At 41.4% G+C, this 121896-nt stretch overlaps 2 protein-coding genes across 2 annotated transcripts; both read right to left on the reverse strand.

Annotated features, from left to right (window-relative positions):
- Positions 1 to 39459: 39459 nt before the first annotated feature.
- Positions 39460 to 52681, reverse strand: ALDH8A1 (aldehyde dehydrogenase 8 family member A1). The gene is made up of 7 exons (XM_009911392.2): positions 52478 to 52681; positions 48026 to 48173; positions 47446 to 47601; positions 44315 to 44464; positions 43413 to 43669; positions 41590 to 41751; positions 39460 to 39930 (listed from the first exon to the last, which is right to left on the reverse strand). Exons 1-7 carry the CDS (start codon positions 52613 to 52615, stop codon positions 39478 to 39480), a joined length of 1464 nt encoding a protein of 487 aa, XP_009909694.1. The 5' UTR covers positions 52616 to 52681; the 3' UTR covers positions 39460 to 39477.
- A 2306-nt stretch (positions 52682 to 54987) lies between these two features.
- Positions 54988 to 119440, reverse strand: HBS1L (HBS1 like translational GTPase). The gene is made up of 19 exons (XM_054162614.1): positions 119278 to 119440; positions 115952 to 116017; positions 114463 to 114600; positions 112802 to 112996; positions 111985 to 112159; positions 88687 to 88797; positions 78793 to 79049; positions 78166 to 78331; positions 75459 to 75576; positions 71542 to 71688; positions 70815 to 70889; positions 69946 to 70063; positions 69693 to 69761; positions 64482 to 64586; positions 62452 to 62542; positions 58844 to 58952; positions 58204 to 58304; positions 56879 to 57023; positions 54988 to 55679 (listed from the first exon to the last, which is right to left on the reverse strand). Exons 1-19 carry the CDS (start codon positions 119318 to 119320, stop codon positions 55668 to 55670), a joined length of 2241 nt encoding a protein of 746 aa, XP_054018589.1. The 5' UTR covers positions 119321 to 119440; the 3' UTR covers positions 54988 to 55667.
- Positions 119441 to 121896: the final 2456 nt, after the last annotated feature.

Here is a 121896-nt window from a genome sequence, read left to right on the forward strand (position 1 = left end):
CTCTCCACCATCTGGCAAAAAGATGAGCACACATGGGGTGGGAATGTTAATCCATGATATTAGCTTCCCTCACCTCCTCCAACTGATATGACCTCAGAGTACAGAGTATGATTTATGCAGAAAGACTGAAAGAATTATATGTGTTTGTGTTGACCAAACAGCTTCTAAAATAGGAGATAGCTGTAAACATAAGTAATTTGGAAGGTATAAAAGTCGAGTAAGGAAGTTAACTGGTTAGGTTAATGCAAAGGAGTGGAAATTGCCCCATATAGTGGTTAAGTACCATTGATTTGTATACTCCACTAATACAGAGACTAAAATTGCAAACAGCTTAGTTTTCCCTTATTGTGACCATTAAGGCCTGTCTTGCTAGACTAAGAGAATGTTTTCTGAGTTTTAGTGTCAGGCTCACAAAGGCATAAATAAAGGGCAAGTGTATGGCAGAGAGTGAGGGAGGGATTCCACTTCTGAACCAATATGCAGTTACTAACGGCCCAAGCTGCTGCTCATCTTTTCCACTGAAGGCAAAGTGGACAGCACTCACAGAATCATAGAACTGTTTTGGTTGGAAGAGACCTTCAAGATAATCGAGTTCAGCCTTCAACCTAAGATCACTATGGCCATTAAACCATGTCCCAGAGTGCCATGTCCACACATTTTTTAAACACCTCCAGGCACAGTGACTCCACCACCTCCCATGGCAACCTATTCCAATGCCTGACTACTCCTTCAGTAAAGAATTTTTTCCTAATATCCAATCTAAACTTCCCTTGGCATAATTTCAGTCCTTTTCTTCTTGTTCTATCACCAGATACTAGAGAGAATAGACTCACTGCCACCAGCATTCATGATGCATACTTACAGCTCAGTCAGCACAAACCTCAAAGGGTTTTGCATTGATGTGGCAGTTTAGGCTGGATCACTGCTGCTCCTGCCACATCCGTTGCACCTCCTGTGTCCCAAGTGTCCAGCCCAGTAGGTGGACACAGGAAATAGCATGTTTCATACCCATACTGTCCTGTACCTTATAAATCCATCTGCAAAGTCATTCTCTTCCTCTTTCTTCCCTCTCTGTTCCCGTGGGAGATGCTCCCTGTTGGGTAACAGTGGGGGAGCATCTCAAGGCCTCTTAAGCCTGGATAAGCCTAATGCCAGGAGGTGAAGGGAGAGGGGGCAGTGCCAGACCTGGCCAGCCTGAGACCAGCCTAGCAGGGGTAGGGGGAAGAAAGAGCCCTGGGGTGTCTTGGGTATACCCACAGGTGGGGAGAAGGGAAGTGTTGGGAGGCTTTCGGTGTGCTATAGGGGACTCTGTATACTTTGGCACTCTTTTGTCACTGTGCTTTGTAGTTTCTATGAAACACATTCTGCTTTTCCATATAAACTTCCCATCACTTCTTCAATCCATTTGTGTGAGTGCCATTCTTTTGCCCCTCTCAAGGACAAGAGAGGATCTGCCTGGCCTCAAACCAGGACAATTGCCATGGAAGCAAACAGCAAGTTTGCAAGCAAGTCTTCACAAGCAAGCAGCAAGTGCTTCTGTCTATCCCACCACCTTCTAATTTCCTGTTGTATTTCAACAAATCACAGGATGGCTGAGGTTGGATGGGTCCTCTGGAGGTATCTTGTCCAAACCCCTTGCTCAAACCAGGGTGATCTAGAATCAGTTGCCTAAGGCAGATGGCTTTTGAATAAATATATTTATTTTGCCTAAGACCATTTATCAGTAGTTCAGTCTAAAATAAAGTAAAGCCAGCCTATATCCTAGGAGGAATAACAGTGAGACTTCTAGACATAGTGGTTATTTAAGTCACAGAAGTCTCTGGAGAATTCAGATGGGTTGTACTCCACACATAGTAACCAAACAAACATGAATATATTGCCATTATTGACTGTCATCTAAGTTAGATTCCCTTTATATTCAGTGTAGAAAGATACAGTTGATGAAAAGAAGGCCAACCCCTCTGAAAGTCACTCGAGATCTTAGGTAATCTTGATGGATTGGTCTGGACCCTTTCTACTCCAGGATGTTACAGTGTAAATAGACAAAGCAACTGTAGGTAAAAAAGCAGGACAATGGCTCAGAGAAGAGGTGAGCTTCAAGTACCTTACTTGTACATGAACCCTAACTTGTATATAAACTTGTACACCATACCAGGTGCCTGGATCACCCAGCCTGAAGTCTTAGAGCTTCACGTTTCTTCCTTCAAAGCTGTTAAAAAATGCTGCTTACCACTAAAATGTGACTATAAATAAGCATTGAAGGCACAGACACATCATCTAAATTAATATTAATGTTTATGAATGTTTACAAAGATCTGGAACAGGTTGCCCAGGGAGGTCCCTGGTGGTGTTCAAGGCCAGGTCGGATGAGTCCTTGAGCAAACTGCTCTAGTGAGGATGTCCCTGCTCATGGCAGGGGAGGTGGAAGTAGATGCTCTTTGAGGCCTTTTTCAACCTAAACCATTCTATGAATCTATGAATCTGAAGGGTGGATGTCAAGAAGAAGGTGCTAGTCTCTTTTCATTGGTGCCACGAGGACACAGAAAGTTCCATCTCAACATGAGGAAAAACTTTACAGTGAGTGTAACAGAGCACTGGAACAGGCTGCCCAGAGAGGTTGTGGAATCTCCTTCCCTAGGGACTTTCAAGACCATCTGGACATGTTCCTGTGTGGCCTGCTTGATCCTGCTTTGGCAGGGAGATTGGACTCAGTGACCTCCAGAGGTGCCTTCCAACCCCTACCATTCCATGATGTGTATGAATAGCTCTGTGAACACATACTGATACAGCTTTTAGAAAGGCTGACCTGAAAAATCACATTTTCCTGCTATTTGGGTGGGCTTTTCTAGTGCATCTGAAAAGTCTTGCATTGAATCTTACACTACAAGAGGCCACAGGTTTCAATTACTTTTCTGTGTGACACCCACTGCTTTGCTTATAAAAGACTGACTGATCAGAGAGGCGTGCCTCCTGAGTGTTAGAAGTACATTAGCTGTAAGCTCTGTGTGTGGACATAGACAACGGCTATTAAAGAGTACCCTAGCATGACAGAAGCAACAGGCAACTCACAATTGATTAACTGCTTACTTTAATCTCCACTGATTGTTTAATTGACCCATTCTAAGCATAGCCTAAACACTAAACATGGCAAGGGTTTGAATGCGGAGGAGACTATACTGAACATCTAGACACATGATTTGGGGTTTTTTTCCTTCAATGGGGATGACTTTTTCAAACCAGTCTAAGTTAGATGTGTAATTATTACTTAAATTAGGAGCCAGTTACTTGGTGTCTTTTAGAAACACCATTCTTCTGAAAATTAGAATAGAATAGAATAGAATAGAATAGAATAGAATAGAATAGAATAGACCAGACCAGACCAGACCAGACCAGACCAGACCAGACCAGACCAGGTTGGAAGAGACCTTCAAGATCATCGCATCCAACCCATCAACCAATCCAACCCACCTAAACAACTAAACCATGGCACCAAACACCCCATCAAGTCTCCTCCTGAACACCTCCAATGATGGTGACTCCACCACCTCCCTGGGCAGCCCATTCCAATGGGCAATCACTCTCTCTGTATAGAACTTCTTCCTCACATCCAGTTTAAACCTCCCTGGCACAGCCTGAGACTATGTCCTCTTGTTCTGGTGCTGGCTGCCTGGGAGAAGAGACCAACCCCCTCCTGGCTACAACCTCCTTTCAGGTAGCTGTAGAGAGCAATAAGGTCAGCCCTGAGTCTCCTCATCTCCAGTCTAAGCAACCCCAGCTCCCTCAGCCTCTCCTCATAGGGCTTGTGTTCCAAACCCCTCACCAACTTCGTTGCCCTTCTCAGACAGGGAAAAAAGATATGGATTGTGAAAACTGTAGAGTAGCTGTCATAAAGATTAATGCTAACAGGAAGTCACCACTTCAAGCTATGCTGATTCATACACCTGTAAAATATTTAGCTGGCTTTAGTGACAAGACCTTTTCTGCTTCCAGACAGTAAATTTTAAGCAGAAATTCATGCTTCATGGGTAAAATGGATAGAATGTTGGAAATTACAGGACAAAATTAAGCATTTGCTTATGGATGCTCATACTATGGATGTTCAATTCACATTCCTGTTACTTATGCACAAACCCTTCTTGTCTTTTCTCTAAATGATGGTATATTCTTTCTCAGTATATGCAGATGCTCTATAATGTATACCTGTCATAGCTAAGCCCCTAATCCTTCAGTTTCCTGATAGTCTCACATAAGAGATGTCGAGATCTGAGTTTCACAAACCATGGTGTGTGTGCTACGAAGAGAATGGAAAACTCCTTCAGTTGAATGTGTGGGGCAGGGGGCAGCAGCAGGTCTTGACGACTGCTGCATGGAGGTTTCCATAGGAGCTGCTCGTTAAATCCCTCACAGCTCCAAGAAGGCAATCAGAAGTTGAAACAATTAACACACAACACAACCATGCCTGTAATTCTAATGCAAACAGCGGGAACTTGGCAGAACAAAGTACAGGGCATTGGATTAGGATGGAGAAAAGGCTCTATTGTGTTTACCCCTGAGGTGAAAGCAGAAGAGCAATTAAGAAGGAAGAAGGTTAGTATTGGAGTCCTCATTTTGGCATATAGAAAAGAAAGGGGAGGAACTAGCAGCCAGGGAATTAATTGGTAGTTAAGGGTGTGAGGAAAGAAGCAAGAAGTTTAAGGTTGAAAGGGGAGATGGGCTGGAGTGATGAAGAAAGCAAGTATGGACCTGCAACCTGCCCTGAAAGACAGCAACTGCTGATGCCTGAAGTAGTGGTTCCCAAACAACCAAGCCTGGAAACCCCATTTCCATCAAGCTGATCCTGGGTCAAACAGAGTAGAATGTGAGTGTCAGAACAAAGAGATTCTGGCAGACAACTTCCTGCCCACTCTCATCTCCCTTTTCCTTTATAGGAAGAGAAATCCAGAGAAAGGCTCAGCTTTGGAAATGTGATTCCACTCCCAACCCATGTCAGTACCAACAAACTAAAGCACACCCAATGGCTCAGCAGGAGCCAGAGCAGCTCTGAGAGCAGGGTATCTATTCTGTGCTTCCTCTCAGGTGTATTGCTTACTGATATGATGCTTTTACATTGAGACAGGACTTCTGAGAAACTACTGTGAGATAGCTTCCAGACCTACAGATGCAAACCTATCATTAAAAGTAAAAAAGGACATTTAAAAACAGATCTTTATGCTGGAAATGATGCTAAGGTACAGCAGCCATCAAAAATATATATACTTTTTTCCACTGGCGATAAATAGACAATAAGGATTTAGTATCAGCACTGAAGAAAATCTGGCCCACTCTCCCACTAATACTTAGATGCATTTTGGCCTAGCTGAGCAGGCAGATCTTAGCCCCAGCTTCAACAGAAATCATTCACAGAATCACAGAATGATAGGGTCTGGAAGGAACCTCTAGAGGTCATCTAGTTAAACTCCCTCACCAAAGCAGGTTCACCTAGAGCAGGCTGCACAAGACAGCATCCAGACAGGCTTTGAATGACTCCAGAGATGGAGACTACAACACCTCTCTGGGCAGCAAGTTCCAGTGTTCCACCACCCTCAAAGAAAAGAAGTTCCTCCTGCGTTTAGATGGAACTTTCTATAGAATAGAATAGAATTAACCAGGTTGGAAGAGACCTTCGAGATCATCATGTCCAACCTATCATCCGACACCACCCAATCAACTAAACCATACAACCAAGCATCCTGTCAAGCCTCGCCCTGAACACCCCCAGCGACGGCGACCCCACCACCTCCTCAGGCAGCCCATTCCAGTGGGCACTCTCTCTGTGTAAAACTTCCTCCTAACCTCCAGCCTAAACCTCCCCTGACACAGCCTGAGACTGTGTCCTCTTGTTCTGGTACTGCTTGCCTGGGAGAAGAGAACAACCTCCGCCCCACTACAACCCCCCTTCAGGTAGTTGTAGAGAGCAATAAGGTCACCCCTGAGTCTCCTCTTCTCCAGACTAAGCAACCCCAGCTCCCTCAATCTCTCCTCATAGGGCTTGTGCTCCAAGTTCAGGTTTGTGCCCATTATGTCTTGTCCTGTCACTGGGCACCACCGAAAAAGACCGGCCCTGTCCTTCTGACACTCACCCTTCAAGTATTTATAAGCATTGATAAGGTGTCCCTTCAGTCTTCTCCTCTCCAGGCTAAAAGCCTCAAGTACCTCAGTGTTCTATTCCCCTAATAATCCTTCTGACCCTGTGGTATAAACTTATGCTTAAACTCATCCATAATCATTTGAAGGATCAGAGGCTGTCCCCACATACATAGCCTTTTGCAGTACTACAGTTCATAACACTAACAGACAATCACATCGAAGACTCTACGGCAGTGTGTCAAATACACTCAGCTCGTAATTCCTACATCTCAGGATATATAATCACCACATAATATTGCTGAAGACTTGCTTTACTGACCCCAGATTGTCCCGATCATCTGCTTTGGTTGGTTGGCTGGTTGGTTTGTGTTTGGGGATGGTTTTTTTTTGGGGGGGGGGTGTCAAGATACAATGAAGGGATTTTGATTCTCTTTATATTCACATCAATCATTCTTGCTTTGCTGAATTCTATGTGTAGAATAGAATAGAATAGAATGGAATGGAATGGAATGGAATGGAATGGAATAGAATAGAATAGAATAGAATAGAATAGAATAGAATAGAATAGAATAGAATAGAATAGAATAGAATAGAATAGAATAGAATGGAATGGAATGGAATGGAATGGAATGGAATGGAATGGAATTGAATTGAATTGACCAGGTTGGAAGAGACCTCCAAGATCACCGAGTCCAACCTATCACCCAACACTATCCGATCAACTAAACCATGGCACCTATTATTTATGATACACTTAATGTTTGAAAATACTTAAGAAATACAATCACTGAGGACAGAAATTATCAGCTCCAGAGGCAAGAAAACTGTGTTCATTCCATTATCTGGCTTCACCAACAGAAATTTTATTGACAAACTCTATTCTATTACACTGCCATATAAGCAATTTTACCACCTCATCATGCAGAGCTGATTTCTCCTCACCTGAGCCTCTATTATTCTGTCATCTCATTTATGTAATTTCCTCCTTATAGATGTTTTTATATTAAATTTTCCCAGGCAGAGAAGAGACATTATGTTTATTTGATATCAATTTTAAAGCCTTATATGTAGAATAAAAATAAGTGTAGAAAAGCTAGGGGGGTGTTTTACATCTTCATGAACTCCAGTTAAATATATTCTGCACTAGAGATTCCTTCTAAATGATAACTACACCCATTCATTTCAGAAGCAATCCCAATGCCAAAGGTAAGGATCAAGCAAGTTAAGCTGCAGGCTCAAGAGAGCTTTTTATTTAAGTGTTGTTGTTGCTGATAATAGTGGTAAAAAAACACCAACACATTTCAAAAAGGCCCTGCAGATTATCAGGTGAACTGTATTCCATACATCTGATGCAACAGTAGCATCTCCTACTCACAAGTACAAATTTCTTCCTCTAGCACACCTATGACACTCATCACATTTGTCCTATCAAGGTACAGATCCCAGGATCTATTTCCAGTCAGAAACCTCTCAAAGAAGGAGAGTGGAAAGCAAACTTGGATGAAGTGCAACTTGCATTTGGCAAGCATGCATCAAGCTAGACTAACCTGATCATTTTTCTCTGAGCATCTAAAAAACCTGTCATAATTAAGGGATGAAATAAGTAGCACAAAGTCTAGTTGGAGGACATTCACTACAGGTGCACCCCAGGGTCTGATGCTGGGGCTGACCTGGGTGGTGGAACTGAACACACTCCTAGTAAGTTAGCTAGACAGCAAACTAGGAAGAGTGGCTGATGTGCCAGCAGGTTGTGCTGTCATTGAGAGGGACCTCAAGAGGCTGCAGAAATGGGCCAACAGAGAAAAGCAAAGCCCTGCATCAGGGGAGGAAAAACTCCAGGCACCTGCACAGACTGGGAATTGGTTGGCTGGAGAGCGGCTTAGAAGAAAAAAAAAAGGGTGAGGGGGCACCCCCAGGGGTGATGGTATGTTGATCACGAGCTGCCAACAGGCCCTTGCAGCAAGCATGTCTTAGGAAGTGTTGCCAGCAGGTGAAGAGAGGTGATCCAACCCCTCTGCTCAACTCTGATAAGTTCTGGGTGCAGCACTGGACTCCCTAGTGCAAGAGAGACTTGAGCATACTAGAATGAGTTCAGTCGAGGGCTTCAATGATCACTAAAGGACCGGAGCATTGTTCGTATGAGGAGAGGATGGGAGAGTTTGGAACTGTTCAGCCTAGAGAAGAGAAGGCTCAGGAGGGTATCGGTATGGATGTACACTTGATAGGGAAAGTAAAGAAAGAGCCAAGATCCTTTCAGTGCTACACACTGACAAGACAAGAGGCAATGTCACTGAGGACCACTAAATGAAGACTGGTCAGATCTTCCTGATACCCACCTATTAAGTAAATATAAACATTTATGAGATCCCATCTCAGTCTTCTCTTTCCCAGATTAAAAAGGTCCAATTTTCCCAGTTTTTCCTTATAAGAGTTCTAGTCCCCTAATCACAGAATCACAGAAACATTCACATTGGAAAAGACCCTCAGGATCACCAAGCCCAACCAATAACCCTACTCTACAAAGTTCACCCCTAAACCATATCCCCAAGGACCACATCCAAATGACCTTTAAACACATCCAGGGTTGGTAACTCAACTACCTCCCTGGGCAGCACATTCCAATGCCTGACCACTCTTTCTGTAAAAAAACCCTCTCCTAATGTCCAGTCTAAACCTACCCAGACATAGCTTGAGGCCATTCCCTCTTGTTCTATCACTAATTAGGCATGAGAAGAGACCAGCACCAGCCTCTCTACAAAGTCCTTTCAGGTAGTTGTAGAGAGCAATGAGGTCTCCCCTCAGCCTCCTCTCTTTCCAAACTAAATAGCCCCAGTTCCCACAGTCACTCCTTAAAAGATTTATTCTCCAGGCCCTTCCCCAGCTTCCTTGCCCTCTTCTGTACTTGCCCCAGCATCATCTTTGCATGATGCTCTTGAAGACTGGAGAAACAGAAATTATGTAAGTAATAGAACAAACACATATAAACAAATAAAATAAGCAATAACAGTGGAGAAGCAACATTTGGAAACAAATGAACAAAAGACCTAGATGTTTTATCTGATCTCAGCGTAACCATAAAACCTGTGCCCAAACCAGGCAGTCATGAGCAGCATAAACAACTTTATCTCCCCCCCCAAAAGGGAGAATCATAGAATCAACAAGGTTGGAAAAGACCTCAAAGATCATCAAGTCCAACCTGTCACCACAGACCTCATGACTACTAGACCATGGCACCAAGTGCTACATCCAATCCCCTCTTGAACACCTTCAGGGACAGCAACTCCACCACCTCCTCGGGCAGCCCATTCCATTGATCAACAACTCTCTCAGTGAAGAATTTTCTCCTCACCTCCAGCCTAAACTTCCCCTGGCACAGCTGAAGACTGTGTCCTCTTGTTCTGGTGCTGGTTGCCTGGAAGAAGAGACCAACCCCCTCCTGGCTACAGCCTCCCTTCAAGGCCCCTCCCCAGCCTCGCTGCCCTTCTCTGGACACATTCAAGAGTCTCAATGTCCCTTCTTAAATTGCGGGGCCCAGAACTGGACACAGTACTCAAAGTGTGGCCTAACCAGTGCTGAGTACAGGGGCACAATGACTTCCCTGCTCCTGCTGGCCACACTATTCTTGATGCAGGCCAGGATGCCATTGGCCTTCTTGGCCACCTGCGCACACTGCTGGCTCATGTTCAGCCATATTGTGACTGCACAAGACACTACATGCTGTATACAACTCCAGCACCCTACATTCAACCAAATCCACTCTGCATCAAAAGAGTTTTCAGGGGAAAAGGGAGAAATAAATTATTCAGGTGAATGGAAAAACCTTCTTCACAAAAGCAGACAAGGAGAACTTCATTTAACCTAGAAAAATATAGGCTAGGAAAAAAAAAAATTAAACTAAGGAATTCTCTTGCCAAGGAACACAGGGCTTTGAATAAATTGAACCTGGAAAACAGAAGGTATCTAACCAGCAAATCAGTATGGTCCTGGAAAATTCAAGTAACACTCAAGGAATTAGGGAGAAGAAATTTAGCTAAGCTTAAGATGAAGGCTGAACAATCTGTGAAAATAATTACAACATGGCAGTCTGGGTCAGCTCTCTACTTCACATGCTGCTCTGGACTACAGAACAGGGGCCACTTCTGAGATGCTCTGAATTCCACTGGGAGCAAGACTAAGTACATAAAGAATAAAAGTCACAAAGTTCTAGCATGTTTGCTCATACGCTGGGACCAGCCAGCTACACCGAGTCCTATACTGGGAGAGGCCATGCTAGTTAAGAGGAAGTAGTGAAGTAATTGCTATCTTAAGGCAACTTTTTAACTATATATAGCTGTAAATGTGGAAAGGGAGTGATCTGGGAAGCAATTAGACTAAGGTGACCACCTTGAACTGAAAACACTAACACTGATCTCCTTACCAGCTGTTCTCTTTTTTCCTTCTCTTTTTCCGCCACTAACAATGACATGAGTTAATTTAATTAAGCTCAGGCACAGGCTGTGTGTGATGGTGAGACTTGCTGAATAAAATCAAGAGATAGTTCTTCATTTGTAGATCCATTTGAAAAATACATAATTATTTACTTTAGCCAGTTGTATTCAGAAGGACTAAAGAAGTACAGCCTCAGTGATTTGAATGGCTTTGCCACTGCTCCACGCCCTTCCAAAATCAGCTTCCACATATTCTCAGGTTCTGCATCTGAAGGGAATGCAAGCATTTGAAATAATGATCATTATCCATCCTTTAATTAAAGAGTAATTCTAATCACTGCACAATGCTAAAGAACAAGAGAGCGTGTATGACTCAGAGAAGTTCGTCTATGAATTTAGAGATTCAAAGGAGAAGGGGGTTTGTGCTAACAGGTTAGAAAAAACAGTATGTAGAACATCCTGAGGGCAAATGATCTAACAGTTGTGTCATGACATGTATTTTAGAAAGGAAAAAGATTAACTGCCATGGTGAGCTAAGTGATCATTTAGACAATCTTGCAGACAAAAGAACAAGTTTCCTGCTGAGATTTCAATGACTTGAGGATACAACAGTCTCCACATAGACACCAGAAGCATTTGACCCCAACAACCCACTCTTGCTGTGTTCACCAAGTTCTAGCCATACTGCCCTTCTGGTTCAGTGCTCAAATGAACCCCTGACAGTACCATTTTACCACCTGCCAGATAGGTTTGCAGAGTGGTTGTAGCAAATTTCAGCTGGATTCTCTGAGGGGGAGACTCATCCAAAATCTCTCCTCCACCTATGCACCAAAGTCACCCCAGTCCATAACAGCAACACTAAGTGGCTAAGACAGTGGCTTCTCCTACAGAAAATCTCAAACCATGTGTGAGGTAAGGACATCAGAAGACCAGATTAAATCTAGTCCAGAGTAAAATACCCAAGCAGTAAGAGTTTCTGTATACTAGATGGTGATCCATCTGCCCCAGTCTATTGATTTGCTCCTTTTGCACAGAATGACTTGCTTATGTAAACATGGCAACAGAGACAAAAATATTCTTTGTCCAGGTGGCATGTTAATAGCTCCATTAGGTCTGTGATTCCCATTGGCTTCCCAGTGGTGAACAGAAACATACTGGCACCTCAGTGAAGTGACAATCAGGGTCTTTTCTTCTGAGAAGATGCATACCTGACCAACATTCAATCATTGACTGGACATCAGTTTCCCTAGCAGACACTAGTACTAACAGAGAATACAATGACAAGGCTGCTTCTTACTCCAGCAATTGAAATGGTTGTTCAGAAGACTTAATTTGCATTTTATGATTCTATTGCATGATAGACATGCAGAAAATATAATACCTTGTGTCACTGATCAGCAGAGAAGAAAGATTCCAGCCACCAAGACTGATGTGGGAATGGAAAGATCCCATAACAAGACTTACAGGCACTAGAGCTTAGGTTTAGAGGTCCCCAAGCCAATTTCCACAGGCTGATGTTCAGAAATGTACATTGCATTTTGGCCTTAGGAATAGCCTTCGATGTCCCTATTACAAAACCCTAATGCATGTCTCCATTTCATCTGTCTAACACTACTAGAATTTTATGGCTAAATATGCCTGGGTTTTCTCCCTCAACAACAGACTGGAATTACTCTCACAATATTGCAAAGTCAGGTCATTTCCAATTCTTGTTTCATCATGTCTGTTTTAGTTGCAGCACTGAATCACGTTAACTTCAGACCACATAATTGCTTATCCAAATAGAAGTTAGGCAGCCCAGCCTCACAAGCCATGTAATGTGGGATCCAAATGGGGTTGCCTAATGCCAGTAAGTACCCCTGCATCAAAGTACAAGGACATTCCTCTTTGCTGCTGCTTATCTGTGTGTCTCTCCCCTCAGAGAGTTTTCCCTGAACCCCAATGTGCCTGCATTTGTTATGCCTGTAACTTCCCTTCCTCTCTTGCACAGTACATGACAGTCCTCTCTTTCACCCAAGCACTTTTCTCAGACTGCCTTAGCTCAAGTTCCCTTGGCCATGTGTACAGAACACAACTTGAAACAGACTCTGCAACAGTATAGGAAGAACCATAACATTCCTGCAGTAATGACATTGCCTGTGCAACAACTGGTGTCTGAACATGTAGTATTAATAGAATCTATGACAGACCCCATGTTTAGTGGCTAACAAAAAAACCTTTCCATGATACCTCTTGGCTGCAGCACCATCCATGGGAGCTCCAGATGAGGACAACATAGGGCATTATAGGAGCAAATTGCTGCAACTTCCTTCTGATAGCTGCTGTGTGCTAGGCTGCACCAGCGTTTGACCCATTTCACAGAATCACAGAATCACAGAATCACCAAGGTTGGAAGAGACCTCAAAGATCATCAAGTCCAACCTGTCACCACAGACCTCATGACTAAACCATGGCTCCAAGTGCCATGTCCAATCCCCTCTTGAACACCTCCAGGGATAATTACTCCACCACCTCCCTGGGCAGCCCATTCCAATGGCTAACAACTCTCTCAGTGAAGAACTTTCTCCTCACCTCCAGCCTGAACTTCCCCTGGCACAGCTTGAGACTGTGTCCTCTTGTTCTGGTGCTGGTTGCCTGGAAGAAGAGACCAACACCCTCCTGGCTACAACCACCCTTCAGGTAGTGGTAGACAGCAACAAGGTCTCCCCTGAGCCTCCTCTTCTCCAGGCTAAGCAACCCCAGCTCCCTCAGCCTCTCCTCATAGGGCTTGTGCTCAAGGCCTCATTGCCCTTCTCTGGACACGTTCAAGTGTCTCAACATCCTCCTTAAACTGAGGGGCCCAGAACTGGACACAGTACTCAAGGTGTGGCCTAACCAGTTCTGAGTACAGGGGCACAATGACTTCCCTGCTCCTGCTGGCCACACTATTTGTGATGCAGGCCAGGATGCCATTGACCTTCCTGGCCACTTGGTCACACTACGGGCTCATGTTCAGTTGCCATGAAGTAGTAGTTGCCATGAAGAGACTGAAGCATACAGAAGTATCACATCCCTTAGCTGCAATAAGATCTTACAAAAATAAATACCTATTTGTGAATTTGAAGGTCAAATACAATAAAATACTTATGCAAATCCACATTCAGTGACTACTGGCAAACATGAATTATTTGACAAAGCTTATCTATCACCCTTCATTATCAGTTGGCTGCAGCACTAGCCTAACCAATCACCTCAGACAGAAAAGAGGAAATCTCTCACCTTTCCTTTTAAGACTTTTACTTTTAAAGCTCAAATCCATTTCATCTTAATGGACTTGCAACACAAAAATGGATAAAAGCAGGATTAAGCCAGGCATCATATTTTTGCGTGGAGTGCAATTTCTCACCAATTTTGGAAATAGGTTGGTTTGCTTCCCAGCAATGAGATTTCTGCCTTCTGTAATTGTGCTGCAGCTACAGCAGCTACTAATGAGAGCAGCACAATGATAAGACTGATTCTCTGAGACTGCAAAGAACAACTCCAACACCCACTGCTTTCAAGTCTTATTGATATTTGGCAGGGTTTCTTGAAGAAAGAAACACCAATCAGAACTGATCAAAACCTTCTCCTGTGGGCTTCAGACCAACACAAACATTTTATGATTTCTAATGCTTTTCTTCGTCAGTTTGTTCTGTTCTTCTGCCAGACTGTGAGGGTTTGGATCCCAGCTAGGTACAGAAATGTTAAACTATTGCCATCAATTCTGTAGTCACATGACAGCCCACCTTTGTGAGCTTGGTGACTGAAAGTCATTTTGCTCAAGCCTCTGATGAAGGATCTTTGCACCACATAACAGTAATAATTTATTGAAACTCCAGCTTGGTAAGCAATGTTGTCTATGTCTATGTGACAGTGGCTGGCACTTGATTAGCCAATTACATGCATATAGCTAAGCACATTCACATATTACTATTTCCATTTGTTTCAAGAACAGGTGGGGAACAACATTCCCAAACATCACCTCCATTTTGGGGAGTGTGGTCTTTAACTACACATCCAATCCCACATTTTTCCACTGAGCCTTTAGAGTCTGTTGCGCTGGTGAGATCAGGGAGAGAGAAACAGGCTAAAAGAACAAAGTACAAAAGGAGGTGGATTGGGAACTGGTGGAAGGAAACAATTCAGAGAGTTGTGGTCAATGGGACAGGGTCTAGCTGCAGGCTTGTATCTAGTGGAGTCCCTCAGGAGTCAGTACTGGGACCAGGGCTGTTCAATATATTTATCCACAACCTGAATGAGGGCACACAAAGCACTGTCAGCAAGTTTGCTGGTGACACTAAACTGGGTGGAGTGGCTGACACACTGGAAGGTTGTGTTGCCATTCAGCAGGACTTGGACAGGCTGGAGAGTTGGGCAGGAAGAAATGGAATGAAATTCAACAAAGGCAAGGATAGAGTCTTGCACCTGGAAAAGAACAATCCCATGTACCAGTATAGGTTGGGGACTGAGCTGTTGAAGAGCAGTGAAGGGGAAAAGGACCTGGGGGTCCTAGGAGATGGAAGGTTGACCATAAGCCAGCAAAGTACTCTTGTGGCCAAGAAGGCCAATGCTATTCTGGGGTGGATTAGAAGGGGAATAGTTAGTAGGTTGAGAGAGGTTCTTCTCCCCTTCTCCCCCTCTACTCTGCCCTGGTGAGGCCACATCTGGAATATTGTGTGCAGTTCTGGGTCCCTCAGTTCAAGAAGGACAGGGAACTGCTTGAAATAGTCCAGTACAGAGCCACAAAAATTATGAAGGGAGTGGAACATCTTCCTTATGAGGAGAGACTGAGGGAGCTGGGGCTCTTTAGCTTGGAGAAGAGGAGACTAAGGGGTGATCTCACTAATGTTTATGAATATATGAAGGGTGAGTGATAAGAGAATGGAGTCAAGCTTCTCTTGGTGAAGCCAAATGATAGGACAAGGGGCAATGGGTGGAGGTTGAGGCATAGGAAGTTCCATGGAAACAGGAGGAAAATTTTTCTTTTCCTTGTGAGGGTGATGGAACACTGGAACAGGCTGCCCAGGGAGATTGTGGAGTCTTCCTCTCTGGAGATATTCAAAACCCACCTGAATGTGGTCCTGTGTGATCTGGTATAGGTGATCCTGCTCTGGCAGGGGCATTGGACTAGATGATCTTTTGAGGTCCCTTCCAGCCCCTAACATTCTGTGATTCTGTGAAAAATGAAATCATATGAACAGTACTATTCTAACCAGATGGTCTGATGGGCAAATTATTCAGGGCTGAAGAGGGAAACTGTGTAAAAACACATTTTATTAACACAGATCCAGCTTTTACTCTTTTTCTTTCTTTTTCCCTGGTAAAGGTTGAAAGCAGACAGCTGAAAATAAAGAGGTAGGCTGTGTTTTTCATCCATCCTAGGAGAGGTGTGGCTTGTCCTGCGGTGATGTAGTGCCATCTAGTGATTCCTTCCATCATAGACTCCTAGAACCATCCTGGCTGGCAAAGACCTTTAAGATCATCTAGTCCAACCATTGTCTTAAATCTACCAAGTTTGGAGTTAAACCATGCTCCTTAACATCATATCTCTGCGTCTTTTAAACCCTTCCAGCAATGGGCATTCAAACACCTCCCTGGGGAGCCTGATCCACTGTTTGATAACCCTTTCACTGAAAAAGTTTCTTCTAATAACCAATCTAAACTTCCCCTGGTGCAACTTGAGGCCATTTCATAGAATTATAGAATTGTTAGGGTTGGAAAGGACCTCAAGGATCATCTAGTTCTAACCCCTCTGCCATGGGCAGAGACACCTCACACTAGATCATGTTGCTCAGAGCCACAGGGAGGAATGGAGAGTACAGCTTGCAGTGTGCCTTAACGCCTGCCTGCAAAGTAGATGTCTGCAGCTGTTATCTAGCCAAGTGGGTTTCTTTTGTAAGATGCTTATGAGATGTGATTTTACAGCATCAACACTGAAAAATAACTCCTATTCTTTCTCTTTTGATGTAAGTGGGAGTCTTGAAGCAGGTAAGTTTTTTGCAGGGTACATCTCGTGTTTTCTCTCAAATCATCCATAAATTCTATGATAGTCCATCTACTCCAATTTGTTGTCTCCCTCATAGAATCATAGAATTCTTAGGGTTGGAAAAGAACTCAAGAATGATTGAGTTCCAACACCCCTGCCATGGGCAGGGAAACCTCACACTAGATCAGGTTGCTCAGAGCCACACCCAGCCTGGCCTTACAAACCTCCAGGGATGAGGCTTCTAGCACCTCCCTGGGCAACCTGTTCCAGTGTCTCACCACCCTCATGGTGAAGAACCTTTTCCTGACATCCAATCTGAATCTACCCATTTCTTGTTTTGCTCCATTTCCCCTAGTCCTGTCACTACCTGACACCCTAAAAAGTGCCTCACCATCTTTCTTGTAGGCACCCTTCAAATATTGGAAGGCCACAATAAAGTGTCCTCAGAGCCAGCTCTTCTCCAGACTGAATAGCCCCAACTTTGTCCTCACAGGAGAGATACTCCAGCCCTCCGATCATCCTTATGGCCCTTCTCTGGACACACTCCAGCACTTCCATATTTCATCTTGTCCTATCACTTAACTAGTAAGGAGAAGAGACTGACACCCACCTCTCCAAACAAAATCCACTGTTACATCTCTAGGTTCAAAAAAAAAGAAAAGCCACTGAATTATACCTCAGGGTAGGAGAGGCAATCTGTCAGGCAGCCTGTTCCCATGGGTGTGAACAGGCTTCCCACACACAAGCAAATGCTGTCGGGGAGGATCAGGCTGAAAGCCACCACCACCTTTGCTACCATCTGCAGGGATGGGGACATGGGGGACCCTGGGTGCCACCTTGGTGCCTGGTGCCAGGCAGGCTGGTGGGCTATGAGACTCCTGTGGCCTCCCCAGTTTCAGGCAAGCCAGCACATAATGGTGCCTCAGTTTTGAGGGTCCCCAAGAGCCACGTGAAAGGCAGCTCAGCCTCGGCAGGGATAGCGGAGGTTCTCACCCCCCGCACTTTGCTTCCCAGGGTTTCATTAGCTGCTGCTGCACTAAATGACAGCTCCCAGAGGCAGCAACGAGTCAGCGCTGCCTGATTCTTACAAGCTGTTGCCAGAACAAGGCTGAAGAAAAGCTGCAGCTGGGTATTAGAAGCAGCATGACCACCCCAAAGCCCGCAAGAAGACACTTCTTCCTCCTGTCCCATTTCCTACCCTCCTGAGGCTGTCACAGGGGGTTGAAAACACAAAGGTTTTGATTGAGTGGTGTCCAAACTCTGATTTCTAGGCTCCAGGTCTCTTGGTGTTCACGTTCTCCTGTTTCATTCTGACAGGTGTGCTTGCCTTTTATTCCTTGTTTATTTGGGAGGTTTTTAAAAATCAATATGAGCAATGACTGCAGCACTCCACAGTCCTGGAGAAAAATATCAAATACTGCCAGCTATTCTGATTTTTACCACGAGCTTTGCAACACTGAAGCAATTCTCTCAACTAAATACAACTAAATATAGCTAAATCCAAAGATTTATTTCACAGCTGTGAAAAAAACTACCAAAATGGGAAGGAATATTTTTTTAACAGATGTAAACCCAAAATTTCTCAACACAGAAGACTTCATGAGCATAAAGAGATCTCTGGGTGCTGGAAATTGCTTAAAATATGGTTTATCCTGATCCTGGCCTGTGTAAGGAATAGTGTGGCCAGCAGGAGCAGGGAAGTCATTCTGCCCCTGTGCTCAGCCGTACCTTGAGTGTTGGGTTTTGCTGACCTTGGTTGTGCTTTGCTGTGGCTAAGTACCAACAAACTATTCTCTGCTCCTTCTCTTGTCCCTTGTGTACGGGGGTTAAGGAGAAGGGGGCAGGGAGTGGGGAAGCTATTATAGCCCCCTGGTTTGTGCTGTTTATAAATTGCAAATGCCTGCAAGTACTGTAAATATTGTATATTTTGTACCTATTAATTTCATTTCATTTTAGATTGTTGGTTTGCTTGTAAATACAGCTTCATTTGCTTCCAACAGAGCTGGTCTGGCAAATTTTATGTTGGGGGGAATTTTCAACGCACCACACCATGTCATTACCCTGGCACCTCAGCAGTGTAGCAAGGGGGGGAAAAATATTATTGAGGAGGAGAAGATTAAACTGATCTGAGCCCTCTGCACTATGTTTGAAACCCATTGATGGAAGGTTTGGAGATCAGTACATTCTTCACATGACTCCACTTAATAAACCAATTTCTCTGAATGCTGTAGCTGACAGCTTCACACAACCTTCTTTTCTGAACTGGTTAACTTTGTACATGGTAAGTACTAATTAAAAATGGAATGGAGACAAAGGGCCTAGCTAAATCTGTTCATTTCTGTGCTCCACTTTCGCCTGCCTGTAAGACAGAGATTGTATTTTTCTCACCTTCTGCTGGATGATTAATTCATTGAGATTTGTAAGGTACTTTGTATGTTCCTAAGTTATTAAATTAGATCGTAGCAGATATTCCAAACACCACTTTAGAAATTAATTCTCATGCAGCCAGTATGACTGCTTGGTGAGATCAGCTAACAAGTCTGCCAGCAGCCTCCGTGGAACAAGATCAACTCACACTTTCTCTCCAGGATGCCCAATTCAACCAGCACCCTCTAACGGGTGCCTTTACTTTCCTATCCATCCTAACTCAGGGAAAATCCCTTACTCACTGCCTGCCCTAACAAAGGGGCTGCCTGTTTGTACATCTCTAGGCACTTTTCATTGCATACAGGTGCATTTAAATGTCCTTTCTACTCAGTGTGAACGGCCAGGTAGTCAGTACATTGGTTTTAAGGCTATTTATTTCTTGACAAAGAGGAGCCTAATATCATCAGCAATCAGTTGTCTTTGGGTGTAAAGGAGATGCACAGTCTGCTTAGCTGCAGAGTGCCACAGAGCATCGCGTGTAGTAGGATTATATTTAACACTCCATCTGTGGACACTCTTATTCTAGGAGTTACAAGAGCATTTTCCTGTTCAATCCACTTCTGAAGATAAATGTTGAATGTGAGTAAACTAAGCAGGAAGAAGACACTCATACCCCAGGAGCTAATAAAGGAAAGTTTATCAGGCTCAGCAGGAAGACAAAGCCAAGACAAATCAAGACGCACCTGGATCTCTGGATTTCAAAACCCCTGGTTCAAGGCATGATCACCCTAAAACATTACACCACATACAAACAGCCTGTGTACTAGCAACAGGTATTTGGAAGTATGAGGCAAGAGCCACTACACCAAGGGTATCTAGGACATTCAACTGGCAGTGTCTTTGACTCAGGACAGCTTGGCTTATTGTAGGTGATGCTACTCACCTGAGCATAGCTGAGAGGGTACAAAGCAAGGAAAACTTACACTGAGCACTACAGTAATGCTTTTGCTTGAGCAGTGAAAGAAATTCACTGGTTTTTCTATTATTTGACAATTGTGTCCTACATTTCTGTTCTGGCAGTGTTCCTTACTTTCCACTGTTTCTAAATATAACATAATTCTGAAAAAAAAACAAACCCAAACTACCAACCCAACAAAAAACCCAACTTCAAGTTATTAACTTTGAATGCCAGATTATGGATTCCATTGTTTATTGCCACAGCAGGTAGTGAAGAGGCATCTCTGCTCAGCTAAATTTAAGATTTTTTGTCTTCAGGCATAATATCTCTGAGAGATGCTCAACTAATAAGATATTTAAGCACATACTTAAAGCATGCAATTTGTCCCCTGAGATCAGTCAAATTTGGTTTAAAAATAAATCTGTGGATAACTCACTAGATAGGCTTTTTTTTTTACCCCATATAATAGAGTTGTTATGGCAACAATCAGTAGCATAACACTTGTGGTGAAAGGCAGTGGGTTTTCAATTATTAAATGAAGATTCAAATCTTCAGAATTAGTTCACTTTACCAGCAGCTAATGTCCCTCCTGTTGGTTCAGCAGACCACAATGAGTCTTTATTAGCTGTAAGAAGCAGCACCAAGACAACGATTATACAGCATGCTCTAAAAGACCACTCGGTATTGCAGAATAAACAAGGCATTGACTCCCTGTACAATAACCTAAAGAACAGATATTCAATCTACAAAGAAACTGTCTTTGCCTTGACAAGGAAATCTTTTCATTCACCTGTCATGGAGGCACCCAAAAAGCAGAGCAGTGTCTGTCCAAAATGCAGATATATTTCAACCAAAATCACCCAGTACTCCAACAGGCCAAAGTAAATCATAAGTGTGGAAAGCAGGCAGGAAAATGATATTACATAAGGAATGCCTAAGCTTTGTGAACACTCTTTTTAGAAAGGCAACCCAAAATGTACACACACTCTTATTACCCAAAAAGGGTGAGGGCTTACTCAAGTGTATATATGGACACAATGATCTCAAAGGTCTCTTCTAACCTGGTCTATTCTATTCTATTCTATTCTATTCTATTCTATTCTATTCTATTCTATTCTATTCTGTCTATATATATGTGTATCCAGAAGAAGTATTCTCTTACCAAAGGGGGAGTGAAGAACCACTCAGTCTTCCCAGTCCAAGGGGAGAGTGCTGGACTGCAGACCCACTGCTCCACAGAGGATGAACTCAAATCAAGTCTCCAGCAAGGCTGAGACTGAACTGTGATCATTCCAATTAACTGAGAGCAAGCCCAGTGCAGGTGCATCTGCCACACCACCTTCTTGAAAATTAACACCTAATAGACTCTGGTATACAAATTCTAACCACGATCAAAGCAGGTATAAGAAGGGACAGCCAATCCATGACCATGTCTATGGTTGTACTGTGTGTGCATAATATGCATTTGATTTCTATCAGAACCTTATAGAGCAAAGAACAAATAAAGTATCAACTTGTCCACTGAAAGTAGAGCAATATTCCCAGCTACACAGAAGGAAAAAATAGACATGGGGGAAAGAATAAATTAAAAATACAAATGAAGAGAGAATAGGAAGGGAGAAGTTAACTGTGTGGCCTGAAGGTCATAGGAAAGCTCGTACAATTTTCTGAAACAAATTTCTGTGCTGTAAAACCTCTGACCTTCTAAATTGTCTCCTTTTAGGAGATATTCTCAAGGCTGATACTGGAATACCTTTGGGGGATTTTAGGAGGAAAATTCAGGTCCTCAGTAATGTCCCTTTGACTCAGATGAAGCACAGCTGAGCTTCTGCAGCTTCCAGTGCTCCCCCCTGCCCTTTCAGTGATGATGTCTGCTAGAAAAAAGTCAGATGTCTTTCCTTGATGTCACTCCAGGATAATCAAGGACCCAGTCTTTTGCTGTCAGCTGCCAAAGCTGTGCAGGGTTGATATACAATCTGAATACGGGCCGCCACAAGAGAAAACATACACAGAAATTGTGAGGTCCCAAGGGCATCTTGGGATTCAGCTTGCTCTGACACTCTGCTTCAAAAGCAAAGCACAGAAATATCTCTGAAATTAAATTCGAATATAAACACATCTCTAATAGCAAAAGGCATGCACTCATCCTCCAAGAGTATAGTTAAAAAACAACAACAAAAAAAGGTACTTTCCTGAAGGGATCTGTTACTACTCTGACAGTTTTCATGCAAAAGAATGGTCACTTGTTAATCAAAGAAAATAAATAAATACAAATACTGAACAGTATTCTTAAGTGCTACCTCACACACTGGATCCAAAAAGCTACTTCAACTCTGCTGAACTATGCCGGCTCTGAAATGGGAACACATGGTTGGAAAATTCTTTTGTCTTTGCTATATTTGGACTTGTCAAAAACAGGTTCTCATAAAATCAATCATATTACCTCGATTTTTCCTGTTTTCAGCTGACAAAATGCTTATTGCTTCTCCTCATGTACTTCTTCCATGCTGCTATGCTTCTTCATGCCAGTAACTAAGCTTGCCTTACTTCAGCCAAGCTGTGTTTTGTAAAGCCTGATGTCTACAGTTCATCATAATACAGTCAGGTCTTACACAATGGAAAATGTCATACACCCTTCTATTAAAAAGGCACTGGTCTAAGTCTCAGCCAGTGGAAGCTGAAGAATAAAAAGAACATAACAGAATTATAATCTGCCACTAGAGTTGTCTGAACATTTTGACAGGCACAGGTTCACATCAATTTCAGGTAAATTTCCAAAGGTTTGATGTATATCAGTATATCATATCTGGATCTGGTCTGATACCAATCCAAAACCTTAGGGACCAAAGTCTCTCACAGGAGCAATGTTTCTGCCAGCTTTTCAGTGTATTATCCTTTTGCTGTTCAGTATTTCAAACTTGCAGAGGCAAAGGTAAAGCAGACAGGAATAACATCATGGTTAAAAAGCCAAGCAAACAGGATGCTTGGTTCCATGGTTCAGTTGATTAGGTGGTGTTGGATGATAGGTTGGACACGATGATCTTGAAGGTCTCTTCCAACCTGGTTTATTCTAGTCTAGTCTAGTCTAGTCTATTCTAGTCTAAAAAGATTTTGAATGTCAGAACCAAAAATCTGTCTTGAGGAGATGGTGAGCTTCAGGTAACTACTTATTTCAAATTCTTATTTATGTTTCTAAAACGTTTTTTAAGTCTTTCACTGTCTTTAATGCTGGACACAGATCCTTGTGAAAAAGATCGGTAGGCTTTTAAGTGGAAATCAGTATCTTCACTTTGTCCAGAGGAACACTAGAGAATTGTTACCTATCAAATCATCTTTTGCAGATGTCAGGAAAACATTTGGCACAAACTCTAGATCTCTTGCCCAAAACTAGGGAGCAGACACACACCTTCCACAATTTTGAATGCTTATATAGGACCCAGTATGATAAGCTGATGTGTGTTTTGTTTTGACAATCGACTTTCAAAGAAGTGCTCTTGAACATGTCCAGAGGAAGGCAATGAGGCTGGTGAGAGGCCTCGAGCACAAGCCCTGTGAGGAGAGGCTGAGGGACCTGGGGTTGTTTAGCCTGGAGCTGTTTAGCTGTTTAGCCTGAAGAAGAGGAAGTTCAGGGGAGACCTTATCGCTGTCTACCACCTGAAGGGTGGTTGTAGCCAGGAGGAGGTTGGTCTCTTCTCCCAGGCAACCAGCACCAGAACAAGAGGACACAGTCTCAAGATGCACCAGCAGAGGTTTAGGCTCGAGGTGAGGAGAAAGTTCTTCACAGAGAGAGTTGTTAACCATTGGAATGTGCTGCCCAGGGAGGTGGTGGACTCACTGTCCCTGGAGGTGTTCAAGAGGGGACTGGATGTGGCACTTGGTGTCATGGTCTAGTAGTCACGAGGTCTTGGGTGACAGGTTGGACTTGATGATCTTTGAGGTCTTTTCCAGCCTTGTTGATTCTATGATTCTAAGTAGCAGAATTCTTTTGTCCATTCTCTTTGCAATTTATATAAACAATTTTGTAAATTGATAACTAATTGATAAATTGTAATTGATAACTAATCATTCTATACTATTCTATACTATATGTAATTGATAACTAATCATTCTATACTTCTAAAATTTAAATTACTACAAAATTAAAGTATAACCTCATGTGAGACTGAAAAAATACCTTATCAAAAGCAGGGAAAGAAATGGGAGAACTTTCCTAATATAAATGATTAGTTAGATAAGTTGTTTTATAGCTATCAACAGGTTTGGTTCACGTTGAGGTTCCGCACTACTAAAACACCCCCATAAACTTAGTCCTCCATGTCCTGTACTGCTACAAAGGCTTATAACTGAGAGAATATATGACAGAATCATAGAATCATTTAGTTTGGAAAATATTTTTAAGATCACCAAGCAAGCCCAACTGTTAACCTAGCACCACCAAATTTACCACTAAACCATGTCCCTAAACACTACATCAATAGATCTAAATTCCTTCAGTGATGGTGACCCAACCACTTCCCTGGGCAGCATGTTCCAATACTTGACAACCATTTCAGTGAAGAAATTTTCCCTAATGTCCAATTTAAATTTGCCCTGCTGTAACCTGATGCCCTTTCCTCTTGTCCTATTACTTACTACTTGGGAGAAGAGACTGACAGCCATCTTACTAGAACCTCCTTTCAAGTAGTTGTAGAGGTCTGTAGGTTTCCCCTCCTTTTCTCCAGACTAAACAGCTCCAGCTTTGCTGTGCTTCTTTGGATGTGCTCCACCACCTCAATGTCTTTCACGTAGTGAAGGGTCCAAAACTGAACACAGCATGCTTGTGCTCTCTGTCTCTCTGTGCTACACATGCTTGCTCTAGCACAAATCATGAACACACACGCACACACATGCACACACATGTACCACTGCAAATTATTTTGTTGGTGAAATTCTCCATGGTGCCTGAGAGAAGAGGTATAAAATGTTCTTAATTTTACAGACTAAGACAAAGTGTTCCTCAAATAAACTGCAGCCAGGCAGAAAGGAAATTTCATTGCTTGGTTCAGAAGTTCGTGAGTACTGAGAGAAGACTTCAGTGGGCAGAGGGAGTTCCTCAACCTCCTCCCATCCCATCCGAATCAATCACCACTACAGCTCTACACACTCTTCAGAGCTGGTTTATATTTAGAATTTAATAAAGAATAAAAAATAGCAAATCATACACCCACTCTGCCTTGGGGAAACAAATGTGCTAGTCAACGGAAGATATAAATAATCCCACAATGACACAACAAAACGCCTCATCCGGTGGCTGCAGTGCAAACTGCTGTCCACGGGCCAGCAGAGCTGCTGGATGTGCTCCATTAATCTCTTTTCCAAAGTGATGAATTCTTTTTTTGGGAACGAGCCTAGTTCACTTCAGAGCCATTTCCCCCCACCCCCCATCAGCTGAGATCAGTCACCACTAACTCATCACTTTTGATCCATTTTTTTTTTTCACCTGTTCTTCACTTGTAACTGAGACTTTCCAGCAACAACACTGCAGCAAGCGTGCAGGAAACACCTCCAAACTCCCTATTCATAGTCTGGGCAGGGCAGAGGAAGGAGAGAGCAGGCAATCAGATACAGAGTGATATGAAAAGTGTGACCTTCCTTTCCCTTGGTAATGACACTGTTTTCTCCTCTCAGCTTTAACCTTTCAAAAACATTCAAGAAGCCATGTGAAAACCCACAGTGTCATGCAATCTAGGCATAGTAACTGTCACAATTTACCTTTAGGGAATATATAAAAAATAAAGCTTTATCAAGGATTTCCATTTCCCCAGCTGCTAGTGAAGTTGTTCACAAGACAGAAGTAGTGATGATTCTAGACATACATGAAAGGATTGAGAAGCCTGGAACATTTTGATGCCAAGTGCGTAGAGGACAGCAGGTTTAAGAGGTGACTAAGCAGGGGCTTGGGAAATTGCAGGGTGAGAAATAGCACTTAGAGTCTTGCCTTTTCTATCTAAACCCTTTGGTAAATCTGGCACCTCATAAGTGCTTGCAGATGCAAGTGACTGTGCGAGGGCATTAAAACAGACTACAGAGTACTTTTGTCCTTGAAGAATCCCTTTTGAACTACCCCAAGGAAGCAGGTCAAACTGGTAGCCAATGTAAAGCAATGAAGATCTGCCCAAATGTGTCAGCAGCAGATCAAACTTCTGTCACCCTAAATGTGACTGAAGGTGTACAAGTACAGAACAGCAAAAAAAATATGTTGGGTTTGTAGGGAGGCAACTGGGATATTCACTGTTTTCCATCTGGCTTACAAGAAAAGAGTGCTCCTACAGCAAGCTCGTGATCTTACAGAACGCCTCAGTGGGGTAGAAAAAAGCTGAGGAGTTTATCTACATGCTGAGTTGCACTCTGAGTACCAATAGAAGGAAAAGCAGCATGAAATGAGGTCTAGGCTACTGTGTAGAATTGCCAGAAAATGGGATTTAAGGAAGAATACATGGGTGTATATACACCTTTCAGTGGTTACCCACTCTAGCAAGCAAAAGATGTTCTGCCACTTCAGGGGTTAAAGCAGCTTAATTATCAGAAGGAGGACTACAAAGCTAGTGCAACCCTACTGTGCAGGACCAGTGTATGTGTGTGTAGGGGAGCAGGGGGTGAGTGTGTGCATTTCCCAGGTGCCTTGGAGTCAGAGGTAGACTGCAGGGCCCCTCTTGTTTCACTGGACTGTTGGTTCAGTCTCAAATCAAGTGCTACAGCTCAAGAGCTGGTGCTTCCTGATATCTTTTTGATGAGCAGAACATAGTGAATGAGTGAGATCCTGCCCTTGGCAATGCCTGTGCACAGACGATGAGTTTCTCCTTTTCAGTCTTAGCAGGGCTGAGCAGAGGCCCCTACTACTGAAGTTACTGTCTTATCTGCTTCCATTTGTGGAGGAGCAAAATTAGATCACTTGGGCTGTTATTGCTACCAGTATTCCTTCCTAACTTCCCTAGAGTTTCCTCAGAATGAGGGGTGGTGGAAGAAACAAGGCTAAAGAGCCACAAGCCAAACATTTCACAGCAGAAAGAAAGCACCATCCCCAAAATAGCATTGAGCCATCATTTTAAACTGCACAAAGAAAAGGTAACACCCTGTTGGAAACTGCAAGTTCAAGGTAATGAGAGTCTTTGTTGAGGAAAGAGCGTGTGACCCTGCCCATATTTCTTCTCCAGAATAGCTAGGGATGTGTCACAAATAGTTGCTACCAGATGGAGCCACTCCTCATTCCCGCACAGCACAGTCTTCCTTGGCACTGAGGGACAAAGAGGGGGCTGCTGCTGTGGCCACTGCAGTGGCCACTGCGTACGAGCAGCTCACCACTCGTTTATCACTGGGAAGCTGCGGTGGGGAGCCAGAGGTGCCAAAAAGCAGAAATAGCAGCACTCCTTTTATCACCCAAGGCAGTGTGTTTCATTCCGCACAATGCGGTGCCAAAAGGTCCATGGGTAGGGTGGGGAGATTCCCCTCACCTTTTCACAGGACTCATCACTTAGTCTTGACATTTACAAGAAGCACGGGGAAAGGTTTCTGATTTCCATGTGTGGCAACATGACCCTCACCTCTCAGTTCAGGATATGGTCTTCATAAAGATTAGACTGCACGGGACACATCCTGAGGAAAGGGTGCAGTACTGCTCTGCATGACCACTCTCTATGAACTGCATTAACCTTCTGGGGGGCTTTTGGAGGGAAAGGGGGAAAATGAGACAGCCACTGATCGGATATATATGGTCACCTTTAAACAATACCTTGGTCACACAGTCTCATGACTGTCTTTACCTTTGTCCCCATTCCAATCCAGAGGAGAACTGTAGCTCTAAATGGAAAGTGAAGAGCTGGAGCTGCAGATTTAAACTGTGCTTTGCCAAACCTCCTGTTGTAACAACCTGAAGTAAAGTGATGAGAACATGATGAGAACTTGCTGAGTCCTCCCAGTTCTGCAGGGCTGGTATCATCTCCACAGCCATGCTTCCCTATCCAGAATAAGGCTGGTCCTGGTTGTAGAGAGACATCCATTTATGTTGGAAGTTAAAAATGCTGCATTCAAGGTCCTCCCTAGAGCCACAGACCATTTTCCTCACTCATAGTTTTCCATCAATCAAGTATAGACCAGTCTCCCCACACAGAGAAGTAGAGTAGCTCCCATTTGTGCTGTTTCAGATGTGAAGTGTTTGAAGATCTGCAAGCTGAAAGATTAGACCTGCAGCTATCCAAAGCGTGGTAAATTTTTCAGGGCCACACAAAAAGCACACACACAAAAAACCCACCACCAGATTCCACATGAGGTTTGTGAAACCCCGGGCAACTTCCAGTTATATAAGACAGCACAGCCCTGATTTGACATGCCTAATGCTCCTGCTGCTCTGACTGTGCAGGGTTTAGAACCAGGTTGGAAAAGACCTCAGAGATCATCAAGTCCAACCTATTACCTAATACCTAACACCTCATGACAACTAAACCATGGCTTCAACTGCCACATCCAATCTTTGTTTTGAACGCCTCCAGGGACAGTGACTCCACCATCTCCCTGGGCAGCACATTCCACTGGCCAATTACTCTTTCAGGGAAGAACTTTCTCCTCACCTCGAGCCTATGCATGAGGCCATGCATGAGCACTGCTTTTCTTAAATTTAACTCAGAGAACATCTAAGTAGTCTGCACATGGAAAGAGAAACAATGCTGTGAATTAATCACAAAAATTATCTCACTTGGCTTCAAGGAGTAAAGATCTTTCAAGAGCTATCAAATCTGACAGTGTCCCAATGTCAGTTCCCTACAGTGCAAGGCTACCTCCTTGAACCAAAATATGTTAAGCTCTACACTACTTCATGGCAGTGAAATCCAAATGAAAATTTAAAATTGCCCAAAATATTGCCACAGGTTTGTGATTTTGCTCTCCTGAGCATGGATGAGAGATCAGAAGTCACTTTATGTACATAGTTTGAGTGCTCTCAAAGGTAAAGGCAACACCTGTAAAACCTGGTTTTCTTTTTCCTTTCTGAGCTGCACCTCAGGCTAGTTCTCACTTATATTCTGCCTGCTTCACATCCATGAATTCTCCTCTGGTTATAAGTCCCATCTGGTTTCTTCATGCTTTAAAGGCATATAAATCAATTTACAAGAGTCGCCTACAATGAAATAAGAGCCACACAGACACAGTTGCCTGAATTAAAGTAGTCTGACCTCCCCTCTCTTATTCTTACTTTTCTAAACTTAATTTTCACTTTTCCAAACTTAATTTGGGTCACAACAGCCCCATGCAGTGCTACAGGCCTGGGGTCAGAGTGGCTGGAGAGTGGCCAAATAGAAAGGGACTTGGGGGTACTGATTGACAGCCAGCTGAACATGAGCCAGCAGTGTGCCCAGGTGGCCAAGAAGGCCAGTGGCATCCTGGCCTGCATCAGGAATAGTGTGGCCAGCAGGAACAGGGAAGTCATTGTGCCCCTGTACTCAGCACTGGTTAGGCCACACCTTGAATACTGTTCTGGGCACCTCAGTTTAAGAAGGACATTGAGACTCTTGAACGTGTCCAGAGAAGGGCAACAAGGCTGGGGAGAGCCCTCAACCACAAGCCCTACAAGGAGGGAGCTGAGGGAGCTGGGGTTGTTTAGCCTGGAGAAGAGGAGGCTCAGAGGAGACCTTATTGCTGTCTACAACTACCTGAAGGGGGGTTGTAGCCAGGTAGGGGTTAGTCTCTTCTCCCAGGCAACCAGCACCAGAACAAGAGGACACAGTCTCAAGCTGCACCAGGAGAGGTTTAGGCTGGATGTTAGGAAGAAGTTCTTCACAGAAAGAGTGATTGGCCATTGGAATGGGCTGCCCAGGGAGGTAGTGGAGTCACCATCCCTGGAGGTGTTCAAGAAGGGACTGGTCATGGCACTTGGTACCATGGTTTAGTAGTCATGAGGGTGGCATGTTGGTGTCATGGGTGACAGGTTGGACTTGACGACCTTGGAGGTCCTTTCCAACCTTACTGATTCTATGATTCTATGATTTTCACTTTTCCTACTCCAAATTGTCCCTACCAGATACCCAGCAGCTAAAGTACACAGTAGTCAACACCTTTTCCCCTGAGTTCCAGCAATGAGCATTTTCTAGGATGCCTGGAGACCACATAAACCCCATTACAACCAAAGAAAAGAATAAGCAAGAAAATTTCAGACAGGAATCTTCTGCCTTCAAAGTGGCTTTATTTTCTGGCAAGGTTACTCAAGCCCTCCAGGATAGGACTGCACAAGGGAATAAACACCCTCAACTCCCTTTGAAGAAAATAGCTTGCAGGTATTAGAGTGTATTCCACCCATAAATTGCCTCAGCAGCAAAATGAAAAACGCTTCACACTTCCAGCTTTACGATGTGTGAAGAGGCTTAATTAGCTAAAGTTCATGGACTGCTTTGAAGATGGAGAGATCTCTGAAGGAAGTGCTAAGAACATAAAACCAGAATCCATCTTTTCTGTTATAAAAAAAAAAAACCACCACAAAACACCACCCCACCAAAAAAACAACCAACAGCATAAAAAGCAGATTTGTGTTGCACAGAAAATGTATGCCAGAAAAATTATCCAGTGATAGGATTATTCATCAAAGTTTTCCTTGGGGCCTCAGGGATTGTTTAGAAACTAGCATTTCCAACCTGTGCCTCAGTCAGATATGTGCTTTCACTACCTATTTTTTGACAGGTGACTCAAATAGGACATCAGGGTAAACATTGCTAGAACACTATGACATTTTCTTCAGCATTCAGAGCTTACAGCTTTGGTGTTTAAAATGCAGGAGATTTTTTGACAGCTTCCTCAAAAAGTGATTTATTTTTTTTCCTCTGCATGTTTATCCAAGTACATAGCAGCCCAGCTGAAAAAACGGCTTCTGAGGCATAGTATGGCCACTAAATAATTCATATTACTCACTGAGAGTAATGAGATACGGTATCTAGGAGCAAAACAAAAAGTGAATCTAAGTGCATGGAAACTCATTTCCAAATATTAATTAGGAAGCAAAGAAAGATTAAGCATATTTATAACTCAGACAGAAATGCACCTCTCACTGAATTTCATCCTTGAACAGAACATCAGTATCTTCATGTCTAAACTCCATAAACTGCACTAACTTAGCCAAACTCCTGGGAGAATGACTGGAGGAATGATTTCTCTCCCTCAGTGGTGAAAAGCCACATCTCTCAGACAAAGAAATGCAAGATGCTTTGGTAAACAACGGTTTACTTCCACTGGGGAAGAAGGCAATTGGTCAGACCCTGGGAGGAAAAGAAAAGCAAATCGTAGGCAGGAAGGCAGCAAAGCCAGGACCAAACCATGAGCTGATGATCAGAAGTAGACATTGGTTTGTATCAGCTGAAAGGAACATGGTTTTTCCTGGATTCTTGTTCTCAAAAAGTCTCCAAGGAGACTTTGTTGTGGCCTTCCAGTATTTTAAGGGGGACTACAAGAAAGCTGGTGAGGGACTTTAAGATGTCAGGTAGTGATAGGACGAGGGGGAATGGAGCAAAACTAGAAGTGGGTAGATTCAGATTGGATGTTAGGGAGTTCTTCACCATAAGGGTAGTGAGATACCGGAACAGGTTGCCCAGGGAGGTGGTAGATGCCCCATCCCTGGAGGTTTTTAAGGCCAGGCTGGATGGAGCTCTGAGCAACGTGATCTAGTGTGAGGTGTCCCTGCCCATGGAAGGGGTTGGAACTAGATGATCCTTGAGGTTCTTTCCAACCCTGACAATTTTATGATTCTAAAATAAGGGAATTTTAGTTTTTTGGATGAGTCTGTGATGTTAAGCACTACAAATACACAGCAACTGCACTATGAAAAGCTCAGGAATCTGAAAATTTGCTTATCTTGTAGGCTGCTCATTGAAAGAAACTAATCAGGATGGTAAGGTCTCAGACCAGAGTGAGATTTTCCTTGGCAGCACATAGACCGATAGCTCAGCTTGCCCTTCTTACTGGAGCACCACACTGTGAAAACCACAAATCTGAATAGCTATGAACATACATTTATATACATATTTAATTTTTAAAGACAAAGCCAAGCTTTCAAAACATACCACCAACAGAAGAAGCAGCCTGAAGATCTTCACAGGGGTCAGCTGACGTAGGATGCTGGTTTTCATCCCTGTCCCGCACGACTCAAAGCCACAAAGTCCAGAGACACATTTAGTGATCAAAAAAGTTCTCCACCCTGTGCATTTGAAGAGAAAAAAATGACAGTTGTGGGGAAAAAATAGATAGATAGATAGAATAGATAGATAGATAGATAGATAGATAGATATAGAGAGATAGAGATAGAAATCGATAGAGCGAGAGATAGAGCTATATATAATATATATATATAGAGAGAGAGAGAGAGAGAGATTGAGATAGAGATAATTATGGGCTACAAAATTATCATTTCCACTCTCACAAATCTTAGTGCAGGTCTGGAAGCAAAACTGGACAGGAAGGAGGCAATTCCTTAATCAAACTTCTAAGACTAATGTTTTCATAGCTACTCAATGTCCTCCACATAGAAAACTGTCTCCAGTGTCTCCCTGGAAAAGGATGACAACGATCTAGCCATTAACCAAAATTGCTATTTTCAGCTAACAAGTACTCCTGTGAAAACATGGGGATTTTAGCACAAAAATCCCAAACAGAATCCCAGACTGACATTCTGCTGTTTTCACCAACAAACATTTTGGCCTTCTTCCCAATGACAGTGACAAAAACTTGCATTTTCAGCAGGTAAACTCAGTTATTTCACTCAAGCCAAGTAAGTATAAACAAATCAGTTAAAAAAAAGAAAAGAAAAATAAGGCAAGATTAGGGAATGCTCCTTTTATTTCCATTTAAATGGATAATTAATTTTAAAAAACAATAGTCAAACTTGAAAATGCTGTTTTGCAGCTGCAGGAAATGTGGGTTTTGCCTGACTTCTGCGTTGGGTCAGCCAAACTTGAAGAGAAACAAGAAATCTGTCTGTAACCAAGGGTTACACTCTCAACCAAAGGAGGAGGAAATTCAATTGCTAAAATGGTAGTATCATCTTTTCATTATTATTTCAGGAGCTCAGCATTAACTAGACAACTTTAGCACCCTATGAATGAGTGTATGCTCTTACTTTTCAACAATAAATATCTATAATTGCTCCCATTTCTCTGAAACCAGGAGACAGCTCTCATTAACATTACTCTGAAAGAAGCCTTTTGCTTTTGGGGGGACTAACACTGGCCCATGATGATCTTTTCTGAGCACTCCAGAACACCTCTCATACAGAGGGAAATGTTCTTATTTCATCTTGCACATAACTGCAAAGGGCCCACATGCCTATAGTGAAGTTACACCAGTAACTGTTCCTCAGACTCAGCCATGGTTTAGTATTTGCCTCTCACCTACACATGCCCCAGCTGGCTCTTTGGACCAGGCATCCCTGCCCTCACCTGAGCCAAGCTGCAAGATCCAGCCCATGTTTCCAAAACCCAAAGGACTGAGTGGTTGCCACCAGGTGAGAAACCTTGGACTGATCTGCCTGACAGGTGGTGCTCTAAACCACAGACCATAGCCCATTCAGGACAACTGTGCTCCACTCTGTGGAAGCACTTGCATTTTCCAGGAAATTACAGAGTACACCAGGTGCCAGTGAGAAACACCATAAGCCAGTCTGTCATGGTTAACTCATCACCCAACAAAGAGGACATCTCTCAGATGTGCTTCTTTTAGAAGACAAAACTTGCTCTTCAACAGCCCAGTAGCTTGCATCTGCCCCTCTGGACTCATCACTGACCCTGGTAATCGTTTCCCTGCATCTGAACACACACACACACAAACACACACACATCAGCTGTCTTAGCAAAACAGGTGTTTCTGAAGCCAAGGGATGTCACAACTCATGGTCCAAGGTCTGAGACTCATACTAGAAGAACTGTTTTTGAAATTGGGAATATTTTTCCCCCTCCACATCCTTTAAAAGAGATCAGAAATAGATGTACAACACGACAGTAATACTACCTACAAAGGAAAAGATGATTTGCAGTCTCAGCGTCCTTTTGCTTATCCTCTCCAGGATGCTGCTGCCTGTCCAGTTATTTACAATGATGTAACTCAGCATATGCTGAATTCTACTCTGTCAGACTGGTTTGGCTGAGCTGCTGTTCTCATACAGATTGCACTTTTCCTCATGATCTCTAAATCCTTTTCAACTGCTCCTTTCCAGGAGGCAGCACTATACACAGCTTGTGGGTGCATAAGTAGCTTTCAGCTGCATTAAAACACCTCCAGTTACAATTCTGCAAGACTTCTCTCTTTTTCTCATCATAGACCACCCTTCACCTAGAGCACAAGTGTTACCAACAGGGGTTTTATATGTTCTAAAAAAACAAAGCTAGTGCATCGAGGCCCCCATGAGTACAAGCATCACCCTCAAGGTGCAAAAAACAAATGCTCAGAAAGGAGGGGAACAAAATTCAATGAAGAATACATCCCAGTCACCAGGATTTCCCTCAACTGTTCTAGGTTTCCTCTGTTCATTACATTTAGCTTTCTACAGCATACTTACCTACTAAAGGGGAGAGTGGGACCCAAGTTTTCCTTCAACCTAGGAAAACTTCATTCAGTTTTCATTTTTCACTCTCACACCACACAGAAAATCCACAGGCTTAATAAGAAGCTTGAATTCAAGTACTTGGACATCCCTTCTAGAGCTTATACAGCTGTTGAGCAAATATCCTTCCAGACTGAGGAAAAACTTACACCACAGCCCTGAGGACAAGCCTGTCCTGGAAATCCTTAGCTTCTTCAGGATCCCACTGCCCTTTTTTTCATCTTCTGTTGTTGCTGATGTTGTTGGAGGAGGAGAAAGGTCTTAGGCATAAGAAATCTGACTCTACCTGTGCAGCTGAATCTTAAGGTGTAATTTTCTGAAGCTTGGAAATTCAAGGTTATAAGTCTGTCTAGCCTACATGATACTTCTGCACATTTAGGCATGAAACCTTCTTTGACCCAAAAAAGTTTATTTTCATCCTGTTGAGTTTTACAAACACTTCTTGTTTTGCCCAAGATACAAACACTGTGGAGACAGAGACATAGCTTAATTCAAATAGAAATATCAGAACTGATGTACCTCCTCCTCCTCTCAGAAGTTATATGCAGAGTCTCCCCAAGCAAAGCTACTTTCAGACATTATACAATAACTAGATACAGATAAAAACATGTGAAGAAATTATCTGAAATAGAATCAGAATAACTTAATGCTAATTGAAGATGTAAAGTATGGCAAATATATTACTGTAGCCTACCCATGTAAAGTAATCATCTCACACCAGTGAGATAATCTTCTGATGTTAAACAGAATTGCAGTTGCTCCATCTGTAAGAATTAACAGATGGAGCAACTCTTCGGGCTTTACGTAACAGTAATTAAACAAATCCTCACAATAGCCACATGATTTCATGCACAAGCCAGGATAAAATAAAAGGCTTTGCTGCCACGTTGGAAAATTCCAGGTCATCTAGTGCAGAGCTCCATGAGAGCTGTCAGCCTGAAGCCTTGGATCAGTCTGCCTCATCCTCCAGGATATCCTCTTCAGTGCGCACTGGGACCGAGAGTAGAAAGTCCAAAAACAAAGCAGCTGTAACAGGCACCTTCATCATCTGCTGGAAAAAAGAGTTCTTGGACTAATTTGTCTGTAAGATGGAAGACAACTACCCACACACCTCACTATAATAAAAGTCAGTCCAAATAAAGACAATATGGGGAGATTCATAGCATTTGGTACATAGGAGGATTCAGTGTCATCACAGGCAGCCCCAGTATAAGCATAGAATCATAGAATTGTTAGGGTTGGAAGAGATCTCAAGGATCATCCAGTTTCAACCCTCCTGCCATGGGCAGGGACATCTCACACCAGATCAGGTTGCTCAAAGCCGCAGCCAGCCTGGCCTTAAAAACTTCCAAGGATGGGGCTTCTGCCACCTCCATGAGCAACCTGTTCCAGTCTCTCCACACTCATGGTGAAGATCTTCTTCCTAACATCCAATCTCCCATTCTCCTAGTCCTAACATTACCTGACACCCTAAAAGGTACCTCACCAGCTTTCTTGTAGGCCCCCTTAAAAAAAATGGAATGCCACAATTAGGTTTCCTTGGAGCCTTTTCCTTTCCAGACTGAACAGCCCCAAGTCCTTCAGTCTGTCTTCATAGGAGAGGTGTTCCAGCCCTCTGATCATCCTCGTGGCTCTTCTCTGGACATGCTCCATCATATCCAGATCCTTCCTGTAATAGGGGCTCCAGAACTGGACACAGTACTCCAGGTGGGGTCCTGCCAGAGCGGAGTAGAGGGGGAGAATCACCTCCCTCGACCTGCTGGCCATCTCTTGATGCAGCCCAGGATGTGATTGGCTTTCTGGGCTGCAAGTGCACACTGCTGGCTCATGTTGAGCTTCTCATCCACCACTATGTCCAAGTTCTTTTCTTCAGGGCTGCTCTCAAGCCAGTCACTTCCCAGCCTATATCGGTGCTTGGGATTGCCCTGACCCAGATGCAGGACCTTGCATTTGGTCTTGAGGCTGTCATGGGTCCACCTCTCCAGCCTGTCAAGGTCCCTCTGGATGGATCCCTTCCCTCCAGTGTGTCTACTGTACCAGACAGCTTGATGTTACCAGCAAACTCACTGAGGGTCCACTCAATGCCACTATCCATGTCTTCATGTCATGTCATCTGCTTCACAGTCCCTGGCACCAGAAGCAGTCTTGTGGGCTAGAAAGACTGGTGGTCAATAAATGAAATGTAAGAGATACCCATTACTAGGAGCAGGAAAAGAACTCTCACCAGCAGTTAACACTCACCAAGCCACCCTTATACATTAGAGAATCTCTGCTCAGCTAAAAGGGCACAAACCATCAGAATAAGCAAGACACTTGGACTGCACCTTAAAGGGAGGAGGAAGGAGTCCATTACAGATAGAAAATGCAGACAGGGATGAATTTTCTATGTTCACATTGTGGCATCCCTCCTGCCCAAAAGAAATCATCATCATTAGCACCTCTCTGAAATGACCAGGCACCCCAAGACTTCATCTCTGAAAAACCCCCAGAGCCATGCTGGGCATGGACCTAGTATCTCCATACCCCTCATCCTGCAGAGCTCTGTCTCCTTCTCACCCAGTACTCTACCTGTCTATAAAATATCTCAGATAGTCTGGACCAGAAACACATAGATGACACACAGGCCTTTATCTCCTGTATATGAAATATATACAGAATTCTCCCATCACATCTAACACCAAGCCAGAAACAACACCACCTGAAAGAAAATTCATCGTGTTAAAACTGAGCCTAGACCAGATCCAAGTGGGGTAAAAAAAAATCTCCTAATTGTGTAATGTTCTACCTGCTGCTGTGGAGGAGAAAACCAAACAAAAATACCCCACCAAACACAACAACAAAAACCTTGGCAGAATGGAGCACACACTGCTATAGCTGTTGATTTTCCTGCCAGCAAAACGAGCGACTGGGGGACTGCAAAAAAACTTGGAGGTGTTCTGCTGCCACCACATGGCCATGAACGGACCTAGGCAGAGTTTTACAATAAAATGTCTATACTTCCTCAGAATTCACTATCATTTTTTTCTTGTATTTCATGAATTCATCATCCAGTTGTGGGTGCTTGTTCCAAATCCATCAGATGACCAGGTTCCCAGCCTGCCTGGTAGGTCTGCTCTACAGCAAGGCTGGACTGAAAGACTTCAGCTTGTCACACACTCAGGCCCCAGCTCTTGGATACAAGTTATTTTCAAAAAGTCTTCCAAAGGAGAAACTCAGTCTCTCAGTCAACTCAGGACACAATGATCAAATGCTCCTGATGAACCAACTCACCTTGGAGTGACATCTGGAAGGGGGAGGTGGGGTCCATCACCCACTCTAGACCTTTAGAGCAGCTCCTGGCAGGACTTACACAAGATGACAGGACACCTATACCAGAGGCCATACCACAGTCAGGCCTTTCAGCCATTTAACAACCTCTTCCATAAAGAAAAGATGATTCAGGGAGTGGAACATCTCCATTATGAGGAAAGGGTCAGGGAGGCACTCTGTGCCATGGTTTATTTGATTAGATGGTGTTTGGTGATGTTGGACTTGATGATCTTGAAGGTCTTTTCCAACCTGGTTAATTCTATTCTATTCTATTCTATTCTATTCTATTCTATTCTATTCTATTCTATTCTATTCTATTTTTTAACTTGGAGAAGAGGAGACTGAGAGGTGACCTCATTAATGCTTATAAATATGTGAAGGGTGAGTGCTGGGAGGATGGAGCCAGGCTCTGCTCAGTAAGGTCCAATGATAGCACAAGAGTTGCTAGCTCTAGACCTCGAGGATCATCAAGTCCAACCTGTCACCACAGACATCATGACTAGACCATGGCACCAAGTGCCATGTCCAATCCCCTCTTGAACACCTCCAGGGATGGTGACTCCACCACCTCCCTGGGCAGCCCATTCCAATGGCAAATGACTCTGGAACATAGGAAGCTCCATCCAAAAATGCAACTCTGAGGGTGGTGGAGCACTGGAACAGGCTGCCCATTGCTGCTGGAATCTCCATCTCTGGAGTCATTCAAAGCCTGCCCAAACACAAGCCTGTGCAACCTGCTCTAGGTGACTGTTGTCTGGCAGGGGAGTTGGACTGGATGATCTCCAGAGGTCCCTTCCAAGCCCTGTCATTCTGTGGTTCTGTAGCCAGCAGGAGGAGGGGAAAATCTTCATCTCATTTTAATTTCTTTTTGTGGCATGTGAACAAGTTTGTGAGATACCAGATTAGAAAAACCAAGCTCTGTAAAGGAGAGAGGGAAAACTGCCATCAGCTTTACATTTTGGTGACAAACATGTCCAACTCTTAAAAGTCACTTCCAGTCTTTATTAATGAAGAATTACCCTGCCTGTGATGTAACCAAATCTTTGTGCAGGGGTGTGAAAAGCATTACAAAAGGCTGTAATTTCAAAACAGTTAAAGAACAGCTGCATAACATAAACCAGGTTATAATTAAAATGTTTATGTATCACAAAAATTTCATGACCCCATGGTTTAATACAACTTAACAGATTCAAGGTATGGACTCAGACTTTTAGCACATTGCAGCACTTGTCCTTCTCTTGTATCAGTGAAGTGCAATACAGGTTGGTACATGGAACATAGTGTAAACAGGTTGATTCCCTATACAGTATCAGCCTCAATGTGCTTTTTTTGGTCTCTCAAGGTAATTCACCAACCACAGGTGTAGTCATATCATCCTTTCTCCAGTCTGCCTTAGAGGGAGAGATTCTTGAGACAGGAATACAGAGCTTTAGGATCCATACGGTAAGAAGTTCATCTAGCTTGGTCTGGGTTGGTCATGGAGTCAACACTGATCTCATTTAACTTGAAAGGCAGAATTCAACATTAGCATTTGGCATGACTGTTTTCAGCTGTCACTGATAATACTTGGCCAAAGTTCAAGAAGAAGATGGCCAAAATAGCAGCCTGTTTTCCAGAAAGCCTTTTACAGTAATGCAAATTACTGTCACTTAATTTACCCTAAAATCCTCTTGTTGACGTGTCAGTGCTTTATTGTGATGGTTTTGACCTCAGTGAAGAATTCATAGGAATCCTTTGCTCCCTCCCTTCCTATGCCTGAGGCTTTCATCCCACCAAATGGCAAGTTCAGATCTCTAACAAGCCAGCAGTTAGTCCACACCAATCCAGACTGTAGCCTTCGTGCCACGCGATGAACACGTCCCACATTGCTGGACCACACAGTGGCTGCCAAGCCATATTTCACACAGTTGGCTCTTTCAATCACTTCTTCTTCTGTGTCAAATGCTACCACACATGTCACAGGACCAAATATCTCTTCTTGCATGCACTTAGATTCATCCTTGACTTCAGCAATAACTGTGGGCAACATGAAATAGCCTTTCTGGTTGTCAGCTGGAAGAACCAAGGAATCCACACCCTCTCCACACAGGACTCTGGCTCCTTCAGCTTGGGCTTTCTTCACATAGTTCTTTACCTGGGGAAGCAGCAGGAAAACATCACTGCTAAAGAGCACCAAATCCTGAGGGTACACTTCTCCAGTCTGATCACATCAACAGAAGCCTCTAAATATCTCCAACTGGATCATGCTGCCTTTTACTTCCCTCCTAACAAAGGTCATTCCCTAGCTTTTGCTTTTATGATGTTGCAAAAGTAGGGCTGAGTATTTCCTGCTGTAAAACAATTTTTCTCTCTCTGCTACTGTAGCAGGCAACACCACTGGTTCTTCTACGACAAATATTCACGACAGGTCATGGCCCTGGTGAAAACAAAAGTCATCCCAGAGCCCCCTTCCCTTCTTCCAGGAGTTTGCCACACATTTGCTGTTTGCCATGTGTTCCATGCCACAGTTCACTAATTTACATAAAGTGATTGGTAATATTTTCCTAACTCACAGGCAGGCTTGTTAAATGTTTACATGCCACTAGGATGATGATGCCATGAGCCCTGCAGAAAAATCTCATCAATAATTAATTAAAGCTGCTTCCATGGCTGCTGCTATCATGTGCTACCTTGAACACACAGGACATGCCATTGATCCAGTTCAGCTCTGAAATCATTGCTTTGTTTCTCCACCTATAGAAATACCACAGAGATACCACCAGGATTCTCTTTTTCTTCTTCTAACCACCTCAGTAGTTTAGACTCTGAAGTATTCTGTAATGTCACAGACCTTGGGCAGTAGGTTTTTTCTGCCCTCAACTTCTGAACAGACTTAGAGAACCTGCTGAGGCATGAGGAAGCATGCCAAAGGCCTAGATTTCTCTCTTGCTCTGTAGATTTTGTGTTCTTCTAGATTATGCTGATTGTGTCAGAAAGTGTTGGTGTGTGAGCACCTCCTCTCCTGAACTCTGACACCATAAAAATTAATTGCACATAAGCCACTAGAGCAGACTATGTTTAACTGTGCACCATCTCAGCTTCCCTCTACACATACATAATTCCAAGCAGTCCTAGGAACTGTGTCTTCTACTCCCTGGAATTTGCCAGTGATAGAAATCCACAAAGAAGTTATCTCAGCAAATGCAATACTAAAATCCGAGAAAAAGCTGCTGAACTCTATGCAGTATTTAGATTTACATATTTTGACTTACTTCATCTTGAATGGGAAAACAGAATATTGTTTGTCATCCTACATTATTTTCAGCATGGAAGTAATCACACGATGTCAGGCCACAGGCAACAGAAACCTTATCAAAAAGGATAGGATAGGGATAGGATAGGGATAGGATAGGGATAGGATAGGGATAGGATAGGGATAGGGTAGGGGATAGGGTAGGGGATAGGGTAGGGGATAGGGTAGGGGATAGGGTAGGGGATAGGGTAGAATAGAATAGAATAGAATAGAATAGAATAGAATAGAATAGAATAGAATAGAGTAGAGTAGAATAGAATAGAATAGAATAGAATAGAATAGAATAGAATAGAATAGAATAGAATAGAGTAGAATAGAATAGAGTAGAATAGACCAGACCAGACCAGGTTGGAAGAGACCTTTGAGATCATGGAGATACAGTATAATGGCTTTGAATCACTATCCCTCGGAGCTGATCTTGAAGAGGACATGGTCTTTTCTATAGATTATTTCATAGTCCTCTAAAAGATGAGATGAGATCTTGTAAATGCCATGTATCACCTTTTCTAGATGCTCTTTACTTATTAGTGCTCCCACGTTGACTGTAGGATCTGAGGGATTCCCAACCTTCCACTTCTTAGCCTCTGCCACAAACCTCTTCACAAACTCACTGTATATGCCCCTCTGAACAAAGATCCTGGAGGTGCAGAGACAGATCTCACCCTACCAAAAATAAACAAACCAGAAAAACAATGATATTAGTCCATAATACACTGCACTACTGGAAAGTGTTAAGAGGCACATCTCAGAATGAGACTTTGTGCCCTGTATCGTCAGGAGTGCAAACTACATTCACCAGCACTGCAAAGGAGGATTTTTCCCAGATTCAAAAGGAAAAGAGAGGAGAAACCCAAAACAGCAACAAGAGGACTATATAGTGACTTACTAAAGCAATTAGGTTTTTCATTGATCACATATTGTCTTCACCAACATTTTTCATAGGAAAGGTGATTTCCAACTTTAAACAACCTCTGACTCTATTTCCTGATAACGCCTTGCTTGATACCAAGCTATTTTTCTAAACATTTGCCCTGATACAGTTCCTTGGCTTTGGTGATATTTCCTGAGGGTGGTGATGAAGGAAGAGGAACACTGATAAAATTTTGGAAGGAGTCTCCTAATTGAAGTACCAGAACAAGAGGACAGTCTCAGGCTGCACCAGGGGAGGTTTAGGTTGGATGCTAGGAAGAAGTTCTACACAGAGAGAGTGATTGCCCATTGGAATGGGCTGCCCGGGGAGGTGGTGGAGTCGCCATCATTGGAGGTTTTCAGGAGGAGACTTGATCGGGTGCTTGGTGTCGTGGGTTAGTTGTTTAGGTGGGTTGGATTGGTTGATGGGTTGGATGCGATGATCTTGAAGGTCTCTTCCAACCCGGTTTATTCTATTCTATTCTATTCTATTCTATTCTATTCTATTCTATTCTAAATGAGCAAGCTTCCCACTTCCTTGTAGGGTGGGATTTTAAATAGCTGCTTTCTGGAAGAATAAGCAGTATGTCTATTTTGGGAGGGAAAATGACACCTTGGCTTTTCTTCTGATGGAGAGTACCGGGGGAAATTCTTTATTATTTTCTTTCCCTGCTTGTAAAATAATTAATCTCTTGCATATTTTTTTCCATTTACAGCTTGCCTACAACATAAAACCTTGAAACAGATCTTGACAGTTGTGGTAGTTTTAGGCTATGCCTTTAAAACTTTTCCCAGGTCTTGAGGAGAAAAGTAGTAAAAATGTAAATAAATCCCTCTGGGGTGTATAAAGGAAAACAGATAATTCTAAAGAGTTCCACTGGAGAGATAAGGAACTTAAACTGATTGTACCAAAACAATTTTCTTCTCTTCTCATTTCTTCACTCTGGAGAGGTGCTAACTTGCTTCTGCTTGACCTTGCCTGCATTGTTTTGGTTAAGTCTAACAGCAACTTTCACTGCTCCTTTCTCTTCTCCCTTTTGTACTGGGGAGGGGTAGGAGGGGTAGTCAGAAAAAGGAGAAGCTAGTATTTTCCCCTAGTCCTTGACTAGGGGGGTTCTTCTGCTGCTTGTTAATTGTAAATGTCTGTTAATATTGTAAATACTGTATATTTTGTACATATTCATTGCATTCCACTGTAGATTATAGTTTTGCCTGTAAATACAGCTTCCATTTGCTTCCAAGTGGGCTGGTCTGCAAAGTTAATGTTGGGGGCGGGGGGGGGGGAATTCAACCCACCACAACAGTCTCAGACTTGGATCCAAAGGTACATGCATGTGTACACACACGTGTGCTCTCAGACACATGCACACCTGCTGCTGCAAACAGGGTTCATATGGTTCAGGGGTGAGAGGCACCTGGTTGGCAAAGCTGGACCTCACAGTCGTGGGGATGCACTGTGTCAGGTCAGCATCATCGAAGATGATGGCTGGGTTTTTCCCTCCCAGTTCCAGCGAAAGCCGTTTGCAGTGCGGAGCACTTTTCTCTGTGATCCGCTGGGCTGTCAGCGTGCTTCCCGTGAAAGAGATCAGAGGCACATCAGGGTGGCAGACGAGGGCTTCTCCTGCCTTGCTGCCCCTTCCAAACACCACGTTCACCACCCCAGGGGGCACCCCTGATGGGAAGAAAGGCACAGAGTCATTACACCCTTTCACTTGCTCAGCAGGTTTTGCTTCACTGTGTTTTGTCCCTGGAGTTAGAAAATTACTGGTAGCTCTGGGGTGGCAAAGACTGACCCTTAACTTGCGTAGTAGCTGAAATTCACGATGTTAATAGTTCTGGAGGGCACGGGTGAAATGATTAAAACAAATTCCGGTGACTGGTCAAACTTGCCTGAAATTCATCATCTGAGAAACAGTTTTGAGTCACTGAGGGCAGAAGCAGTTGTTCCTTAGTTTTTCCTAACTGTGTACCAAACACCTTCATGACAATCACTGAGAGGTGATTCTCAGCTTCTTAAGCTCTCGTGGGTTCTCTCCTGACACCACCAGGCTTAGGAGAGCCTTAAGTGGAATGCAGAAGGAGGAAAGGACACACAAAAAGCCTTTTCATGAAAAGAGAAAGGGAAAAAAAACTGGTGGGGAGATGGGATAGTACAAGGACAGAGAGAGCTTTTGGTCCTTCAGTGCAGCATTCACCTAGAGCACAGCAAAAAAGATTTTCTCAGAGTCTTTGAGCACTTCCTGGTTTCTGCAACAAAAACAGTGCCCAGACAAGCATGCCCACCCATTCCTCCCAGCTAGCATGCCATTGGACTCACCTGCTTTCTCCAAGAGTTTGCACATCATCCAAGCAGTGACAGATGTCATCTCACTTGGCTTGGCAACCACAGTATTTCCACATGCAATGGCAGGAGCTATTTTCCAGGTCAACAAATACAGTGGCAAATTCCAGGGACTGATTAAACCAGCTACAAAGCAAAACCACAAAAGACAGGAGTTCAGTCTGCTGGGAGACAAAAGTTAGTTCTCTAACCTCAAAAAGTTACACAACAATTTAGATTTATGAAGAAAATTTGGCTGTGGCTTTTATATCCAGACAATAAAAATATTTAGAAACATTTATCAGAGGCAGATAATTTTGAAAGACCTATGTTAAATGATCCTTAAGGTGATCAGTCAAACTCTCTGATTAAGTTTTGCTGCTTCTTCAGGGTAGAATCTTATGTTCAGAGCAGCTTTTCAGTGTTTTCTAGCAACATTAATGCAAGGTTAGCCATAAATACTAGGCACATCAGCTCATCTGTGGTAGCATTCTGTGCTAGCCAACAGCAACTTAAGCTAATGTTAGTTCAGATCACTCTTGCTTTTTATTTCCCCATTTTTGATTAAATACAAAAGCAAAAAAGACCATACATAACATACAGTGCATATTCTCTTGCTTAATCTTACCCTAAATTATGAATGCCAAAATTTATCAGTGTACAAACTCTTATTTTCACAATTAGCGTAGAGTAGAGTAGAGTAGAGTAGAGTAGAGTAGAGTAGAATAGGACCAGACCAGACCAGGTTGGAAGAGACCTTCAAGATCATTACGTCCAACCCATCAACCAACACCATCTAATCAACTAAACCAAGCAACCAAGCACCCCATCAAGTCTCCTCCTAAACACCTCCAAAGATGGCAACTCCACCACCTCCCTGGGCAGCCCATTCCAATCACTCCTTCTATGAAGAATTTCTTCCTAACATCCAGCCTAAACTCCCCTGGTGTAGCCTGAGACTGTGTCCTCTTGTTCTGGTGCTGGTTGCCTGGGAGAAGAGACCAACATCCGTCTGTCTACAACCTCCCTTCAGGTAGTTGTAGAGAGCCATAAGGTCTCCCCTGAGTCTCCTCTTCTCCAGGCTAAGCAACCCCAGCTCCCTCAGCCTCTCCTCATAGGGCTTGTGTTCCAAACCCCTCACCAACTTTGTTGCCCTTCTCTGGACTCGTTCCAGTAAAATCAACATCTTTCCTAAAGAGAGGGGCCCAGAACTGGACACAGGACTCAATTGCTGAATGACTGATTTTTTTTCAGTAACTGCCTTTGGGAACACTATCACCTTACATATTTACATGAACTAAAGAAAAATAAAATAAAATCTGCAATTGTTAGGCTCCCAAAAGCCACAGGATTTCTCACTGTTCGATGGAGCAGAGGCAGTGAATGGCTTTTCCTTATCAGAGTCCTATTACCCAAAGCACTCCTGTTCTCCACTGCTCTCAAAAACTTTTAAATAGGTCCTCTAATAATATCTCAATAAATAAAACAGTTGAGGTCTGAATGTGGAACGCTCATGTATATTTATCGACAACACCTAATAAAGGAATCATCACCGCCCCATTAGCTGCCAGCTCAAGCGTCTCATTTCTGAAGCATTAGCAGCATCTAGCGGCCGAGTTCGGCAACTCCCCGGTTAAAAGCATTTTAGCCTCTCCTGTGCGCTCCAGTCACATGCTGAAATCATAGAATCATGGTCTGGGCTGGAAGGGACCCCTAAAGGTCATCTACTCTAACCCTCTCTGCAGTAAGCAGGAGCATCCTCAACTACATCAGGTTGCCTAGAGCCCTGTCGAGCCTCACTTTGAATATCTCCAAGGATGCTGCCTCAACCACTTTCCCAGGCAACCTATTCCAGTGTTCTGCTATTCTCATGCCAAAGAACTTTCTCCTAACATCCAACCTAAATTGGCTCTTATCTAGTTTGAAGCCATTGTCCCTCATCACTGGATGCCTTTGTAAACAGTTTCTCTCCATTCTTCTTTTAGGCCACCTTCTGGTACTGGAAACTCATTATTAGGTCTCCCCAGAGCCTTCTCTTCTTCAGGCTGAAGAACCCCAGCTCCCTCAGCCTGTCCTCGTAGCAGTGGTGCTCCAACCCCATAATAATTTCCATGGCCCTCCTCTGGACCCTCTCCATGAGGTCCCTGTCCTTCCTGTATTGAGGGATCCAGACCTGGATGCCATACTCCAGGTGAAATATCAGGCTGCAAGCTGCTGCTGCTCCCCAAAGGAGAACACAGCTCTCCCAGCTGGAGCAGGAGATCAGTGCATCTGGAGGGCTCACTGACCCACAGCAGTGCCACACACTTAGCCACACAGACACACACATACAAAACACAAGGGAGGTTTTGACAGTGGGAGCTACCAAGGCTTGTATTAGAAATAGTGTCCAGCAGGAGTAGGGAGGTCATTGTCCCCAGGTACTCAGCTCTGGTGAGGCCACACCTTGAGTATTGTGTCCAGTTTTGGGCACCTCAGTACAAGAGAGATGGAGGTGCTGGAGGCAGTGCAGAGAAGGGCAATGAAACTGGTGAAGGGTCTGGAGAATAAATCTTATGAAGAGTGACTGTAGGAGCTGGGGCTGTTTAGCTTGAAAAAGAGGAGGCTTGAGGGAACACTTCATTGCTCTCTACAGCTACCTGAAAGGACATGTGGAAAGGCTGGTGCTCGTCTCTTCTCACAGGGAATTAGTGATAGAACATGAGGGAATGGCCTCAAGCTGCAAGTGGTTTAGACTGGACATTGGAATAGGCTGCCCAGGGAGGTAGGTGGCTGAGTCACCAACCCTGGATGTGTTTAAAGGTTGTGGTGCTTGGGGATATGGTTTAGGGGTAGACTTTGTAGAATAGCATCAATAGCTGGACTTGCTGATCCCAGCTATCTTTTCCAACCTGAATGATTCTATGATTCTAAGGTAACCCAGGAGCTTTTTAAGGCATATAAGCATTCATTTCACCATGAAGCAGCACAACTGATTTTGCATCAAGCTGCTCATGCTTTAGCAGAATGGTTGTGTTTAGCACATGATCCAGAGACAAGAAATGCTTTTGAAACATCCTCTTTCTTTGCTGAGCCACTGCTGAGGCAGACACCTAGCCAAGGTTTTCAGCTTCTCATGAGCACCATACCAACTCCCACAGGTGTCCTCAGGGTGTAATGCAGACAGCCCACAGTTGTCATCTCGGAGCACTCTGTCGTGTGATGAAGGACAGACGAGGCAAAGAAGCGGAAGTTGTACACGGCCCGAGGGATGTCGATGGTTCTAGCAAATGTAATCGTTTTCCCTGAAAAAAAACCCACACAAGTGCACTGCTGGGGTCTCGTGGGCAGAAAATAGCTCACCTAAACACCACTGTGACAGCACTTCAAGCTCTGCTCTGAACACTGTGGTCTGCATGCTTCTGGGGAAATACCTTGTGTCCTGTGTCCAAATATTGCCCAGCACAGTGCAATCATAGTCAGTAACAACAGCACCCCTGGAGCACTGCATCACACTGAAGTCAAACCTACCCACTGAAGTCAAAGTTGGCACTTTCAAAAAGCAAAAATGCCCCAGGAATGCGAGATCAGCAGCTTCTGCAGGGTTTCCTGGATATCAGCTCCAGTTTGCACCAAGAGCTCATACCATACTAAACATTTGGACCATATCCCTCATTTCAGTATTCAGCAAGACATTCTGCATTGCAGATTGACCGTTACAATTTTTACCCTGATCCTTTGACTCTGCTTGTGCAAATTCTTCCAGGTCATGTTCAATAAGGTCTGCCAGTTTGTTCAGGATCTGAGATCTTTCCAATGGACTTTTTGAGGACCAAACTGGGAAAGCAGCTTTGGCAGCTTTGACAGCAAGTTCCACCTAAAGAAGTGAGATAGGGATGGTGAGTATTAATTGAATGCCTTAGATTATGAGACAATCAGCAGATGAAATCCTATTTGCGAGGCTAATAATCCAGATCACATTGTTAGGAGCACTGCATCTCTTCAGTTGTGACTATTGATAGCTTCTCTATTTTCATCTTCTCACTGCCTCATAACTCAGGAGTTTCTTTTCTTGATCCTCTGCTTCACTGTAACTCTTAGTTTTCTCTACATTCCAGCAACTTGTGAGCAATCCTCCAGGCCTGGGGGAAATGACAGACCAGTCAACTGCACCAGCAAGTGCCAGTGGCCAAACCCATGAAGAATCTTGTTTCTCATGGAGTAAAGGGCAAACATTTCCCAGAAGAAATATAGCCTCAGTCTAAACATTCACAGCCCTTCTTGCAATGCAGGCCTTCAGCTACACTATGCAATGATGGAAGAAAAGGGTTGAGGAAGGAATATAATGTATGCCTTTGCTGACCTTTGAGTTCTTCTTCCCTTTCCCCCAGTTGGTTCAAGCAAAGATTAAGAATATATTTACAGAATAGACACCCAAGAGAAAAAAATTAATTTTACCTGATCACAGCTGGAAACTTATTAACACCCTCACATTAAAAATAAACCATTAACTCATTTTTAAAACTCTTGGGGTCTAATCTGACTTAGAGTGTACAGACACAGGTGCATACCAGTCTTGCCAGTGCTTTGCTTGAGAGGTACACAACTACTGCATGGCTCTTTAGGCTGACATTTCTACATAGTGACAGAATACCGGCCCTTTTCTGAAGCAGATGAGGCTTCAGGGCCACGAGGATGATCAGAGGGCTGGAGAACAGAGGGCTGTGAGGACAGACTGAGGGAGTTGGGGCTGTTCAGTCTGGAGAGGAGAAGGCTCCAAGGTGACCTAATTGTGGCCTTCCATTATCTGAAGGGGGCCTCCAAGAAGGCTGGGGAGGGACTTCTCAGGATGTCAGGTAGTGATAGGACTAGGGGGAATGGAATGAAGCTGTAGGTGGGGAGATTCAGGCTGGACGTGAGGAGGAAGTTCTTCACCATGAGAGTGGTGAAGCCCTAGAATGGGTTGTCCAGGGAGGCATTTAAGACCAGGCTGGATGAGGCTCTGGCCAGCCTAATCTAGTGTGAGGTGTCCCTGCCCATGGCAGGGGGGTTGGCACTAGATGATCCTTGTGGTCCCTTCCAACCCTGACTGATTCTATGATTCAAAGGATTCAAATTCACCAAAAAGCACTCTCTTCCATCAGTCATTTCCTCTGGGATCTTAAATGAAAGTTACCTGCACCTACTGATTTATAAGCAACTCTTTCTTGATGTTGCCTACCAGTCTAAAAGATGGTTACCAACATCCTTCAATATTTACTGTCTTATTTCCCATTTTTGCTTCCTATAAATCACTTCATTGCTTCCAGTGACTAACATATGCATCAAGGTAGGCTTTTAGTCAAAGCTGCTTTGGTCTCCCATCATTTCTGCTCATAAATTTCTTCAGCTTCTGGAAATCAGCCCAAGTCAGCAACCAGGAGGATGCTGATATGATAATCAGATAATTCTGATCTGTCTTAATGTCATCACATTGCTGGTTCCTATGAAGTCACTGATGACTTATTTCCATCAAATCCATAAAACTGAGCTCCAAATTTCTTCCTTGAGGACATTATAATAATGTTTTACTAAAATGGGCACAAAAGTTGCAGCTGGAGGAAACTCTTTACCCCCATGAACATCAGACTGTACTGTCTCCCTAAAATTAAGGATCAGAGTTTGAGGACTAGAATGGTACCGGTACAGAGGCCAGGTTGAGAAATAAACTCTCACAAGACCACGCGGATCACTGGCCAAGCTCAGAAACCTAGACTACTCTTTCAACAACCTACAGCTCAGGTGCTGAAAGCAGCAGGCTGTCAGCCACCCAACAGCTGGAACAGGACCAAAGCAGCACTGGGAAAGGGGAACTGCAGCTTCTTGAGCAAGTCAGGTGTGGATGACACACCACCCTGAAGAGGTTCACCTTCTGTGAAACCATACCACCCCTACTCATTAACTTGTTCTTCTACTCTCCTGTCATTAGGTGCCATTGTGGTGCTACTTCTCACCTATCCTCTCCTCTGAGGTCTAATCCACAAGGTGCTTCATGCTCCAGGAGAGAGGTGAGGTGAAGGCTACCTCATTTTTTGCACCCTCCATCAGCTTAGAAGGTGTCTCACTTTCACAAACAGCAAAAAGAGAAAATAAGCAAAGAGAGGAATGAAGTGGCAGCAGACTGATCTTTCAAAAAAGAAGAGAGGTGAAAGATTTGTAATGAAGCAGAAAGAGAGCATACAAAAGTTAAACAGCTACTTAGTTTGACTAGCAAAAAGCAGCAAAGAAAGGCAAGCCACAAAGAAAACGTGTAAGAATTCAACTATGAACTCGGGTGTCTGAAACACTTCCTTCTGCTTTCCTCTTCTGCACAAGGCAGACACACAATCTAGATCGGTCATGAAAGTCTGATACTAAAGTATTTAAAACTGCCTTGAGGACATGATGTTTGCTTTCCCAGGGTATGAAACACAGGAGCTAGGTTCTTTAAAGAGGTTCCTGTTTCCAGGAACAACTAACCCTCACCAGCCTGTCTTTTGGAGAGGCAGGGGACCTGCTCAGCTTGCTTCAGTGATGTTTTGTCGCTGCTATTTGGAATTCAGAACATCCAGATGCAAAACAAACTAAATCTGGAAAAAGAGACGTAGTGTGGTTTTGACAAACTGGCTGGAATGGCCACTACAGCTGACCTGCTATTAAATTCCAGGGTCAGCAACAGATTTGCTGTCACTCCATTCTACTTTCACCAAAGCTAACCATGAAAAAAATCCAGCTGGACATACAGCCTTGCTGGAATTAGCATTCCAAGTTTTCTCTTGAACTCAGGTCTAGATGGTTATTTTGGTATCTCTAGCTATCCTCTAAGCAGCATGTGATGGTATTTTCTCCTGCAGCATGTTCCATCAGTCACCAGTGGATGCCAGCTCTGCAGAGCCTGACAATCTTGTATAGCTGTCTGAAGGCAGGAGCCAAACACTCAGTCAGTTTCACAGGTGTTTCAACTGGGTTCCTGCTGATACACGCAACCATAACCCAGAAAGCCGAAAAGCCATTGCCTTTTAGTATATTTGAACTGTATCTCCAGAATGGCCAGCAGCCTACTTTTGTTAGATTGTTCAGGTGTTCTCACATCTCTCTCCTTTTGATGATTTTGCAAATGAATGAACAGGAAGATCTGCACCTGCACATCAAAGAGAAGCCTTTTCAGGCATAATTAAGAGTTGGAAGGAACTTACATAGAGTTTTTCTAGCAAACTCAATCTATTGCTCTTTAACCCTCGGTCATCAGCACCTAGCAAATATTTACCCACTTGAAATTACAGTGCAAAGGTTTCTGCTGAGAGAAGCAAAGTAAAAAGATGTCAACAGGACTGAAAGGCAAGTGAAGGAAACAACTACACACAGTAACAAAGTGCTTTAAGAAGTGTTTCAAAAATACTCTACACTACTTATCAGTATATTCCAGGCCTTTTGCATTATCCAAGCTTTCCATGTTGTTTCTCTCTTCAGCAAATCTGAAATGCTGTGGGCATAAGGGGCTTCTAGGCCCCTTATGAAGTAGCACAGATGTCACATCAGCCATCCACACCTAAATATGTGTAAGGCAGCAGGAAACACTATCCCACCAGACCACACAAGGACATGCTGCATTATAAGGACAGGTACACTCCTTACAGCCACTTCAGCACCTCCACTTAATATCCAACTGCTAATACCAAAACCAGAGGTTTGAAAACTAGTTGTTCAGGTTTTTTTTCAACAATCTTCAGCTAAGAGTCAGTAAGCTAAAAAAATCCTTCTGAAGGACAACTTCAAATCATCAAGACACTTCAGGTGAACAGTTGTAGAGGGTGCCTCTAAGTTTATTTACAGAAGAGACCAGTAAACCCTTTTCTGTCAGATTGTTTATCCTTACAGCAAGCCTGAGTGTCAGCCTTAAGCCAAACAGGATCCAGCCTGTAACTTTCTAACAGCAAAATGTGAAACAAACAAAACACCAAAACCAACCAAAAACCCACCAACAGTATTGACTGCTGCAATAACAGATTACACAGTGCTACAATACGATCAAGAACTCACTCATTTAAGCATTAAAGCCTTCAGCACTTGTCTGTTCTCTGATATTCAGCCTCCCCTGCTCAAAGTATCAATGTCATGTGTATTTAATGTTTTCACTTCTTTGAACATTTGGATAGTACTCACCTCTTCTTTGCCACTGTCTGGCACCCTGCAATAAACATCTCCGGTAGATGGATTATAGGAGTCTATGTAGGAGGAACAAGGAACAAATTTGCCACCTATAAAGTTTTCCAGCACTAAGAGAGCCTTTGAGTGAGCCATTGTCAGCTGCTTGCTTCATCTGTGATTTTTTTTCTACGAGGCATCAATTTAAGTTAGTAGGTCTGCACGTTGTTTGCACAGCGAGTCTGAACTCCTCCCCCTCTCCCTCTTCCCAGCACCACTCGCTCATGAGGGGAAACAAATCCTGGCAGTAACAGCACAAAAAGGGAAAGGAGCAAAAAGTTACCATTTCTATGACACTTGCTTCACTTTCTAGGAGTTGGAAGGCTCAGCTTAGTTGTTAGAAGACAGCTCCTTTCTGTCTATAGGATATAAAGCACAGAAGAAGGGGAGCAGAATGGTTGACAGGGAAATTTCTCCCTGTACCAGTTTTCCAAGCTGAAGCCTGAAGACATTTCGTACCAACTATACAAAGTAAGTCAAGACCCAATCACCTAGCCAGGGACCTCCTCCATACTGTCTGTACACAGAGAAAAGTCATTTGGGCTAGCATATCTGCAGCTCATCTTCACTGCTTTGATGATATCAGTACTTCTCCTTGTAACCTCCAAAACAATGCTTCTTCCATGACAGAAGATTTTAAATATAAGAAACTCTCATTTTCCCACCAATATTTGAAAACGTCAAACAATGCAAGTGGCTGAGTGGCCCTCTATTCAAAACAGCTGAGAAGCACCATCTTACCAGGTACACTCTGTTGTATGGTGTTAGAAACTCAGTTTTTAACATAGAAGGTACCAGCTCTCCCTTCCACATTCCAGTGGAAGCCACATAGAAGCCTGCTACATGCAACTGTTTTTCTTAACTTTCCAAGAACTCCCCAGTAAGAGCTGTGCAAAACACATTTTTCACCCAAGAGGGAACACGTAGATGCTCTGAGATTGCAAGCCACCTCCTTGCCCTCCAGGAGATATTGAAAACACTGCATCTATATTGAAAAGCAGGATCTTGGCAGCAGGAGAATGTGAATGTCTCAATTTGCAGTTTAGGAAGTTTTTGCACCCTAGAGCGCCACCGAGCCATCATGGGCTCAACATGCAAACACACTTTGAGGAAATCACGGTGATGTGTTTTGTGTTGCACAACAGATCATTTATGCATTAACTGGCACCTCTGGGCAGAGTTCAAACCCTTGCTGCAAGGTAGTGCAGTCATGTTGAAACCAGATTTGGTAATACTTCTGGCTCTCCCAAAATACAAACAGGGAAAGTTTGCAGTAGCTTTTCTGCTGTCAGAGAATAGAGCTTCAAAATTTAATGCAGCCATGTGTGAGAAGAATTATCAGCAGTACATCCTGTATCACACTTTCTTGTCCATGAACACCAACTAACCAACCAACTCTTAAAACTGAAGACACATTCCTCTGCCTGTAGTATTTCAGCAAACTTAAACATGACTTAAAAGCAACCTAAAGATTTTCAAGGTTGAAAGACAAATTCAGTGGAACAGATTCAATGCAGAAGCTTGGCACTGAAAACCCTGATGTACCGAAACCTTCAGTGTTGAAACTGCTAAGAATATAAATGCAATTTCTGGACTATACAAAGACATAACAAATGGTGAGAATTCATAATCTTTGTGTCTGGCAGTAAGAGCTTTCAGATATTTCAGATTTTTAAGACTTTACAAAAGTCCTTCTACATAAAACATTTCTGATACTTCTACAATATTTTACAACAGTAAAATTTACTTGAGCATTTGCTCAACTGGGCTAAAGCATGTTAAGTGCAAAGAAAAAGTTCCTCACCAACCAAAAAAGCATGTGGGAAGAGTAGGTACAGACTGTACATGACTTTGAACTAAGTTACAGTCATAGGCTTTCTGTGTTCTTCACTACACAGCGCATGGCTTTACTTCAGTTAACCCAACTGACTGATACCCTGGAGAGTACTTTATTTCCTTCCCCACAATACTAACTGTGATCAAAGTAGAGGTGTCTCCACTCCACACTTGCATAGAGGTCCCAGAATACCCGAGGTGTTCTCACACTCCATATTGAAAAGAAAGTCCTCAAAGCTGTAGTAAAGCATGTCTGTTCTGATCTTACGCTGGAGGTGACAGAAGGACCCTCTTGTCAGCTGGGAAGTTTCCCCTGCCCTAATACTGAAAAGCAGGAAGGCATGACAAGCTTGAGTAAACACAACAATTTGGCTTTAGCACACATCCCGAGATGAAACCACCAGTTTTGCCGAGAAGAGCACTAAGTCTGGATGAAGGAGATGTGTGTGCACAGGAGCTGCAACTGAGTAACGTGAGAAAAACTGAAACTACTTCCACAGAAGGACAAGCTGCACTCCAGTTTCACCTTTTAACTCATGTGTTTACTCTGAAACTTCCCAGCAACTGAAAATAAAGAATGACTTAACACAATTGAGAGATGTTTAAATAACAGAAGATGAAGGAGACAAAAATTCTGCTCAGACATTTTATTACTCTTACAGTTCATAAAATAAACTTAGCCCATGTTGGCACAGCTTCCACTACACAGCAAAAGAAAGCAACTCTCTCTTTTTTGTTGTTTTTATTTTTTAAATAAGTTTGGGGGCAGGGAAAACAATCCCAGGAAAATACTACAGACCATCTTCTTGAAACCAAAGGGAAGTGTTCCCTTTTTTTTTTTTCCTCCCCTGAATATGCATCCAGCTCAAACCTAAAAATATATTAGACCAATAAAGTTACTTTACTGAATTAATGTGCAGCAAATAAGCAAATCAAAGAAAACATGTAAACAACTTATGTCTGGAAGTAAGGAGCTTTTTCCATGATGACTCATCATCTTTTGCTCTAATTCAACCCTGCAACACTTTTCCATCAAGCTTTCTAAGGGCTAAATTCCACGTGGAGAAAACACATGGAGATTCTTGAGAACAAGAAGTGCAACGTTAGCAGTTCCTTGTCGGTTGGCATCTTGTTCTGCAGTGGGAGAGGCTGATGAAGGGCTCCCCAGACATCTCACATGATTTAACTTTTGTCATTACCATCTCCTCCCCAATTAATTGCATGTCTTCCTTCAGCTGAAGTAACCGAATCCTTAGAACAGAAGTTTGGATCTCTGCCTTTTGGTTGGACGGTGGAAGTTCTGGCACCACTGTCATTCTTTAATCTAAAAACATGAACAAAAGGGGAAAAATACCATGGGGATAAATGAAGTACTAAATGTAAAATGATCACAGCTTTTCTCAATGTGATATACAGCCAGCCATGGAAAAATTGTTCTTTTTGCTTGGAAACTCTCTGGCACAAGATCACAAGTACTAAAACAGTCATTCCCAAATAACCAACGAGCTTAGTCTCCAATTCTACAAGCACTGGGCACCATAGATCTAGACAGGACCCCATTTGCTTCAACTTAAATTTAATGAAAAATATGTGCAAGATGAAAGGTTTAATTTTGGATCTTATTTGAGACCAGACAAATCATGGCAAGCATTAAAGCTCTGTAAGGCCCAGAGGCTCTGACAGACCTAGCACATCATTCCTATGCACACAGGAAAAACCCAGAAGTTCTCAAGCTTTAGTTCCAACACTAAATGATTCACTTTTATGTCTCAGCACCAGAATTTGGTTAATGTGACTGAATTGTTATCCCTTGGGCCAATAAATCCAAAAAACCTAACAGGGCTTTTTGAAGTGAGTGACTGAGGGGCATTCATAATTTTCACTCCTAACAGAAGGCAGAACATTTGTATTTATCCCCACAACCTTAGCTTCCTCTCACACAGAATGGGAAAACGTCTGCATTGCATTTAATGCTACCAGAAAAAGATCTGGGACCCAAACTAGCCACACAAAACCAGAGAACACTTCCCATTTAAAAACTACTTCTGGTTCATGTGTGCAGGTAAATAGAACTCAGAAAAACTCATGTATACTAAAATAATGAAGGGTTATATTAACTCAAGAGAGGGGGAGAATCACAGAGTTGTTTGGGTTGGAAAAGACCTCTAAGTCCAACTCTCTGAGTCCAACTGTCAACATTTAAAAATTGTAAACAGAGTAATTAAAAACAAGCACCACCACCACAAAAAAAACCCCACAACACCACACATACAGAGAAAAAAAACCCAAAACCAACAAAACCAAACCCCAATCCCACAAACAAACCAACCAACCCAATCAAATAGAATAGTGGCAAGTTTTCCTCACACCTTCCTGAAGCACCGTGTCTTTTTCCACACAATAAATTCACCCTTTAGGCTGACAGGCGTAAAACAGGTCTTAACCATAAAAACTGAATGCTATGTGAAAGCTAACAACATTCCTTTACAACAGTACAGAAAGCCTATCACAAAAATGCCATACCTCTGTAACAACTCCTGCAGCAATAGTGGAGCCACCATAGCGTAACATAAACCTTCCAAGCTCTTTAAAATCTTTATACAATTCCAGAGCAACAGGTCTTTGAGTTTGTAGTTCTATTAGAGCATTCTGTCCTTTAGTCAATAACCTGCAGGTAAGGAAGGAGAAAACTCTGTTATAACTATATGCATAGGTAACTGAAAATAACAACTTACACAAACAAAATACAGTGAATAGCTGGGGAAAAAATCAACTTAAGAAGCCAAAAGTCAAGCTTGATTTCAAGTATAACCCAAAGCCACCAGACTGAAAACTGATTTGCCTGGAATATACATTTTAAAAAGCCATCTGAGTTTTTCTTGTAAACTCCTAGAGCATCCATCAAGACCTTCAGCAAACTGTTTTGTTAATTATTTCATTAATATCTGTTTTTTCATGTCTGGTAGAAATCAAGTCTCATTTCAAATGCAACAGCTCAAGAGCAAAATCTTTGCTCTGCAGAAGTTATGATTTCTCTCCCCATTACCTTCCAGCAACAGTTTCAGCCTTGCAATTTCTGGGAAAGGATTATTTTGATAGCATTGTAGGTATCAAATAGCACTTCTACCCACATGCAGCCTTAAGTAACTATAGGGACTATTATGAGAACTATTTATTAGAGAACTATTTATATAAGAACTCTAAGTTCTCATAATTTAACTTGTATGGGAAACCCCCTAAACCTATTTTTATTTGGTCCCCCTGTCAAGTTGAATTTATTTCAGACAGTAGCTCATCTCCAGAATTATACCACAGATTGCCCATTTCCCACTAATTTTAAACATAATTTAAGTGTTCCTGATCTCAGATTCGCCCCCAATTCTGTAACTGACCTAGGGAAGTTAATTTACTTCTCAGGTGCTCTGCACTTATCAAATGGGCAGGAGGTTTTTCACTTTGTAAAGCATTCTGAAATCTAAACACAAAACCAACTGAAACAATGACAACATAAAGTCATAGAATGGTAGGGACTGGAAAGTACCCCTGGAGATCATCTAGTTCACCATACCTGCCTAAGCAGATTCACCTAGAACAGGCACCACAAGAAAGCATTCAGGCAGGTTTTGAAAGTCTCCAGAGGAGGAGACACCACTCAATGTAAAGAAATTTCTCCTTCAGCTCAAGTGAAACCTCCTGTGGTTTAGTGTGCACCCACTGCCCCTTGTCATATCCCTGGCCGTCACTGAGAAGAACCCAATTCTTATAAAAGCATCATTTCTCCACAATAGAACACATAATAAAAAGTCACTCCATTTCCTTAGTAAATACCAACTTTTCAAAATACTCACTTAGGTTTTTTCTTTGTCACTTCACCAGTGCTTTTGTGCAGGACACTCAACAGCCTTTTGATAGTAGCAGGTTCACTCACGGTTTGATAGTGTAAAAGCACCTAGGAATCATTTTTTTCCAGTTATTGAAATTCTACAGGAAAGAGAAATTCTAGCCACTAATACTTGAAAACACCAACTTCTTTTAAGACTGATTTTTAAAACTCACAGGAGTGTCAGCCTCAGACTCAGTAACTGTTCCTAGTTCTTAAACACTGTGATCACAAATGTCATGTATACATTTTTGATTCCCAAGTGTTTTGCTTTTGCACTTCGGTGCAGTTCTGTAGCATGAACTTAGATTTTGTTTATTTTTAGAGTACCTTACAGCTACATGCATTATTAAACACCTAAAAGGCCTAAGTTTTATAAAGTACAGCCTAGCTTGACTGTGATGAAACTCATGTTCTCTGAAATGGCCATGGATAAACAGCCACAATAGCCCCTTATATCCTCTTCAAATTACAAAAGAATCCACTTCCTCTGGATAGACACAACCACTTCTGGACACTGAATGGCTCTCATATTCGTGGAGTTGAATATGGAGAGGAAAAGCCCTAAGCAGCTTGCAATGAATACAGGAACTTTCACAGAGACTTACAGGAAATCCTTTAGTGATTGGAACTTCAACATTGAAGATGAGAACCCGAGCTCTAAAACGAGTGCAAACTTTAATGGGTTCCTTGGGATCACAAAATACACAGCCAACACTACAAGAGAGAAGAACAATATCTTGACATACAAACATTAATTGCTACACTGGAAAAATAAATATTTAAGCCAAGCAAAGCAAAGACACTACCACCTTAATATAACCTGAGGGGAAAAAACAAACAAACAAAAAAGGCTAGATGTTTAGGCTGGAAGAAGTTCTTCATAGAAAGAGTGATTGGCCATTGGAATGGGCTGCCCAGGGAGGTGGTGGAGTCACCATTACTGGGGGTGTTTAGGAAGAGACTGGATGGGGTGCTTGGTGCCATGGTTTAGTTGATCAGTGAGTGTTGGATGATAGGTTGGACTCAATGATAGAATAGAACAGAATAGAATAAACCGGGTTGGAAAAGACCTTCAAGATCATTGCGTCCAACCCATCAACCAATCCAACCAACCTAACAACTAACCCATGGCACCAAGCACCCCATCAAGTCTCCTGAAAACCACCAATGACAGCAACTCCACCACCTCCTCAGGCAGCCCATTCCAATGCTCTCAAAGGTCTCTTCCAACCTGGATAATTCTATTCTATTCTAAAAAAAAACCCCAACAACCCACAAACCAACCACAAAACACTCAACAAAAATAAATCAAGATGACCATATAAAAGCCTGTAAGAAAATGAATTCCTAGACAATGTCTATGGTATTTTGTGGGCATGCATGAAGAGGTTTGTCAAGTTCAGTGAACAATTACCTCCATTACTATTCAGTTTCTAAAAATGTCACCGTTTCCTGTGCGTAGGTACTTTGAAGAATTCAGACTTTCATTCAGAAATTAATTGTTCCAGACCAGTAGCATAAAACACTGCAGAGTGCCTAAAACTGCAGTGCTTCTATCTGTAGCTCAGCTGTCTCGTAGATAATGGCGCTTCATGATAAACACTCGCAAAACTTACGCGCTCAGCAGGACCAACTTCCAAAAAACTACATGGAGTTACAAGGAAGCTGCTGCTTGTCACAAGTCAGTAAGGAAGGGCAGACAAAGCTGTTTCACAGCCATTGAAAGGAAAACTAATCCCACCCAAAACACATGGCTGAAGAAAACAAAAAGCATGATTAAACGTATGCCTCTGATGTATCAAATTACATCAGTATCAAGAGGACGTAAACAGTTGGACCTGTTCTGGACAAAACTAGTGTATTTCCAAGAGATGAATGACATCAAGGTAACAAATTGACTCAAGTCTTCATTCAACAAGCAGAACAAGACTTTTCCCCTCCCATTTACCACAATCATATGCCATTTCATAATGGGAATACAGAAAAGTCTGTGCTTTTCCCTTAGAAGTATACCATAAATGTTCAAAATTATCAACGCAAGGAGGTTTTCAACCAGTAGTTTAAAAGTGTGCTGTCTGAAGTCTAACCGGAATGTAAAGACACTGAACAAATTATGGATCCAATTTTCTAGCCTGAACAACTGACATTTACCTAAAAGCCTCAGGGTAAGGCTTAACATGAAATCTATACACTGAAATGGACAGATTTGCTGCGTCTCACTGAATGTATCAGACTCCCTCCCACTCTCCCAACCAAAAAACCCCAAACCAAAACCAAAACCAAACCAAACAAACAAAAAGCCGCTCTCCATCATTTTTTCAACAGTCCTGGCTCACTGGAGAGGTCCCAGAAGACTGGAAGCTGGCCAGCATGGTGCCCATCCACAAGAAGGGCCAGTTGGATGAGCCAGGGAATTATAGGCCTGTCAGCCTGACCTCAGTGCCAGGCAAGATTATGGAACAGGTTATCTTGGGGGCAATCACACAGCACTTACAGGATGGCCAAGGGATCAGGCCCAGCCAGCATGGGTTTAGGAAGGGCAGGTCCTGCCTGACCAACTTCATCTCCTTCTATGATCAGGTGACCGCCTGGTGGATGTGGGGAAGGCTGTGGATGTGGTCTACCTGGACTTCAGCGAGGCCTTTACCGCCATCCCCCACAGCAAACTCCTGGCGAAATTGTCTGTCCATGGCTTGGACAGCAGCACTCTGCACTGGGTTACGAACTGGCTGGAGGGCTGAGCCCAGAGAGTGGTGGTGAATGGTGCCACATCCAGCTGGCAGCCAGTCATCCGTGGTGTCCCCCAGGGATCAGTGCTGGGCCCCATCCTGTTCAGTATCTTTATTGCTGATCCGGACAAGTGCATCGAGTCTATCATCAGTAAATTTGCAGATGACACTGAGCTGGGGGAGGTGTTGATCTCTTTGAGGATAGGAAAGCTCTGCAGAGGGACCTTGACAGGCTGGACTGATGGGCAGAGTCCAACAGCATGAGATTTAGCACATCTAAGTGCTAGGTTCTACACATTGGCCACAACAACCCCATGCAGTGCTACAGGCTGGGGTCAGAGCGGCTGGAGAGCAGCCCAGGGGAACTCATTGATAGTAGGCTGAACATGAGCCAGCAGTGTGCCCAGCTGGCCAAGAAGGCCAATGGCATCCTGGCCAGTATCAGAAATAATGTGGCCAGCAGGAGCAGGGAAGTCATTCTGCCCCTATACTCAGCACACACCTTCAGTACTGTGTTCTGGGCCCCTCAGATCTTGAGTTGCTGGAACGTGTCCAGAGAAGGGAAACAAAGCTGAGGAGGGGTTTGGAGCACAAGCCCTGTGAGGAGAGGCTGAGGGAGCTGGGGTTGCTTAGCCTGGAGAAGAGGAGGCTTAGAGGAGACCTTATTGCTGTCTACAACTAGCTGAAGGGAGGTTGTAGCCAGGTGGGGGTTGGTCTCTTCTCCCAGGCAATCAGCAACAGAACAAGAGGACACAGTCCCAAACTGCACCAGGGGAGGTTTATGCTGGATGTTAGGAAGAAGTTCTTCACAGAAAGAGTGACTGGCCATTGGAATGGGCTGCCCAGGGAGGTGATGGAGTCACCATCACTGGAGGTGTTTAGGAAGAGACTGGATGAGGCACCTGGTGCCATGGTTTAGCTGACTAGATGGCGTTGGGTGATAGGTTGGACTTGATTATCTCGAAGATCTTTTCCAACCTGGTTAATTCTATTCTATTCTAAAAAAGGCAGAAAGCATTTACAAGTGTTACAAGCAGAAAAATGTGCTGAATAAAAAGTTTCCATCGATCTCACTCATTCAGATTTACTTACTGGTGCTGTTTGGATGTGTTCTGTTAGAACAATGTATGTTTCAGTAAGCTCCTCAAAAATCTTTTGTTGTATTTAGCCATAAGGATTTACTTATTTCAGCAATTAAAATATCCAGGGACAAGTGTAAAGGAAAAGGGCTTGGGAGGTTACCAGTTATCAGCCATAGGGCAACGTATGAAAACTAGCAGCATTCGTCTGAGGTTGCCGTTGTTCATGAAGCAGATGTTTCCAACGTTTGTACATGCAGGCCAGGTGATATGCATCACTTTGGTTTTAAATATCCTGGTAGCCACATCATTCTTCAAGTAAACCACTGAATGTTAAGTGTAATGGTTATAAAGCTTTTCATTAAAAACAAACCGTTACTTAGACTGAAACCCGGTTTTGCTCACTTGATTTTGATGATATCCATGCCGGTCAAAGTGAGACTAACATGATCTCCTGCTGCAGCCCAATCAACTGGTTCATCATGCAGTGTGATTCCTGGAAATGAGTAAGAACAGAACCTCACAGTGAAGTACCTAGGTTCTGAGCTACAAACAAACAGCTCTGCTTGGGCCATTTGTGCTTCATCAACCATTACTCATCAATTTTCAGTATGAATGGGTTGAGAGTAAAAGCTTTTTCACTGAGAAGACAGGGGGAGCTTTTTTCCTCCCCATGGTGAGGCCTCCCCAGTCTCTCACCCCACCCTGCACAGTAACATGGCTTTATTTAAGCCAGAGGGGGGGACCTGGCACTTGTCACAATGCGGATGACGCAGTCCTGAAAATGCTGTAGCGCTAATATCTCCTTATCTGCCCCACCCTTCCTTTCAGGCATACACACATCTCAGACCGCATCTTTCAGACACTTTAATGCTACTCTGTCAACTTTCATTTACCTTCAGCAGATTTGCTGACTCTTTCATAAGAAAGGAGCAACTAATGCCTTTCCTTCACAGCACTGTGTTAATTAGAAAGCATTTTTTAAACTGATTTCATTCTCATTTTTGACACATTTTCATTGCTTTAAAATTGCCGACCGGTGGGTGAGGACAAAAATCATTGCTTGTGACAACATTTTGAGGTTTCTGGTGGACACCAAGGAGGAAAGAGAATCCCCCCCCCCCCCCCCCCATCTTATAAATATTGCATACATTTAGTTCTACTTTGCAGCAGATGATATTTATTGATTTGCAAACCCGTCCTCAAAACCACTTGTCAAAAACATGCCAGAAAGTATAATTTCATTACAAGCATGTTAAGTACTGTCTGTTAAGGAGTGTTGATAATTATTTCACATATACAGGTCTTTCTCACAAAAGCAGTGGAACTCAGCCTCTTGAGATGAAAAACTGGAATCCTGACCTGCACACTACCTTTAGAAAATACTGTGAATTATCTTACCTCTTCTTTACATTAAATGTAAATAGTATGTGCTTAATGAACTCTCAGCCTTCACTTACATTTCAGGCATATGAGAGGCAGTACAAAAGAAAAAATATTAGAACTGTACCATTTGGGATGCTGTCTTTCCATGCTACTTCCTCTACTCCCAAAGCAGAGGATTGTCTGATAACCACATTCATCCACATTATTTTAACATTCCTGTGCATACAACTGTACAAACTGGCACACTGAAGAGCTTCCCAAATTAGCACTGAAAGAGCTGGTTCTGGAATAGGACAGTTAAACCAACATGCTGCTGAATTGTGGCTAAATAGTTAAGATACAGACACCCACTCATTTATTTGAGGGCTTAACTTTCAATTAAAATAATTATTTCTGTTTGCATATGAAAAAGCAACTCTGCAGTACAAAGACAGCAAGCTTAATCAAGAAACAGTCAAACATTTAATGGCTTAAATTACTCTTCCTCTTTTAAAAAAATAAATGTATTGAAATTTAAATCCAATTTTCTTCTCTTTTCTAGTTGCTCAGGGCAATTACACCCTGAAAGTTTGTATGTTATGAAAAGTATCAGTGATGAGTCTCACGAACATCAAACAGCAGAGACTTAATTCTCAAGCTTTTTCACATGTAACTCGTAAGATTAATGTCTGAAGGTTGTTCAACACCCTCACACTTTGCAGCAGCAGTAACACTCCACAGCAAAGCTGAATGTTAAAAGTTCCTGTACTGTTCATTTTTGCAGCTATTGTTTGAGCTCAGATGCTTTTACAGCAAAGGCAAGATTCATGAAGCTGTAATATTTGAAATATTCAATATGGTTAAAAAAAACCCAAACAACCAACATGCAAGATTTCACATACTCTTCATAGACATATTTATACAGACACAGTCACATCTAAAGAAATTCGTTTTATGCTTTCACATTCTATGTTTGACAGTTAGTATCAGTTTGACAGTCTGTTACCATTTCAGTAACTGATCCTAGCTCAGTATTGACTTGAAAGTAAACACGCTTCTGAAGACTGTACCTTTTGCAGTGCAAGTTTCATTGGGAGGCATTGCCAGAAGCCGTTCTCCAACTTGAATGTAACCTGCTTCTATCTTACCAGTCACACAGAATCCTGATCCTTGGTCTGTAATGAACAGAGTATTAATTAAAAAAAAAATAATTATAATCAATTTCCTACCAGTTAGCCCTCCAGCAACATACAGTTAACTTTTTAATATAATGAAAATGAGGTTCCCCCCCAGCAGCGTGTTCAGTACTTGCAAGTTAGCTCTGCATCATAATGAAAATGAAACACCAAATTTAAAACCTCTAGATCTTATGTTTTTCAGAACTAAGGGAGAAATACCTTTCTTTTAACAAATGTCAGCACATGAAGAAATATTTTTTATTTTTCAATATTGAAGCCCTTAGCTTCTAGCAATTGTATTTAATTCAGCACTTTCTCACTACAATTACAGATAAAAACCACATACCGCAGACCTCCCACAAAAAATTCTCATGCACACAGGTGCAAAGTCCTATTTCATTTACTGTTCAACTGAGTCAGAATTCTACAATCTCTGTCTCCATATTACCTTTACTCCTTGCCAAAAAATCAAAAGATTAATTCAATCCTATTCATTTAACTGCATTTAATATGAGGAGTTATTTGAATTGTGGATGAAATATTTCTGAATAAAAGTTCTGCAAAGTTGTGGGGTTTTTTTTTCAGTGTCCTAGTACTCTGCTCATTAACTGCATGTCAGTTACTTTCAATAGATGTACTACACCTGCACATTGATGCACATACACCTTAAGAAGTCTCCTTAGCACATTTGCAGGTATGTTTGAAATAATCCTCTGGAATAATTCAACAATGACATTTTCAGTATCCACACAATGTTCCCTTTGAGGAATATTCAGTGATAAGCAAGCATCTTAGTATTTTGTATGTCATATTCCATTAAATGCTTAATTTAAAGCTGAATTCGAAAGAGCAAGCTGACCTCAAAACCTGAGGTCACACAGCTTGATCTTTTGTGCCCATCACCATTACTGATGAATGGTTCTATCTACGCAGTTGAAAAAATACTGCCAGTATGCCTGCAGCTGATTTTCCTCTATTCATGCCAGCAAATGAGATGCATGCAGTCAACAGATGACATCAGATGTCAAAAGAAAAGAAAACTGAAGAAGCACATGCTTTCAAGAAAAAAGAATGCCAAATACCACCTCAGTATGATACACCATAGGAACCTGAAGCCAGCTCTGCAAGCACCTGTGGGCAACTAGAAATGTGAACTGGTTCCAGGTTCCCAACCACTTCCAAGCACCAAGAACCATTTCTTGTTTTCCACATCACCACCAATTCTGGTTGGTAAACCAGTGTGGTATTTGAAGCTTTGCCTTCTCCCACACCGACTGATTCCTGTAAAGCCTCAAAGCTCCTTCAGCTTATCATGAATCACTGCTAGTACAAAACGGATAGTGGGGGACAGAATTAGGGCATGAAAAAAGCCCCAATTTCTACATATCACGGCACTTGGGTTGCACCAGGACATGTTCTTTGTCCCCGGGATTTGGCTACAGGACAAGGCTTTTCTAAATGTGGTAAATGGGGACCGATGCAGCAATGAAGGAATTAACTGAGACCTTTTGGATCAGGAGACAGTTTGCCTGGGGGGAATGAGGAGGGCTATGGAGAACACCACCAGGCTGAGGGAGATGAATCATATGTGTGGGTAACCTTACCAGAGGAAGGGTTTTTCCAAACTACGTAAGAGTACACTCAGTACTCTCACTTTTTACACACTTCTATGGACAGCTCCTCCTGAGCACTCCTGCACTGGAACAGAGCTGAGAGCAACTGCTTCACGTACTCATACCTGCAATTACTTCCTTTGACAGCATCCAAGTTAATTATGTTTTGAGAGCACAAGGTAAGAAAAAGAAAAAATAGCCTAAAAAACACCTGAAAGGACACACTTAGTGATAAACCCTGTATATGTACATTGAGCCCTGTGAGCCCTTTCCAAAGCATATTTTAGCAAAAAAACAAAAAAAAGGACTTTTCACAAAACAGATTTAGTCAAAATTGCTCATTTTGTGAAACTTAGCTCAATGCAAATGATTATTGCAACAAAAAAAATAGTTGTGACAGTATTTTGAAAGATCTCAGTCAACAATCATATAATCATGAAAAAGAGAAACACAGCGGCAGCCTAGAGGACACAGACAGTGGTAACACACCAGGGTAAATGCCAATGAAGGCTTTCCAATATTTAACATTTTGGCTTCAGTACCTTAAATCAGATCACCCTGGGTGTGTACAGCATACAGTGCTTTCTAAAAGACCCACATGAAAATTTCCCAAAGCTGATTTTACCAATTGCAACTGGTATTTTACAGAGTCACAGATTGCACTGAAGGGACCCTCAAGGGTCATCCTATCCAACCCTCCTGCAGTCAGCAGGGACACCTCCAACTAGAGGTGGCTGCACAAGGCTGATCATGAATGCCTCCAGGGACAGGGCCTCAACCATATCCCTGGGGCAAACTGTGGCAGTATTTTACCACTTTCATTGTAAAGAACTTCCTCCTAAAGTTCAACCTAAACCTTGCTCCAGTTTAAAACCTTTGCCCCTCGTCCTATCACTACAAGGCCTTCAAAGCAGTCCTTCCCCAACCTTCCTGTAGGACTCTTTAGGTATTGAAATGCAAGGTCCCCCCAGAGCCTCCTCTTGAACAGCCACTATTCTTGCAACCCCTCTTCATAGTAAAGGTACTTCAGCCCTCTGGTCATCTTTGTGGCCCTTCTGTGGACCCATTCCAGCACAACCATGTCTCTCTTGTGTTAGGAACCCCAGAGCTGGACACAGTACTCCAGGTGAGGTTTCACCAGAGTAGAATGGCAGAATGACCTCTCTCAGCGTGATGCAGCCCAGGATGTGATCTGCCTTCTAGGCTGCAAGTGCACATTGTCGGCTCATGTCCAGCTTCTCATCCACCAGTACCCTCAAGTCCCTTTCCACAGGGCTACTTTCATCATTCCCCAGCCTGTGTTGATATTGAGGACTGCCCCAACCTAGGTGCAGGACCTCGCACTTTGCCTGTTGAACCTCATAAGATTTTCCTCAGTTCACCTCTCCAGCCTGTCCAGGTCCCTCTGTATGGTATCCTGTCCTTCGGTCTTGTCAGCTGCACCACTCAGCTTCATTTCATCTGCAGACTTGCTGAGGGTGCAGTCAGTCCTGCTGTCTGTATGATTGATGACGATATTGAACAGCACTGGTCCCAGTACAGACCCTTTTTGTTTGATCAGGTTTGTTTGTACTTTCCCTATTAATATCATCTCTATAAAATAAAATTTCTTTTAAAAGATGCATTTTAGTAATTCTATTCAGTCACAAATATTTACATGTCAAGTACTGCTGTTAGTAGTTTTCAACATTTCTCGAGGGACCCACAAAAGCTTTCCAATGTAATGAATGTTACAGGAATCCTATTCCTTTTTAATTACCTGTAAAAGTAAATGCATTTAGCTGGTGGGGGGGGAGAACGAAACAACCCAAGTTCACCATGAAAACCTTAAGGGCTCACATGGATATGCTGTCCATATCTCTGTTACTGCCAGGTAGTAACTTCAGCAAGGCCTTTGACACCGTCCCCCACAGCAAACTGCTGTCTGAGCTGTCAGCTTGTGGCTTGGACCGCAACACTCTGTGCTGGGTTAGGAACTGGCTGGAGGGCCGAGCCCCGACTGGTAGTGAATGGTGCCACGTCCAGCTGGCGGCCAGTCACCAGTGGTGTCCCCCAGGGATCAGTGCTGGGCACCATCCTCTTTAACATCTTCATTGATGATCTGGATGAGGGGGTTGAGTCAGTCATCAGCAAATTCGCAGATGACACCAAGTCGGGCACAGATGTTGGTCAGTTAGAGGGTAGAAAGGCTCTGCAGAGGGACCTCCACCAACTGGACAGATGGGAGGAGTCCAATGGGATGGCATTTAACAAGTCCAAGTGCCGGGTGCTGCACTTTGGCCACGGCAACCCCATGCAGAGCTACAGGCTGGGGTCAGAGTGGCTGGAGAGCTCCCAAACAGAGAGGGACCTGGGGGTGCTGATTGACAGCTGCCTAAACATGAGCCAGCAGTGTGCCTAGGTGGCCAATAGGGCCAATGGCATCCTGGCCTGCATCAGGAACAGTGTGGCCAGCAGGAGCAGGGAAGTCATTGTGCCCCTGTACTCAGCACTGGTTAGGCCACACCTTGAGTACTGTGTCCAGTTCCGGGGCCCTCAGTTTAGGAAAGATGTTGAGTTGCTGGAACGTGTCCAGAGAAGGGCAACAAAGCTGGTGAGGGGTTTGGAGCACAAGCCCTATGAGGAGAGGCTGAGGGAGCTGGGATTGTTTAGCCTGGAGAAGAGGAGGCTCAGGGGTGACCTCATTGCCCTCTACAACTACCTGAAAGGTGGTTGTAGCCAGGAAGGGGTTGGTCTCTTCTCTCTAGCAACCAGCACCAGAACAAGGGGACACAGTCTGAAGCTGTGCCAGGGGAAGTTTAGGCTCGAGGTGAGGAGAAAGCTCTTCACTGAGCTAGTCATTCGTCATTGGAATGGGCTGCCCAGGGAGGTGGTGGAGTCACCATCTCTGGAGGTGTTCAAGAGGAGATTGGACATGGCACTTGGTGCCATGGTCTAGTCATGAGGTCTGTGGTGAAAGGTTGGACTCAATGATCCTCGAGGTCTCTTCTAACCTTAGTGATACTGTGAGATGCCTTTCAATATATCCTTGTCTGGTTTTCACAGACCACCCACCTCACCCCCTTCAGTTTTTGTATCAAACTGAAGGAATGCATCATTATTTACATCTACAACAATGAATATAAAAGGAGCAAGTCAAACTTTTGTAAAATCTAGGAGTGTAAAGAAAGAGTCCAACAACAAAGTTGAAACAAATTAGAGTAACATTCATTTAGGCAGTAAGAACCAGTTTGGGAAAGAGAAACTCAAATTCTGTCCCACAGAACCACCAAGTCATTACATAATCAATGCAATACATAGTCAATTACTTTTCCACTGTTTCTCCTTCAGTGGTACTGTTGAAAATTCAGTAAAGAACAATGCTTGAAAACTTACTGTTGCTCTTCAAGACTACTGACAGACACTAAAGCTCTTAGTTTAAGTCTGATTTCTACATAATTTTTCATGACTTGTGTTAAAAAATGGTGAAAATATTATCAAAACAACTAACCTTTAAATACATCAGCAACACACAACCTAAATGGTTTATCCACTGATCTCTGTGGTGGCTTGAAAGAATCTGCAAATAAATTTGTAAGATGTTGCAGAGTTATTGAACACGGAAGTTCTAAAACATCTCAATTAGGGATAAACAAACAATATTGCATTTCAAAGACTTCATCCCACATTTCCCCCAAAATAAAAGATCTGACATGCACACAAGTAAGATATATTAGTTTTCAAACAAGGAACACTGCACTTACCGATTTGCTCTAACAAACATTTTCCTTTATACCACTGTGTGAGGTCACTTGACTGACCCCTCGTGACCAGATTTTCACCAACAAGGCCACTTGTTGGAATATAAGCTACATCTGATTCCTAATGAAGAAAACAAACAAGTTAAGCCTACATTCAGAACAGGACCTTCTGGCAGAAGCAAGAGGTGCATTTTTTCCAAATCTGCACATTCAAGCTACAAAAGAACAGCTGGTACATTCATTTTTTTCCTGGAGAAGTTACATTACTCAGTGGTTCCATTTCCTTGCTGTTTACCTCTTCTCTAATCCCAGTAATCTCCAACAAAGAGTTTGAGATATTGAAACATGATGATAGCAACATTAACAATAGAAACTGAGTTCAGATAAACTCCAATTCCCTATCTGACAGGCAAAACTTCAGTTTGTATTGTTGGTTTATGGATAAGGATTTCAAGGAAAGCCACAGCCAATCCAAATGTATTGGTTAGAACCAAGTAAGCATAAGAAGAACAGTTAAGAATGACAAATGGAGAACATTCTTATGAGTTCATAATTCACACTGATACCCGGTCTTGTATAAAACCCTACTCTCATTCATGTAGTCTTGAAGACCAAGATAGATGATCCTTGGTGTTCTTTGTAGGTAACAATCCCAAGAAACTCCAGATGAGGTGAGTATCTCAAAGATTCAACAGACCTAATGATGATGATAAAAAGAACTGACTAACCTTACCGTGGGGGCTCAATGTACACCCTACCAGTAAGAAAAGTAGTAGCAGAAAAGTGACACAAAATTACCTGACTGTAAAAAAAATCCTCATCCTACCCAAATGCCTCCACAAAGTAACACAGAGCTCAGAAACATACATTACCTTAAAGCCAGCTTGTTTAAGAAACTGGCCAAGCTTGCTGGTAATTTCCTGGAATCTTTCCTGTTGCCAATTGACCTAAAATAGATAAAAGATGATGATAATAAAATTGTAGATTTTAAAGCATGACTCAAACAGCTGCATGTCATCAACTCTGTAGTACCAATAGGTGTTCTTCACACACAGAACTGAATGAATTTATGAGATTTCTGTGTGGATTCCCAGATGAATACACAAGAGCATAGACACTAACAATTACTGATAGCAAGCAACACACCACTTAACTTGAAAGCCCCTTCAGTCTGGTATGTTGGTGGGTTTTTTCAAACCTTACATAAAATTCAGATTCAGCAAGAACACTGCTAGTTGTGTTTAGAATATTACTATGTTGTATATATTTAAAACACCTTAGAGGTTTAAACAAAGCTCTCAGCATCCTGACCCGAGTGACCACTCAGATGCCCTTGCAGAAGCTGCTGGGTTAACTGTTTATGTGAGACTTCCACGAGCACAAAGTGAAGCCCTACTATTTTAGGACCAAAACTATCCTTCTGTGTGCTTTGAAAATGTGCCCATAAATAAGAAGTACTGTGAAGTCTAAACACAAGAGACAGAGCTAAGAATCAAATACAGAAACAATACTTCATTATTACTTTCACAATATTGAACCTTAAACTTAGGGCTTATAGTCCTAGACAGAAGCCTTTCAATCAAAAAACTGAGCAGGTACCTGGTCCATCTTATTGACTGCCACAGCTAGCTGTGTCACTCCGAGAGAGCGCACTAATAAGCCATGTTCTCGAGTTTGTCCACCTGTTTCAAAGCCAGCTTCAAACTCTCCCCTGCTAGCATCCACAACCAAAATAGCCACATCAGCCTAGATTACGGGAAAAAAAACAACAACAACATACAACAAAAAGTGGTTAGAAGGTAGAAATTGTCTGGGTAAATATCACAGTATCACTAAGGTTTGAAGAGACCTCAAAGATCATCGAGTCCAACCTGTCACCACAAACCTCATGACTAGACCATGGCACCAAGTGCCACCTCCAATCCTCTCTTGAACACCTCCAGGGATGGTGACTCCAAATTTCCCCCCTGGCGCAGCCCATTCCAATGACGAATGACTCTCTCCGTGAAAAACTTTCTCATCACCTCAAGCCTAAACTTCCCCTGGTGCAGCTTGAGACTGTGTCCCCTTGTTCTGGTGCTGGTTGCTAGAGATAAGAGACCAACCCCTTCCTGCCTACAACCACCTTTCATCAGCCATATTTAACACAAAATATGGGAAGAAGCCAGATGTGTGTCACATGTAATTGAAAGAAGTGAGTTCTACCGGTGTCATGACCACTTTGGTAGGATGATATGGCATCACAGGTTGGACTCGATGATCTTTGAGGTCTCTTCCAACCTTGGTGATACTGTGACACATCATGTCATAAACCATCTTTGTTTTTTTGTTAAACAGAAGCCAACTCTTGGTTTCGGGAGCCTGTCCTCTTCAAGCTACCCACTATTGATGAGCTGCACAGACCTCAAGTAAAGCTTAAGAACAGGCATAAGCACAATGTCCAGTTCTCCCTGTCTCAGTCTGGACACTTTCATAGTGAAAAGCTGCAATAAACCTTGGGGTAAATCACCTCACTATAAAACTGGGATAGATAGTCAACTGCATGTTGATGCCTCACAGTCCACTAAACACACAGGAGAATACCAAAAATCACAAGGTGGAAAAACTGAAGTAACCTGTTTTATCATCTAAGCAAACATTCTGCCACAGCATTAAGAGAAAATAGGTACCAGACAGTTCACAACACTGCGCAGAAGTCAGCACAGGGAGGAAACACAGATTTTGCTGTTAACCTTAAATGCTGCTAAGATTTATTCTGCTTTTCCTGCTGTGGTAAGAAACAGCCAGTTAGACCACAATCATGTACCACTGCTGTCAAAAGGCAGGTGTAAGACAATTTTATAGGACTGATGAGATAGACTTAATGGAAAGAGAAAAGAGAAAAACCTGGCACTTTCTCCCTTTCCTTACATGCTTACATTTCAGGATGCCAGGATAAGGAACAGAGATAGCTCACTGTCCCAGCCCTGAATTCCCCTCACCTTGTCCTAGGCATGAAATCCCCATAGGTAAAACAGAGACAGTGCAAGGGTGAAAAGGGAAAAAGAACAAGGGATGAATTTCCCTACAGTTCTCAGGCTCAGAAGAGCATTGTGGTGAACCTCTCCCTCAAAAAGGGACATACTGTATCTTCTAAATTATAAAACCTTAAGACTTACTTGAATTAACCATGTGTATCAAAGGCCAGATCCTGGCCCTGATAAGGCTGATTTGCATTTTGCATAAAGGTAGTTGGGGATTCACCTCCTAACAGAACTCTCCACAATAAAAAGGCATCAGAGCCACATTTGTTTTCTTCCCCTCACTGCTTCAGCACTGAGTTTAATAAGCAACACAAGCTTGCAAAGTTTCATTGATTCCTTGATAGGCTTCACAATGGACCAGTCTCCCACTACCCTGAGAGTAGAAGGAACACAGCAAATCTTATTTGGCCAGAGCCATCTTTTGATGAACTGATAAAACTGCTGGTGGATTTGCAAATCTTAACACTTCTGCCTCTGTTACTCTTCCACAAAGACAAACAAATTTAAATTAAAGTTGTGAAGAAAATGTCATGGCTGCCTCAACCTTTTCCACTGTTCTGAAACCTAAAGATCCATTTCTAATTTTAAAACTCCAGAAACACATACTCCACAATACAGATATCTACACAGGCTCTACACCATAATTTGCAAGCTCCAGGCTATTCCGCAGCCTAGCCACTTGGTCACAAGGTATGAATTCTTATCCAGGCTCTGCTTCAGAGCTAGAGCAGAATATGGGGCAAATCAGTCTTCCTATAGTATAATTCTCTATCTGTAGAGAATCCTTACATGCATCCTTACTGAGATCTTAAGTCAAATTGACAATTCAGGCTGTAATGACACAGACAAAGCAAAAACCTCTATACAGTAGCTTAGCTTTGGGTAAAATAAAAACATTTCAAATATCTTTTATCACACCTTTGCTTTGGAGAATCATTTCTACTACTTAAAAGGGGCACCTTCAAGAGGAAAAAACAACGCACACATTTTATGTCATGGAAGCACATTATTTTTGCCCTCTCCATTTTTTCTACGAGTAACTAACCGATATGAGAATGGCAAGTGAGTGCCATACTGAATTCAGTGGGCAACAAAGCTGGTGAGGGGTTTGGGAGCACAAGCCCTATGAAGAAAGACTGAAGGAGCTGGGGTTGCTTAGCCTGGAGAAGAGGAGGGTCAGGGCAGACCTTATTGCTGTCTGCAACTAGCTGAAGGGAGGTTGTAGACAGGTGGAGGCTGGTCTCTTCTCCCAAGCAACCAGCACCAGAACAAGAGGACACAGTCTCAAGCTGTGCCAGGGGAGGTTTAGGCTGGGTGTTAGGAAGAAGTTCTTCCTTGAAAGAGTGATTGGCCATTAGAATGGGTTGCCCAGTGAGGTGGTGGAGTGGCCATCACTGGAGGTGTTTTGGAAGAGACTGGATGGTGTGCTTGGTGCCATGGTTTAGCTGATTAGATAGTGTTGGATGATAGGTTGGACTCGACGATCTCAAAGGTCTCTTCTTCTAACCTGATTAATTCTATTCCAAAGCCCAATACTTCTGACTTACCTACTGTTCCTAAAGCAAGTGGCAAGTAATCTCTTCAAATGTCCTACTGAAAATACAGATGCATTCTGCATCAACTTTGTTACCTGTTACCTTTTCTCATTTCATATAAAATGAGGGGTTTGGAACACAAGCCCTACGAGGAGAGGCTGAGGGAGCTGGCATTGCTTAGCCTGGAGAAGAGGAGACTCAGGGGTGACCTTATTACTCTCTACAACTACCTGAAGGGAGGTTGTAGACAGACGGATGTTGGTCTCTTCTCCCAGGCAGCCAGTACCAGGACAAGAGGACACAGTCTCAGGCTGCACCAGGGGAGGTTTAGGTTGGATGTTAGGAAAAAGTTCTATATAGAGAGAGTGATTGGCCATTGGAATGGGCTGCCTGGGGAGGTGGTGGAGTCACCATCATTGGGGATTTTCAGGAGGAGACTTGATGGGGTGCTTGGTGCCATGGGTTAGTTGTTTAGGTGGTGTTGGATAGGTTGATGGGTTGGACGCGATGATCTTGAAGGTCTCTTCCAACCTGGTTTATTCTATGTATTCTATACTGTTCAATAGAAAGTCTTCTGACTGCTCCAAATCTTTAAGCTCAAAACCACTTGAAATCTTTACTTTCAGGACTTCTTGAATATACATATACCACATCTGAATAGCTTTCAAAGCTCTACTCTGATTTTATCAAGCTGCTACTTAGTATTCACATAACATCACTAATAAAATTTTCCTCCAAAAAGGTAACATTCCTAAACTACCTCCAAAAAAAAACAACCACCTAATACATTCTTTTTCAAGTTTAGAATACTCATGAAAACCTCAAAAACATCTTAGCACTATCAACAATTCCACTCCATCTTAGATTTTAAAAGAAAAAGACTTGGAAAGAAGAAGAAAACCAATTTAAGAAAAAATTATACATAATAATAATAATATTGGAAAAAGACCATCTCTACCTGTGCAGCTCCTGTGATCATATTTGGAATGAAGTCTTTGTGGCCTGGAGCATCCATCAGTGTAATTACTTTAGTCTTTGTCTCAAATTTGGTCATACCCACATCCATTGTCACTCCCCTTAAACAAAGCACACATACAACGCACCATTAAAACTGCTTTGAATGCTTCATAGAGATCTTAAGTACACCATTAAAAACACAATCAATAAATTATTCGCTTCATAGCTTTCACTTGATTTAGCTCGCACAAGAACAACTGAAAGAAACCTGCTTGCTGGAAAAGCAGACTTCTACAGCTGCCTTTCAGTAATTTTTGTCACAAACAGCCAGAATTCCAAGTACTAACTCCATGTACCCACAGACTGTCCCAACAAGCACAGTGGGAACACGAAAATTGTACTGTGTACTTAAATCATTACTGATCTCACTTTTTGTACTTTGTGCTTCAGAAAAAGGCATCACAGAGTAACAAGAACAGTCAAGCATAAGAAAAACAGAGGCATGGGACTATAGTAATACATGTGCAAAGATCCACATGAAGAACTACTGATCATCAAGGATGGATCACAGTGCTCTGCATCAGTTCCAAATCTAACATCCACATGTCCTGCACAGCACAGAGGGTGTTTGATTGGTTGATGGGTTGGACGTGGTGATCTTGAAGGTCTCTTCCAACCTGGTTTATTCTATGTATTCTATGCAAGATTCACCTGACCAAATGCAAACATCTCTCATGCTCATGTCAGCATCTGAGTTAGTTACATTAATCTCCCTTTACAGATGGGGCAAAACTTCTCAGATACTTAAAGTATGACAAACCAAAAAGTACTCCCATAAATAATCTCCCCAAACACTCTAACCATTTACAGATAGCTCCAGAAAGGTTTTTCTTTAAAAAAAATCCAAGTCAAAAAAAAGAGTCAAAAATATAACTTCAGAAAACTTTTCCCTTAATATTTACAATCTCTTTTCTGAAGTCTGTACCTAAATGCTGAACTGTTGAATACTAGAAATATCACAGATTAAGGGATATCACTTTTAAAGCTCATGACAAGTATTCCATAAACTTTACTTCCTGTTAGCGCTTTGCTCTCTGCAGGCAGTAAATGCTTGTCCCAAATGTTAATTATATCCTACCACAGGTAGCTTGTACTAATAAAATATCAGAACGAGTATGGTGTTTAAGTATTCAATTACAGATCTGTGAAAGGAATTGATCCTCCAAGTTTGTGTGGTTTACACCCATCTACAGGGATTAAGAAAAAGATCTTTCCTTTATTGGCTTTTCCTCACTTATATCCCTAAGACTCTAATGTCATGACAACACTACTGCTACAGTAACATCAGCCTTATTTGATATAAGGCCACTTATAAAATGTGAGTTTAAAATCACTTCATGACTGTTCCCTGCTTCTCCCTATCTGCATCCCCTCCAACACACACAGCCCCACTCAGGGTCTGCACACACATTTGTAAATGAAAGGACTCACACATGCAAAACTTGAGCTATTTATCTGTATCCACCCTTGAAAACAACTTTTCTGCAACAACAGTTGAATAACACACTCAACAGGAACTGCCTTTCTCCATGGTCTTCAGCATTAGTTCACACTGTGAAGGTTATCTTTCCAAACAGAAGAGCTTTTAATGCCATGAAAGTGTGGGTGGCAAGCAATTGTAAGAGCATAGAAAAGGAAATGCCTTCTTTTATTATTATTTTGTGAACACAGAATTATCATGTATTTAGTTTCACATACAGTGTTCTTAAAAACTCTTAACAAGTATTTTTTTAAATAAACAAAGAAAATTCCACTTCACTGCTTCCCCATTACATACCTTTTCAGTATGATGAAATTAAACTTTCAATTTTGTATTTCAATAAATTAAAGGCAGTGTATAAAGCACATGAACATCTTTTAGTAATTATCTATTTTATTCAACACAATGCAAGCCAGGTGATGAAGTGACATTTCAGTCTTTGTTTAGAATTACGACACTCAAGAGAACTTTCTGCAGTTACACAGCACTTTCCCATACAACCGTAAACAAAGTGAGAGAACGATGGAAGCAATAAACCAGCAAGGCAGCTTTAAATGAGCTAACCCAGCTCCCAGAAAAATTCTGCACTGTAGTTCTAACACTGCACTCTACAGCAAAGAAAATGCATGAAGAAGTACTCAACTTCTCATTTGCTTAACAACCAAAAATAATACCATTTTTTTCCTTTGGATAAGATGTACTCACATAGACAAAGAAAAATACTTGCTAATAAGTAAGTATCTTTAAACATTTAGCATTTTTCCAGGGTGTCAGGTAATGATAGGACTAAGGGGAATGGAAAAAAAAATAGAAATGAGTAGATTCAGATTGGATGTTAGGAAGAAGTTCTTCATCATGGGGGTGGTGAGACAATGGAACAGGTTACCCAGGGAGGTGGTAGAAGCCCCATTCCTGGAGGTTTTTAAGGCCAGGATGGATGTGGCTCTGAGCAACCTGATCTAGTGTGAGGTGTCCCTGCCCATGGCAGGGGGGCTGGAACTAGATGAATCTTGAGGAACCTTCCAACCCTAACAATTCTATGATTCTATGATATTTGTACCAAAACATTATTAGTAGACTGGTATTTCCTAACAAATGCTCTTCTTTCAGGAAATTTAAAAAAAAAAAAAAAGAAAGAAAGGGAATTCCCATTAAAAGAAGTTTCTACCTTTCTCTTTCTTCACCAGTTTCATCCAAGACCCATGCATAGGCAAAGGAAGCTTTGCCAGCCTTCTTCGATTCCTGCTCATACTTGTGCATAGTTCTTTTGTTCACATTTCCCAAGAGATAGAGTAGATGACCCATTAAAGTACTTTTACCTGCATCAACATGTCCTGTGGAGGAAAATAAATATTGTATCAATTATCTATAAATTTATGCATTTTAAATACAGCACAAGAAGAAATATACTAAAACAGATGACAATCGCATGCCCTGAATAATGTTTATGCAATCCATAGTTCCCCAATCCTGTACAACAGGCAGTTTATTGAAACTGTGAGCATGGTAGCCATACAGTACCTCTAAAAAGAACACTAGAAGAATGAAACTAAACCAAAGTACATTTTATTACATTGTCAAAATGAAGCCAAGACAACCTTACTGTCCTAGTAAAGGACATCTGAATGTACTCCCCTCCAAAGAATAACGGCCAAGCAGATGTGACTGAAAACAGTGCAAGATTTTCCTTTGCTTCCCTGTAGAGAGGACAGTTGTGTTTCTGTATCACTTCCAGATTCAATCAACACAGTTTTTAAACTCTCTGTTTGTAAAAAATGTAATTTAACAGTATTACCTATTACCACCAAATTAAGCAGTTGCTTCCCTCCTTGTCTCTTCTCCAACTCGGCTTTCACATCTATTTGTTGTTTTGTCTTGCTTGACTTTTTCACTGGAGTAGGCACTACATTCTGCTCTTCTGAAACCTGCATTACTTGAGGTGATGAAGCAGTCTCACAATTAGCTCTAAGTACCCCAGAAGCTACGCTGGAGTCTTCAGTCAACAATCCTTTCTGAGGTGTATTAACATGGCCATTTTCTTCAGCAGTCACACTAGGTGGGGTAAAAGAAAACACAAGGAATGCAATGAGAGAGAAGCCACAGAAATACCAGATAGAAATTGAATTTCCCCTTCACTATCATGTAAGCCCCAGAGAGAGTATGTGATAAGCCCATTAAGGTGGAAGTGATAATAAGCAGCTGGATACAAACCACACAGATAACAGCGCTGAGTATCTTGTCTGAAAAGCACCATGTACAAAAACAAGATAAGAAATAATCTTGCAAAATACATGAAACAGATAAATAATAGCTTCCCACAGCCACTTCTTTCAACAGGGAGGGAGAGTCCTGCAGAGCAACGAGAGAGAGGTACTTGTCTGAAGCAAGAGCCCACAGCAACTTAGACACATCAATCCTGTAACAGCTTCCACATACATTACAGCTGAACTCACTGTTCTATTGTGAGAACAGCAACACAGCATAGAGAGTGGATACTCAGCACATCTAAGCTGCAATGCTACATAGAACCACAATCTCCCTAAAATTAAGTGCCAGAGTTTGAGGGCCAGAATGATACTGGTACACAGGCCAGGTTGAGACATAAACTAACTCTCACAAGATCACACAGATCACTGGACCCACTCCATCAGGTCCATGTCCATACTATATTGAGGACTCCAGACCTAGACACAGTACTGCAGGTGAGGTCTCACCAGAGCAAAGTGGCAGAATCACCTCTCTGGATCTGCTGGCAATGCATCTTTTGATGCAGCCCAGGATGTGATTTGCCTTCTGGCCTGCAAGCACACACCGTCTACTCATGTCCAGCTTCTTGTCCATCAGCACCCTCAAGCCCTTTTCCACAGGGCTGCTTTCTATCACCTCATCCCCCAGTCTGTATTGATTCTGCCCAGGTGCAGAATGCTGCACTTGCTCTTGTTGAACCTCATGAGATTTACCTGGGCCCACCTCCCCAGCTTGTCCAGGTGCCTCTGGATGAAATCCTGTCCCTCTGGCATATCGACAATACCACTCAGCTGGGTGTCATCTGCAAACTTGCTGATGGTGCACTCGATCCTACTCTACTCCTATATTACTGATGAAAATATTAAAACAGCACAGATCCCAGTGCAGATCCCAAACTTCAAATCACTGACCATTATAGTATATTGACAGTACCTACAAAGTACTGTGTTTAAAACTTCATCCAAGTAGAGGCTTCTTCCCCATAGAAAACTGAAAATCCTTTCCCAATGCAACACTACCATGCTGCAGGCTGCTTTCTATGGAACAAGGTCATGAATGCTCTCAAACCTGCGTCTCCACATCCAGCATGAATTTTTCACTCTCAACTTTCTGTAACACCCCAATGAACTTCCTAGTTCTCCTTTTAAACTTCTATAATTGGTACCTCAGAATCCCACATTGTGTCATTTCTGCTTTTACTGGACACTACTTCTCATTTTCTGTCTGCATAGGAGTACTTCCATTGTGTTCATCCTTTTCCATTACATATACCTCAGGTAACCACATAGTCCAAGTATGTCAGTCTACTGAACAAAGCAATTTAACAGCTAGGATATAAAATAATTAAACCTAGGAAGTGTTCAGACTGAACATAAAACCGGGCTCTCCTAATAGCACTAAGCAACACTGGACATTCTATAGATCACCTTTTTTTCCCCCCTCAGTTTCAGACCTCATCTCTGTCATCAGTAATGCAGCAGAGTGATTGATTTTTGGCTCAAAACCAAGGTTTTCTCTTTTGTTAGAGATCCCAAAGCAGAAATTGAAACACACTTTTTTTTTTGCTAAGTTCACCAACCTAAGACCACAGTCTTGCGTCAAGTCTGGATACACAAACATGTTTCTCAAATTGGCTTAGCAAGGAACTTAGTGCACACTGCACAGATTGTGCCCATGCTTTTGCATAAGGCATAGATGATTCTATATGAAGCCCACTCACAAGAACTTATTCCATCAAAATGTTCTAAATCACCTGAACAAGGGCAAATTTATATCAAACTACTGTCTCAAGTCACAATCAAGACATTTTAGATCTGATGCTACGAAACCAGCTGTACTGTATCACAATCTAGTACCATAGTGTCAGTCAGGGTTGGAAGGGACCACAAGGATCATCTAGTTCCAACCCCCCTGCCATGGGCAGGGACACCTCACACTAGATCAGGCTGGCCAGAGCCTCGTCCAGCCTGGGCTTAAACACCTCCAGGGACAGCGCCCCAACCACCTCCCTGGACAACCCATTCCAGGGCTTCACCATTCTCATGGTGAAGAACTTCCTCCTCACATCCAGCCTGAATCTCCCCACCTCCAGCTTCATTCCATTCCCCCTAGTCCTATCACTACCTATTCTACCCTGACAAGCTAAATACCATTTCTGAGAAGACAAACTTGACTGCCTATATTCCAGAAGTTATTAAGCCATGATTGCTTTAGACATAGCTATGGTGAGAATGGAACAGGTTGCCCACCAAGCCAACCTAAGCCATTCTATGATTCTGTGGACATTTTGCTTCATAAAAACTGACTCAAAATAACCAAGCTGATAGAAGGTAATCATGCAGAGAATTGAGGTGACAAAAGCTTTCTACATATTAAAATACCACATTTAAAATCAAGGTAGTTTTTGCTTGAATCATATATTGAGAGCTTCATATTTACAATTAACTTTCACCAAACATCTTTCATCAAGACAATCTTCCATCTTTTCCCCTTTTTTTTCAGATAAACTTCAATGTCAGCAAAACATCTAGCATTTTCACATTGAAGTACTATGACTAACACCACTATGCAAAGGTCACACTGTCCTGCACATAGTGTATTTTACATTGATACCAAGTTTTCTTCTTTGAAATTCTATTATTTGAAGTTCTGGAGAGAAATAGTTGTATAAGAAGCTCTATCAAAGCAACCTTCACAGTTGGCTGCAGTTTTCTGCACTCCTTCCCAATCTACATTTAAAAAGAAAATTATTACTTGCAGCTTCATCTAATTAATGTGCCCATAAACATAACTCTCTTGTTTTACTGTAGCTTTCCAAAACACATTCAAAGACTGCCAAACCAAACCTATTAAAAGGCAAAAATGTATTTTGAAAGCCATGCTATTTATAAACTTCTAAATTATATTTTCTTTAGCTAGGTGATGATTTCTTTTCTAATCCCAGATGCTCAGATCTTCTTCTAGGCTAATACCTATGTCAGTAAGGATTGGGGGGGGAACCACCAAAGAAAACACAAGATAAATGCTGAGTGATAGAATTCAAACTGATTACAGCACCTGAAAGAATGGTGGTTATTGCCAGATAAAATAAGTACTCTCTCAGTTCTAAGTAGCTTTTCATGTTGGATAGTACAACAAAAGTGCTAGACAGGTGAACTAACAAGTGAGACATTTCTCCAGCCATCAAAATATTTGGCCTTGCCACGTTTTCAAGGCTGCAATATTTGAGCAGTCAGTACGCCTCTCCACTTAGAAGTTGCAGATATTACCATGCTTTGGAAATCTAAAAGCAACCTGTGCCATAATAAACCAAGACCTGTCATTTCAGAGGAGAAAGATCAGAATAGATAGTATATAATCTACTTACAGATTATCTCTGATGAATCACAAAATCACAGAATTAACCAGGCTGGAAAAGACCTTCAAGATCATCAAGTCCAACCTGCCACCCAACACCATCTAATCAACTAAACCATGGCACTAAGTGCCTCATCCCGTCTTATTTTAAACACTTTCAGGGACCATGACTTCACCACCTCCCTGGGCAGCCCATTCCAATAGCCAATCACTCCTTCTCTGATGAATTTCTTTCTAACACCCAGCCTAAACCTCCCCTGGCACAGCTTGAGACTCTGTCCTCTTGTTATGGTGCTGGTTGCCTGGGAGAAGAGACCAATTCCCACCTGGCTACAGCCTCCCTTCAGGTAGTTCTAGATGGCTAAGCAACTCCAGCTCCCTCAGCCTCTCCTCATAGGGCTTGTGCTCCAAACCCCTCACCAGCTTTGTTGCCCTTCTCTGGACACGTTCCAGCAACTCAACATCTTTCCTAAACTGAGGGACCCGGAACTGGACACAGTACTCAAGGTGTGGCCTGACCAGTGCTGAGTACAGGGGCACAATGACTTCCCTGCTCCTGCTGGCCACATTTCTGATGCAGGCCAGGATGACATTGGCCTTCCTGGCCACCTAGGCACACTGCTGGCTCATGTTCAGCCAGCTGTCAGCCAGGTTGCTGTGGCCAATGTGCAGAGCCCAGCACTTAGATGTGTTAAATCTCATGCCGTTGGACTCTGCCCATCTGTCCAGCTTGTCAAGGTCCCTTGCAGAGCCCTCCTACCCTCTAACAGATCAACTCCTATCCCCAGCTTGGTGTCATCTGCAAACTTACTGATTATGGACTTGATCCCCCCATCCACATCATCCATAAAGATATTGAACAGAATGGGGCCCAGCACTGATCCCTGGGGGAACATCACTAGTGACTGGCTGCCAGCTGGACGTGGCACCATTCATCACCACTCTCTGGGCTCAGCCCTCCAGCCAGTTCCTAACCCAGCAAAGAGTGCTGCCGTCCAAGCCACAGGCTGACAGCTTGGCCAGGAGTTTGCTGTGGGGGACGGTGTCAAAGGCCTTGCTGAAGTCCAGGTAGACTACAACCACAGCCTTCCGCACATCCACCAGGTGACCACCTGATCATAGAAGGAGATCAGGTTTGTCAAGCAGGACCTGCCCCTCCTAAATGAGATAATTCAGCTTTTGCTGCCTAATGTTGGAGAGAGTGAGTTTATTGCTAAGTACCTAAACAGGAAGACAGGCAGATGAAATGCACAATTCCAGTATCACAGAAGTACACGAGGAGAGATGCAGCAGTAAGACCCTGACAGCTGGTTATTCTTCATGGCAACCAGATGAGCAGTTTATTGAAAGCTTCCTAATAGCTCAGAAAAATGCTAACAAGCTTCATCTCTTAACAGTCATTAGAAAAGTGAGTTATATTGCAAATGTCTCTCAGTAAGCCATTTCAACTGATATTTCTCAAAATTGAATTGATTTTGCCAGAAGATAGACCTTACAGGCTTAACATAGTAGAACCTTGTATATCACCAGGGCAGGCAGCTGAGGGTATAAGCAAGTCAACTACATTAAGCAAGCATCTTTAGCAGCATAGTTCAAATTGGGTCTGAGTTACATTAAAGTATTGTACTTGAGGAAGAGCACTTCCTAACCAAGTGCTTGCATCTCTGTATGAGAATTTGATGGAACTACCAAGAGTGGTCTCACTTTGCCAGTACCTGTGCCTGTCTGCCACATCACTACTAGCTGCCAACATGGAGCCACTGAACAAGCAACTTCTGACTTCTTTAAAGGTCAAAACCATTACAGGCCTTCTATGTGTACTGAGGTCATGTACTCAAGAAAGCTTGACCGCCAACAATTCAGGCACAAATGTCAGAAGAGCTTACCACAGCTTTTTGTTAGGCAATCAGCAGGTATGCAAAAGTCTGGCAAGGCCAAATATTTTGTCAAAATTAAAACTGCCAGGCTAGAAACTTCCTACATTGTCTTCCCAACAAGGATCACAAGAGTAAACCCAGTAAAGCATTATGGTTACATCACTATTTTTCTTGGGGGGGAATCACATATGTTGTTATAAGACATATTAGAAGATACCCAACCACATGCAGCTGTTGAAAGGTTCATGCTACTATGCATTCAAAGAAGAGCTGAAAGCTTATCTGATGGAAACTAACTGCATGATTTAGCTTTTAAACATTATTTTCGATCTTCTAATCTGGACAATTAGAGAATTATTTATATACAACTGACTCTTTCGGAGTACTTACAGTCATTACAGGAATGTCTACGTTTATTTCCCCTTTCATAATTATTATTGGCCAGGCTGGTTAAAATAATCATCCCCCCTTGCTCACCTTCTGGCTTCCTTCATCACTTAATAAGAAGAAAAAGACTGATAAATAGTTTTGCTAGGGCATCAGAAAAACAGAAGTGAGCAAACTCCATTTTCTGCAGACAGTCCCACGAAGAACAACCAGCAACAAAAATCAGCAAATGCTCAAAGCAGTATTTCAATAATCCATTCATTTTAAATAAGATTAATTTCTTATTATGAGGTCACACCTCACATAACAAGTCTGAAGCAGCTGAGTAACAAGACCACTGGTTGTAAAAATCATGGTCCACAAATTACCACTAAGATCCCATAAAAAGGTGACAACAAACACTAGTTCACACATACTATACAAACACCTTCTAATAGTGTTTGTACCAACACCATACAAATATTTGGGAGTGGAAGTAAGTGGTTTAGAATCCAAAATGCTATGAATGACTTACAACACTGTCTTTGGTCAGTGATATGTACTTAGGAATCTGCGTTATTATAAATCCTCTGCACTATGTTGATCAAAGGAACAGTAACATAGACAACTCAAAAGAGCAAGCCTTTCTTAGGCTTTCATTCTGTTCCCTGGCAAGTCATCCTTATGCTGTCAATAATCCAGAAGACAACAGTAGAAGAAAAAGACCAACTGTCATGCTCATGGAATTAAGGCAGAGGTTCATGTTTTGCTTTGTTTTTAAAGTTTAAAAATGGATGTGTACAAAGTCATTACAAGCTTGCAAGACTACTGGCTCAGCTAACCACAGCATATTTACCACAAAGACTGTGAAAAGGAGCTAGCCAAGCTCCAACTACTAAGAAAAGAATCAGGAGAGCTAATGCCACTCTCCTACAGCAGATGCTGTTATGCTCAAGGCCTCGTCCCTCATCTTTTATATCAACATCCTAGTGCCTCAGTAGTGCTTTCACAATGGCCTGTAGGACATAAGAAAAAAGGAAGCCATTACAGACCCCTTGAAGTAGGTAGAGGGGTCTTTAGCCACGTAGATAACTTTACAATTTAGATTGCACTTTCTTCCATTCACTGATTGGTTGTGCTTCAAATCACAGACTCACAAAATGGCAGGAGTTGAAAGTGACTTCTGGAAATCATCTAGTCCAACCTCTCTACTAAAGCAGGTTTGCCTAGATAGGCTGCACAGGAAAACATCCAGGTGGGTTTTGAAAGTCTGCAGAGAAGGAGACTCCACAACCTCTAGGGGCACTGTATTCCAGTGTTCCATCACCCCAAAGTAGTTTCTCCTTAGGTTCAAGTGTAACCTCCCATGTTGTGGTTTGCACCTGCTACCCCTTGTCCTGGCACTGGGCACCACTGAAAAGAGCCCAGCCCCATCCTCATGACCTTCATGACCTTCCACCCTTCATAGTTATACACACTGACAAGAATCCCTCTCAGTATTCTCTTTTCCAGGGTGAAGAGCCCCAGATCTCTCAGCCTCTCCTCATAAAGAGAGATGCTTCAGACCCCTACTCATCTTTGTGGCCCTATACTGAACTCCCTCCACCACTTCCCTGTCCCTCTTGAATTGGAGCCCAGAACTGGACACAATACTTCAGATGCATCCTCAGCAGGACAGAGCAGAGGGGGAAGAGAATCTCCCTTGACCTGCTGTCCACACTATTCTTAATGCACTGCAGAATATCATTGGCCTCTTGGCCACAAGGGCACATTGCTGGCTCCTGGAGAACTTGTTGAACACCAATACTCCCAGGTCCTTCTCTGCAAAGCTGCTCTCCAGTAAAAACCTGATACTTTTTTTTGACAATTGCTCCACTTCTTATATATTCCTACCATTTAAAGCCAAATATCTAATGTGCATCCAATTTCTACAGCAAAATGGGCTTGTTCTCAATCAGTATTTCAGCAGTACCACTAAATAAGTGAAGTGAATTAAAAGCCATCTTCACAATATTGAGGATTTATCCAAAAGGATTACCATCAGGTCCTGAAGACTTAATTTCTTCTCTCACAAAAAGCCAATATGTCACTGAACTGGAAGCAAGCATGATACAAAATATTTCAGGGTCCCTGAAGGGAAGCAAAGAGGCTGAGAACCATGTTAGAGCCAACCATCACAGACTGAGTCATCAATAGCCTAACCAGGAATACTTCAGCCTACAGATGAGGGAGCATTCTTGTTATGCCCTCCTTCCCCATGGACCTACCACACAGACAGAAGGCATGGCAGTTACTAAAAACATATCAAAGACACAAAATTCTGTATTTGCTCATTTATAAAGAAATATTTTAAATAGTCATTATTGCAGCTAAAAAAAATAAACAGACTCACTCTCTAATATCCAGGACTACTTAGCAGATCTTTTTCACTCACTTTAAGATTCCTTTCTTTTAACAACCTTCTATCAAAATTAATCTAATCCACAAAAGTTCCCATTAAAAACTCCAATTTTTATGAAATGTAGTAGAAATAACAGAGATGAAGGTGCCATGACACTGACAGGAATTTCATGGTCAAGTCCAGTTGTCACACTAAGAGTTACTAATTGAAGACAAAGGGAAAAATTAAATTCCCTTTTATATACTGCAAATCTTACAGAGTACAAAATGAGGATTTTCAAAAGCCCCAAGTTCTTCATTTGGAGTTTACTGCATTTAAGTAGCTCAATGACACTGTGTCTCTCAGCACTGGCACTTAGCAGTATAAAGGGAACAATGACATAGGTTTCACATCTTGGATTGAATGTGTTTAAGAGACTTAAGTAGATGCAACTGCTTGTTTTCCACTCAAGTTATCAAACATGCACAAAATATTGTAAAATACAGACCATGCTGCCTTCTTACTCCCAAAAACCACTTTCAGAACCTTCATGCTGCAGGATGGGGTGGAGATATTGGCCCTGCTTATGCTTGTTAATTTTTCTCCTGAGGGCAAATTAAGGAACTTCTTGCTGCACATTAGGCGGATATTACGGAATGGAGAGAATAAGCACCTCCAGTAATTTAAGACAGAACCATTAACTATTCCTACTAGAAAAAGCCTAATAAAATAATTAAAAAATTAATAAAGTGGGGAGTCAGAGAATGCTACATGTAATGACATTTGACAGACTGTATTCCCAACACACATGTCCTGTCCTTACATTTTTAAGTCTTCACTGCTGGCTACTGTTGTAGGTAGACTGATTCAGACATCTGTTTCCATGCTCCCACAAGACATCCCTACAACAGTTCCAAGTCAGGATATAATCCCAACTGTTGCTCAAACACTCTAATTTAGCGAAAGCATGAGGACTGATTTCTTGTCTACACCAGTTATACCCTGGACATCTGTTGCAGTTAATAAAAGCTGCAGAGGAAGGCAGAGTTTAGCCACAAGTGATTGTTTTCCCCATCAATTATTCTTAAATGTATTACTTCCTTTGAAGAACAAGCAATTACAGTTAAGATTTATTGATTTCATAATTCCACTTAGAGAACTAAATTTAAAACAAACGAACACCAAGAAAGTTCAGTATTCTATGAAGCGGATGTTTAAATACTCTGACTAGCTGACATCGCTCGGCACTATTCATAGTGAAAGGATTTGTTAAACTCAAAACGTGAGGTACCGTCTTCTGAAAGTAATTCTGAGTCAAACAAGAAGCTGAGATGGTTAGTTCTGGATAGTGACACTAAAACTGCTGTAAAAAATAGACAAAAAAAGAAGAAGAAAACTTGCTACAGGTGCATCAGTCTGAAAGAGCTGCTGATGTACCTTGATGTATGAGGGCTTGGCTTACCATGGAACTTCAAATCCCATAGATTGTTTCTTTCCAGACACTGTCATTTTGGCAATTTTTGGCACAATTTCAGATTCCATTCTGGCTGATTGGGAATCCCTTGTTTTTCCTAGTAATAGACAAAAAGTAAGTTTGAACTTAAGGTTGTGGTTTAATAGGTGTTAAATATAAATTTTAACACGTTACATTACTTCTATTCAACCCAAAGACACCAGTCTGTGATGATGAATTCTCACACTTCAGTATCTCACTTGCATATATTGCATATTGAGTCAAAATAATCTACAAACAGTTCTATTTATTGCAAAAATCTCATCTGTATGTCCAAGCAGTCACATGGCACCTGTACCACTCAAGAGCTTTACTTCAATAGCCAGTTAGTTTAATTCTTGTTTAGAATTTTTCTTTTGCCTTCACATTGTTGAGCCTAAAGGCTACTATTTTAAGGTTAAATAAATAAATAAAATGTCTGCACCTCAGGTACTGCTAGCAGCAGCACAAGCTATGTGTGGGCTACCAGGCCTTCCCAGAAACCTGGAAACAGAGTTGTCTTGTACTGAATTACCCTGAAGAAGCCAAGCAATACCCAAAACCTAGCTAATTTAAAGGTTATTTAGAAATAATTACCAGAGTTGAGTAACTTCAATTACTTTAAAAGGTATCAAAACTTGAATGAAAACACAATTACAGTAAGACTCATTCTTAACTTTGTGAAACTGCAGTTTCACAGGTAATAGCACTACAATGCTGTTAGCTGCTTGTCAAGCTGTTAAAAAGAAGTATTTTTTTTCTCCTCTGAGAAGTTTAAAGGAAAAAGAAGTACACTAGCTCTTATCTTTTCACAGTTGCCTGTTTAATATGTTAGAATACCTCTTCCCTTCAGGGAAAAAGACTTCCAGTTTTACACCATGAGTGACAGGGGCTGCACCTTCTGTTCTGAAAGATGTTATACACACAGGAACACAAAACAATAACCTGAATTCAGAATTAAGCTGCAAGTTTTAGACATTCTTCACCCACATATGTATCTGCAAACTTAGAAAAAACCCTGCTACTCTTCCAGTAACAGAGCAGTTCAGGTAGTCAACTAAATCCTTATCTGAATAACAAGTAAAGTATTTTAGATTACAACTGTAAAATGGACTATTGGAGTATTTGGTCCTACTCATGTAGGTTAACTTCTTAGTGTGTTCTGAGGTATGATGAGTACACCTTTAAAACTACAGAATCATATTGCTTTGCAGGTTATATACAAAGTTGTGGTCAAGGCCCTTGGAAGGTAAGGAACAGAATGACACAGGCATGTCTATAATAGACAGTATACCAAAAAAAGACCTTTGTGCAATTTTTTCTAAACAGTCACACCACAGATTGAAGCATTCTTATTTAAATGATGACATGGTCTTCATCTCCCTTGTTTGGCTTATCTTCTGAAACTAGTTTTACTGGGGACCTCTGGAAGCATCATTCTGGATGTCTGTTATTAATAGTTGCGTAACAAGCACACCGTACATAAGGAAAAAGAGTAAGAGAAATACAGACAACAGCACAAGTCATGGTTATGATAATCACAAATCATGCAACTGACAAATAGTAAAGATTCAGAATACACAATTTTCAAATCACTGGACAAAGACTACTAGTTAAGAACAAAGATTTTGTTGCACCTTCAAGCTCCTACATACGATTACCTACACCATTTTTAAATAAGTAATAAATCACTTGAGTTACAGTAAAATTACATTACTTTTGTTGCCAGCTTCTTTTCCCCCCACTTCAATTTAAACAATTTTCAAGCAGACATCACTTTCAACTGGCAGTTTAACATGAAGGCTTTGCATGTCATTTGAAAGCTGAACTACAGTTAATTCTGAGAAAATAATATGTTTGAAATCTGGCTGCTAGGAACTCATCATTACCCCCCAAAAAAACCCAATGAAATTGAAATGAGATTAATTGAAAGAAACCCAAGGTGACAATTCATATTATACAATCTGAAAATAACTTGCAATCTATTAGGAATATTTGCTACCCATGACAACAGTACAAAATCAAAAGTCAAAGTTTTGATAAAATAACACTTTACCTAATCAATTTATACATTAGGTTGCACTCTGTACATAAACCTCGCAGGTGTTTGACACTGATCCAAAGTTAAACATGCAATGAGACAAAACACATTCAATGAATCAAGTACTTGACATAGACAGAAAGACAGAAATTTAGGAGTAGAGATTAGGAAACACTGGAAGTTGAAAGAAGATACAAAAATAAAATGAAAATGAGTAAGAGAAAGTAAAGTAAATGTCCATCAATTGCATTGACAGTTTGGGTGGTGCTTTATTTTCTCTTTACTTAATTATTTTTATAAAGACTAATACTTCACACCATAGGTAGAACAAGGAAGAAGACCAGGATCATACAAAGACAAATCAAATCACAGAAGATAATCCTAGAATGGAGGCATTCATATAGATGCAAAGACAACACAGTAATTATTAGTAACACTGCTGACAGAAGCATCACAGATAATTTCCTGACCTGAGTGTTTTTATAACCAAGTACAATAAAATCAAGCAGCACATTTGAGATAAGGACTAAGTCTGTCTTTTGTGCACTGCAGGCACCATTAAAGATTAATAATTATGGGGCTCATTACAAAGAACACAAGGCTAGGAAAGGATACTTTATTATCTAATCTGCACGATAAATTCTTACCTGTTTTAGCAGGCAAAGCAAAAGCTATTCAGCACTTAACAGATTGCATGCAAATCCTTAAACTGCACCTTGGACTAAAAGGAAGTCAATGCACAATGCAGATTCAATTCTTCTTAATCAATAAGCAGAGTGTCCTATAGCAACTGAAGTGCACTACAAACCTGGAAGAAGTGTAGGAATAGCAATCCCAATCTGATCAGGACAAAAGCCCCTGTGAAGAAGATCACCTCTGAGGGGAAAGGATATAGAAGGTTTTTGCCAAGAACAACTTTATATAAAGTTCTTCATGCCTACTGCCATTTGGACATTTTTAAACACACCCCCAAGTAATTCAATGATAGAATGTTTCCTAAACCAAGAATACATGTACAATGAAAACAAACATGGATATACCTCTCAAAATCCTAAAGAAGACCCAAAACCTCCTGGTTTACATTTCACTACTCTAGCAATGCAAAAAGAGTGAATCACATGCAGATAAATGCACTGATTGGCCAACAATGTCAAATTGCAGAGCAAGAGATTTTACTGAAGAGGACACTCCACATAAATTCTAGCAATTCACTAGCTTAACAGTAAGAAAGCTGAAGAAATTTTCCTCTTATGAAAACAGAAAGTATGCATTCATGAATTCTAAAAAATGTGGACTCATCAGCATGATAGTTCTCATAATTCAGAATGCTTTAAAACTTCCAGCCTGTTTTAAGGAAAGCAGTTTTCAGACAGGTATTTCATATTTAGACTGCACTGATATCAGAGTACCTAGACTAAAGCATACCACAGCTACGAATCAAACATTATTACAAAACCAAACATGCACTGGTGTACCTTGTCTCAGTGTTAAGTCAAGATAAGCCCAATACCAAAGAGAACAGACAGACTTGAATTGACATTACTCCAGTACAACTACAGCTGTGCTTTTACCTATTCTGTGTCTGCCAGTTGGTCTTCTGACTCAAAAGACTTTTGATTTAGTCAAAAAGTATTACTAATGACACCTGTTGTGACTACAGAAGTATTAAAAGCCCAAGCCCAAAATCTGATGGTACAGTAAAGTATGTGCAGACTGATAAGCAGGGCACAAACACATATATATGTAGAAAGCAAGTAAAATGTATGGACAGTCTTAAAAAATGACAACAGTTTGGGTATTCAAGCTGGAATAGCAAAAGTCTTTGGACATATTCAACCATCTTCCTTTACTGCAAGCAACTCCCTGGATTTTGGATTTCCTTTGTAAAAAAAATGGCTGCAAGGAGTACCTGTAAAATATTTATTCTTTTAAAATCACACATAACAAGCTTGGAGAAGTTCTTTTTTCAGTAAACAAGAACATAACAATCAGTCCTTTCACTAATTCTGTTAGAACTATGGAAGTTATGTTTCAGCACCTGGAAGAGCTGACTGCCAGTTTACTCTGTTGTCAGGTAGTTTAGAGACATGTAAGAAAAAACACCATCTCAAGAAGACATGCTGATACCAAGGGAAACAGGGATATTGACATATGTGGGGAAACCCATACTAGCACTGAGTATTTAAATCCACACTGGCTTCATTCAGAAGGCCATTCATTACCTTTACAACAACAGTAGTAAAATGCCACTGTTTTCAATTCCTATACACAGAGGCTTCTCAATTTGTCCTGTTGTGCAATTTGTCCTGTTGTGCAACAGCAGTGACACGTTAAGATCAACTACAGCACTGCTCGGAGAAGCCTGTTTCTGACAAGATAACCAGAATACCTAAAATTCCTGAATTCAGCTTCAAAAACAAGATAGGAAAAATGTTAACACATTAGGCATGGCCCCAGTCTGTGCTTTTTCAGATAGTGATTCCATTTAAATATATTCACATCTAGATACAAAACAACTACTAGCAGTGTATCAGCAGTGGCAGAAGAATGCACCTCTGAGGGAATGAAGTGCTAATTACCTGTGACCAGATTGCAGTTTCCTTATCTTAAAGCTTGGAGTTATTTACATGTTTTTGGAATTTTTTCACTTGGTTTATATCATAGTATCATAGTATCAGTCAGGGTTGGAAGGGACCACAAGGATTATCTAGTTCCAATGGTATGAGCATTTACAGAAGGATGCAATTAAGTGAAAAAAAAAAATACTACTTCGATTCTGAATGGAGCTGGGCAGCCTAGATGCTACTGACAACACACAGGATTAATCTACAGAAGCAGGTTCTCCTAGCTCTAAGCCAGCACTGCCTTGGAAAAGCAGACATGTTACACCATGCCTTTTGATCTAGAAGATATGGCTTGCAGCCTTCACCACTCTGCTACAGACTTTCTGTATAACCATGAGCAAATGACTTCAAAAAAAAACAACTACAACAACACAGCACACTGGTTTTGTGCACCATCTCATGAGCTTGTTTCAATGTTTCATGGCTCACCAATTAAAATAAAAATGAATTGCATACACTACTGGCAGTGCAGCTGGGGTGCACTAGTAACAATAAAAGCACAAAAAATACATTGTCTGAAAAATAAAGTCAGTAACAGAGGCTTCTATCAAGATTGTACTTCCCCTTCTATATGCCTTAAGGCCCTGCAACTGCGAAAATAACCCAAGCATGGATTAAATAAGCCAACCAGATGCAGAGATGCCAGCCTAAGTACAATTTCATGCTCAGAAGCATGTATCACCTGTTTGCCCACCTGTATGTGTGTTTCTATTAACATCTAATACATGTCATTGTAGTCAGCTATTTCAAATTTTTGACAACAACATATCCCAGCTGACAAATTCAAACTGTTTATTTAGGGCAAAAACCTCATGAGCTTCTCCCACTTTTCTATGATCCTAGAAACAGCAGCCCTTCCAGCAGCACCTCTGACAGCAAAGAAACACCACCTAGCTCCAACAGCAGCATCACATGAAAAAAATTCAAAATAAAAATATTACTTTAATATTTGGGTTATACAAGCTCAAAACAGCCCATTTTTTGGAAATTGCATGGTATGATAGAATAGAATAGACCAGGTTGGAAGAGACCTTCAAGATCATTGTGTCCAACCTATCATCCAACACCACCTAATCAACTAAACCATGCAGCCAAGCACCCCATCAAGTCTCCTCCTGAACACCTCCAATGATGGTGACTCCACCACCTCCCCAGGCAGCCCATTCCAATGGGCAATCACTCTCTCTGTGTAGAACTTCCTCCTAACCTCCAGCCTAAACCTCCCCTGGCGCAACTTGAGACTGTGTCCTCTTGTTCTGGTGCTGGTTGCCTGGGAGAAGAGACCAACCTCTGCCTGTCTACAACCTCCCTTAAGATAGTTGTAAAGAGCAATAAGGTCTCCCCTGAGTCATCTCCTCTCCAGGCTGTCAACCCCAGCGCCCTCAGCCTCTCCTCACAGGGCTTGTGTTCCAAGCCCCTCACCAACTTTGTTGCCCTTCTCTGGACTCATTCCAGCAAGTCAACCTCCTTCCTAAACTGAGGGACCCAGAACTGGACACAGCACTCGAGGTGCAGCCTAACCAGTGCAGTGTACAGGGGCAGAATGACCTCCCTGCTCCTGCTGGCCACACTGTTCCTGATGCAGGTCCTGATACTGCTAAGAGCCACAATATACAGGCAGATACCACTGAACTTCCATATCATTTATGAAAAAAATTCAACAAGGCCATCACAATAGAAAAGGCAACTTGCTAAGTAACCTCCCAGTGCTAAGACACCAGCATTCTAATGCTGTATCTGCAAACAATTCTCCCAATAAGAACATTGAACTTTTTCTTTGTAAACGAAAGGTTATTTCTTAATAGAAACCACAGTCAGGGACTTTCCAGGTAACTTTGTCTTGTTGCTATAACCATTACCTTCTCAGCAAAGTTTCAGGTGGTGAACATGACTTTTTTTTTTTTCTTTTAACATGAAACTGGGAATAGCCATTTTCACTAAAAAATGTCTACCTGATTATAAGAATTATTTGTCTGTTTTCAAGGTTTAATACAGCTGAAGGTAGGATACAGCAGGCTACTGAGTGATAATCAGGAATATCTGCAACAAGGGCTAGTTCTCTGTGACTCACAACACACCCGCAGCACAACTTGCCAGCCCGAGACTGAAGTTCCACAACAGTTTGCTTCACTACACACAGATGCAACAACTTGATGTACAGTAGGTACAGTCAGATGGGCTGGCAGCCTCATTTGTTACAGTCAGCTGGCAGTTCTTATTCCTCAGGCTTTACTTCAAATAGTTGCAACTTTAAGCAACTTGAACTTTTTAGTCCAAAATATAATTTGAAGTGAGGTACCTGCCTGAAGCAGACTTATTTCCCACCCCCCCTTTCCAGACAATGAGAACAGGGAAATTGGAAGAGAAAAATATAGGACACAATGGTTTATTTTCAAAAATGGCACCTGAAAAAAGTTATTATTTCAGTAATTATTCTAGTGATCTAACCACCTAACCTGGGGAAAAACTGTATGTAAGGAAAGGGAGAAAGTAAGAGGCCATGTACTCAGTGACAAGTTACATGCAAAGCTAAACAAGAACCAAGAAAGCAGAAGAGAATGAGGATTGAAAATGAACACAAAATATGGGTACACAAAAGTGAACATGGAAAATAATCATGGTCAATGGCTGGAAAATAGGTAGGAAACTGGGAATGGCAAGATAAGGCATTTGGAATAATGAAGTGGAACAAAATGAAACTGTAATGAAAAGATTGGAATGACATGAGGAACTGTGGTGTTTAGGGCACAAGCAGGAATTAATGAAAAAAACTGAGCACAACTAAATAAATTACAGGATGAGAAGGGCATAGAAACTGACCTTAGATCAGGTTGATGCAGATGGGGTGGAATGTGTTATAACAAGGCAATAACTCATTTTATTTCCTGCCTGGAACTTAGCCAAAACTGCTGGAGTCTTTTGATTCCTCTTGCCATCAACACTTTTTCCCCCAACTAAAGCCAAATGATACAGAATACAGCACTCGGCTACTGCTGTGTTCTCTTCATCTTATTACCTGAAACAAATGCCTTCCCATGGACTTTTTTGGCCACCAGGGCTTACTCAAATGGCATGTACTCAAACAGTCAAAACACCACACAATTAATGTTACCTATTAAAACTAATTGGTCTCTGAAACCTTCTATTGCCATCATTCCACTGAATGGTGTTCACCGAATTTAAAATATCTGATATCCCACAGTAACTTAATGACTCAGAATGGTTGTTGGTTGGTGTTTGGTTTTTTTTAACTATATGAACTTTTTACTGATCTGTTACTGATCTCTGTGAGCATTTGGTGTTCTACCAAATTAAACTTTTGTGTCTCAACATCTGGATGCTTAATATGACATTCCAATCAGCAGCTCTCTCTAAGCAGTTCTGCTTAAGCAATGCACATCCATGGAGGAAGGTGTAGTTCAACTCCATATGTAGAGCCTCAAATGAGTATGTAAAACTGAAAGTACAGTGTGTACACTCTATTACATTTACACTGAACTTCCAAAAATACAGACAGCAACTTCAGGTTTAATTCATAACTAATAGTATAGTGCCAGAGGATGGTGCTATTTGCCCAGGTAATTCAGGAACAGCAGCACATCTTTTATATGTTGACATGATCTGCGTAGGGAAGCATGTTCCTGTTGATTGCATTGCAGGAGTGCAAGGCATTTTACAAAAGCAAGTTTTTGTGACTCACCACTTCTATTTATGCACCAAAAGCGGTGCATTTCAGTATGAAACAGAAGTTTAAGAAGAACAGTAAACAGGAAAAGCATACCAGCAAGCTGATAGTATATTAAAAAGCACAATCTTACACCTGCTCAACTTTTCCACAACCATTCTGCGAGCTCTCTCCAAAAATATGAGGTAGCATTTAAAGTTGCAGAGGGAAAAAAGATAAGGAAAAAAAAACCCAAGCTGTATTTACTAGTCCTGCACAATTAAGTATGTTAAAGCTGCCAAGTATTTTCAGCATTTTTAAGTTCCAGAAAATTGTGGTTTGCCAACTTTCAGCATAGTGAGAACTTCAAGGTAAGATCAGCTAAAGCTTTAGACTCTCTTAATTCTCAACCCTCCCACTGTACCAGTGACATCACAATCATACTAGCTCATGACTGGGCCACAGAGCTGACCTGTCTGTGGGAAAATTAATTTTTTTAAGTCAAATTCACAAGATTTTACTTCTTCATGCATTCACAATTTTATTTCTCTGCAAGTTAGCTCTGCATAATAAAAACTGCATTTACTTGATGCCTCTCTGTGATGACAGTGCAAACTGCAGCATCACACCATAGGGCACATTTCAGAGTTGAAGATTCGTAGCCTCAGAGGACCAACAGAATAACCTAACTATGGATCAAGAATTTATCAGCCATTGGAAAAAAGAAGTTTAGAGACTTCTGTGAGAGAAGATTTAAAAAAAATAAATATCAAAACTGTTCATCAGATTTCAGTACAGTTCAAAAGAAAAAAATAAAAACAAGGATCCAGCAGTACAGCAATTATTGAAAACACGATGTATACACACACCTACTCACCCCTCACTGTACATTGAAACACAAATGAAACAAAATCCAGGAACTGAGTATGACAGACTCACTCACTGGCTGACACTGACTTCTGCATTTTTCCTTGCATGGCTATGGTAATTTAAAAGACAACAGATAAACAAACTCTATTTACATATCCTACAAAAATCAACCAAATACTCCAATTTTGAAAGCTTTACTTATAATGAAATGAAATGACAGTAGTAACCAACAAAAATGGTACATGATATGGAAATATCCACTGTACAGTAAATGTTTAGACTCTTGAAAGTTCTGGGCTTGTTGCTTCGTTTTTTTTTCCTGCACTTCAGCAGGCTAAAATTTTCCAATAGAAATTTATTTCACTATAATCTGGGCATGAGTCTCAGCTGAAAAACAACCATCTTTGGAGCAGAATGTTCAACATTTGCTCATATACAGAGCTCAAGGATAACATTCAACAAGTTTTGCCTGCTTTACAGAAATAATCATGTTCTATGCTGGGCCTCCAAATCAAGGATGTAAGTAAGCAACACCTTTTACTGTGCATGGGAAAAAAAGCTTTCAACAAAATAAGAATAAGCTGTGAAATAGAACTAGTATGTTAACATGTGATAGATACTCTCACTTTTTAAGGCAGTCTAGCACAATAGTGTCTGCCTGTGTGTCCCCAAATCAATGGGAATTGAGCAAGCACCTGTAGCTGTACCCATGGATGCCTTTACTGAAGTAGCTAAGCATTGTAAATACATTTTTAAAAGGAAAAAAACCAAGATGTCTAGTAATACAAGATGCCTAATAATGTTGCAGTTGACCATTAAAATCAGTGTCTCCTCATCATCATCCACATTCTTACTCTTCTCCTTAGTGCTATTTTTCACTTATGGTGAAACATCTGAAGCAAAACAATGGAAAAAGAGGCTTAAAGTCCAATCATGTTCTTATCCACCATCCTTTGGTACTATGACCAAAACAATGGGCCACAGGAAGATGTGTTATTCCCTATGCCACTGCTCTCTACTGGAAGAGACCTTGACTGCTCCTGATTATTCTAGAGAACTAGCATTCTATTCTGTTTCACTACTGGATCTCAAAGCTCAGGTTTCCTGATATAGCCAGCTATGTCACCACTGGCAGCTCATACTGGTACACCTCCCAGATACTCCTGTGCTGTAAAGGACTTATTTGTGTACATGCCTCCTAAATTCAAGCAACTACTGCCATCTGGAAAGGAAAAGTACAATCCCAGTTTTGTCTTCAGTGCTACACAGATGAAAGTTCAATAGAACCCCCATAAACCTACACAACAGCAATTGTCATAAAAACCCCAATACCAAATAAACAATAACTAAATACACTCATTGGGGAGGATGGCCACTTTCACAAAGCATGGCTGGAGATACAAGCTGCTAGGTAAGTGAGTTTGAAATTACTAAGCCATACTTTATTGCCCACATAACATCACGAAGTTCAATAAGGACAAGTGCAGGGTCCTGCATCTGGGGAGGAATAACAATAGGCACCAGCACAGGTTAGGGGCTGCCCTGCTGGAAAGCAGTTCCACAGAGAAAGACCTTGGAGTCCTAGTGGGCAGCAAACTCTCCATGAGGCCAAGAGAGCCAGTGGTGTCCTGGGGTGCATCAAGAAAAGTGTGTCCAGCAGGTCTAAGAAGGTTTGTCTTCCCCTCTACTCTGCCCTAGTGAGACCACACCTGGTTCAGTTTTGGGCTCCCCAGTTCAAGAGAGACCTGCTAAAGAGAGTCCAATAGAGAGCTATAAAGATGATCACGGGACTTGAGCACCTCCCCTATGAACAGAGACTGAGAAACCTGAGGCTGTTTAGTCTTGAAAAAGGAAGACTAAGTGGCGATCTCTTCAATGTATATAAATATCTGAGGGATGGGTGTCAAGTTGAGGGGGCCAAGCTCTTTTCAGGGGTGCACAGTAATAAGACAAGGAACAACAGGTTCAAACTTGAACACAGAAGATTTCGCCTCAACATCAGGAGAAACTTCTTTACAGTGAGGGTGACAAAGAACTGGAACAGGCTGCCCAGAGAGGTTGTGGATCCTTCTCTGGATACTTTGAAAACCCACCTGGATGGATTCCTGTGTGGACTACCCTAAGGTGATCCTGCTTCAGAAAGGGGGTTGTACTCAATCTCTGGAGGTCCTTTCCAACCTCTAATGTGCTGTGATAACTTTCCTCAAGTTTGTTTCTGACAAATTTTACCTTTGTCTTCTCTGCAGTATCAACAGGCTTCAACATCTACTTTTGCTGCTTCCTTTAATTCTAATGGAATGCATCTTCCTTATTTCCTAAATAAACACAATTAGTTTGCCACTCTACTGTCTTGCCCTGGTCATATAAAGACTAAATTTGAGAAAGGGCAAAAAGGCCATTGCTTAACGGCCATTAAAAAATACAAAGAAAATGGAGAGGAAAATAAAAAAGCTTTAGCATTCTCCATTCTTTAAATGTGTAGGTGTCAACACATTTGCAAAGAATCTTTGAAACCTTGGCATGAAACTGCCAAAGTTCTCTGAAACTATCTCGCAAAACAAACTCAGGCTGTGTCAGTGCAGCAGGCTGACTTAGCTTATCTTCAGTCCAGAACTTCCACAGCATTAAAAACAATGCACTAGCAGAAAAAAAAGGGGGGGGTGGTGGGGGGGTGGTGTGTCAAATAAGTTCATACACCTATTACTGCATTTTTGCAGTCAAATCTTAAGTTATTTGGAAAGTTTAAAGCAATATTTATTGAAGGCAATTTTCCTGGACCATCACGGTACATTAGACTGTTTGTACTGACACTGAATCACAAGAGATCCTACATCAGAAAGGCATCATTCCATAGCAAATACTACGTGGATGCTACCAGTAACATCAGACAGTATTAGGGATTTAGTGAATCCAATATTATTTAGACAATTAAGCTGACAGTAGGGCTTCCAGAAGCTAACTAATGTAACATCCTAGTATTAAGCGCTAATTGTATTTATCAGGGAAACTGTTGCAAGAAGTGCAGATACTGGCCAAGCTGAAGTAAACAAGGTAAAAGTAACTTAGCAATACACATTTGCAAAGCTCAAAATACATACTACAAACAGAAAAATAAACCTGTTTGGCTTTAAAATGTAGGAAAGTTTTATAATAGTTGTCCCATTCTTAAGTCTAAGAAATGTATTCATTTACACAGTCAAGATTTCCCTTTTTAACAGCAGCATGGTTTAGCTTATCTGCATTACTTACCTACACTTGCCTTATTTGTATGTACTACTACTATGAAAAATCTCTTTATTCCCATTTTCCTATTTACTCCTCTGGTGCCAGCCAGATACACCTGAATTCCAGAGTTATCAAAGATGCACTTGTTTATCTAGACAAAAGGGAGACTAGACAGTGCCATAATCTGAATAAGACCTGTCTTTGGAAAATAACCTCTGCAGAGATGTGATGTGAAACACAAACTGGAGGCTCTATTCTTCATTGCAGAAATAATTCAGAGAAAGAAACTGATTTATAAAAAGTTGCATGTCTGAGTTTGGAAGAAAGACTGAATATAGTAAAATGTAACTTTTAGTTTTAAATAAGGTTTGCAAGATTTATCAGATGTAGATGTATGTCAGTCTGAAGCAGTGCACGTCATTCTATGGACTCAAATTCATTGCTAAATGTTTTCCTCTTCCTTGGGGCAGTGAAAGAGTAGTTTTCATTTACAGCAGTACCTGCAAGCACAGAGATAGCATCCACAACCAAACAGCAATTTTTACATATGTTATCAGAAAAATGGTGTTAAAAGCATATAATTCAAATCTCATTTTTGCCTTGAAAGATGTTTACGTAAAATCTCAATGGTACTTTTCCTCCTTTTTTTCAGCTTAAGCCTAATACCAGGCATCTAAGTAGTTACACTACCTGGCCTAGTTGACAAGCAAAGTTAGTCTTTTCCTGTTTACGGGTCAGCAACAGGGAAGAGGAAAACATTAAAAATAGGAAAATGTGATTCTAAAACCGCAGAAAGTAGTAACAAGGACTCAAACAGGGAGTACCCAAAACAAATTCAACTCATATTTTGGAATTGATTAAATATAAGATTTCCATTCAGGCTGAGTTTTCACATGCAATAAAAACACACAAAAATAACTGAAGTAACAGTAAGTCAAAGCTTTTCCATGTCACTGCCAGTTCAGCATCACAGCTTCTGCAGGCTGGTATTTTCCGTATTGAAGTTACCTAGCTTTCCAAGTTCTGGGCATTTTAATCATGAATTTCTACCAGACAGCAGACTCATGAGTTTCAAGTTTAGCAGCCATTTCCAGGGTCACAAGTGAAACAGAAGAGGAAACAACATTTTAAAATTTGTAACTGCCTACTCTAAAGGCTGAAATGCTACCCTTTTTTAAGGGTACAGAAGCTGAGATGATGAAAAGCAGGTATTATTTTGCCACCTGAGAACAAACCAGTTCAGGTGGAAATGGAGTCACAAAAGCAGTGAGTGGGTGGTGTTTGTGTTGGCATGTATGTGGCATAACACACTAAACTATGCCAGTAGTCTATATATAAACCCAGTATGTTTTATAACAATATTGAATCACCTAGAATTAAAAAGAAAAAGAAAAGAAAGAGTAATGGAAGTAATGATACTGTAGAAAGACACTGAGAAGACAGTATGAAGTAGGTATTGATAACACGAATTTTACAAGGAAGGAACAGTATTTGTAATAAAAAACAGCTAGCATAAACAGGCATAACATAATTTTGTTTTAAGCTTCCACTTTTACACCTTCCTGGCTTTTACTCTTTTTACTTAGTTTTTGAATTTCCACCTGTGTTTCCTATTAGAATTCAATCTGCTTTTAATCAGGAACTTTAAACTGTTGGTTTCACTACCACAATTTGGGATTTGATATGCCTATACTTATCATGTTTAGATGTTTTACTAGTTTCTCAAGCTTAAATACATTGGTTTACAACTGTGAAATGCTACTCTCGGCCTTGTCTGCAGCCTTGCTTTGAGTACTCAAGTGCAAACTTAGGTAGGACTTACAATGTTTAAACTAATATACAACAGCACTACAGAAGCAATCTTTAAAACTTGACAGGATTTAAAAAAATTATTACTCCAACCATACTTTCCTTGCAATCCAGCAATCGCATCTGAAAACTCAGTAATTTCTTTACCTTCTAAAGACAAAAGAGAAAACCAACTATTGGTTGATCTTTACCGTAACCTGAAGGGACTGAGATAGAAGGTCACTGTAAGAACAAGTGGAGCTACTGTTTCCCCAGGATCTCTGGTCCTTCTGCAATCCCAAAGTTCCAAAAAGGACACAATCATTTTTAGTTTTGTCTAAGTTCTCTTAGCTTCCAAGCAAAATACCCAACTTTCACATATGATGCATTGAATTACGAAAAGGACTGACCCTGTATTGGTTCACACTTTGTCCAAAAGTAAACCCAGCTAGTGCTAAAGGGCCATAAAAGAAAGCTCAGAAAAAGCCTGGAGTGTCACTTTTTCCAGTGTAGGTGTACAGCATGTATGAGGAGAATCTCAAAAACGTATCTCAAAGGATTTAAAAACCTTTTCATTGCTGGTGACACATTTTTCCCTGAAATAAGCCACTTCCTTTCTAAAACCCCCACAGTACCTCAGTGTCAAGACTCAGTAACATCTGTTTATGTATTTTTCTTATACAAAACGCAGAAATCTTAAATTCTCATTACTTTCCATGATTTAAGATATAACTATATTATCAGTCATGCCAGATTTCAAACATTTCCATCCAGTAAAGAATATGTTCTCTTTGTCACAGTCTCAGAACTTGCCAAATCTAAGTATTAAGTACAATGGACTCTCATCACTATAGCAGGCATTTGAGAACTGTCATGTTACCAAAGTTAGCACAACCAGCTGAAATTGGAGATAAAAATTTCTTCTGAGCTATCCAGGCATGTAAATAATGGATTTCCAAATGTGTTAAGTAGTATTAGAGCCTAACATGATAAGTGGAAGTAAAACACGAGGGACTCTGAGCTAATGAAAATATATTGTACATCACCATTAAACTTCAGAATGTTTGCTCCTCCAGCATTTCTTTGGAATTCTCCCTATAAATAAAATCCAAATGTACCAGTTTGACTGTTTTTTTCAACTAAGACTAACTTCACTTTCTATTAACCACAAAGCAGAAGTGATAGAAGTTACCTGTTAAAGCACAATAACATGCTTCCTACTGCAAAGCATCAGAATGCAACTAGTATGAATTGTCCACCTGCAGCATAAAATGCCAGGAGACAAATAAGCATTTGTCTGTGGACAAAGAAATGCCTACCATTCTGAACTAAAAATAAACCCTGCTGCATTCAACTAAGTAAAAAGGAAAAACCTAATTACATTAAGTCATACTGTGTTGATGTTTGTGGGATTTTTGTTTATTTATCACTGATGTAAAGCAAAAATGAAGGAAGGTATTTTTAAAGGAGAGGTAAAACTAGAATTCTGTTCTGAGCTGAACATCAACAAAATGCAAAATACCTACCTACCTGTGGCTTGTATTTTTGAAACGACCTACACTGTCTTAACAGTTACATAAAAAACTAAATACATGTAACATTAATAAAAATCATAAATCAAAAATAAGTATCTGCTTCTCTATTAATAGCTCCAAGCAATGTAGTATAGCCCAGTATTTAGAAAAACAGGCTTCAGCTCGAGACCTGCACTCTATTCCTGGATTATCTGGCATACCATGAGTAAGGCTTTTCCACTTCCTGTGTCTTACTTTCCATTTTGACTCTTTGCTGTGAAGCTTGTGTCTTACTGAATATTTATTCATATAGCCCTGTAAGGATCCTGTACTCAGCATTATGCCTGAAAAATTACCATAAAATAGCCAGTGACCCCACAGAGGTAGCTCAACTACAGGAACAACTTCATTTGAAACAAACATACAAACAAACAACAACTAGATTGCTTGTTACCCACACAACAATCGAACTAAGCATGCTCAGCTCACAGTGGATTGGATTTCCTGCAAGGACTGCACATTTACAGACATCTGACCTCCTTCTTGCTCATCCATCACTAAAATAAAAAATCTTAGTGTCGTAAAGTGGTTATCAATTCCATCAACGGTGTCTGATAAGGAATAGAATCTAGCTTGTTCACCACTATCTGTATTTGTTCTGAAATAAATAAAAATGTAGCTTAGCCAAAAAAAAAAAAACCCAAACACAAATGAAACAAGTATGCACAGAATGCAGATCCTTTTGACTAAAAGGATAATACTGTTACATAAATATTTTCTAGAAACCTGATTAAGAAAGGTTTCTCAGAGAGCCCTAAATGTTCAGCCAACTTTCAGGCAGAAATCCTTGCTTTTCTTGACTATGGTGAAAGCAAACTTATTACAATAATGCATTCTGAAGTGCAATCTCTGAACGTCACTAACTGCTGAGATGGAAGTGAAGGACATCAGAGAAATGCTATGTATGTCAAGAATATATCACAAGCTAAAAAATAAATGTATATTAAAATTTCATCCTTTGATTTCATGGACACAAAAAGTAGCCAATTAAAACAATGTCCATCTTCATCATCTATTACCTCATTACACTGACATCATGATGATTAACTCTTCTCAAAAATCTCCACATTCTCATAAAAAGAGTAAAAGTTTCCACTACCTCTGCAATTCTTAACAAATTATCTATGAATTCTCTTTGAAAATGTATCATTTTAATGTCTGCAGCCTACAAGCATCTTAAAGGTTCTAAGTCATTTTCTGGTCATTTTATCACCAGATAGCTGTAAAGGCAGCAGTGGACTATTTTCTAAAGGTATCCTACAAACACTAAGCATTCAAATTAATTACTTGACCAACAAGCCACTGATGTACCTCAGAAGTCACTGACAATTGTTTTTAATGGGTCATTTTTAAGTATGCAATGTAACCCACCCTCAAACCAGATTAAAGCACACTTCCATGACAACACACACCAGGAACCAATGAACTATTTTCATATGAATTATTTATCTCAACAATCACCTAAAATCACAAACTGCAATTAGCTCTTACTTTTGGTAAAAATGTGTTCAACAAACTGCTTGCACAAAGGAGCTACTGGCTGTATAGCATGTCAATACTACAAAGACTCCTTCCCATTGAGCTGCATTAAAATAGCAATTTAGGAAGAACAAAGGAACTTGCATCAATAAATAAATCAATCAATAACCATTGGCTTTGAGTTTTGTTTCATCACATTGTTTTCTAGTGCAGGCTACACACATCAGTTGTACAAAGAGTCCTTTAAGGTAAAAACCCTGAGCATACACACAAATATAGGTAACTTGGACTAAAAACGTTTCCTCATCATCTGAAAACCAAAAAACGTTACCCGTAAAAATGCAACTCAATTTCCAAAGTAACAAAAAAGCAGAGAAGCAACCTCTTTCAGCACTTTAGGAAGCTTATCATTACTGCATGAATTACAATGTGATGAAGTTTTTGCTTCTTCTCCCAACCACAATTCATAATCAGCACTTAATACAAAAACATTTTAACAACTTTGAAAAGCTGAGCACTTTAGATTTGAGACAGACACAAGTGATTGTGTGTTATAACCCTAAACTACTGCCCTTATTTGAAGGTAAACTATTGCTCTTGTACAATGGCACTGTAATAAACTATAAACATTTCACAAAGACAATCCACATCCTATCTTCACACAAATCTTCTATGTAGCTATTTACTTCTGCAGTACTAGTAAGTGCCCTTTAACTCTCCACTTACATGTAGACTTGCAGAAATTGTTCATTACTGAAAAATGTGTATGAACTACATGATTGGAGGGAACAGGGAAATAGGGCAAAACAGAAAACCACAAACTAACTCTCTGCCTTTATTAGTCTCCTAGAAATAAGATTTTCAAACATTATTGCGCAACAGTTCCAGAAATTCATGTAGTTCACTGCCTCGGAAGCTTAAGATCCTGAGATCTGCCTGAACAATTCAATGAATACAGCTATTTCTGAATAAAAAGTTAAAACCAGGAATGTGAAGTTTAAATCCCATGAGTTGTTCCCAGAGAGGGGAAAGAAGCAAATTCAACTGCATTAGCTCTAATTTCTGCTGTTACAAAGATCTTGAGAACTTTAGACAGTTGGGTTTTTTCTTAAAAAAAAGACATCTACAAACTCATTTCTACCCAAAAGAAAACTGGAAGCTCAAGACACATTAGTAAATGCCAGGTTTTGCCTTACTTTCTCCAAAGGGATCCTTTCCATGGAAAGTAGGATGCCCATGCAAACCAAGACAAGAACTGGAGTTTGTTTCCACAATAGGTACAATCATTATAGAACACTCAATCAAGACTCTCTTTCTATCAGGCAAGTTAACAAGAAATTGTAATTAAGTCAGTACTTTAAGAAGATGCATTTTATTTAGGTACATAAAACAACGTCCAGGAATCAATTCTGTATTAAAAGTATTCAGCAGCCACTGAAAAATTACGTACAAAATAAATTCAATACACAAAATACCTTAGTACAGTCTGCATACCACAAGTAGTATGTCTATGTAGTTTAATATTAATCTTTTTTTATGCCCAAATGCAAACAGACAGAAGTACTTTGCAACATTAGTATTTGAATTCCAAAACAACACAACCCATATTAGACAAAGATACACACTAGCTGCAAAATGGAGGGGGGAAAAGTTATATACATAGATCAACAAAATAAGCTTACTGTGTTAAGCATAAACAGATTAAGTTAACATTCATTAGGCAGAAACACTTAAGTGCAAAGGCCAAACACAGACCTGTTGCTGTATCCTATACTGTAATATCATGCAGTATTCTAAGACAATTAAACTTGTCACCCAGTTCTCAGTAAAGAGATTAAGCAATACTTAATGAAATTAAGATACCTGTCTCATTTAAAAAGCAAATATAGTAATGCATTACCTCTTGTTTATAAAATTAAAACTGTAAAATTTTCCAAGAACAGAAATAAACAGTCTTTGATGAACATTAATTAGAATTCAGGTTTATCCACCACTTAGGCACCTCCTACAGTGCTCAGCTGTGTTAATTCAAAGCTCATGCCATTGCAAATTGGAAAGATCCCTCCCATCCTTTTTATTGCTTCTGCATGACCACTAACAGCACTGAGGCAAATGTAAATTAAAAAGTATTTACATATGAAAATTCAGCTACCTAACAAGATCCAAAGTTGTTTACTAAGGTATCAATCCCACAGTAAGACCCATGATAAATGTAAAATGCTGGTGGCCTTTGGCTTTAGATCATGGTTGGACTTGACGATCTTAGAGGTCTTTTCCAACCGTAGTGATTCTGTGATTTGTTCAAACTTTAAACTGCATAAACCTGTAGCAAAACTGAGCTCCAAGTACTACACATTTCCACCTACTACTTGTATTACTTTCCAATGGAAACCATGTGACATACACTTCAGTGCACATTCAGTTCAGGCTCTAAAAAATTACTAACAATGCTAAGAAGCTGTATACGAAGAAGAGCGGGAGAATGAGAAGACAGACCAAACCCAAAGAGCAGTCCGACAATAAGGGAAATGATTGAAAGGAAAACCCAAAACTATTCAAAAGATTTAGAGGAAAACCAAAAACTATTCAATGTGGGGAAAAAAAAAATTAAGAAGGAAGTTGGTATTCAAAAACTCTATCTCAAGAGCATTTGGAACATAAGAAAACAAAACAATCTAAAAAATACACCAAGCATGACAGTGTCAAACTTTGCATTAGGATTTCTCTACTAGACAAGTACATACAATTGTGGAAAAATTGAACTTTAATTATTAGCTCTCCAAATAGGATATTTTGCCTCAGTGGGAAAATCAGCCTTAAGCTTTGAAGCAGAGAGAAAGCAATATTTGGACTAACTACAGAGAAAATCATAGCTGAAAATATTTGTGTTGTTCAAAAAGCAGAATTTCCTAGTAAGGCTAACTAAGAGAACATCCAGTACACATCAGTATCAGTCAGACTTCTATAGGAAGTCTTCTAAGGAAATAAACCAATCATGCTCCTCTTCATGTACTCATCAGATCATAGTATATACACTGGATTGTATTATTCACACTTCAATGCTTTACAGCACTCAAAATAGGTAAGCATACAGAGGGCTAGAGATGAACATGTCAGCTAGAATATAAACATTGCATCACTGTCATTATATAGAATTTTTATTAGTAAGGGTAGAAAATAACATTAATTTCATTCAAGAGGATAGATGTCTCATTGCTCATAGTCCTACATGACAACAGCATCAACTCCACAAAGAAGCAAAATATACAGAACATAAAATTTGTACCTGAGAGCACTGGAACATGTTTGGTTTTATTTAGAAACAAAACTGTACTGTAATCTGAAGTCAGAAATAAACTATTTGCCTTCTTTCTGATGTAACATGCTTAACAAAAAATAGATGAAAACTAGACAAAAATTCCTATTTGCTGTTCCATACTACCTTCAACGCTTAGCAAGAACAAGTGTATGGCGGTATATGATCAAATGTACTTTTCTAGCTGCAGCAGTACCCTTATTGCACTTATTGCTGTTCAAGATCTGTAATACTGACGCTGGAAATATATTAAAAGTAATAATGTATACTAAAATGAAAAGTTGAAACATACATTACTAATTTGACTAGCAGAGGCAGCAGGATCTGGTAATTACCAGCTAAAAATAGGAAGTCCAGAATGTCCTGATTCTGATCTTCCATCTAAAGTAACAGCAGTGAGTGCAAGGAGTGGAAGAGAATGTATTTCCATTACTAAAGAAAGCTTTCTTCAAAACAGCCAAGAGGCACAAACAGCACTTATGCTTTGCCTGATGTTTTTGGGCTGTTTTTGTGTGGTTTTTTTTCCATTGAGCAAAGACTCTCATGCTAAAGTTGAAAGAATTGTTTTTCCAATTCATTCTTAGAAAACTTGAGACTAAATCACAGAACTCTAACGAAATTTCTCATTAACCACCTGCAACATGCTTATACCTACAAAGTAGCTGGTCTAAAATTCCCAGTATCGCATTTTGACAGCTGATTGGAAGGAGGGGGGCACATAATTTTAATTGCTTGCCCCCCAACATCCCATCAGATTTGGTCCTATCAAAAAGTATTCATGTCCTACCATAACTAAAACAGTCAAAACCTGAGGTTAGTGAGGCTTTCGAAAAGGTATTTCTGTTGCAATTCAGTATAAAGATAGAAGACAATAATAACATTGACCCAAAATATAAATTACAAGGCTGGCAGTTTAATAACATAGCTTATCAGAAAATCTAACTTTAAGAACATTCAATAAAACAGTCGTGATATAAACTGAGGTTCTCATTCCCCAAACTGGATACCATGTAGCAAACTAAATTGCTTTACAGAGTAATAATTCAGGACTCTTCCCAAGGAGCTGCATCTTCAACACCTAAAACGATGTTTCAAGAAGTCTAATGGTGTTTACAGAATTCTGCACATGCAATACCCATACATTAAAGACTTTACAAAAGTTAAAAACGATAAGCGGCCAGTGAAAATTATGCAAAACTTCAGAAATTCAGTGCAACAGATTAAAAGTCCACGTACAAACTTGGTTCCAAACGGTGAGAACTGCAATATGTTAATTAAAAAAATAAAAGTATTCAATTTGGAATTATAAACAGGTCCTGTAGAATCATTTTTTTCAATAGACCAAGGTAGAAAATAGAATAGTTATTTATTTTCACTACTCTCGCGTAAAAGTTTTTTTTTTGTTAGCTTTCACAATATCGTCAGGAGATGCAGATTTGAAGTCAAACGGTGTTATGGCAATCATGGGACTAGATTCCTTGGGGTTTACATCTTGTACTTGTCTACTGTACAGGAAAGCTTTATGCACACCGATTGTGCGCCGCTTATAACCCTTTGGAGGGTAACAGAGACACAAGGTTAAAGCAAAAGCTGAAGGTCTTGCACGCAGCGCCTTCATCCATGAAAGGGACAAATCCTGCCTCCTTGGAGTAAGCCCTCTTTTTGCTTTTTTATTTGTTTTGGCAAAACCAGAACTTTTGCCTTGTCTTTCTTTTAAAAGTCTACTTTCAGAGCTTAAGATATTTGACTGTCCTACTGCATTCTGCTCTGCAGATACATTGGCATTTTTCACAAGGGCACTTAAATCAATGCTGCTTCTTTCAGAGGGCCTTAATTCAGTTGCACTGTGCATGGGGAAGTCCATATCTTGTTGGGTTTTATCTATTTCAATAGTTTCTGCTATTAAATCCAAGAGTGATATATTCTTAACCTCTTTTGGTGGAGGAATGTTAGAGAGGGCTAAGGAAGACAAAGATCCTGTTAGCTCTGTCATCCCACCTGAATTTTGGGGTTGACTTACTATTTGTGATAGTGGTACAGTTCCCAATTTCATATCACCGAGACTTGATGTTGATTGGGTATAAAGATCAGCCAAAGAAGAACAGAGGTTAGCAGGGCTTTCCTGACGCTCCTGAAGTAAGTCAGCCAGTGATGTACTTCCAGACTTTAAGACTGGCAAAGCAGCCATGTCCAAAGAGGGACTTTCTTGGGTTTTATTGTGCACAAGTGAAGACAAATTTTCAAGAAGTTCATTCTTTCTGTTTACGGTGTGACTGACTCCATCATCAAGAGCCAATTTCCCTAAAGCACCTGATAGGCATGGAGGACTGCAAGCATCTGCATTACTAATACAATCAGAAGTATATGAGGAAACAGGAGAAATACCACCTTCAGGACCCCAAGAATTGCAAACCACATTCTGCATCAGCAAGGATTTCAAGTCCTGTGTTTCCTTGCATTCCAACTTCTTAGAGGAAGAATTTCCAGATAGATTACTTCCTATGCTGAAGTAAGCACCTTCACTACCAGGAGGCGAGCTTACTGCATTACCACTTTCTAGTAGTTGATTCTCCACCTGTTTATTCACAGGTTCACAAAACACTCCTTCACACAAAGCATCACTGAAAGATGATGACAGAACGAGTGAAGAGGACTCCAATCCTTTCCCTTCAGGTGAAGGTATATTGGATTTTTCAGCATTAAGGAGCATTTTGTCATTTGTAATTGAAGAGCAACAAACTGAACCACTTTTGGCTGTCAAATTTTCAAACTCAGGTTTGTTGGTACTGTCAGCAACATTTTCTGCTGCACATGAGAAATTGTCTGCATCAGTACACATTTCTGGACAACAAAGTAAGTCTCCTTACCTTACAATAGCCAATAATTTTCAGATGGAAGTGCGGTCACGACGAAATATCCATTATTTTTAAAGTTGACAGCAGCAACAAAAAAAATCAAGAAAAAACATGAAAAGGCATTGAATTACTAAGTGCTATTCAAAGATATGCAAAGTTTTATAATTAAACTGCAGGTATCTACTGAAATACCTAGAAATCTTAAGATTCAGCAATGAATGCCAGTAAAAATTACAAAAACTACAACAAAGTAAGATGCCACCAAAATAAGAGGAGGTATTGAGGATGGGAATTGCCAATTCACCAAACAAATAATGGAAGCACATAAAACTTAAAAGATGTTGTCCAACTTTTAGAGCATGTATTCATTCAGTTAATCCACATATCAGAAATTAAGAAATTTACTGAGCTGTAGGTGGTTGCACCTTGAATTTAAGCTGACACAAACGTTTTGATTTCTAGATCAAGAAAAGGTACTGTTTCCTTTAAATGTTTTTAGAACAGAGACACAAAAGAATAAGTTGGTCTTTTCTAATATTCTAATAAATTACTAATGCAGTACCAAGCATCTTCACAGCTTGTAAAGTCAAAATTAAACTGCATGTGGAAATGAATCATCTTCAGTGTAAACAATTAAATAGAAGTATACCTTTTGCCGTCTTTCCTACAATCACAGCATCCTCATTCTTGGTCTTGACATTTTGCTTACTGCCTTCTGAAAGCACAATATCCAAAGCCTTCTGTACATCAAAACTACTATCCAGTACTGCTTGCACCATTGTTTGCTCTGGTATAGATTCTGCCAAAACTTCTCTCATTTGATCAAGGCATGAATTAAGACGAGCTAAAAGAGACACATTATTGTTATAAGCTGCACAAAAAATGTCTTAAGTGGCCTAACCACTAGCACCATACATCTCATTAACAACAGGAGAAAAACATCACAGTGAAAAAAAAATCCTTCAGAAATTAATTTCAATCTTGCTTATTGCCGTAATAAATTTTGCCCCCAAGCCCTGCAGAATCCAATGTTGCCAGAAGGAACATATCACAGGCTACTCTTTATTAAGTCTACAAAGTCTCAATATCTAAAAACTTTGATATTGTAAAATTATCTTCATTGTGCAGAAGAAATTCAAATATTCACCTTGAAATTATCTGAAGTAATTTAAAATATCAACTTGGAATCCCACTGAACAGCAAGCTTTTAAGTGTTTACAGACGCTATAATTAACATTCAGAGTAAAACAGCATTTTCAGGGCCCTCTGTCCTTAGCATCTGAAAACCCTGGGTCAAGTTTGAACCTATGCATAATCTTTACCTTTACTAAAACCATTACACGTTTTTAGCTGAGAAAATCAATTTCCTTTGAAGCATATTTCCGCAACTAGTAAAGGTCTTGACTAAGTAAGTTTCTTAATTCATGAGCTGCTGTGTGAGGTACTGAGAATTCCAACTTCCTGTAGGTTACTTAAATCAGCACCCTTGGCCTGTAATCCAAAGAGCAAGTCAACATTCCCCAGAGATTTGCTCCATAAAACAAGTACCAGTAGAGCCCCACCACAAAGGTGCTGGTTTGCCATTCTACAATCCAACACTCCACAAGAGCCATCTTTCCAAACTCTCTGCAGACAGATTGACAGCAATCAGTAATTTTATATTAATGAGCAACACTCCACACTGTACCAAATGTAACAGGATTGCTGTTTTCACAGTGCAAGTAGATATTTCTAGGTTTCATTTCCATCTTATTTTTGGTCCAGAATATGACTTTTTTCTTGTTCCAATATCAATTCCTAATTGATTTGAGACTGTCAAGAGCTTTCTGAAAAACCAGGGTACTATACAGTCTAGCTCATCTGTATTCATTACTGGCTGATTCTTTCAAATTGCCTTCTACAGCATTATTTCCTCATGTAAAACCATGCATATTACACCCCAGTTTATCATATTCATCTATATGTCTATGCATTAGCATAGCTTCTACCAATTTACTTGACTTGGAATCTGGATTGTTTGTATTCTGTCTCTTGCTTCTGAATTTTCTGCAACTTGTTTTAAATATCAAATTTCATTCATGCATTTTATTGTCTAGTCATCCACCAACACACTTTACTTGGAGCTTATAATAATTTTAAAAACAACTCTATTTCCAAAACATTAAGTCAACTATTAATACTTGGGAAAGAGATTGGTGAATCTTTCTCACAAAACATGTGATTAAGGCATCAGGCAGCAAATTTAAAACACAAAAGCAAGTATTTTTTCCCTAAATACTCAGCTCAGAACTATTTCTTCTCTGTAATTACCTCTATCAACTTCAGTCAACTGATGACCAGATGTAAAACAATCAGCAGTATCATCTGCACCTTCATAGCCATATTCTTCTTCTAATGGCTCAGCAAATGCTGTTGGCTTGTCTCGTCTGGAGTAGATAAACTGAGCTGCTGCATTAGGTAAAAAATAAAGTATTAAAAAAAGGCAAATCTTTTTTTTTTCCTCCTTTAGAGACAAAACATATCTAAAGGGAAAAAGGGACACTGACCTGTTGCAATGCTGGGGTTGGGGGAGTATGTAAGGGAGAATGGGATACTACTGTAAAATGACACCTACTTGAAGACCATACAGAGCAGTTTATGCTAGAAAATAAGCAAGTCATCATCACAGTAAAACCACAAGCTGGGCAATATCCTTGTATTTATGTAATGCAGTATTTCTGCAAAGTTCAGTACTCAAACAAAATAATATCTTCCAGGCTTGAAAAAACTGTTTTCTACACCAAATCACCATCTATAAAGTAATGTTTTCAGAACTTTAGTCCTTTTATAGTATGGCATTTTCAAGCTACTGGTAACAATTTAATGGAGTTGAAGACATTCTTCTCTTCTTGGAATTTCATTAGAAATATAGCCCATAAGTTAAAGTGTACATTCACACAAGTGTGCATTAAACAAGTGCATAATTCTACTGATTTAGCAACACATTAAGGCATATACAAATAAAACCTTTGGCTGAACACAAGCTCCAGTCATTACATACTCTCAGAAATGTAAAAATTATAAGGTAAGCAAATGTTCTTGTTATGCAATATTCTATCCAGCTCTGAAATACACACTGAAAGCATATGTATATCCAGTTCAGTAGTTATAGCCTCAGCAACTGGTTTCCCAAATGCATATCATTTCATATTTAATCACCATAACTGAAGCAACTATTAAAAGATTGCTATTGAATCTAGATCAGATTGTAAATGATGCTTACATAAGAATTAAGAAAATTACTGCACACAAGAATTAATTATGCAGTTTAGCAGTTTATACTGGATTGAAAAAGTAAAAATGCTGCACATTTTCATCACAGAATACAGTTACCTTAATTTTTGGAAAAGGTCTTAAAAATTCCAGCAGTTAAGCTAAGAAACTGAATGCCAAACAACCTGAATTTAAAACAGGGAATGTGACTATAAATAATAAAGATACACACTTAGATTTACTTATCTAAAATCAACAGGATGACAGAAGAACAGGTTTGTAAAGACCTAATTAACTCAAGTACCTGCGGCCAGAGGTCACAGACTGTATCACACTTGCAGTATATTTAGATCCAGACTAATTAGCTGTAGTACCACAGCTTCATATCAACATCAGCCATATTATTTTCACTGCTTATTCAGCCCTGGAAACACTGCCACCAAATCTGGGGAGACCATGGACTGATAATCTTGCCAGAGATTAGACTGGAGAACACAACTTAATGGGTATACAGTCAGGCTGCTTATATATAATCATTTGAACTAACCTGTTGATGGAGAAATGCAATAATCATCTTCTACTGATTGGCCATACATATCATCATCTTCAAAATCTATGAAGCAGAAACAGTATTGTTAGTCTGCACAATTTCCAAATATTTGATATTATCATTTCAAGGGTAGTTCTTACACAAGGTTTAAGAAACTAGGTTTCTCTATTATTCCAGAAGTGAAGGTAAATACTATTTATCTAGGCAAGAAATGGCAAGTTACAATAATGGACTTTTAACATTTAATTCTCTATTCATTAGGAAAGAGAAAAGTTTTCCAGACCTACTACGCTTCACACCACCTCTTTCAGCACCTCTTTTGGAAGACTGTCCTCATAGTCCAAACCCAACTTTCTACGGTTCCACAAGTATTTAACTATGGCAGTCCCCTTGATATTTCTGCTTGACCTCTGAACAATCCTAACCACAGACAGTTCAATTACCATCTCTACTCTAAACAACTCAGGATCGTAATTTCTGTTCCCTACCTGTCTACTTCTCAGCTTTTTACTCTGGCCTACCCTCATGACCACGTAGTTTTCAACTCAAGTGCCACAAGGCAAAAATCACAAGTTGCAAATTCCCTTTCCCCATACAAAATTGTTCAATCCAAAAATCATGAATCTCAAACAGTTACTTAAACAAAGCCATATACTTTCCTCTGATGAAAAGTATCAGGAAGTACTAACAAAAAATAAAAGTCATCACCCCCACCAAACAAAAAAAAGCACCTAGTACTATGTAAAGCTTCAAAAGAGGTTTGCAGTTTTCACTAAGTAATAATGAAATACATGAAAACGGTAATGAAATATTTTTAAAGCTGTTATTGCATACACTTGGCAGTTTCACAAGTAATATGTATTGTTTGTTGTCTTAGAACAGTGAGAGAAAAAAATGTAGCTAACAGCTTACAAAAAACCCCAAACACTCTCTGCCATCAACTTCAGATCACATAAGTGGGACATTGCAACCATTGTATCCATCCATAAAAGGATCAGGATTCCGGGCACAAAAAAAGTCATTTATCTCCCAACATAGAACAAAATCAAAGTAACTTAACTCTATAATATAATGTAATTATATTAAAAAAAAAGCCAACCAAAAGCAGTAGCTCAAATGGCTGACACAAATATATGAAAAGGTTAAAGACTTTGGGAGTTACTTTGGAAATTAAGTATCATAGAATGAGGAAAGCATATTATAGTCTTGTTTTGATTTCTGGTTTGTTTTGGTGGGGGTTTTTTTAAGAGTATATTATTACCTACTTTTGGCTATGTTGAAAAGAACACATTGTCTCCTGGTGCCATGCTAGGACCAATTAATCTATTAAAAAATCTATATACATTTTTTCAATGTAAGGATGCTTTTTGTAGTTGGGTTAATAGCTGAAGACTGTCATGGAGAACTCCAAGATGACTTCTGCATACAGTTAACATTCACATAGAGTAGAAAATAAAATCAAGCTAAGTCTTGTCAGCATGCACTACTTGAACCACTTGTACATGCTATACTAGCTTAATTTCTAGACTGAAAAAAAAAGGCAGCTCAGTGAAAATGGCTCAGTTTACACTGACTATAAATAAAATTATTAAAGAAATGACAGAAATTACAGGGAACAGAATATAAATCATAGAAACATTCCACCATATCGACAGGTGCATTACCAACATACTCTTAAGCTTGGAATCACACATGCAGTGTTGATCACAACAGTTAAAAAAGAAGAAGCAGAAATAGAGTGTGGTCAAATAAAGGCCACAAGCTCTAAGGCCAAGAAGCCTTCCAACGAAAGGAGTCCACAAGAATTCTGCAAATATGTACTTTAGGAAGAAGAAAAATAATTGGGTCACAAAGTATTACAGAATATATGGCATGATATTAAACAAAAAGACAAAAAAAGTGTACGCCACCTGGGACCCAAATGATTGCATGTGATTACAAAGTAGCATGCAGTCTAGTATAAAAACCACACATATACACACTTCTAATTAAGCCTGATGTGTAATGCAACATTAAACAGCAGTATAAACTTCAGCCACGTACACCTACAGCAAATTGCTGTTTAATTTAGCAACCTCGTTGAAAGACATTCCAATGAGTGGACAAACACTGAAACAAAGTCTACAGATTGGCCATCCAACTTCTTAGATGACAAAGAGATGCAGCTGAAATCATTTCAACCAATGTGTGATGAAGAAAACCTCTGGGGGATCAAGTGGCAAAATCCACCTAGTCTCTGATTTTTTTGCCTGTGTTTGGTAAATTCGCACCAGTAAAACCTGCAAGGTTGGCCATACTGTGGTCATGGCTTACATGGATTTACATGCCTTCCCCAAAAATTCCAAGATCAATTTGTCTTACTGTAATACATGTATACTTTGCATCTGTCCACTCAACTACAAAACGTTCTTTAAAATACTATCAACTGCAAATGTGTTCACTTTTTCCAAAGCCCAAGCCAACACAAATAAAACCACCGAAAGAAACAGGTGTGATTTGCCAAAGTTAAGGGAACAGAGCACAAAGAAAGCTGCAGCACTGCAGGTATGAGCCAAAATCTTATACAAGAGCTCTTTCAACTGCATGCAAGATTCAGTAAATTTGACAGAGAAGTCTGAAAGACAGGTTCTTCCTTAAGATGCTCAACTCCATCTTTAAAAGCCACATTTCTTCTACGAGGAAGGGCTGATGCTGTTGTAACAGCTAAGCAACAACAACCCTTTGCTAACTATTCTGGGAACAGACATGTTAAATTTGAGAGGCCTACAAAAGGGTGGGTTCAGTTGTGTTGAGGCCGATTTTCACGTCACTCCCACCCGCCCCAAAAGCTGTCAACTCCCAACAGGTTAAGGCAGCGCAGGTAAACCCTGCCGTGGCTTGGCCTGCGTGCCTGAGTCACGCTTGCCCCGTATGGAGGATACCGAGAGACCTCGACAGCAGAAGGCGGCCCTGAAGGGCAGCAGCAACATCAGCGGCAGCGGCGGCAGCGCGGCCACGTGCGCCAGACCTGCCACTCGGGCGGGAAACGGGCGTGGGGGGAGGGCGGGGCGAGGCCTCGCACTCAGCCTCACCCAACTCCCGTGGATAGGAGGGGGCTACTTTTCCCCTCCCACTGCGCTTGACAGCTTCCCGCGCCCTCCTCTCCACCCGTGAGGGGTCGGGCACACCCTCCCGCCCACAAACCCCCACGGAGCGGCAGGACCCGGCGGGTCGAAAGGATGCAGGCCCGGTGTTGCGGGGGGGAAGGCGCGACGGGACCGGCGGTTAGGACGGCGTCCGGGGCGGCTCTCGTAGCTCTGCCACCGGCTCCTCTTCGCCACTACCTTCGTCATAGTTATAGCCTCGGACGTTCCTGTGCCGGGACATGATGGCAGCGGCGGCCGCCGCCTCGCTCGCTCGCCCGCGGTGGCGCTGGCACGGTGGACCTAGGGCGCCATCTTGGCTTCCAGCAGGCCTGGTGCAATCCCCCTGCGCAGGCGCGCCAGATACCCTTCCGTCCCCGCCGCGCTGCTGGGCGTGCGCAGGGTTTCCCACCCCGCACGGCCGCTTCCGGGTCGGGGGATCGCGGCGGGGCGTCTCCCAAAGCCGCTCGCTCGCCGCCGACACGTCAGCGGTGTGCTGCGGTTTGGTGCCGCCCAGCCCTGCCCGGGACTGTCGGTGGTAGGGCTTGCGTCTGCGGTTTCCCGCTGCTTCCGCAGAGGTGGAACAAGAGGACCCGCTGCGGCACCGCGCTATGAGGCGTCGCTGTGCGCAGCCTTCTGTGGCGTGGTGCTCAGCCTCGTGCAGGACAGGGTAGGCCTGCACCAGGTAGGGGTAACGCCTGTGCACTTCACCTGCCCTCTGACAGCGAAACGGCCCCGTCCTGGCCGTGCCGCAGCTGTGCAGCACACAGTGCCAGTATCAGAATGCTCCAGTACCGACAGTACCGTGACGCTGATCCTACAGCCAGGTGCAGTCTTTGCATTTGAGGTGTCACCCTGTGCTGCATCATCACTCACACCTCAGACTTAAGATGTGACTAGCCACGGCAGCCTTATGTGCACACGTGTAAGCAAGTGTGTTTAAGATTATTCAAAGCAGGTGCATCGTTGACGACAGCACGGCATTCTGGGTTGGCATAAATTCACTGAAGGGTGTGGTCATTTAAATTTGGAAGTACCATTTCCAAAATTTGTGTACTACCACAGGAGCAGAGTTCAAAAGGCTTTGTAATAAAAGCCACATTTTTTATTTTTTTTTTTTCAATTCTGTATCTGAAACAGATCAAACTGACCTGGCTTGTTGATGACCAGTAGTCATTACAATCTAGTGACAGACTAGGGGCCAGGATTAAATGAGCTGGTAAATACGAACTGCGGTAATTAGCATTGCTGTTGGCAGTGTTAAGCAGCAAAATGATACATCATTAGGAGCTGTGGAGGTCATGATTTGACTTCGTTGGTGAGTTACTGTAAACACCATCTACAAAACAAGTTTCAGCCTGCAAGCGTTGTAGTGCTAAAGGACAGGAAATCAGAGAATGCCCCTACACCTACTCCTCTTACTGGGTCAGGGAGGGCAAGCAAAGACTTCAGTAGCAGAGGGGACATGAGAGAGAGAGACTCCAGTTCACAGGTCCTACCAGTGCTCTCTTCTGAACTCCATCTCTGACAGACTTAGCTACTGCTACTTCTCCATCTCCAGCCCTGTGCTCCCTGGATAACCTGCATTCATCTACACGCTCAGGAACTGCTAAGCAGACAATCCCATTAGTATTTTTCAGATACCTCCACCTTTAAGACTTTGTTTACAACCTCAGAAATCCAGGCTCATCCATCCAGCTTCATGCCCTTTGTGTTGTCTGATATTCCACTGCATAGCAGCACATCCCTACAAGCACACATACCCTGGTTTTATAACTACCCTGTAACTGGCAAATACCTGCAAGTGTTAAGCTTCTATGCAGCTCTTCTCTATGTTGTCAGCTGGAAGTCTTCTGATTGCACCTGAAGTTGATGGGAAGCAACATGAAATTCCCTGCTGCTAAATGTATTCCAAGCTAGTACAAAGTTAGTCTTCCAGGACTAAATATATCAGATAGAAATTTCATTTATCTGCAGCAGAATAACTGTGTTACATCAAGATTGAGCCTGTCTGTAAATACACAAGGTTCGTTTCACTTCTTCAGAAGATCCAAAGCCTAGAGTGCTGGAGCCAGTGCAGGGGAGGGCAAGAAAGCTGGGGAAGGGCCTGGAGAATAAATCTTGCAAGGAACAACTGAAGGAGCTGGGGATGGTTAGTTTGGAAAAAAGGAGGCTGAGGGGAGACCTCATTGCTGTCTACAGCTACCTGAAAGGAGGTGGAGAGGCTGCTGCTGGTCTCTTCTCACAAGTAATTAGTGATAGAACAAGAGGGAAGGGCCTCAAGCTGCAACTGGGTAAGTTTAGACTGCCCAGGGAGGTGTTTGAGACACCAACCCTGGATGTGTTTAAAAGCAGTTTGGATGTGGTGCTTGGGATTATGGTTTAGGGGTGAACCTTGTAGACTAGGGTTCTGGGTTGGACTTGGTGATCCTGAGGGTCTTTTCCAACCTGAATATTTCTGTGATTCTGTGATTCTATTGTCTCATCCTGCCCACAGGCCAAAACACTCCCTATCTGCAACTCCACATCCTTCCCGGTCACCGCTGGAGGCAGGGTGTGTTAAACATAAGCCAAAGCTTGTGTTCATATACAAACTGTATGCAAATGTGCAGATATTGCTTCTTTTTGTTATTTGTATATTTTTAATTTGCACAGCTGCACAAACTTAGGATGTCTTTAATATCTTTTATATGGTGCTAAGATTAAAATAAGAGTTGGAATTTGAAACAAACATTTCTAATTAATGCTGGTGTCCTGTCGACCTTTAGTGACCAAAATGTTCTCTACAGCAGAAGTTTGACAGAAGCTGTGTTGATCCTT

Source organism: Dryobates pubescens, chromosome 6 (genome assembly GCF_014839835.1).
Source record: "Dryobates pubescens isolate bDryPub1 chromosome 6, bDryPub1.pri, whole genome shotgun sequence".
NCBI classification, from domain to species: domain Eukaryota; kingdom Metazoa; phylum Chordata; class Aves; order Piciformes; family Picidae; genus Dryobates; species Dryobates pubescens.

Coding starts and splice junctions, on each gene's coding strand:
- HBS1L (XM_054162614.1), bottom strand. CDS start 119,320: ATGTCCCGGCACAGGAACGTCCGAGGCTATAACTATGACGAAG. Junction 64,587..69,692: donor TGTTGCTGATGTATTTAAAG/GTTAGTTGTTTT, acceptor TGTTCATTACAG/ACCAAGGATCAGGATTCTGT. Junction 62,543..64,481: donor TGAAACTTGCACTGCAAAAG/GTACAGTCTTCA, acceptor ACTCATTTCCAG/GAATCACACTGCATGATGAA.
- ALDH8A1 (XM_009911392.2), bottom strand. CDS start 52,615: ATGGCTCACTCAAAGGCTCTCTTAGTGCTGGAAAACTTTATAGGTGGC. Junction 47,602..48,025: donor AGCAGAGTCAAAGGATCAGG/GTAAAAATTGTA, acceptor GTTTTTTTTCAG/GGAAAACGATTACATTTGCT. Junction 43,670..44,314: donor CAAACTCTTGGAGAAAGCAG/GTGAGTCCAATG, acceptor TCTTCCCATCAG/GGGTGCCCCCTGGGGTGGTG.